Source organism: Oncorhynchus tshawytscha, linkage group LG11 (assembly GCF_018296145.1).
Source record: "Oncorhynchus tshawytscha isolate Ot180627B linkage group LG11, Otsh_v2.0, whole genome shotgun sequence".
NCBI classification, from domain to species: Eukaryota; Metazoa; Chordata; class Actinopteri; order Salmoniformes; family Salmonidae; genus Oncorhynchus; species Oncorhynchus tshawytscha.
Window position 1 is genome coordinate 39935057 of NC_056439.1, and position 123375 is coordinate 40058431.

General features: G+C 41.9%; 3 protein-coding genes, 1 long non-coding RNA gene and 1 pseudogene across 6 annotated transcripts in view; 3 read left to right on the forward strand and 2 right to left on the reverse strand.

Annotated features, from left to right (window-relative positions):
- Positions 1 to 15373, forward strand: part of zgc:113142 (uncharacterized protein LOC503524 homolog) — a 46998-nt gene extending 31625 nt beyond the window's left edge. Inside the window, exons 3-6 of the mRNA XM_024437901.1 lie at positions 11049 to 11305; positions 13329 to 13481; positions 13608 to 13741; positions 14221 to 15373. Of these exons, the coding sequence (XP_024293669.1) occupies positions 11049 to 11305; positions 13329 to 13481; positions 13608 to 13741; positions 14221 to 14586 (910 nt within the window). The 3' untranslated portion in view covers positions 14587 to 15373. The remainder of the gene's footprint in view (positions 1 to 11048; positions 11306 to 13328; positions 13482 to 13607; positions 13742 to 14220) is intronic.
- Positions 15374 to 21317: 5944 nt separating this feature from the next.
- Positions 21318 to 35374, reverse strand: LOC112262329 (C-C chemokine receptor type 6). The gene is made up of 4 exons (XM_024438003.2): positions 35139 to 35374; positions 22822 to 23164; positions 22285 to 22695; positions 21318 to 22167 (listed from the first exon to the last, which is right to left on the reverse strand). The coding sequence occupies exons 2-4, from the start codon at positions 23152 to 23154 to the stop codon at positions 21787 to 21789; spliced, it is 1125 nt and encodes a 374-aa protein (XP_024293771.1). The 5' UTR covers positions 23155 to 23164; positions 35139 to 35374; the 3' UTR covers positions 21318 to 21786.
- Positions 35375 to 60646: 25272 nt separating this feature from the next.
- On the forward strand, positions 60647 to 95660 carry LOC112261972 (beta/gamma crystallin domain-containing protein 1). Of its 2 annotated transcripts, none has more exons than XM_024437631.2 (21): positions 60647 to 60782; positions 65416 to 66914; positions 67866 to 69022; positions 69298 to 71930; positions 72811 to 72849; positions 73149 to 73267; positions 73698 to 74012; positions 75308 to 75434; positions 75553 to 75588; positions 77756 to 77946; positions 81375 to 81501; positions 81674 to 81819; positions 82773 to 82899; positions 83095 to 83124; positions 83217 to 83329; positions 83485 to 83617; positions 87445 to 87584; positions 87844 to 87967; positions 90497 to 90655; positions 90924 to 91089; positions 93548 to 95660. In XM_024437631.2, exons 1-21 carry the CDS (start codon positions 60723 to 60725, stop codon positions 93634 to 93636), a joined length of 7530 nt encoding a protein of 2509 aa, XP_024293399.2. In that variant the 5' UTR covers positions 60647 to 60722; the 3' UTR covers positions 93637 to 95660. The 2 variants fall into 2 exon arrangements, with proteins under 2 accessions (XP_024293399.2, XP_024293400.2); XM_024437632.2 differs by lacking the exon at positions 60647 to 60782 and adding an exon at positions 62615 to 62879.
- Positions 95661 to 102851: 7191 nt separating this feature from the next.
- LOC112262197 lies at positions 102852 to 107387 on the reverse strand (annotated as a pseudogene).
- A 1877-nt stretch (positions 107388 to 109264) lies between these two features.
- On the forward strand, positions 109265 to 111847 carry LOC112261973. Of its 2 annotated transcripts, XR_006084578.1 has the most exons (5): positions 109265 to 109679; positions 109924 to 110158; positions 110253 to 110359; positions 110787 to 110874; positions 111021 to 111847. It is a non-coding gene; the product is annotated as an uncharacterized LOC112261973 (long non-coding RNA). The 2 variants fall into 2 exon arrangements; XR_002955261.2 differs by lacking the exon at positions 109265 to 109679 and having other exon boundaries at positions 109827 to 110158.
- Positions 111848 to 123375: the final 11528 nt, after the last annotated feature.

The window sequence follows — 123375 nt, forward strand, 5'->3', positions numbered from 1 at the left end:
GTGAAGAGGAAGAGCTGGCTCTGGGTGCACCTTGGTGATGCAGGCCTAGTGCATTGTCATGTCTAATCAAATTGCATGAGAATATGGGCAGGAAATGTTTTTTTGTTCTAATACAAACAACTGGAATCAAATACATAACTGACATTCATTACAGAATGTTTCCTTTTGGCTCTGAACACAAGTTGATATGTCCCTTTTCCAGAAATGAAGACATTGCTATAATACAATAACTACGTTTGCTTGTTAAATGAGGTTGAACGAATAACATCATGACGGCACTTTAAATGGCAACTAGAAAAAGCAATGCAAAAAAATGCATTTCCAATTCACACGTGCCTGTTAATACACACGTATGTGAAATAGGACAAATAGAAGCACCCACCATATTATACTGAAGAAAATATCATGTAAAGTGTTGGTCCCATGTTTTATGAGCTGAAATATTTGTTTTTCAAAAATAGCTAGCAATGCTAATGTTAGCTAGCTAAAATACAGTGGTCCCCTCATATTTAGTTGGCTAAAGTTCTACTGAATCTAAAGTCAATCTGGTGACATCACAATCATGACAAAAAGTGTCCTACTTATTTGCCTTTTGAAATGTTATTGTGGCCAGTTGTATTGCTTCTTTAATCAGGACGACAGTTTTCAGCTGTGCTTACATGTTTACAAAAGGGTTTTCTAACGATCAATTAGCCTTTTCAAATGCTAAACTTGGATTAGCTAACACAACGTGTCATTGGAACACAGGAGTGATGGTTGCTGATTATGGGCCTCTGTACGCTTATGTAGATTTTCCATGAAAAAGCAGTTTCCAGCTACAATAGTCATTTACAACATTAACAATGTCTACACTGTATTTCCGATCAATTTGATGTTATTTTAATGGACATAAAATGTTTTTTTTTTTTAGTTGAGGTAATTAAGAAATATGTACATGTACGTAGGTAGGGGTAAATTGACTATGCGTAGATAATAAACAGTGAGTAGCAGCAGCGTTTTTAAAAAAGGGGGGAGATCAATGCAAATAGTCCGAGTAGCCATTGGATTAGCTGTTCAGCAGTCTTATGGCTTGGGGGTAGAAGCTGTCTCTCAAACATAGAAAATACCTAGTTTTCCCAAAATATATACTTTTATATTCTTCCTTTATACCTGGTAGATTCATGCAATGCCAAAGGAGTAAAACTGCATTTGTGTACATTTCAGTTAGACATTCGACAAAAACATCCTTGGCGTTCATGGTTCCTTGTACATGGAAAAGTCCAGCATCATAAACGTACAGTTGAAGTCGGAAGTTTACATACACCTTAGCCAAAAACATTTAAACTCAGTTTTTCACAAATCCTGACATTTTAATCCTAGTAAAAGATTCCCTGTCTAAGGTCAGTTAGGATCACCACTTTATTTTAAGAATGTGAAATGTCAGAATAATAGCAGAGAGAATGATTTATTGCAGGTTTTATTTATTTAATCACATTCCCAGTGGGTCAGAAGTGTACATACACTCAATTAGTATTTGGTAGCATTGCCTTTAAATTGTGTAACTTGGGTCAAACGTTTCGGGTAGCATTCCACAAGCTTCCCACAATAAGTTGGGTGAATTATGGCCCATTCCTCCTGACAGAGCTGGTGTAACTGAGTCAGGTTTGTAGGCCTCCTTGTTCGCACACGCTTTTCCAGTTCTGCCCACACATTTTCTATAGGATTGAGGTCAGGGCTTTGTGATGGCCACTCCAATACCTTGACTTTGTTGTCCTTAAGCCATTTTGCCACAACTTTGGGAGTGCGCTTGGTGTCATTGTCAATTTGGAAGACCCATTTGCGACCAAGCTTTAACTTCCAGACTGATGTCTTGAGATGTTGCTTCAATATCTCCACATAATTTTCCTGTCTTATGATGCCATCTATTTTGTGACGTGCACCAGTCCCTCCTGCAGTAAAGTACTCCCACAACATGTTGCTGCCACCCCCATGCTTCACGGTTGGGATGGTGTTCTTCTGCTTGCAAGCCTCCCCCTTTTTCCTCCAAACATAACGATGGTCATTACGGCCAAACAGTTCTATTTTTGTGTCATCAGACCAGAGGACATGTCTCCAAAAAAATATGATCTTTGTCCATATGTGCAGTTGCAAACTGTAGTCTGACTTTTTATGGCAGTTTTGGAGCAGTGGCTTCTTCCTTGCTGAGCGGCCTTTCAGGTTATGTCGATATAGGACTCGTTTTACTGTGGATATAGATACTTTTGTACCTGTTTCCTCCAGCATCTTCACAAGGTCCTTTCCTGTTGTTCTGGGATTGATTTGCACTTTCCGCACCAAAGTACGTTCACCTCTGGGACACAGAACGCATCTCCTTCCTGAGCGGTATGACGGCTGCGTGGTCTCATGGTGTTTATACTTGCGTACTATTGTTTGTACAGATGAACGTGGTACCTTTTAGACATTTGTAAATTGCTCGCAGGGATGAACCGGACATGTGGAGGTCTACAACAAAAATTCTGAGGTCTTGGATGATTTCATTTGATTTTCCCATGATGTCAAGAAAAAGGCACTGAATTTGAAGGTAGGCCTTGAAATACATCCACAGGTACACCTCCAATTGACTCAAATTATGCCAATTAGCCTATCAGAAGCTTCTAAAGCCATAACCTAATTTTCTGGAATTTTCCAAGCTGTTTAAAGGCACAGTCAACTTAGTGTATGTAAACTTCTGATCCCCTGGAATTGTGATACAGTGAATTATAAGTGAAATAATCTGTCTGTAAACAATTGTTGGAAAAATGACTTGTGTCATGCACAAAGTAGATGTCCTAACCAACTTACCAAAACTATAGCTTGTTAACAAGATATTTGTGGAGTGGTTGAATAACGAGTTTTAATGACTCCAACCTAAGTGTATGTAAACTTCCGACTTCAACTGTAGGTCATTTGTTATGGTGGGTTATCTTTTACCATTCGCTGGCTTATGTGCCCCTTCCAAGTATTGCTAACTGGTTTTTCACAGGCGATTACTGCTAGAACAGTGTCTCTGAGTCCAGAAGATTTGTTGATCCACCATGCGCAAGATACAATTTGTTTTCTAAGTATTTATCTGAAGTGCCTATTCATTGTGCGATTTTTACTGTAGGAGTATTGGGCTCCCTAGCATGTGATAGACTTGTTGATTGTTTGACTATAATCAGTTAGCACAGGCTGCTGTTGACATATCAGAAAGAAAGGCTTCTCTTTAAGAAAGATGGGTTATAGCCTCCATTTTACATGCTGTCTCAATTAGTTTCACTTGAGTAACCCATGAAAGTGAGTTATGCCTCCCACTCACTGCCAAACCAGTGTGTGTGTGGGGGGGAGGTCTGCAACACCACTAAGCAAGGGGCACCACCAAGCAAGCAGCACCACGAAGACCAAGGAGCTCTCCAAACGGGTATGGGACTAAGAATTGGAGAAGTACAGATCAGTATTGGGTTATAAAAAATATCAGAAATGTTGAACATCCCACAGAGCACCATTAAATCCATTATTAAAAAATGGAAAAATATGCCACCACAACAAACCTGCCAAGAGAGGGCCACCCACCAAAACTCACGGACTGGTCATGGAGTGCATTAATCAGAGGCAACAAAGAGTCCAAAGATAACCCTGAAGTAGCTGCAAAGCTCCACAGCAGAGATTGTATATGTCCATAGGACCACTTTAAGCCGTACACTCCAGAGAGCTGGGCTTTACGGGAAAAGTAGCCAGAAAAAAGCCATTGCTTAAAGAAAAAAATAAGCAAACACGTTTGGTATTCGCCAAAAAGCATGTGGTCAGATGAGACTAAAATTTAGTTTTTTATCCATCAAGGAAAATGCTATGTCTGGTGAAAACCCAACACCTCTCATCACCCTGAGAATACCATCCCCACAGTGAAGCATGGTGGTGACCGCATCAATCTGTGGGGATGTTTTTCATCGGCAGGGACTGGGACACTGGTCAGAATTGAAGGAATGATGGATTGCTCTAAAATACAAGGAAATTCTCGAGGGAAACCTGTTTGTCTTCCAGAGATTTGAGACTGGGACAGAGATTTACCTTCCAGCAGGACAATGACCCTAAGCATACTGCTAAAGCAACACTTGAGTGGTTTAAGGGGCAACCTTTAAATGTTTTGGAATGGCCTAATCGAAGCCCAGACCTCAATCCAATTGAGAATCTGTGGTATGACTTAAAGACTGCTATACACCAGTGGAACCTATTCAACTTGAAGGAGCTGGAGCAGTTTTGCCTTGGGCAAAAATCCCAGTGGCTAGATGTGCCAAGCTTATAGAGACATACCCCAAGAGACTTGCAGTTATAATTGCTGCAAAAGGTGGCTCTACAAGGTATTGACTTTTAGGGGGTGAATAGTTATGCACGCTCAAGTTTTCAGATTGTTTTGTCTTATTTGTTGTTTGTTTCACAATAAAAATGTTTTGCATCTTCGAAGATGCATGTTGTGTAAATCAAATGATTCAACCCCCCAAAGAAATCTAATTTAATTCCAGGTTGTAAGGTAACAAACTATGAAAAATGCCAAGGGGGTGAATACTTTCGCAAGCCACTGTATAGGCCACTTAGGAACATTCAATGTCGTCTTTGTAAGCAACTCCAGTGTATTTATGGTCTTGCGTTTTAGGTTATTGTCCTGTTGAAAGGTGAATTTGTCTCCCAGTGTCTTTTGGAATGCAGACTGAACCAGGTTGTCCTCTAGGATTTTGCTCTTTATCCTACAAAACTTCCTAGTCCTTGCCGATGACAAGCATACCCATAACATGATGCAACCACTACCATGCTTGAAAATATCAAGAGTGGTGCTCAATGATGTCTTGTGTTGGATTTGCCCCAAACAAAATGCTTTGTATTCAGGACAAAAAGTTCAATTCTTTGACACATTTTTTCCAGTAATACTTTAGTGTATTATTGCAAACAAGATGCATGTTTTGGAGTATTAATATTCTGTACAGGCTACCTTCTTTTCACTCTGGCATTTATGTTAGTGTTGTAGAGTAACTACATTGTTGTTGATAGAAGACACTGGAAGATGTCTTCTATCACAGCCATTTAAACTCTAACTGTTTTAAAATCACATTTGGCTCATGTTGAAGTCCCTGAGTGGTTTCCTTCCTCTTTTGGAAGGGCGCCTGTATCTATGTAGGGACTTGGTGTATTGATACACCAGCCAAAGTATAAAGTTAATAACTCCACCATGCTCAAAGGGATATTAAATGTCTGCTTTTTTACCCATTTGCCAATATGTGCCCTTCATTGTGAACCATAGGAAAACCTCCCTGGCTTTGTGCTTGAAATTTACTGCTCAATTTAGCTTACAGATAATTGTATGTGTGGGGTATAGAGATGGGGTAGTAATTTCAAAATCATGTTAAACACTATTATTGCACACAGTGAGTCTATGCAACGTATTATGTGATTTGAAAAGCACATGTATTATTTAGGCCATAACAAAATGGTTGAATACTTATTGACTTAAGACATTTCAGCTTTTCATTTTTAATTCATTAGTCTTTTTTAAAAACATAATTCCACTTTGACATTATGGGGTATTGTGTGTAGATCAGTGACACAGCATTTTCAGTTTGTCTTTTGGGAACATAGCAACTCGACAACCATCATATTGCCATAATATCAAGAGCTCCCTAAACCCAACAGACTTAATGGGCAATTCAATGGTAACGGAATTGCGCTGAGAGTCAGATGTTTAATTTAAAAAATGTATACTATGTGGAGATGCAACGTTTGGTAAAATCATCCTCAGTTTGTGACCTCTGTTTTTAAATATCTCCCCCGAATTAAGATTCAAAGATGTCTGCAGAAAGAATGGGGTGTCAGCTATGACATGACACATTGAAATCTATTTGGTTATTGAACTACAGAAAGTGGATTTACAGGAAGTGGAATTTCATCATGGGTCCCTGATCTGTACTACACAGACATGCATAATTATGGATACACACTGGGTATTATTTTAATGAGCTCTGTCCCCAAACAAGACCAAAATTGGTTGGACCGGAACAAATCTGAACCAATCATAGACGTCTATGTTTCACAAGTGTTGAGAGCACAGTAAAGTAAAAAAGAAACTATGTTTAGTAAAGTATAGTTCAGTACAGAACACAGTAGAGAACACTATAATTGAGGACACTATAATGTAATGTACTCTACTGAACTCTACTGTTCTGTGCTGTGCTGTACTTTGATGTCCAAACTTGTGAAACATAGACATCTATGATTGGGCCAAATCAGCATCTCTCGACGTTGAAATTAAAGCTGGTCTGGACCATAACAAAAAACCCAAATTTGGACTCACCAAATCAACTACTTTTCAACATCCATGGATGTCCAGTGTTGGTCGGTGTTCTGTGGGTGAGGATGCTGGTTACAGTAAATGGAAAGAGATTGGGCCCATGGGTAGGTGTCAGTAAGAGCCAGGAGAGGCTACATTAAATGGAAAGAGATTGGGCCCATGGGTAGGTGTCAGTAAGAGCCGGGAGAGGCAACATTAAATGGAAAGAAGAGAGAGATGGAGTGGTTGTCCAGACTGTTTTCACACTTGCTTTGACAACCAGACGACAGAAAGAGAAAGACAACCGTGATGAGTTGAATATAAGCGTATATCAGTGGAAGGGAGGACTGTAGCAAGTGACCCAACTGTGGTTAGTGACTACTATGATTACCCATTGATGCCATTTCAATTGCAGTAATTCTGTTACAGATATTTGTGAAGTTCCGCTACCAATTTGGGAACAGAATGTCATGTTTAATCACTTAATGATTCATACACCACATAGATATCAGTAAAAAAAAACTTTACTTCTGTGAAATTTCATTATCCTCCCTCCCGAGATTTTAGAACATATGAATCTTAAAGATTTGTTTTTGGCTACGGAATTTCAAGGCACAGGGCAATGTTTCTTAATCTTGCACAAGGCAAATAATTTCTCCAAAACTAAATATACGTATGTTGATATTAGTTGGCAGGGGTCTTTACTTCAACATTATTGTGTTTTGATGTATATCTAATACTTTAATACATTTTCTGGTAGATGTTTTCCAATGCCCTTTTTCTATCTGTTTGAAAAGAAATCAAAGTATTTGCTTATTCCTACTATTTTGAATAGAAAATATTAGTCAAATGTGTATACATGCCTTAATTTCTCAAATATAGACAGTTCGCTTTCATTTGACACCAGATTTGACAGTCTCCTATAAACTTCACATTGGTCAAATATACCCCACCATAAGAAAAGACCTTTCACTTGATTGTTATGTGCTCCTTCCAAGAATCTCTAACTGGTTTGTCACAGGCGATTACTGCTAGAACAGGCATTCTAAGAGTCCAGAAGATAACCACTTTGTTGATCCACCATGCGTAAGATGCAGTTTGTTTTCTAAGTATTTATCTGAAGTGCCTATTCATTGTGTGAATTTTTTCAGGAAAAAGTAGACCGCATGATGATGACACTGTTTTGAACAATAACATCTATAGTCTTGGCACAATATTATATTTAAGGAACAAGGAACAAGGGGGTGTGTTATATGGCTAATATACCACGGCTAAGGGCTGTTAGGCACGACACAACAAGGCGTGTCTGGAAACTGCCCTTGGAGATGGTATATTGGCCATATATCACCAGCACAAAAGGAGACACTCTAGACCCAAACTGTTATAGACCTACAGTGGGGCAAAAAAGTATTTAGTCAGCCACCAATTGTGCAAGTTCTCCCACTTAAAAAGATGAGTGGCCTGTAATTTTCATCATAGGTACACTTCAACTATGACAGACAAAATGAGGGGGAAAAAATCCAGAAAATCACATTGTAGGATTTTTTTATGAATTTATTTTCATATTATGGTGGAAAGTAAGTATTTGGTCACCTACAAACAAGCAAGATTTCTGGTTCTCACAGACCTGTAACATCTTCTTTAAGAAGATGAAACGTGGCTGGGTCTTTCAGCATGACAATGATCCCAAACACACCGCCCGGGCAACGAAGGAGTGGCTTCGTAAGAAGCATTTCAAGGTCCTGGAGTGGCCTAGCCAGTCTCCAGATCTCAACCCCATAGAAAATCTTTGGAGGGAGTTGAAAGTCCGTGTTGCCCAGCAACAGCCCCAAAACATCACTGCTCTAGAGGAGATCTGCATGGAGGAATGGGCCAAAATACCAGCAAAAGTGTGTGAAAACCTTGTGAAGACTTACAGAAAACATTTGACCTCTGTCATTGCCAACAAAGGGTACATAACAAAGTATTGAGAAACTTTTGTTATTGACCAAATACTTATTTTCCACCATAATTTGCAAATAAATCCATTAAAAATCCTACAATGTGATTTTCTGGATTTTTGTTCTCATTTTGTCTGTCATAGTTGAAGTGTACCTATGATGAAAATTACAGGCCTCTCTCATCTTTTTAAGTGGGAGAACTTGCACAATTGGTGGCTGACTAAATACTTTTTTGCCCCACTGTATATCCATCCTGCCCTGCCTTTTATAAAATCTTCGAAAGCCAAGTTAACAAACAGATCACCGACCATTTCGAATCCCACCGTCCTTCTCCACTATGCAATCTGGTTTCCGAACTGGTCATGGGAGCACCTCAGCCACGCTCAAGGTCCAAAATGATATCATAACCGCCATCAATAAAAGACAGTACTATGCAGCCGTCTTCATCGACCTCGCCAAGGCTTTCGACTCTGTCAATCACTGCATTCTTATCGGCAGACTCAATACGTTCACCGACTAATTCTCAGATAGAGTTCAGTGTGTCAAATCAGAGGGCCTGCTGTCTGGACCTCTGGCAGTCTCTATGGGGGTGCCACAGGGTTCAATTCTTGGGCCGAATCTTTTCTCTGTATATATCAATGATGTCGCTCTTGCTGCTGGTGATTCTCTGATCCACCTCTACGCAGACTACACCATTCTGTAAACATCTGGCCCTTCTTTGGACACTGTGTTAACAAACCTCAAAACAACCTTTAATGCTATAAAACACTCCTTCTTTGGCCTCCAACTGCTCTTAAATGCTAGTAAAACTAAATGCACGCTCTTCAACTGATTGCTGCCCGCACCCACCCGCCCGACTAGCATCACTACTCTGGACGGTTCTGACTTAGAATATGTGGACAACTACAAATACCTAGGTGTCTGGTTAGACTGTAAATTCTCCTTCCAGACTCACATTAAGCATCTCCAATCCAAAATTAAATCTAGAATCGGCTTCCTATTTCGCAACAAAGCCTCCTTCACTCATGTTGCCAAATGTACCCTCGTAAAACTGACTATCCTACTGATCCTTGACTTCACCGATGTCATTTACAAAATGGCCTCCAACACTCTACTCAGCAAACTGGATGTAGTCTATCACAGTGCCATCCATTTTGTCACCAAAGCCCCATATACTACCCAAAACTGCGACCTGTATGCTCTCGTTGGCTGGCCCTCGCTACATATTCGTCGCCAAACCCACTGTATCCAGGTCAGCTATAAGTCTTTACTAGGTAAATCCCTGCCTTATCTCAGCTCACAGGTCACCATTGCAGCACCCACCTGTAGCACACGCTCCAGCAGGTACATTTCACTGATCATCCCCAAAGCCAACACTTCCTTTACTTCCAGTTCTATGCTGCCAATGACTGGAACAAATTGCAAAAATCACTGCAGCTGGAGACTTATATCTCCCTCACTAACTTTAAGCATCAGCTGTAGGGAGCAGCTTATCGATGGCTGTGTACAGGTACAGTGAATCTGTAAATAGCCCACCCAACTACCTCATCCCCATATTATTATTTATCTTCTTGCTCTTTTGCACCCCAGTATATATCTACTTGCACATCATCTTCTGCACATCAATCACTCCAGTGTTAATGCTAAATTGTAATTATTTCGCCTCTGGCCTATTTATGCCCACCTCCCTAATCTTCTACATTTGCACACATTGTAGATAGATTTTTCTATTGTGTAATTGACTGTACGTTTTGTTTATTTGTAACTCTGTTGTTTTTGTACACTGCTTTGCTTTATCTTTGCCAGGTCGCAGTTGTAAATGAGAACTTGTTCTCAACTGGCCTACCTGGTTAAATAAAGGTGAAATAAAAATCAATTAATAAAAAAGGGGTCAAAAAGGTCTCATAAACTGTCTCCTGGACATTTCCTGTGACCTCCACTGGCCAATCAGAGCCAGTGATCTTGCCTGGATGGCCAGAGGCCAGACTTCAGTGGGCCAAACCATGGATCCCGAACTCCACTCCCCCGGACCTCAGCCACCCGAACCATGGCCTGTTCACCACAGAAGGTGGAGACCGTACAGGTGCATCAAAGCTGGGACCGAGAGATAAACAGCTTCCATCTACAGGCCATCAGACTATTAAACAGCTACCACTAGCCGGCCTCCGCCCAGTACCCTGCCCTGAACCTCAGTCACTGTTATTAGCCAGCTACCACCCGGTACTCTACCCGGCACCTTAGAGATTGTTGCCCTATGTGCAGTCATTGAACACTGGTCACTTTATTAATGTTTCCATACTGTTTTACCCACTTCATATGTAGTCATGGCTCATCCTATATAACTACTGCTGTGCACCTTTTCTATTCATATACTGTCTATTCAGAACTTAATTATAATATTTTATATATAAATAATCTGACATTGCTCGTTCTAATATTTCTGAATTTTTTGGGATTGTGTGTATATTGTTTTTTATTGCTAGTTATTACTGCACTGTTGGAGCTACAAACACAAGCATGTTTGTTAACCCTGTCCTAAAGCATAGAGAACATCCCAACAGTCTGCACAAAAAACTTCTTTGTTGTCTTTCAGGAATAAATAGCCTACACCCCTGGTTGAGAATGGATGCGGTTGCTGACAATTTTGCAATGATGGGAAGCATTATTGGATAACTTTTAAACATCGTTGGAATGGATGCCGCTGCGCTCACTTCCTTCACCTTTGGAGGAATCGTTGTCTCATCCGTTTGTGCGATCTTTCTCCTGGCCCTCATGCTCTTGTCATGCCGCGGCAGGAACCAAGAGGTGATAGGAGCGGGCCGTGCGGTGCTGATAACGGGCTGTGACAGCGGATTCGGTCATCAACTGGCCCGCAGGCTGGATGCTCAGGGGTTTGTGGTCTTCGCCGGTTGTCTGTTTCCCAACGGAGACGGTGCCCAAACTCTGCACAGAGAGAGCTCCAGCAATATGAACATTCTCAAGCTAGACGTCACTAAAGATGAAGATGTGACACAGGCAAGGACTGTGGTCCAATCGAACCTGCCAGAGAAAGGTGAGCTTTGTTACAAGTAGGTTACTTAACATAACAATTACGGACTGTTAACGCAAAAAAATGATCAAATCAAATGTATTTATATGATCCAATTTCCTTCTCAAAAGAAACTCTTAAGACTAAGCAGGGGTAGGCAACTACAGTATATTCAGCCATGGGCCAATTTTTGTCGGAGCGGATAGTCGGGCAGAACATAGCCCAACTGTACACTGCAAATTGAGCACGACTAAACCCAATAAGAATTTTTTTTTTTTTTTTTTTTTTTTTTAAGAATCATGTCATACATCATCACGTCTCTTTTTATTTGTGGGAGTACTTTGGAACAGATGTCATAAATTCTTGGTGATTTTAGCCTCTTTAAAACAAATGTTTTTACTTAAAAGAAATTCATTGGGGGCTGCTTTTGGCTTGTGGGACACCTGTTGCTGACCCATGACTAAGTCTATTCAGAGGTTAATGTTCCTGCCCTTCACAAGTCCCTTTTCCCCCAGGGCTTTATTAATGATGCATTGACTGTTATTAACACGAAGAGTGAACCTTTTCCTTCTCAAAAGCATCTGTTGTCAACTAAAACATAAAATGTGCAACCTGGGCTCAGTGCGATTTGTAGGATTTTGTGCATACCTCGATTTAGCATGTTATATTACATTTCTTTAGGTAACATTATGAATTGAATAGCGGTCATACAATATCATACGAATTAGAGGACTTATACTGTCACTCAAACTCGCTACCTTTTGGATTGCAGGAATTAAGGTTAGGGTAGAGCTGGGTGACACGGACAAAAATCCATATCCCGATATGTTGACCTATTTTATTTTTTTTGATGATGAATCAGCGATAAATCATTTTTGTGGGATGTGTTAGATAGAGCCTGACGATAATATGGACAAAAAGTCATGTGAAAAATGTAACTATTTTGATGGACAGTTACTTTGCAGGGCTCTAGAATATGTTTTTCCAGTGCCAAGTAAGACAATGGAGATGGTAGCCTATATATGATTCAAAGAGTAGTGATTTCATCAAACCTATCCAGGGAATGCATGATTGAAATTGTGATGTGAAACCTGTAAAGAATTATCCAGAATTATCAGATTTTTTGGGGGGGCTCTTCAGAGAATTTGCAGACACCCAATATTATTTCATCTCCTGAGGTAGTGGAAAATCAAAACACTTAGCTAGTTTGCTGACTCTAAATCTGATACTGTTGCTATATAGCCATGTAGGTTAATATATTAAGATTAATCAATCAGTAAATGTAGGCTAATGGCCTACAAAAACTTTTCAGCACAAGGCTCCTTGAGGAAGGCCTAGTCACTGTGAATCGTGCGCTCATCTCCGCTCCGCGGGCGTATCAAAACCATTTTACAGCCTGCTCCAGATATGTTTAAGATGTACTATGCAGAAATCACTCCGCCATTTCCTGGTTGCTAAAATAGTAGTTCTAAACCACTGCGAAATAGCTTTTCCATAACCAAAAATATTGTACTTTCAGCTGTTTTAAGCTGGTGTGGAAAACTGAAAGTAAAAGATGCAAAAACATAGAAAGCATAGAAATAGAGAACGCACACAGAGCATATCTACCGCTTCTTAGACTTGCTTTCAATAAGAATGACAGCTCTATGTGGATTTGGTCAGGTTTAAAGTAACTGAACCATTAGTATATATTTTATTTAACTAGGCTTGTCAGTTAATTAAGAACATTCTTATTTACAGTGACGGCCTAGGTACAGTGGTTTAACTGCCTTCTTCAGGGGTAGAACGACAGATTTTTACCTTGTCAGCTCGGTGATTTGATCTAGCAACCTTTCGGTGACTCACCCAACGCTCTAACCACTAGGCTACCTGCCACCCCAAAAACTGTATATACAGTTTCAATCATCTTGGAGGTGCTCAGAAATATGTATAGTATGCTTCATATGGCTCTGACGCCAGGCTGTATTGTGAGACACTTATGACAAAACTGATTTAACAGGTTTTACACACATTGTTAATGTAAGTTGTTTTTTTGTTTTTTTTGAAGGGCTTTGGGCAGTTGTGAACAATGCTGGCATCTTAGACTGGTCAGAGACAGAGTGGAACACCATTGATGATTATCGCAATATGGCTGAGGTCAATTTATTTGGCAGCATCAGGACCTCCATAGCTTTCCTCCCGTTGGTTCGTGCCTCAAAAGGTAAGTTTAATCATTATTTTACCATCACCATTTCATAATGGTGATCACAGTTCTTGATTTATCACATTCAATGTTCATTTTACTCCACAGTGTTCTAAAATGTGTAATGTTCATTGATTTCCGTAGGACGGATGGTGTACGTCTCAAGCATCTTTGCCTTCTTCAACTGTCTGACCATGGGGGCCTACAGTATGTCAAAGAGAGGACTGGAGGCGTTTGCCGACTGCCTGCGGGTAGAGATGGACTGTTTTGGAGTAAAGGTAAAGACAACTCTTGGTAATCATAATTACTGTGTGTGTTTGTCTTTTTAATACTCTGTAGATTTGTTTACATTGATTGTAATCAACACCTTCCCCTTAAAATGTCAATCTGTGATTGCTATATCCATTTATGGACATTTAAGTTAATGATATACAGTATAACCATTTATTCTTGAAGAATATAACATATAGATGCCTCATGAGCGTAGTTCAACTGTGGTACCCCATCAGAATCCAAAATATAAGCTTGTTTCACTTCTTTGTTGGTTAACAATGTAATTGTAAACAAACACTATAGCTTCAAAACACAATTAAATCTATAACTTTGATACAGCTCTGTCCATAGCTCTGTTTATGAATTTGAGAAAGGTTACATTTCTCCAGCCCCATCCCCCAGGTCTTCACCAAAACACTGGTGGTGTGACTGCTTATTGTTTGAACTTCAGAGTGCCCCTTTAACATTGTGGTGATGATCTCAGGTGAGCATCATCCAGCCAGGTAACTTTGGTCCTGCTACCAGCATCCTGAGGCGGAGAACAGGGACAGAAATCTGGGAGAAACTGGACGAGGAGCGTCAACAGATGTTCAACAGACAGTATGTGGACCTGGCTAATAACTACCACATGTCTACATGTATGACTGGCAACCAGGACAGCAGCCTGGTCATAGACGCTATGGTGGAAGCCCTCACAGCAGACAGACCTAAACGCAGATATCTGTTGGTCTCTAAGCTGGATATGTTGTTCTTCTATGCCTTTCCCTATCTGCCGACGTGCATCACTGATGCAGTTTTCTACCTCAGTCCCATGTACAACAAAAGAAAAGCAATGCTTTATTCCAAATAGAGAATATCTGTATTATGCTGGAATGACAGTAGAGAAAGTGTATGGCTTTGTGTTATGTTGTAATGTGCAATATTTTTACATCGCGCTTCTCACTTATTCTGTGTTGCAAACTTGCATGTGTCCCAAATTCTCTGGGAAATGTATGCATTCCTTCCCACCAACAATACATTCGGGAAGAATAGAAGATGTTCAGGATGTTACTAAGAGGATTCAATGGCATGTTACTGTGTCTTGCAGCTGCTTGCCTCACTCATAACCACAAAATTACATATTTACCTGATTTGTTTTATATTAATAGTTAGGAATTGATACATAACAAATAGGAGGATATTTCTGTCCTGTTAGTGTCTGTGTTTTTATGGTCTCCCCTCTAAATTTCCTGCAGCTAATCTGGGCGTATGGTCACCAGAGATGGCTTGAGCTGACAATTTAGTTAGACTGCCTTACATAGACAAGATGTGGTGGATCTAACCGAGATGGAGATAGCCAGGAGGAGTTTAGAACAATTCCTCATTGTCTCTAAATCATCTAAGCCAGGGCGGGGTAAAGACAACAACCCACGTGCAGATAACGGCAGGATGAACCCAGAGTGGTTTGATGCTCCTTGGTCTGCATGAGGGGGGTTGAACCAACCATGACAGAGCATTGTTAGTGTCAGCTATATATAGTACTCTGCATTTGTGTAAAGGTTAGGTTACTCGGTCCAACACAAGGGTGGAGGGTCGACCAGCCTAATTATTGTAATAATTAATCGATATTTAATAAAGATGATTGTTTGAAGAAATGACCAAATCTCTCTCAGTACTACATTTCCACAACAGTATACAGAACCTACACTACATGACCAAAAGTATGGGGACACCTGCTCTTCAAACATCTCATTCTAAAATCATAGGCATTAATATGGAGTTGGTCCCCCCCCTTTGCTGCTATAACAGCCTCCACTCTTCTGGGAAGGCTTTCCACTAGATGTTGGAACATTGCTGCGGGGACTTGCTTCCATTCAGCCACATCATGTCTGTGTGCTCAATTTTAAACACCTGTCAGCAATGGGTGTGGCTGAAAATCCACTATTTTAAAGTGTCGTCCACATACTTTTGTAGATATTGTGTATGTGGTTGTTTTATTCAAGAAGTGGTATGCAACGTTCTTTATACCAGTTTGTATTTCTCCGTTTTTTACTATAATACTTTAAACACAACACAATGCTTTATGCAATAAACTTGTCAAGAATACAACCTCAACTCTAAGTACATTATCACTACAGAATCCATAGGCTTTCAAATTGATGTGCATAGTAACAGTTTCCCCTCTATTGGTGTTAACTACCTTTCTCTTGGTGCAGGAAACTGCAGTTTATGGGGAAGACCCTTTATCTCTATGCTAATTCTTGCAAATGGAGTGTTAGGGTTGTTTGAAAAGTTTCCCTTTGCTCAAAGGGGCCCTAAATCCTTCCTTATGCTTCGGTTGGGCTGGCGCCTTGCCGAACTCAAGAAATCTGTTATTAATAACTAAGATGTTTGGTGCAGTATTTCTCAAGTGAAAAAGTGTGCATGAAAACAAGTCTATTGTTAAATGACAACAAATACTTAATTGAATAATCCCTACTGCTGACAAATGACTGACAGGGCATAGACTTAGTGGCTATTTCAGCCACCTTTCCAACAAATCAGTTTGTAAAATGTCTGCCCTGCTAGAGCTGACCCGGTCAACTGTAAGTGCTGTTATTGTGAAGTTGAGACGTTTAGTAGCATCAACAGCTCAGCCGCGAAGTGGTAGGCCACACAAGCTCACAGAACGAGACCGGCGAGGACTGACGTTTCCAAATCATCTGCAACACTCACTACCGAGTTCCAAACTGCCTCTGGAAGCAACGTCAGCACAATAACTGTTTGTCAGGAGCTTCATGAAATAGGTTTCCATGGCCGAGCAGCCGCACACAAGCCTAAGATCACCATGTGCAATGCCAAGCGGTGGCTGGAGTGGTGTAAAACTTGCCCCCATTGGACTCTGTAGCAGTGGAAACGTGTTCCCTGGAGTGATGAATCACGCTTCACCATCTGGCAGTCCGATGGACTAATCTAGGTTTGGAGGATGCCAGGAGAATGCTACATGCCCCAATGCATAGTGCCAACTGTAAAGTTTGGTGGAGGAGGAGTAATGGTTTGTGGCTGTTTTTCATGGTTTGGGCTAGGCACCTTAGTTCCAGTGAAGCGAAGTCTTAACGCTACAGAATACAATGCCATTCTAGTCGATTCTGTGCAGCCAACTTTGTGGCAACAGTTTGGGGAAGGCCCTTTCCCGTGCACATATCGAGGTCCATACAGAAATAGTTTGTCGAGATCAGTGTGGAAGAACTTGACTGGCCTGCACAGAGCTCTGACCTCACCTTTGGGATGAATTGGAACACCAACTGCGAGCCAGGCCTAATCGCCCAACATCAGTGCCCAACCTCACTAATGCCCTTGTGGCTGAATGGAAGCAAGTCCCTTCAGCAATGTCCCAACATCTAGTGGAAAGCCTTCCCAGAAGAGTGGACCAACTTCATATTAATGCCCATGATTTTGGAATGAGATGTTTGATGAGCATATGTCCACATACTTTTGGCCATGTAGTGTTTGTGACGTAGTAGCAATTTTTCAGAAGGTCTGAATGTGTCTTTGTAGTGATATTGGACATGGGGAAGTGATCGGAGTACTGTAATTATGATTACATGGTGTCTACATGGTTGGAAAAAGTTAGTGTATCATCATTAGGGTTTTAGTAGAGGTTTAGGGCCACTACAGGGGGTGTCTGTGACACAAATACAGTGGACATTGTCCTACCAGCAGTCACTTCGTTATTGTTCATTCGCTCCAATTCTACCGCTAATGTTGTACAACTGATTTATGGATGCCACTTTTTAACCTTTTCTTCCACTGCATCTAAAGCCTTGTTTGTACCTGGTGCTAACATGCATCCGTATTATGATTGCAAATTGTTTGACAGATATTCTTTCAAAATAATATATATTTATTTTAAGACACATATTGATGCTATAAGTCAATGGTGTCACCTGTCAACTGTTTTAGAGGGCGGAATAATGATGATTTAAATGGTTTCACTGTCCAGAGCAGACTACACTTGTAAGATATACAGATACAATGTGAGTTTGACTACCTCTGGAGGTGGTCAGGAAGATGTGTATTTTAATGTATACACCCGTCTAAAAATGTGGGCACAATCACAATTTGGACAAGATCAGGACAAAGAGAGCATGTTAGAACCAAGTATAAACAGGGCTAGTGCCTTTTTAATACTACTCAACACAAACACAAACACTTTTGTTTCTGCAGTCTTTACTGCAGTCTTTACTTTCCATCCTATAATTTTTCACAAACCAAAACCTATGTTGTTGAAATGTGCCCTTTCCCTGAAAAGCTCATAAATAACCATGGTAGTTGAATCACAAACAGGATGTTAATAGAATAAAGAGGAAGGTCTGAATGTGTCTTTGTAGTGATATTGGACATGGGGAAGTGATCGGAGTACTGTAATTATGATTAAAACAGTATACTGTATGCTAAGGCTGTAATGATATGAATGGCACAGGGGTCAATTAGGGATTTATTAGGGATGTATTCCTTCCTTTCACCCAATAAGATCACACCCTGCTTCTGTCTGGTATTTTTGTTGGAAAGGCTCCCTCTGGCACCAAGTTACTTTTAAAGGAAAATATTGGTATATTCAAATCATCCCATGGAAATGTTAGTGAGAGCTTATTTGTATTTTCCGTGCGAGATTATATCTGTCCTAGGCAAATACATTTCTTTTGGAGACCTGAAATGCAGTATTTGTATTGTGTTAGGTTGCATCCAGTTACATGTTTTAGTAATTCTTTGCTAGATTTTGACAAAAGAGCATATCATGCTGTGAAATTGGCATTGATAAACACAGAGGAGTAATTCAACATTTCACAATACAAAATATGCAAAAGAATGTAATTCTTGTAAAAACCATATTATTTCATTAAAGAAATAATACATGAGGCCATTTATTTTAATTTCTCTCCTTTTCTATGTCAGCTATAGCAGCGCTACTGATTTCTGCATGTCGCACCATCAAAGACGCTCACCACTTCCTCACCAGGCTGACGCGCTGGCTGCTTTAGGTGGAAATGCCTTTTTTCGACAATGGACCTAACCCCTGGCTACTACAATGTGGAGATGCACATTGGATGACCAGAGATGACCAGAGATTCAGGATGACCAGAGATTCACAGCCTTTACATCACCGTTTGGATTTTATGAATGCAACCATATTCCATAGGGGTTATGTAACAGTCTGTAACATTCATGAGGATGATGCTAAACATCGTCGGAGATCAGAACTTTCTTAGCCTGCTGTGTTACCATGATGATGTCTTGGTCTATGCGCCCACTGAAGACCTGGGTTTTGCAGGGACTGGAAATGGTCTTTGAACGTCTTAAGGCCCACAACTTCAAGCTCAACCTGAAAAGATGTCACTTTTGATGTTGTTGGGGCATATCATTTTTTTAAATTATTTAACCTTTTATTTAACTAGGCAAGTCTGTTAAGAACAAATTATTGTCGTCAGTGCGGATGGTGTAGCTACAGATCCTGAGAAAAGTGAAGGCCATTGCAGGTGTGACGGAAGTTGACCTGATGGAAGACGAAACTGACATCCCCTCTCAGAATATACTAAGGTTGTTCCCCTGGATGGTGGTGTATTACCAACAGTTAATTGAAGGATGCTTGACCATCGCAAAACTTCTCTTTTAGATGACAACTGGGCACAAGGCTCCACACTGCAAGAGACGCTCACCTGTCAAGAAGATGGCGGCAGCTGCCTGGACAACAGAGTGCAAGCAGGTCTTCCTCCAGCTAAAGCAAGCCTTGCTGGACAAGATCTTGTTGGCCCACCCCAACTTCGACAAATCCTTCCTCTCTGTGGAGGCATCCAGCAATGGTCTAGATGCTGTACTTTAGCCTTCACAAGCAAGTCACTCATGATAGCCAGTTTCATCATAACGCTTGATGTTTTTTGTGACTGCACTTGAAGAAACTTAGTTCTTGAAATGTTCAACATTGTTTGACCTTTGTCTTAAAGTAATGATGGAATGTCATTTCTCTTGAGCTATTTTTGCCATAAAATGTACTTTTGCCAAACAGGGCTATCTTCTGTATAACCCCCTACCTTGTCACAACACAACTGATTGGCTCAAATGCATTAAAAAGGAAAGAAATTCCACAAATGAACTTTTAACAAGGCACACCTGTTAATTAGAATGCATTCCAGGTGACTACCTCATGAAGCTGGTTGAGAGAATGCCAAGAGTGTGAAAAGCTGTCTTAAGGTTGGCTACTTTGAAGAATCTTAAATGTAAAATATATTTGGATTTGTTTAACACTTTTTTGGTTACTACATGATTCCATATGTGTTATTTCATAGTTTTGATGTCTTCACTATTATTAATGAATGTAGAAAATAGTACAAATAAAGAAAAACCCTTGAATGAGTACAATCCTGACAAAAACTAAGGTTAAAGCTTGTGAGCAGAGACTGGTTGCCAAGCTGGCACCGTATGAGTTTGACATCAAGTACTGTACATCCCTGGTCTGAAAAATTTGACTAGTTTCAGAAAACTAGGTGCATGTTGCACGTCACTACTTCACAAGAGAGGCATTTGAACGTAAACTTTTTTTTTAAATCGAAATCCGTTTTTTGGCAGAAATGCCTTCTGGAACGTGATCTTTCATGTCCCTAAAAACTAACTTGTATGCCATATGTAAATACAAATACAATTGTTAAATTATGAGCCTAGTTGGTTTACCCACAGAAAAAAACAGGAACCTTCCCACTAGCCATGATTGGCTGAGATAATAGATGGGCTGGACATGCCGAGAGATGAGTTCAGATTGGTCTGCCATGTGGCATGCTTCTGTCTATAACATGAGCTGGTCAGTATGTGTAGGCAATCCTTTCTAATGCAGCTTTTGTGAAAGATTTCACGTAGTAGAACTGCAAAAGTGTTGCTCTCCACTTTCTGGAGGACCGAGTTTTGAAATCAGTGGAATGCTGGTGGAATTAGAGTATGATAGCTAAGGAGATGGAGAAAATTCTGGCGTTTGATTGCAACTATGCAGAGCGAGTTGAAAAGAAAACACACAGAAGGCTGATATAATCCAGAGACAAATGTTTTATACATCTGCAACCATAGCATCCGTGACAGAGAGGGAGAAGCATCCATTCATTTATAAAGGTAAGATATTCTAGCTAACTACATTTTCAGATAGGCAAAATTAGAAATGTATAATAAGTAATTTTCATTTCAAGTTAAAGCATACTGTTACCTAGCTAGCTAATGTTACATGTATGATCTTTGTAGTAATATTATACGCATCTCAGAGCCATTTGCATTGCTAGTTATAGTCTAATGTTAGCTAGCTAGCTACCTCCCAGATTTGTTTATGTTATGGATCCCCATTAGCTGCTGCTTTGGCAGCAGCTATTCTTCCTGGGGTCCTGCAAAATTAAGGCAGTTTATACAATTTTAAAAACATTACAATACCTTCACAGATTTCACAACACACTGTGTGCCCTAAGGCCCCTAATCCATCACTACCACATATCTACAGTACTAAATCCATGTGTGTGTATAGTGCATATGTCATCGTGTGTGTGTGTGTGTGTGTGTGTGTGTGTGTGTGTGTGTGTCATGCAGGGTAGTAATGTTTTGAGTTGGGATTATGCTTCATTATTTAGCTAACTAGCTAGCTACATGTCTAAACAAAAGACTCCACTATGCAAGTAACCATTTCACCACACCTTCTGTATCCTGTTCATGTGAGAAATTAACAGATTTTATTTGATAGACTGTAGTATGTGTCTACCAGAGATGGTAACGTGAAGAACAACATGACCTTCACCAAAGTCAAAATAGGATATAACGTTAGGCCAACGAGACAGTGTCCATGTTCTAAAATTCTCTGGTAAAATGCCCGGCTTTTGTCTGTAATTAGAGTAGCAATGAGCATTCAATTGGATTAATACAGCAAATACTATAGGTAAATTATGTAGATACAGTAGCAAACAAATACTCACACTGTACACAGAATATAAATCACTACTTGATTTCCTGACTAACCATGCTATCATCACCCATAGTAATTGGAGGCCATCTCTACCTACTCCCATGTTCACATGGTAAACGACGAGACATTCTTGTTGGATTTGTTGGATCCGTCGGTGGACTTGTGTGCTGGGATATAGAGGTCAGAGGTCATGCGTGAGGAGCGTCCAGATGGGTAGATGTACTTCCTGCCCATGCACCACAGGTCCTCCAGGATCTTCCTGAAGTGGCTCCTGAACTTGACCCCGATGAAGGCATACAGGATGGGGTTGAGGCAGCAGTGGAGGTAGGCCAGGCTCCTGGTGATGGTGAAGGTGGTAAGGATAATCTTCTCTACCTCACACTCCCTCTGCTGGAACAGCGCCACCGTGTGGTAGAGTAGCACCACATTGTAGGGCAGGTGGCACACGATGAAGACCAACACCACGGCTAATACCACACGAACCGCCTGAAGAGAAGATGGGAAACTTAATTGACCCAATAAGAGACATTTACTTGGACACAAATATATTCTTATAATTAAACATTCCAATTCTATGACTGGAATTTTGGTGGATATTTAAACCTTGTGTCTCTGGGTGCTTTGGGCCCTCAGTAGGGTCCATAGGATGCTGGCATAGCAGAGGACCATGGCCAGGAGGGGCAGGAAGAACCCCATGGCCACCTGCAGGCTAGGCACCAGCACCTTCATCAGCCGGGCGGTCCTGTTACTTTGGAACTGCTCCTGACACACGGTTATAGTCCCTTCCAGCAAGATGGTCTCCTCAACCCGCTCATTGTAGATGACTGTGGGGACGGACAGGGCTATGGCCAGAGCCCAGATGGCTGTACAGATTAGGCGGCTATAGATCAGGTTCTTGGACCGGAGACCGAAGGAGCGCCTGGCCTGGACGATGGAGATGTAACGGTCTCCACTGATGCAGGCCAGCAGGAGCATGCCACTGTACAGGTTGATGCTGTAGGCTCCTCTCAAAGCCTTATAAATTCAAATAATGAAGAAAATGAAGAAAAACATTATTGTCCATGCAATGTGGAAAGGAACAAATGTTGAACTTTAGAACCTGTATTGGGAACTTCATTAGGAACTGTGAGAACTCCCTACCTTGCAGGCCACTGAGCCCATGCTCCAGTCATGCTGCTCATTGTAAATTATGAGAGGTAGGGCCACGATGAAGAGCAGGTCTGCCACCGCCACGTTCAGAAGGTACACGTCCGTCATGGTCTTGGCTTTCTTGTAGAAGGCATATGTGACTATCACCAATGCATTGCCACAGAAACCGAATGCACAGATGAAGGAATGGAAGTAGGTCTGTATGACTATCTCCATATCACGGTTGGGATTCAGGTTACAGATATATTCGTTATCATCTGGATAATCATTAGTGTCGTTTTCTGTGATGTCATAATCATATGCATCTGTGAATGTCTCATTCATGTTTTATCACCTGTGGAGAAGACATATTTTGCTGTAGAAAATTGTAGTCTTCTATAATGATTTAGTCATTCAATTACTCTTTAATGTTGTACAATCAAGTCCATGACAAAAAAGAAGAGATAAACATCACAGTATTTGTGAACTAGCCTGTAGCTACAATGTGACATTTCTTATTTTACACATACTGTAGAGCGCTGCAACTTGGACTCTGGGATAGATGTAACATAGTAAATGTCTATGTAAATCTGTCTCCCTCCATTTAGTATGATATGTTACATTTCGTATGGTATGTATACATTTGTGGATGTCCATCATCCAATTTGTACATTATGTTAAGAATTTGCAATATATACACTACAGGTCAAAAGTTTTAGAACACCTACTCATTCAAGGGTTTTTCTTTATTTTACTATTTTCTACATTGTAGAATAATAGTGAAGACATCACAACTATGAAATAACACATATGGAATCATATAATAACCAAAGAAGTGTTCATCAAATCAAAATATATTTTATATTTGAGATTCTTCAAATAGCTACCCTTTGCCTCGATGACAGCTTTTCACACTAATGCCATTCTCTCAACCAGCCTCCCCTGGAACGCTTTTTCCAACAGTCTTGAAGGAGTTCCCACAAATGCTGAGCACTTGTTGGCTGCTTTTCCTTCAATCTGCGGTTCGACTCATCACAAACTATCTCAATTTGGTTGTGTTTGTGGAGGATTGTGGAGGCCAGGTCATCTGATGCAGCACTCCATCACTCTCCTTCTTGGTAAAATTGCCCTTACACAGCCTGGAGGTGTGTTGGGTCATTGTCCTGTTTAAAAACAAATGATAGTCCCACTAAGCCCAAACCAGATGGGATGGTGTATTACTGCAGAATGCTGTGGTAGCCATGCTGGTTAAGTGTGCCTTGAATTCTAAATAAATCACAGACACTAACCAGCAAAGCACCCCCACGCCATAACACCTCCTCCTCCATGCTTTACAGTAGGAAATACACATGCGGAGATCATGTGTATTTCCCATTTGGACTCCAGACCAAAGGACAGATTTCCACCGGTCTAATGTCCATTGCTCGTGTTTATTGGCCCAAGCAAGTCTTCTTCTTATTGGTGTCCTTTAGTAATGGTTTCTTTGCAGCAATTCGACCATAAAGGCCTGATTCACACAGTCTCCTCTGAACAGTTTATGTTGATGTATCTGTTACTTGAACTCTGTGGAGCATTTATTTGGGCTGCAATTTCTGAGGCTGGTAACTCTAATGAACTTATCCTGTGCAGCAGAGGTAACTCTGGGTCTTCCAGTCATGTGGCGGTCCTCATGAGAGCCAGTTTCATGATAGTGCTTGATGGTTTTTGCGACTGCACTTGAAACTTTCAAAGTTCTTGAAATTTTCCGCATTGACTTACATTTGTGTCTTAAAGTAATGATGGACTGTCATTTCTCTTTGCTTATTTGAGCTTTTCTTGCCATGAAATGGACTTTTACCAAATAGGGCTATTGTCTGTACCCCCCTACCTTGTCATATATAAAATGTTTAACACTTTTTTGGTTACTACATGATTCCATATGTGTTATTTCATAGTTTCGATGTTTTCACTATTATTCTACATTGTAGAAAATAGTAAAAATAAAGAAAAACCCTTGAATGAGTAGGTGTTCTAAAACTTTTGACCGGTAATGTATATTTTCTGAATTCCACTTTGTTGTGGCCAGGGGCCACACACACACATCCTAAAATTGCATTTGGACCCCCACCCCACAGTTTATCATTGCATTGTGATACAAAAAGCGGCATCGGTGTGCTTTAGTACCAGAGCGGTCAGGCTGTTTGGCGGTTTCAGCCGAGTGGATTTAGGACCGCAGGGACACCACTTTGTTTTGTCCGGTTTCAACAGAAGTAAATGAACTTGGCTCGTTTTCGCCAGTTGGATAACGCCAAATGTTGGCTAATTGCCAAAAGTTGGCTAACTCAATTGCCCAATTCACAGTCAGTGATCACAGCCCCAATCACAGTCAATGTAACATTATTGATTTGTCAGTTTCCCTAGCTAATTCCCTACTTTTCACACTGACACGGTATAAACAGCTCTACAGCCTTCACTGTCATGTCTTAGCAGGATCAAATGGTGACAGGTGTCCCAGCCGGGTCAGACAGCCAGGGAAGACCAGTCTTCGGAGCGGAGGTGAATTTTGAAGTATATTATCACAATCAGTGAATGGATACAAAGTTCCATCTTGAGTTGATAGGTAGGTTACAGTCTGGGATCTGGGAATAATGGTCATTTCAATTATTGAACCATTGATTCTATTCTTGGATAATGTATAAATGTACACCAGGATCAGATGGTGACAGGGGTCTCAGCAGGGTCAGGGAAGCAGGGATGACCCGTCTGTGATGGCTTTGAGGTAAATTTTTGCAGATGTTGCATCTTTATTCTCTCTGCGCAGCAAACACTGGACAAGCCAGGAGCTTTAAAGATTGAAACTATTTTAAAACCGTGTGACAAACCTCAAGTTGATTTCCAAACTGTATCAAGGGTTGACAGAGGCTTTTACCGATGACACAAACAAAATGTGAGGAAGAGCTGGGAGACACTACTGATGATGATGATGAATGGATACAGATATGTTTGAATAACCAATCCATGTATCATCTCAGACATAAATTACTTTAGTTCAAGACCATCCTTAGAAACTGAACACCATGCACTCAGATATGTAATTCCTCTACTGGAGGTATAAAAGACAAAAGGGGATATATTTCAATGTTATTGCATATGTTATGCTCTGGTGAATGCTGAGCGAATTCTGGCAAAGAGTGTTATTTTATCTTAGCATGTCTACAGATTCTCCCTCCCTGTTTTTGTTTGCTTGGAAATGTTGATACTGGAGACTGTTATCAGAAGAAACAGTGTAACCTAGCATTTACAGTATAGCGGGTATGAAATGCATTGCAATTAATTGGAATGTTTGTTATCCTTCCACAATGTCAAAATGGATGGCAGAAATGTAAAGTTATGTGTCACTAGATTTGATTTATTACAAGGGTATACTGTGCAAATTTCATAAGGTCTGGATGCCTTATAGCATTCCATATATGTGGACACCTGCTCGTCGAACATCTCCAAAATCATGGACATTAATATGGAGTTGGTCCCCCCTTTGCTGCTTTAACAGCCTCCACTCTTTTTGGAAGGCTTTCCACTAGATGTTGGAACATTGCTGCGGGGACTTGCTTCCATTCAGCCATAAGAACATTTGTGAGGTCGGGCACTGATGTTGGGTGATTAGGCCTGGATTGCAGTCGGCGTTCCAATTCATCTCAAAGGTGCTCGATGGGGTTGAGGTTAGGGCTCTGTGCAGGCCAGTCAAGTTCTTCCACACTACTCTCAACAAACAATTTCTGTATGGACTATGTTTTGTGCACGGGGGCATTGTCATACTTCAATCTATAAGTATATTTTTTTTGTCTCTTTATCTTTTGTGGTCTAGTACTATCTTTTTGTTAGCTAGGGCCATCTACTTTAACTGCTGCCTGTCTTCCCAGTGGCCTACTGGCAGTGTGAACTGCTGACTGTGCATAATTTGCCGATAGTTATTGACACATCAACCAGGAATGTGGGGGTGGGGACAAATTAGCAATTAGTACAGGGAAGTGTGCTCTCCACCTGTGCTAGGCTATTAGCAATTAGAGTTAGTTCTTCAGTCTCCCCTAGTTTCTCAGCAGCATCTGTAAGTGTCGGTCATGTCAGTGGCGGTTTTGTCTTAACTAAGACCGTAGCCGAAACAAAGACGGTTTGAGTTATTCTGAAGAGTTCGAGGAAGGAAAGAGAGGAAGGCTCCACACCACTCTCTCACCTGAGTATTTTGCCTAGTTATTTACAGATTATCAAATTTTGCTCTTTTGTAGCTTTGTCAACTATGTGTTTTCTATACCTTCGCACCTCTCCCTGTAGGCTTTACACAAGCTCCCCACCCCTTGGCTGCAATCCTTCTAATTTAGTGTACCCTGCGCGCACAACCCAAGTGGAATTCCGAGTCTCAGGCAGCATTTGGAACTGCTGATCTGTGGTCAAGAACGCCGAGTTCATCTCAGCCTATGCTACTGTCGTGTCTTTGGCTATGCCGGATTAAGTGATATGACATGCTATTCTATAAATTCCTTTCTTTGTAATTAATATTACCTGATTGAGCTAATCATGTAAATATAATTAACTACAAAGTCGGGGCACCACAAAATAATATTTATAGAGCTGTTATCTTCGGAATAAACTCTTAGACCTAGTAATATTTTACATCAATAGCAGTCAATATTAATCGTCCCCTTATTTCAGTCTCATCTGAAAGTTGTAAATTCTTGGTTGTCTTCACAAACCCTGGCTAACAAGTTGAATCAGCAATACAAAATTGTTTAATTATTTATTTACTAAATACCTAACGAATTACATATACACAGAATTAATCCTATCTTGATTACAAATTACGTCATAAAGGAAAACGTCCCTAGCGGACGGAACAGATATGACAGCTGGTTACACAAAAGAAAAGGGGGCTGGGTTCGAGCGGGAAGACGGAGGAACAAAGGGAGAAGCGATGTCTCTATCGTAAATACAGTATTTTATGCATTCTAAATTACCGCCTATTTGGAAAAGGAAAATGCAATAAATATTTACTCTGAGCTGCGCTTCGGTAGGTTGGTGGTAGATGGAAGGCCGTGTTGCCCAACCGAGTCCTTTGAAGAATGTGGGGGTAAAATGGATACGTTGTAGTAACATTGCTGTGTGGTAGACGGGATACTCTGTCTGTGCTTTCCTTGCCCACGTTTGCAGCTGCTGTTGCTAACTCAAAGGCTAGGAGGTATCACTTCTGTAGTGAATAAGAGTTCAAAGTTCATACCTTTCGCAACCAAAGCTCATGCTGAGGTTGGCTTCGTTCTGTAGTTATTATCTGAACCATTCTGACATCGGACCGTCGTCCTCACATCCTCGGAACAGATAACATGTTTGTACATTTAACATATGGACTGGCGTCCTCACATCCTCGGAACAGGAGGTTACATTTTCGTCAAGGCTTTATATAGTGGAGCGAGAAGGGTGTGTTTGAAAAGTTTTATAACCCATGTCTCTTCACAGGGGCGGGCCACTGATTAAGCAGAGCACTAACCTTATGAAAACCCAAATCTCTCATTTGGAGGCTAAAATTACATTTAATCTTTTCACCAATAATTTTATAGTCAACAATTTAAATTAAACAACAATTCCATGTGAATCCGATAACTACAATGTGCAGACTTTCCACTGTAGAGTTTGTCATCCTATCAAATCAAATCAAATCTAATTTTATTTGTCACATGCAGATGTTAATGCGAGTGTAGCGAAATGCTTGTGCTTCTAGTTCCGACAATGCAGTAATATCGAACAAGTAATCTAACTAACAATTCCAAAAAACTACTGTCTTATACACAGTGTAAGGGGATAAAGAATATGTACATAAGGATATATGAATGAGTGATGGTACAGAGCAGCATAGGCAAGATACAGTAGATGATATCGAGTACAGTATATACATATGAGATGAGTATGTAAACCAAGTGGCATAGTTAAAGTGGCTAGTGATACATGTATTACATAAGGATGCAGTCGATGATATAGAGTACAGTATATACGTATGCATATGAGATGAATAATGTAGGGTAAGTAACATTATATAAGGTAGCATTGTTTAAAGTGGCTAGTGATATATTTACATCATTTCCCATCAATTCCCATTATTAAAGTGGCTGGAGTTGAGTCAGTGTCATTGACAGTGTGTTGGCAGCAGCCACTCAATGTTAGTGGTGGCTGTTTAACAGTCTGATGGCCTTGAGATAGAAGCTGTTTTTCAGTCTCTCGGTCCCAGCTTTGATGCACCTGTACTGACCTCGCCTTCTGGATGACAGCGGGGTGAACAGGCAGTGGCTCGGGTGGTTGATGTCCTTGATGATCTTTATGGCCTTCCTGTAGCATCGGGTGGTGTAGGTGTCCTGGAGTGCAGGTAGTTTGCCCCCGGTGATGCGTTGTGCAGACCTCACTACCCTCTGGAGAGCCTTACGGTTGAGGGCGGTGCAGTTGCCATACCAGGCGGTGATACAGCCCGCCAGGATGCTCTCGATTGTGCATCTGTAGAAGTTTGTGAGTGCTTTTGGTGACAAGCCAAATTTCTTCAGCCTCCTGAAGTTGAAGAGGCGCTGCTGCGCCTTCTTCACGATGCTGTCTGTGTGAGTGGACCAATTCAGTTTGTCTGTGATGTGTATGCCGAGGAACTTAAAACTTGCTACCCTCTCCACTACTGTTCCATCGATGTGGATGGGGGGGGTGTTCCCTCTGCTGTTTTCTGAAGTCCACAATCATCTCCTTAGTTTTGTTGACGTTGAGTGTGAGGTTATTTTCCTGACACCACACTCCGAGGGCCCTCACCTCCTCCCTGTAGGCCGTCTCGTCGTTGTTGGTAATCAAGCCTACCACTGTTGTGTCGTCCGCAAATTTGATGATTGAGTTGGAGGCGTGCGTGGCCACGCAGTCGTGGGTGAACAGGGAGTACAGGAGAGGGCTCAGAACGCACCCTTGTGGGGCCCCAGTGTTGAGGATCAGCGGGGAGGAGATGTTGTTGCCTACCCTCACCACCTGGGGGCGGCCCGTCAGGAAGTCCAGTACCCAGTTGCACAGGGCGGGGTCGAGACCCAGGGTCTCGAGCTTGATGACGAGCTTGGAGGGTACTATGGTGTTGAATGCCGAGCTGTAGTCGATGAACATCGACATCATTGATGAGAATGTCTCAGATGACAACCGAACTGACATATTCATTAAGTACCACCGCATATGTTCAATTAGTCGGATTATCAGAATATAGTTCATTTTCCCAAACCTTCTGATGTTCCCAGAATCTCTATGTTAACCAAAGGATTTTCAAATGTCACATCAGTAGGGTAGAGAGAAGAAAAAGGGGGGAGAAGTATTTATGACTGTCATAAACATACGCCCAGACCAACGTCATGACACTGCTCTTCAGTCCCTTAACTTTTTGCCCTGACAGAGACATGGATCACCCTAGAGAACACTGCTACTCCAGCTACTCTTTCTTCTTTCTTCCCTCCTACCTCTCTGTGAACGACTTTGTCCACCACTGGAAATAACGGTTGACTACAAGACCATGGTGCTTACCGCGCTCCAGCAGGTATATTTCACTGGTCATCCCCGAAGCCAACACCTCCTTTGGCCGCCTTTCCTTCAAGTTCTCTGCTGCCAATGACTGGAACGAATTGCAAAAATTACTGAAGCTGGAGTCTTATTAACCTACAAAGCATTACATGGGCTTGCTCCTACCTATCTTTCTGATTTGGTCCTGCCATATATACCTACACATATGCTACGGTCACAAGACGCAGGCCTCCTAATTGTCCCTAGAATTTCTAAGCAAACAGCTGGAGGCAGGGCTTTCTCCTATAGAGCTCCATTTTTATGGAATGGTCTGCCTACCCATGTGAGAGACGCAGACTCAGTCTCATCCTTTAAGTCTTTATTGAAGACTCATCTCTTCAGTAGGTCCTATGATTGAGTGTAGTCTGGCCCAGGAGTGTGAAGGTGAACGGAAAGGCACTGGAGCAACGAATCGCCCTTGCTGTCTCTGCCTGGCCGGTTCCCCTCTTTCCACTGGGATTCTCTGCCTCTAACCCTATTACAGGGGCTGAGTCACTGGCTTACTGGTGCTCTTCCATGCCTTCCCTAGGAGGGGTGCGTCACTTGAGTGGGTTGAGTCACTGACGTGGTCTTCCTGTCTGGGTTGGTGCCCCCCCTTGGGTTGTGCCATAGCGGAGATCTTTGTGGGCTATACTCGGCCTTGTCTCAAGATGGTAAGTTGGTGGTTGAAGATATCCCTCTAGTGGTGTGGGGACTGTGCTTTGGCAAAGTGGGTGGGGTTATATCCTGCCTGTTTGACCCTGTCCGGGGGTATCATTAGATGGGGCCACAGTGTCTCCTGACCCCTCCTGTCTCAGCCTCCAGTATTTATGCTGCAGTAGTTTGTGTCGGGGGGCTAGGGTCTGTTATATCTGGAGTATTTCTCCTGTCTTATCCGGTGTCCTGTGTGAATTTAAGTATGCTCTCTCTAATTCTCTCTAATTCTCTCTTTCTCTCTTTCTTTCTTTCTCTCTCTAAGGAGGACCCGAGCCCTAGGACCATGCCTTAAGACTACCTGGCATGATGACTCCTTGTTGTCCCCAGTCCACCTGGCCGTGCTGCTGCTCCAGTTTCAACTGTTCTGCCTGCAGCTATGGAACTCTGACCTGTTCACTGTAATTACTATTATTTGACCATGCTGGTCATTTATGAACATTTGAACATCTTGGCCAAGTTCTGTTATAATTTCTACCCGGCACAGCCAGAAGAGGACTGGCCATCCCTCAGCCTGGTTCCTCTCTGGGTTTGTTCCTAGGTTAAGGCCTTTCTAGGGAGTTTTTCCTAGCCACCATGCCTCTACACCTGCATTGCTTACTGTTTGGGGTTTTAGGCTGGGTTTCTGTACAGCACTTTGATATATCAGCTGATGTAAGAAGGGCTTTATAAATAAATTTGATTTGATAATAGATACTCAGACACATTGTACAGGGCATCTGACTAAAACGGGTCAAAGTGGCGCTAGTGGAGCCTGCTGGTCATAATCAAAGATAAGCACATTGAGAATCAGCTCACAGACTGTTATCAGGAGTCAACACTAATACTACTATGGTTTCACTTCTGTTTGATAAGAATTTTAAAAATTACTGAAAAGAGTTTGAGAGTAAAAAACATTGAACTACATACACCATATTACACAGTTGAAGTCGGAAGTGTACATATACTTAGGTTGGAGTCATTAAATCTCGTTTTTCAACGACTCCACACATTTCTTGTTAACAGACTATTGTTTTGGCAAGTCGATTAGGACATCTACTTTGTGCATCACACAAGTCATTTTTCCAACAATTGTTTACAAACATATTTTTCCCTTATAATTCACAGTATCACAATTCCAGTTGGTCAGAAGTTTACGTACACTAAGTTGACTGTGCCTTTAATAAACAGCTTGAAAAATTCCAGAAAATGATGTCATGACTTTAGAAGCTTCTGATTCTAAAACTTCTAAATGACATAATTTGAGTCAATTGGAGGTGTACCTGTGGATGTATTTCAAGGTGTACCTTCAAACTCAGTGCCTCATTGCTTGACATCATGGGAAAATCAAAAGAAATCAGCCAAGACTTCAGAAAAAAAATGTAGCCCTCCACAAGTCTGGTTCATCCTTGGGAGCAATTTCCAAATGCCTGAAGGTACCATGTTCATCTGTACAAACAGTGGTACGCAAGTATAAACACCATGGCACCACGCAGCCGGAAGGAGACGCGTTCTGTCTCCTAGAGATGAACGTACTTTGATGCGAAAAGTGCAAATCAATACCAGAACAACAGCACAAAAGTATCTAAATCCACATTAAAACAAGACCTATATCGACATAACCTGAAAGGCTGCTCAGCAAGGAAGAAGCCACTGCTCCAAAACTGCCATAAAAAAGCCAGACTACGGTTTACAACTGCTCTGCTCATGGGGACAAAGATCTTACCTTTTGGAGAAATGCCCTCTGGTCTGATGAAACAAAAATAGAATTGTTTGGCCACAATGACCATCGTTATGTTCAGAGGAAAAAGGGGGAGGCTTGCAAGGGTGCTTTGCAGCAGGAGGGACTGGTGCACTTCACAAAATAGATGGCATTATGAGGTGGGAAAATGATGTGGATATATTGAAGCAACTTCTCAAGACATTAGTCAGGAAGTTAAAGCTTGGTCACAAATGGGTCTTCTAAATGGACAATGACCCCACGCATACTTCCAAATTTGTGGCAAAATGGCTTAAGGACAACAAATTCAAGGTATTGGAGTGGCCATCACAAAGCCCTGACCTCAATCCTATAGAAAATGTGTGGGCAGAACTGAAAAAGCAAGGGTGTGCAAGGAGGCCTATAAACCTGACTCAGTTACACCAGCTCTGTCAGAAGGAATGGGCCAAAATTCACCCAACTTATTGTGGGAAGCTTGTGGAAGGGTACCCGCAACGTTTGTCCCAAGATCAACAATTTAAAGGCAATGCTACCAAATACTCATTGAGTGTATGTAAACTTCTGACCCACTGGGAATGTGATTAAATAAATAAAAGCTGAAATAAATCATTCTCTCTACTATTATTCTTACCTTTCACATTCTTAAAATAAAGTGGTGATACTAACTGACCTAAGACAGGGAAGTTTTACTAAATGTCAGGTATTGTGAAAAACTGAGTTTAAATGTATTTTGCTAAGGTGTATGTAAACTTCCGACTTCAACTGTGTACACAGTGGGTTCTGAAATGATTGACACCTTTGATAAAGAAGAGCAAAAATGACTGTATAAAATAAACGATTCAAATACAGAGCTATATTGTAAGCAAAAAAAAATGTAAATTATATTTTTTTTAACTAATCGTTTGCTCAGAGAGAGGGAGAGATTCTCTTGAACATGTAATAGTTATGTCACACATGCAGCTAACAAAAATATATGGGAATTTCTGCTCTACTCAATTACAACCATACTAATTGCAACACTACAGCTAAAATGGAAGTGGCAAGTGGAAGGAGGAAAGTAAGAAACGTGTTTCTCGGCATTAAAGACCAAAATTGTGATGAATAAAAAAGTATATATGGGGGATTGGAAATGATGCAAAATATTACATTGATGGAATCTACAATCAATCTGCACTATTAAAGCTGATCTACCCCTAAAAAAACAACAAAGGGACAAAATTGACACCCCTGTTTTCAATACCTTTCAATACTTCAACAATAACAGCACTGAGCCTTTCAACTCAAATGTCTTGTGAATTGGAGAACACGTTGGGCCGGTTTTATTTATTTATATTTTTGTACTTTTACCCCTTTTTCTCCCCAATTTCGTGGTATCCAATTGTCTCATCGCTGAAACTCCGTATGGACTCGAGAGAGAGAGAGAGGCAAAGGTCGAGAGCCGTGCGTCCTCCAAAACACAACCCAACCAAGCTGCACTGCTTCTTGACACAATGCCCACTTAACCCGTAAGCCAGCGTCACCAATGTGTCAGAGGAAACATTGTGCACCTGGTGACCGTGTCAATGTGCACTGCGCCCGGCCCTCCACAGGAGTTTCTAGTGTGCAATGGGACAAGGACATCCCTGCCGGCCAAACCCTCCCCTAACCTGGAAGACGCTGGGCAAATAGTGCATCCCCCATGGGTCTCCTGGTTGCGGTCAGCTGCAACAGGGCCTAGACTTGAAGCCAGAATCTCTAGTGGCACTGGGACAGATTCTTTGACCATTGCTCCATACAGAATCCTTTCAGATCCTTGATACCCTTCATCTGCACTTCGGGACTGTCCTCTTCAATTCAAATCATAGGTTTTCAATGGGTTTCAAGTCTGGAGCCTGAGATGGCCAAATGTAGAATTTTGTGGCCAATTAACCATTTCTTTGTGGAGTTTGATGTGCATGGCCAAAGAGCTCTATTTTCATGTCATCTAACCTAAGTACCGGAAATTATTTGATATTGAGATAAAAACGGCTGCATTAGACCTTTAAAGTTTGTTCGATCATATCAGACCACAAGTCCAAGACCACTATGATGACACACCAAATGTGTTTGATGGATTCTTTTTGTCTTCTTCTAATGCCTCTTAGGGGAAAAGTGATCCAAAAGTAACGGAAAGTAATCAAAAAATGACGTTACTGATTACAATTTTGGACAGTTAACTACATAGTAACTGTAGCGGACTACATGTAGGAAATAACCTACTCAACCCTGCTTGAGTTTTGATGTGCCACATTCATTGCCGAACATTTTTATTTTCAGTTGTAACTGAGAACTAGATTATTTCAAATACATTTAGTAAATGATCAGTACATACCTGTAGAAAAGTCGTTGGGAGAACAGGTTGCTGGGATACAAAACAATTGGTGAAGTACTTTCTGGCCAGGTTTTCTCCAAAATAAAGTCCTCCAAGTCAAATCAGACAAAGGCTGGTCAATCCTGTAAACTACGATGCCTAGAAATATGAGCTTGAGTTGAGAGTACTCCTGTTATAGCAACTACAACAACAGGCTACCTGACTCTCTTGGCAGGCTGAAGTTACTGTTTGTTTGTGTGGTGGGGAGGTGGACACAGAGGTTCAGTGTGGTTGGTTGTGTATTTACTGGGAGGTGGAATCCCCACAGCTAACAGCTTCTGCATAGCTTATCTGATCAATGCTTATCTCATCTCTCCTCTTTTGGTCTTGTCTCCTGCACATCTAAATCCCACCTGTGTTCAAAGATACAGAAAGGCTTTCATGTAACACACGCTCTGAAATGAAACAGTACACAGTATGGCATCCCTGGGACATTCCCAGCTTCACATTAAAATCTAACTTTTACAGTTTGAGCACACAACAAGCACTGGTCATGTTTATAATTAGATTACTTGACATTCATGCGAACATGGACCCTAGACCAACACCCTAGGAACAGCATCTGAAAGGATATGATGGGAATAAGCACTATGGCAATAGCATTACTTATACTTATTAAATCCTTTCCAAAAGTGAATAGGGCTGGGATCCATGTGAATGAATTACTGTAATGTATTTGAAACTCGAACTTCCCCAATATGGCCAGCAGGGAGGGCCAACATATCTGAAATGTATGTATGCTTTTACAACTATTGAGACAAGTTTTGCCCAGTGATTAGGCTTTTACGGCACACAATTCCCACTTGACACAGTTTGGATATAACTTTTTAATTTTTTTTATATCGTATAGTATCATATGTCGTACTCGGTCATACAATAGATTAAGACTTGAATGCCAGGCCTCCCGATTGGTGCAGTGGTCTAAGGCACTGCATCGCAGTGCTAGCTGTGCCACTGGAGATCCTGGTTTGAGTCCGGGCTCTGTCGCAGCCGGCCGCGACCGGGATACCCATGGGGCAGCGCACAATTGGCCCAGTGTCATCTGAGTTAGGGGAGGGTTTGGTCGGCACCAATGTTCTTGTCCCATCGCGCACTAGCGACTCCTGTGGCGGGCCAGGCACAATGCACACTGACACGGTCGCCAGGTGTACGGTGTTTCCAAAGACACATTTCGGGTTAAGTGGGAGTTGTGTCAAGAAGCAGTGCGGCTTGGCTTGGTTGTGTTTCGGAGGACGTACAGCTCTCAACCTTCGCCTCTCCCAAGTCCGTATAGGAGTTGCAGCGATGTAACTACCAATTGGATACCATGAAATTGAGAGGAAAAGGGGTAAATATATATAATAAATAAAAAATAAATGAAAAATAAGGAATTGAATTCCATAACTTTTCATACATCTTGGAGGATGTATAGTATTGCACATCTTTATCTTAGACCAGGTTGCTTGCACTAACAACCAAAGATAATTATGGGGAGAGTTTACTTTGGCGGTTAGGGGAACTAAAGACAAATGTTGGTGGTTAGGGGAACTAATGGCAAAGGTTAGGAGAACTAAAACGACAAAAGTCAGGTGAATTTAAGTAGCAGGTTAGGTGAATTGGGTTAATTAAGTGATAATGCCTAAGAAGCTGGTGTTTGGAGGATATTGGCACGGGTGTTGTAGGGCCAACCGTGCCAATATATCCTCCAAACCTCGGCTTTGTGGGAATTATCACTTTTATACAACGGGTTACCAACATATTCAAATAATGACTGACATAATTTCAATAAAATCTTATTCAGGATCAGTGTCCCTTCATGCGACGGTTGAGCTAACGTAGGCTAATGCGATTAGAATTAGGTTGTAAGTAACAAGAACATTTCCCAGGACATAGACATATCTGATATTGGCAGAAAGCTTAAATTCTTGTTAATCGAACTGCACGGTCCAATTTACAGTAGCTATTACAGTGAAAGAACACCATGCTATTGTTTGAGGAGAGTGCGCAATTTTGAACATGAAAGTATTTAATAAACAAATTAGGCACATTTGGGCAGGCTTGTTTTTTTTTTAAGATCTGAAATGCAATAGTTCATTGGATCAGTCTAAAACGTTGCACATACACCGCTGCCAAATAGTGGCCAAAATCTAAATTGTACCTGGGCTGGAATAATACATTATGACCTTTCTCTTGCATTTCAAAGATGATGGTACAAAAAAAAAAAATATGGTTGTTTTTTTCTTTGTATTATCTTTAACCAGATCTAATGTGTTATATTCTCCTACATTCCTTTCACATTTCCACAAACTTCAAAGTTATTCCTTTCAAATGGTACCAAGAATATGCATATCCTTGCTTCAGTGCCTGAGCTACAGCAGTTAGATTTGGGTATGTCATTTTAGGCAAAAAAAAAATTTAAAGGGGCAGATCCTTAAAGTACTATTTCATCTTTCCACAAAATATAGTTCTGACACAAATCTAGGGTTGCTACCCAAGCCGGCTGGTTGTTCTTTCTATCATTCAGTTGCCGGAGACGCAACCCAGTCGTTATGTCTTTTGTTCTGTCTTTTGTTCTGTTTCTATGGATGTGACCCAGTCGTTGGTTCTAAATGTTCTATTACCATACTGGCTGGCAGCGTTCTTATCCCTTGCTAGCTAGCCAACTACGGCTAATTTACAGTCACGTCAAACAGTGCAGCCAGAATAACATTATAGTAGCTGCATTTGTTTAAGCTGTTTTCTAGTGGCATTTATTTGGATACATTCGTAAGAATGAGCTAATGATGCGCGATTTCAACTGGCATAGTAAAAATGCACTCTCGTCAGGTCACTGATGTTCAGAGCTAGCCAAAAACCGCTAACATTAATAAACGTTTTACCTGTTTTCGATTGACATGTATTTGTATGTGTCCATAAAAATTACGCTGATTCATGATTTCAACTGGCTGAGAAAAGCTGCCTCCCTGCCTTTCTGTCTCATTCCACCCCCTACACGTTCATTACTATGGGACATGAGATCGAATTTCAATGTTGAAACAATGTTCCAAATGTCAGACACAGACCACAAGTTTTATGCAAATCTCCATTATTGAAAACCAATTCTTAGTCTAAAAGAAATGGGAGCTCATTTCTAGATGCTTTTTACAGTGGAGTTTAGAAATTGGCTGGCTGGGCTGATGAGACAGTGGATTGCGCAGTGAGATGGAACAGAGTAAATAGGCATTTCAATATCATAGCTTTAGCCATTGGTAATTTGTTGAATAGACACCTGCTGGAATACGGTTTTAACCCATCAGCGCCCAAGATTAGAACCACCCTTTGTTTAAATGTATAATAAGTGTTAGCTTAAATGCTACAGTTGTCCAGGATGCAACTCGTACATGTAACCTTAAGATTGCTAAATGGTTGTGGATTACACCCGCCTGTCCAACCTCTACTTTTGTTTGTTTCAAGTAATTTATTAGACTAATAATAGGTATCATAGACTTGGAGGTGCTCAGAAAGATGAAAAGTACATTTCGTATTGCTCTGAGGCCAGGCTGTGCAGAAAGGTGCATGCAACTCTGCATGAGCAATGTGTGATTTATGTCATATATCACTGTGACAGATATGAACACATTTTACCTGTAGCTGCAGGTGGCTCTGAAAATGAACCAAGACTACCTACTATATGTGCTTGAACTCCGTTAATACCCGGAAGACGACACTCTGCAGTGAGGAAGTTTAAACATTTAGGAGGTTCACTGAGACGGGTAGAGGATCTTTATCGCTGCGCATTTGGAAACACGCGCTTGGGCACTTGGTATGCGCTTTTTCAATCGCTGTAGTCTACAAATAGTCTGCATGGATTGATTCTATCAATTTTTTTTGTTTCACATTTCGATTGTTGTATAGTTTATTTCTATTATCGACTTTTTTTTAAAGCAGCATTTCGGGCAACCATGAGTAAATCAGGAACATTAAAAATAAAGAATTTGTTTCATAAAACAAAGTCACTGGATAAAGAAAACAAGGACGGGGAAAAGCACACATTTAAAGATGCAACTTCATATGGAGATGGAGAGCTTGCGAGCCCAGGCCCGAGTTTACCGTCGAGTCCCGGACTTGTCAGCCCCCTGGATGGGCCGCTGCATAGGAGTCCAGCAAGTGAGAAGAAAAAGAAGAAGAAGCGGTTCTTGTCCTTGCAGCTCAAGAAGAAAGGCTCAACGGAGGAAGGGCGCATCAACGACCCACTGTTCTATAACGGTGCTGACGAGCTCCACAGCTTCAGCAGTAACATGTAAATTAAACCTTTATTTACCTTATCGAAATTGTGCTCACTAGGGTAGGTCTATTATCACCTTGATTTGTGTACCCCGGATACACCATTTAGTGCCTTCATAAATTATTAAAACTTATTCACCATTTTGTTGTACAGCCTGAATTCAAAAGGAATTTCATGGATTTATTTTTCTCATCCATTTACACACAATACCCCATAATGACAGTGAAAACATGTTTGTAGAAATGTTTTCAAATGTATTGGAAGTGAAATACAGAAATATCTCATCTACGTAAGTATTCACACCCCTGAGTCAATACTTTGTAGAAGCACCTTTGGCTGTGATTACAGCTGTGAGTGTCTAAGTGCTTTCCACACCTGAATTGTGCAACATTTACCCATCATTTTTTTCTAAATTCTTCAAGCTCTAAATTGGTTGTTGATCATTGCTAGAAAACCATTTTCAGGTCTTGCCATAGATTTTCAAGTAGATTTAAGTCAAAACTGTAACTCGGCCAGTCAGGATTGTTCACTGTCTTCTTGGTAAGCAACCCCAGTGTAGATTTGGCCTTGTGATTTAAGTTATTGTCCTTCTGAAAGGTAAAGTCATCTCCCAGTGTCTGGTGGAAAGCAAACTGAACCAAGTTTTCCTCTAGGATTTAGCCTGCGCTTATTTATAGCTCCATTCCTTAAGTGTTTTTCAATCCACCCCTTTTTTCAATTTTCACCTAAAAAGACATACCCAAATCTAACTGCCGGTAGCTCAGGCCTTGAAGCAAGGATATGCATATTCTTGATACCGTTGTAAAGGAAATACTTTGAAGTTTGTGGAAATGTGAAAGGAATGTATGAGAACATAACACATTAGATCTGGTAAAAGATAATACAAAAGAAAAAAATAACAGTTGAAAAATTTTTTTTGTACCATCATCTTTGAAATGCAAGAGAAAGGCCATAATGTGTAATTCCAGCCCAAGCGGAATTTAGATTATGGCCACTAGTTTTAGAATGATCCAATGAACCATTGCATTTCTGTTCAACCGTTTGTATCGAGACTGCCCAAATGTGCCTAATTTATTCATTAATAACTTTTCAAGTTCAAAACTGTGCACTCTCCTCAAACAATAGCATGGTATTATTTAATTGTAATAGCTACTGTAAATTGGACAGTGCAGTTACATTACCAATAATTTAAGCTTTCTGACAATATCAGAAATGTCTATGTCCTGGGAAATTTTCTTGTTACTTACAACCTCATGCTAATCACATTAGCCTATGTTAGCTCAACCATCCCATGGATGGGACACAGATCCCATAGAGGTACATTTTTTATCCTGAAAAACTCCCCAGTTCTTAATGATTACAAGCATACCCATAACATTATGCAGCCACCACAATGCTTGAAAATATGGATTTTGGGGTAAATTTGGATTTTCCCCAAACATAACACTTTGTATTCAAAACAAAAAGTTAATTGCTTTCCTCTTTTTTTTGCAGTATTATTTTAGGTCCTTGTTGCAAACAGGATGTATGTTTTGGAATATTTTTTATTCTATACAGGGTTCCATCTTTTCACTCTGTCAATTAGGTTAGTATTGTGGAGTAACTACAATATTGTTGATTCATCCTGTTTTCTCCTATTACAGCCAATAATCTCTGTAACTGTTTTAAAATCACCATCGGCCTCATGGTGAAATCTCTGAGCGGTATCTTTCCTATCCGGCAACTAAGTTAGGAAGGACACCTGTATCTTTGTAGTGACTGGCTGTATTGATACACCACCCAAAGAGTAATGAATAACTTCACCATGCTCAAAGGGATATTCAATGTTTGCTTTTTGTATTTTTCACCCATCTACCAGTAGGTGCCCTTCTTTGCAAGGCATTGGAAAACCTCCATGGTCTTTGTGGTTGAAATTCACAGCTCGACTGAGGGATCTTACAGATTCAGTATGTGTGGTGTACCGAGATGAGGTAGTCATGACAAACACTACTATTGCACAGAGTGCAGAGTCCATGCAACTTATTATGTGACTTGTTAAGCACATTTTTAGTCCTGAACTTATTTAGGCTTCCATAACAAAGAGGTTGAATACTTATTGACTCAAGATGTTTCAGCTTCTCATTTTTTTTATACATTTGTATGTAATCCATTGTAAATTCAGGCTTTAACACAGCAAAATGTTGAAAAAGTCAAGGAGTGTGAATACTTTTTGAAGGCACTGTAGATAGCCTAGATTTTGTGGTTAAAGGTAAGACGCAAAATAGATAGGCCTACCTATCCTAGTTTGCCCCCAATTGTTCATGCCATCCATTCATGTCTTACCGTGCAGCCTACCTGTGTTGATACCTGTCAGCACCTGCTTGGTATTCAAATGTACAGTTAGCCAGCATTTAGGCTATGATATAGGCACCTAATCTCAGGGAGAGTTATACTTCTGATAACAAATTAATATATAGACTGATTTCAACAGTATGATTTACCTACCCTAAAAGCCCTCTATTATTAATTTTACTTTATTGAGCAATAAGTTATGCACAATCAGAGATGTGATTAAGAATAGCTTAGCTTTTAAATCACTATGGAGTTATCCCAGATCCTCAACTGATGGCCTAATCCTTATCCCACTGTCTTGTCTTATATCTTAAGCAATATCAGAAATGGCTACACTGAAATGGAAAACTGTCATTTCCACAGTAATTTGGGGGATATCAACAGTAAAATACCCTGAAACATTTTACTGCAGCATACTGTAAATGATGGTGCATTCTGCGAAAATGTGGTGGGCAGGGAAAGAATTTAAAATTTACAAATGGTACTGTTATTTCACCAGTGAGGTATAAAGAACTGGAGACTGCGTCCAAGATGTCTGACTGTTGTTTTCAACATAATCTACTCACGTTCGCATACACTGATTCATGGACTGTCTATATTTTACACAGCCCAACTTCACGTGCACACTAGTATTCAGAGCGCACAGGAACCAGCGTGAGCAGCGACAATATCATCACGTCATCCAAAAACATGGCAGTCATTGGATGAATATAAAATGTTAATATCTTCAGCTGTGAGTAATGGAAAAGAAATCGGCCTGTGAAAATGCTGTACCAATGTAACTGGTACAGTATGTGGTTATAGTGCCCAATCAATTTGAAATACAGTATATAGGGGACAGATTGCATTTTGCCATGTCCTTTGGGTCTGTTTTGCCTTGTAGTCGCTGCCGGGTTGGAAGCCTTTGTTAAGGACTCTGGAAGTGCAAGTGATATAAAACACCATATATTGATTAATATGCTGTTATATGCAAACACTTTACCTAGCGGCCAAGCTGCTTGTGCCAATCCCTTGTAATTACAGTAAAATACTGTGAAATACAAACCCCTTCCCTCAATGAATTTCATCTATCCATTCATTAATTCATCACGATTACGGTAGAATTGACTTTTTGACAGAATAGTCCTAATAAGGTACATTATACAGTATTGTACTGTGTGTCATTACACAGTACTTTTTTTGATACCATATTTATATTACAGTAGGTGTACTGTAATATGAAATACGTAATTTTACTTGACACTGAGCTGCCTGTAAATTACTGTCAATTTCACGACCACTCCTTTACAGTGTACTTTCTTTATCAAATAATGTGTGATTGCTCATGACCTGCACAGTGTAACAATAGCTATTAGTTGTGTGTGTGTGTGTTTGTTTGTTAATGTAGTTGGGATCAGCTACTGGATTTCAACAGATATAGGCCTATCTGGTATGGCTGGGTAATATGTAATTTTCATTCCAAACAATGAGTCACAAGGAGTTGGCAAGATAGCACAAACAGGTCTGGGACCAGGCTCGGTAATATGCACTTCTCCATTTGCACTCTGTACACTTATAAAGATAAACTGAGCTCCTCAAATATTTACGTAGATTACAATCCTGAATCCCGGGTAATCAAATCAAATTGTATTTGTCACATGCGCAGAATACAATAACAGGTCTAGACCTTACAGTGAAATGCTTACTTACAAGCCCTTAACCAACAATGCAGTTTTAAGAAAAACTAAGGGTTTATTTTGTAAATACATTCTTAAGTAAACAATAAATAAATACTGTAACAAAACACCACCAGACCAGACATATGTTTCTCAAGTTAAACTAAATAATCCTCCTTATGGTCGTGTGTGTCCTACCGCACCGGAGGTGTTTGTCGACTGAAATGTGTGTTGATGTATTCATTTCATTTTAAACGCAGAGCAGAGTGAATCTTTTTCCCTGTGGCAGTTTGTACAGGTAAACCACTGAGGTGTCTTGTTCCTGCTTGTCTAGTTCGGACTTGCGCCGGTTTTGTTAACTGTTGAAGGCAGACAAGTTTGATCTGAAGTTTGGGTCATGACTGGCATCCATCCATCTGTGAGACAAAATGGGGAATTTACCAGCAAGCAGCAACAGCATATCAATGGGAAAAGCAAGAGAAGTAACAGCAAGGTGTGATAGAGGTGAAAATAAAAGTTATGTTAAGCTGTATTTTATAGTTCTTTTGTTCTTAAATGTTTGGATTTAAATGTGCAGTCTGTCATTTAAACAGCCTAACCCTGCCACAGTTAGGAAAGCTGGGGAATGGGGTTGAGGAAATGTTTCTCAGTAGTTTAAATGTATTTTGAAGCTACACATGACATACCATATGGCATAAACAGTCATGACAGCTGCTAATTGTTCATGGTGGTTATCTCATGACCATGACAGTGTTATGTTGTCCTTACGGTGGAGGTAAAGTTAAGAAAATACATTACTTTCAACAAGCTATAGACTCTTCTCATGGCTATGCAAGTGTACTGTATATGTTTACCATTAACATATTCCATAACACATCCCCACTAGATGATAACCAACAACCACAACCTAACTGGGTTCCACTGTCAGACAAATACATTCTATTGTGTGATGTAGTGGTAAAAAAAAAGGGGTGTTGGTAAATTCTGTTACCAGTTGCTTCCTATACTTTCAGTGCATTTTTCCACTGAAGGTGGGTAAACTGTTGCGCAAAATACAAAAGGTGGACAAACTGCATTTTACTTGCGTTTAGCCTTTACACCACTGATTGTACATGGTGGGACTCACAAGGTGCTATCCAGTGTAATTGACCTTGCAAATATGCATGCGTTCATTGCTTACATCCGCAATGAAAGGCTCATTATCCGTCTTCCCTCCCAAAAGCCTGGAAGGGATAAGAAAGCCAAGCCTATGGGTCCATAGCTTCAAACCTGCAGCACACACAGACACTTACACACACCAACTAATTAATGGACTGTTGAATGTACAGTTGAAGTCAGAAGTTTACATACACTCAGGTTGGAGTCATTAAAACTTGTTTTTCAACCACTCCACAAATGTCTTGTTAACAAACTATAGTTTTGGCAAGACGGTTAGGACATCTACTTTGTGCATAACACAAGTCATTTTTCTGACAATTGTTTACAGACATATTATTTCACTTATAACTCACTATATCACAATTCCAGTGGGTCAGACGTTTACATACACTAAGTTGACTGTGCCTTTAAACAGCTTGGGAAATTCCAGAAAATGATGTCATGGCTTTAGAAGCTTCTGATAGGCTAATTGACATAATTTGAGTCAGTTGGAGGTGTACCTGTGGATGTATTTCAAAGCCTACCTTCAAACTCAGTGCCTCTTTGCTTGACATGAGAAAATCAAAAGAAATCAGCCAAGACCTCAGCCAAGATTGTAGACCTCCACAAGTCTGGTTCATCCTTGGGAGCAATTTCCAAATGCCTGAAGGTACCACGTTCATCTGTACAAACAATAGTAGGTATAAAGTAGGTATAGTAAGTATAAACACCATGGCACCACACAGCCGTCATACCGCTCAGGAAGGAGATGCGTTCTGTCTCCTAGAGATGAATGTACTTTGGTGCGAAAAGTGCAAATCAATCCCAGAACATCAGCAAATGACCTTGTGAAGATGCTGGAGGAAACAGGTACAAAAGTATGAGTCCTATATAGACATAATTTGAAATGCCACTCAGCAAGGAAGAAGACACTACTCCAAAACTGCCATAAAAAAGCCAGACTACGGTTTGCAACGGCACATGGGGACAAAGATCATACTTTTTGGAGAAATGTCCTCTGGTCTGATGAAACAAAAATAGAACTGTTTGGCCATAATGACCATCGCTATGTTCGGAGGAAAAAGAGGGAGGCTTGCAAGCCGAAGAACACCATCCCAACTGTGATGCACGGGGGTGGCAGCATCATGTTGTGGGGGTGCTTTGCTGCAGGAGGGACTGGTACACTTCACAAACTAGATGGCATCATGAGGTAGGAAAATGTAACATCTCAAGACATCAGTCAGAAAGTTAAAGCTTGGTCACAAATGGGCCTTCCAAATGGACAATGACCCCAAACAATCTTCCAAAGTTGTGGCAAAATGGCTTAAGGATAGCAAAGTCAAGGTATTGGAGTGGCCAACACAAAGCCCTGACCTCAATCCCATAGAACATTTGTGGGCAGAACTGAAAAAGCATGTGCGAGCAAGGAGTTCTAAAAACCTGACTCAGTTACACCAGCTCTGTCAGGAGGAATGGGCCAAAATTCACCCAACGTGTTGTGGGAAGCTTGTGGAAGGTTATCTGAAACGTTAGACCCAAGTTAAACAATTTAAAGGCAATGCTACCAAATACTAATTGAGTCTATGTAAACTTCTGACCCACTGGGAATGTGATGAAATAAATAAAAGCTGAAATAAATAATTCTCTCTACTATTATTCTGAAATTTCACATTCTTAAAATAAAGTGGTGATCCTAACTGACCTTAGACAGGGAATATTTTACTAGGATTAAATGTCAGGATTTGTGAAAAACTGAGTTTAAATGTTTTTGGCTAAGGTGTATGTAAACTTCCAAAAAACTGTATGGTTGTAAGAGATGGGGCAAAATGAGTGGCTAATAAGTCTGGCTGAGCAACTGACTGGCTGATTTACTGCAAGATAAGAAAATATGTGACTAAACTCAGCAAAAATAAGAAGAAACTGTAAATTGGTGTAAATTGAGAATGACAAATTGACCGATTGCTTCACTTCTTGTTTTTATGAGAAATTGTACTGTGTTGGAAATTCAAAATTGTTACACACAGCACTGACACACAAACTTACCCCATCAGACATGTCACCAGGGGTCTTTTCACAGTCCCAACATGTGACCTACTTGTTGTGTGTATGTACCGACATGTATGTGTAACTGATAGATGCACACACACCAACACTACATGTTAATGTTCTTAAATGTATGTCAATTGTAAAGTATTTTGTCTGTAATGTCTTTTTAGTTACATGTCGGACCCCAGTAAGACTAGCTGTCACTATTGACTTCAGCTAATGGGGATCCTAATAAATCAAATTCAATCAAATTAATTCAGAGACAATGTTGTTTTCCTCCTACTGATACCATCAAAGAAACACAGACCATTCAGTTTACATAACATAACAAACCTTCTACCGTACTCTGTCAACAACCCATTTTTTAGCACCCTACAGTAACTAGTACTGTCCTTTATTCTCAGTCATCAGGTATACGTTTTGCAGTAGCTTTTACCCTCTTGAATGACAGGTCTTCTGCTCAAAATAAGTGTACTGTCTCAAATGGCCCTCAGCTGAAAGTGTGTACGGAGTAGTCATATAATCCTTGAATAAGGATATGGAATGATATCCTTCTGGGTTGTTAGGAGGCACAGTTGCCAGACTGCAAGCCAAAAGTGTGTGAGGTGTAGTGTATTGCTACAGTAGTTCATGGCTCCAGCATGCCTGAAGTTATGGTTGTGGGTGAGAAAAGACATGTCACATACCATTTGCACTGCGCCATAAGGTTATTTTGTACTGTAGATGCTTTTGGTAAACTTCAGATTCTTACTTGATCATCCATCTCCATTTCAACATTTCTAACCTAGTAACCCATGGCTTTTAGTTCTTCTAGCATTTCTTCAGCTTCCCTTTCTAATATCTGCTGCCCTGCTGACCCATATTGGAATTATAAGACCAACCATACCTGAAACAGAGTTCCTTTGGAATTATAAGACCAACCATACCTGAAACAGAGTTCCTTTGGAATTATAAGACCAACCATACCTGAAACAGAGTTCCTTTGGAATTATAAGACCAACCATACCTGAAACAGAGTTCCTTTTTTTGTTTGGCCTTACTAATTTTCCTTCATTTGAAGTAATAGTAGGAAGTGATGTTTCGGTTTTAGATAGAACCCACATATTCAGTTTGCACAGTTTGACCAAACATTCACAACCTTACAGCTTGAATAACTGTATTTTTATTTTACTTCTATGCTTATCATACTGTACTGTACTGTAGTGTATAGAATTGATAGATCAATTTAGGCCTACAGCTTTTTGTGACAGAAAGGGTTCATTTTGATTGACATGTGTTTGCTCTCTTTCTGTGTACTAAAGTATATGAATTGAGTAATGGCATTTTTAAGCAATAAGGCCTGGGTTTGTGGTATATAGCCAATATACCACAGCTAAGGGCTGTTCTTAGGCATGAGGCAGCACTGAAAACTGCATACAGCCCTGAGCCATGGTATATTGGCCATATACCACAAACCCATGAGGTGCCTTATTGCTACATACCACAACTTTCAGCCAATCAGAATTCAGGGCTCAAACTACCCTGTTTATAATTAGTAATAAGGCATGACAGCCCATGGTATATTGTGGATTACACACAATTAATGGGTGTTCTTAGGCCTGGTGCAATGCAGTGTAGGCCTATGAGTACTGTATGTGTATTTGTGTTCATCCGTGTATGCATTTTGTGGTTGTATTGTACATTTTAAGCTATGTAGTCAGTTAATGTTTTGGACAGCAGTAACATAAGAGCAGAGCATGAATGAGAATATTTTTGTTTAATTTCTCTCCTGTAGTCCTACTCCCCCAACACGCATGTTTCGCCACGATACTGAATCAGAACTTGAGGCTATGAGCTTTACAGACAAGTCTCTAGCAGTATGGCTGAGTGGACTCGTGTTTGATATTCTTACTAGCCTCTGTACTGACAGTTCTCCAGTATGATGTGTCACAGCCACGTTGTGGTGTGTGCCTGGGAGGAGGATGTGGAGCAGGGCCAGGTAGGTTGGAGGATCAAGTGAAGCAATTTCTAACACACCACATATCCTATGATTAATTTACTGTATGATTCATATACTGTATGATTCATATACTGTATGATTCATATCCTATGATTAATTTACTGTATGATTCATATCCTATGATTCATTTACTGTATGATTCATATCCTATGATTCATTATACATTTGAATGATTTGATGTTATTGTCTATAGGTTTTGTGGGAATGTGGCAGTTCAGGTACAGATTGTGTACATACAAACAAAAGCTGGCACATATAGTATCTGTAATAACCAGTTCTTTGCATGTCTGTTGATGGAGTTTGCCAGGGGAACAATAAACAGAAGCAGCCTGACTGCCAACTGCTGCAGATCAGAGTCAGTCTGTCAGTGGTCTCTCTCCAGCTCCCTGCTTTGACTTTGATCCCAGCTGACCAAGGGAGAGTGTTTGTATGCAACTTCCTGTAGAGCGAAAGGAAAGCTGCCACAATGTTTGACTGATAATATTGTGGTGAGACGCAGCATGCAGACACAGTGGCGAAGTTCATCATCTGACATGATGTTTCAGACATATCAATAAAATGTGTTGATTGATCACCATTGCAAGACATTCTAGATGGTTCTACTGTAGTTCCAATCACATGATTCATATCCCCCAGGCTTGAACGGCTTTTCTTTATAACTGCAGTAAATCTCCTCTGATGTGACATCATTTATTCACATACCTGCCCCTTGTTCCCTAGATCAGCAGAGTCCCTCCAGAGAAATGCACTTAGCCAGCAAAGCTTTGACAAATAGTGCCTACTTTAGGACCATTAGATAAGACATTGATTCTCCATTCTGTCTATGTCAGCTCATTGATCCCTGTTTCGTTACATCAATTCAGTGCCTTTTGAGAAGTCTAACTTGAATTTTTATATATATATATATATAGACAGTAACAGACAGAGCCCTGCAGGTAGAGACAGAGAACGTGGTGGGGTCGGCGAGAAGGAGGAAGGGAGGGGTTGGAGTGAGTGATTGGTGGGAGGAGTGAGACAGAGGGCAGAGTGAGGAGGGGTGGGAATAAGGGGGTGGACCAGTGGAGGATGCAGAGGGATATGCTTGGAATTGAACCTCCATGGCTGACTGGTTCTGGAGTCTATAGGACTAAGAACTTTAAGCATCTTGTCTTCAGTGAAATGGAATGTGTATGGTATGAACCTGGAACCAAGGTTGAGAGATCTTGTAAAATTTTCTCTACTGAATTAAATTTGTTGTTTAACTAGTCCTTTATTAGGTCATTTAAAAACAAAATGCATGCATTAAGAAAACTAGGAAATACTTAGCTTAACAGCCCTTTACCCATTGAGCGAGGTGTTTAGCAAGGTGTTAGTAACCATGTAACCACTATGTCTGAGTGACACTAGTGTTGATCCCTGCTCAATTGGTCTTTATTATTTTCTCTCCCCACTTTTTTCAGATGTCTGTCTACATCCACAGGTTAAATTAATAATAATAACAATATTTAATAATAACAATATTTAATTTGTAAAGTGCATTTCAAACACTAAATAGAAAACAAAACAAAACAAATTCATCAACACTACATCAGAAAGCAGAAAAAAGATCACAATACATACAAAACCATGACCTACTATTATAGACTTTAAGCAGATTAAGAATGTTCATTAACATGGTGATAGAGTGATGCATTAGGGATAACTCTATCATCAACGCATAATTACTGACACAAAGGACGGACAGGGCTGGACGTAGCCTAGAGCTTTGTACTGACACCGATGGGCATTGAGTAGGTGGTGCTGTCGTGTCTCTTTAAGGCCAACTATTTTGAGACAATGCCGGTTTTGCTGTTCAATGGTCATTTTGATTCTTGAGCTTAGTACAAGTGTCTTACCCTACCATAGCCTTAAGTAAAAGGTTGTATTACATATTTTTTTAATATCATTTAGGTCTTTGTAAACAGGGTTGGGCCGTATCCAGATTTCCATACCTTCATACTGTACCTGTACCATACCGGGCTATACGGTATTACCAGCAGTGCACACAAGGGCCGCTATTTCTGTTCAAACGTTATTTTAAAAAATATGAAAAAAATAATAAATGCTCACAAGCTCAAGAGAGGACAGACAAACCTGGCTCATAAAGTTATGCAACTATCTCAAAAGGCTACCCACACTTGATCCAGGAGAGGATTGATTGTCTCTTCTGTAACCAAGAAGCTTGATCTTGCAAGCCAACCAACTCCCGACTCCGACTGTTTGGTCACCTGGCCAGATCAAACCCACCTCTGGAGCCTGCCCTTGTCCTCAAGGAGCCATCCCCCAACTGGCCACACCCAAGATAAAGAACGAGAGTATGGTTTGGTCACCAGTTGGAGGTTGTCCTACTCAACCTGGGACTCAACACCACATCAGCCTGGGACCTTGCCTAGAATAGGATGGCGTGGCGTTCACTGCGCTCCAAGGAGCGAGCGAAGATGAGTGAGTGAGTATTTAAAATCATACCGTCTGTATTTCAAAATACCCCTGTATACTGTATATATGGGCTGTCTGTCAGGGGAGGAGGACTATGACTGGTATGATCATTAAAGAAGGCCTTCTGAGGCTGAAGAGCCCCAGCCCCACATGGCTGCATCGTTTCCATTGTGAAGCATCATCACTGTTTAATGGACTGATTTGTCTACAGTCAAAGTCGGGAGGTGGCTAGCTTGCAAGACCAAGCCTCTTGGTTACAGCAGAGACAATCAATCAGGCAAGAGAATGTGGCCGGTTTGAGTCTAGATAGATATGCAACATTTTACAACTGATCCAGATTCAGTTGTAGTTCGTTACAAGGCCAGATTAGCTGGTGGCATGTGACAATGATCTGACCTAGGAACAGAGGACTTGAAATTAAAGGAGTAGCATTGTTTTTACATCCAAAGCCAATGAAAAGCAATCTGGGTGAGGGCATTATAGGTGTGTGTGTGTGTGTGTGTGTGTGTGTGTGTGTGTGTGTGTGTGTGTGTGTGTGTGTGTGTGTGTGTGTGTGTGTGTGTGTGTGTGTGTGTGTGTGTGTGTGTGTGTGTGTGTGTGTGTGTGTGTGTGTGTGTGTGTGTGTGTGTGTGTGTGTGTGCGTGCACATCCTGTTATCCCTGCGTGTGTGTATGTGTGCATACACCTGGATTAGTTTGTTTTAATGGACTGATTTGTTTACCCATTGTCTCGAGCTGTAAGACAGGGGACTCTGTGCCACAACATAGGGCGGAGGTTTGAGTCTATATAAATTGTAGTTTGACTAAACAAACAACATTAACCAGGTTTCCATCCAACCTTTTTATGCCCGTAAAGTGCATGTTGGATAAAAAATGTCATGACAGGCCTGATGGAAAGAGTAAATTTGTCACTAAACTTTCCAAATGTCTACCAAACTAGTAAATTTGCTAGACAACGTGGGATCTTTTTGTTTCAGTAGAATTCATTATGCTAGTAAAAAGTACATTATTTTCTTTAGGAATATAGTGAAATAAAATGTAAAGTTGTAAAAAATAAACAGTAAAGTACAGATTAACCCCAAAAATACTTAAGTGGTACTTTAAAGTTCTTTACTTAAGTACTTTACACCACTGTAGACAAGGTGGGATCTTTCTGTGTCGTTAAAATGTATTATGCGAGAAATGGCAGTGGAAATACTTTTATGTGTAAATATTGATATAATAACCATCGTATTGAAGAAAACTTGGAGTCATGCAATGACATGTTGTCACGACTCTGGAAAGCATATGGTTTATTAGGCTACAGATGAAATACATACTAAATGCCTTATTCTGGTGACATGATGATCGATGCTTGGCTGCCGTTTGACAAATTTCATCATGTAGGCTATACCCGCACTCTATCTGCTAGATGTTGGCTAGAGCGCACGTGCCAATGCCAGATTGGGCACATTCGCTATATAAAGCAAAATGTTTTGTGACATTTTTAGTAGAGTTAACCTATTTAACTCGTTTATTTATTTTTCGGTACAGTCATCAATTGGATGGAAACCAAGCTACTCTTGTGAATTTGTTTGTTTTGACACCTGCTGCATTACCTTCAGACTGTTGGTAATGCAGTTCTTATCAATCTGCAAACCTCTACAGCTCAAAATGTCATGTCATGAACAGTATCAGGATGACAGAGAGAGAGAGAGAGAGAGAGAGAGAGACAGAGAGAGAGAGAGAAACAATCTCTCTAGGGGGCTGCAATGAAAACATAACCCTGCTTTGAACCTCTTAACCCCCTGAACAAACATGTATACAAAGATAAAATCACATAGTATATCTACACACAAACCCATGAGTGATATCCAACAAAGACCTACAGTAGGTATCATGCCTACACCTTTAGCTGACACCAGTCATTGTCCAGTGGAAATAAAGCTTTCTTTGTTAAGGTAGTTCTGGTCATCATTATCAAACTGACAAGTCTTTTTTTTTCGTCTAGTTTTGAAGAAAAAAAATGTTTCCTATCACCATTCCCTTTACCCTGTTTTTACTAACAATCAGACATCTGGTGTGTCCATTCTGGCTCGGACATGGCTACTTGCTTACTTGGAGATATGGTGTGCTTGTTTCTGTGCCACCCACTTTTTTCTGGTGATATTTTAAATACAAATTATTCCAATATAGCTATACAGCACATGGTCCATTTGTCAGAAATTGAAAGCTTGCACATTCATGCTAAACTAATCGAAATACCATTGCATAGGTTGTTATTATGGACATAACATCATCATGTCAAGTGTTGCGTTATACATGTCCCAAAGATGTCTATCTTTATGTGGAGCAGTGAACAGGGGAGAGAGATAAGTGCCAGGATGAATGTGCGTTCTTTCCTCATCCTGCTCCAAAGTCAACACATTCAGGGTTACGACAGGCCTGGTTGTGAAAGCATGTCATCTGAGCAGAACGCACTGCATTGGGCTGTTGTGGTCACATCACACTTGTTTCTCAGTCCCTTGATGATTAAACAAGTGATAAATGGAGTCTTTATTACTCTCTACTGTACTGGTCTATAGCCTCCAGTAATTGTTTCAGGTTCAGTAGCTCTGTCTTTCAGCGTTCTGCTGGTAATTGTGTATTGTACTGTGTGCGCACAGAGCGCTATATAGTGTTTAATGTTCATATTCTATATGCATTCATTAAACTCAAACATATGCATCATTCAGCTATTGTAAGCTGCTGTCCAAACTAGAGCGGTTAAAGTTTATTTTGGAGTTTGCATTAGATTGGGCCTGGCAGGAACAAATATATCTTTCATCAACAGCCACTGGTGACTCACCCAGCCAGCCCCACTCATAACCTGTAGAATGATGTATGAGTCATGCCTTGACTTCACTCCATCCCTTGTTTGACTTTATGAAGTCCCACAGGTTCGTTCCCTGCATACGTTTATTCAAAATGTTTGTGTTTCTATATGATGAGTGATGCGAGTCATGTGACTGTTTTGATACCATTGATATGTGCCAAGCTGTAGCCTGTGCCAAGCTGTCCTGTGTGTGTGTGTGGTGTGTGTGTGTGTGTGTGTGTGTGACACCCTGCCTTGCTGACTGAACAGCTGTGTTGAGCTTTGCCATTGTAAAAGTGTATTGATACAGTTAATGCAAAACAACAGAGCCATTGTTTTACTGAGGAGGATAATGCTCTGTGGCTCGGCTGCTGCTGGCTTTTATCAGTCAACTCCTCTGTTGACTATTCTGCAACATTACAGTGTGTTGTCTAAATGATCTGCTTGAGAGCGTCTGTTATGTTGCGTGGGAGGCAGTTCTACTTCTGTAATACTATAACTTCACTGTAGGCTAGCTGCCATATTTCCTAAACATACCCAGGAAACTAGTGGGAGTGACCAATGGAGTTGCACAACAGTTCATTGAACTTCCAAAATGTCTAAAAACATTGTAAAACATTTAAGTTTTGAATGTTAGGGTTTCAGAAAATCTCAAATAACTTAATATTACCCGCCTGTATTTCCTGTTATGTTGATTTGTGCCAGATCTGAATATCTCCTACACTCTTAGTAAAAAAAGGTTTTATCTAGAGCCTAAAGCCAAATTGATACCTGTTGCTAACATGCGTCCTGTCATGCTCGCTGAAATGAGTGGACCAAGGTGCAGCGTGGTAGGCGTACATTTTCCTTTATTAAATGAACACCGAACAAAAAAACAACAAAATACCAAACGAAATGTGAAGCTAAATAACAGTGCTAACAGGCAACTATCCATAGTCAAGATCCCACAAAGCACAATGGGGAAATGGCTGCCTAAATATGATCCCCAATCAGAGACAATGATAAACAGCTGTCTCTGATTGGGAACCATACCAGGCCAACAAATCACTAATCATCTGGATGACCCACCCGAGTCACTATCACGCCCCAACCAACATAGAGAATAAACAGCTCTCTATGCTCAAGGCGTGACATGTCCTTTGTCCTGATCTTATCTACATTCTGATTGTGTCCACATTGAAGACGTAGCATTTACACATGGTGATAAAATGTGTCTCTTATCCATCCACTCTGTCCACAATGTAACCAGATTTCCTGGTGCCTCCCTGTATGCAGATTATTTAACAGATATTCTTTCAAAATAATAATTTATTTTAAGACAATTATTGATGCCATAAGTCAATGGTGCTACCTGTCGATGAGTTTGAGGCCGATATAATTATTTAAATGTTTTATCCATCCATATCTATTTATACTTGATTGCTATTCAGATACAATGAGTCCCTGACTACCTCCGGAGGTGGCCAGGAAGATCTGATTACAATCAGATTACAATGAGTATTTTAATCGTCTACACCAGTCTAAAAATGTGGGCACAATCCGAATGTGGACAAGATCAGGACAAAATATGCATGTTAGAACCACGTATAAACAGGGCTTAAAAAGGTCATTTGGCTGTCCCCATAGGAGAACCCTTTGAAGAACCCTTCGGGTTCCAGGTAGAACCCTTTTCAGTTCCATGTAGAACCCTTTCCACAGTGTTCTACATGGAACGCAAAATAGTTATATCTGTAACTAAAAAGGGTTCTATTGGGACAGCCAAAGAACTCTTTTGAAACCCTTTTATCTAAGAGTGTAGGGGAGGGATGGCATCAGATGGCATGGAGTAACAGAGAAAGACTCCAAGCAGTTTGGAGCTGGTTGATTTAGGCCTCAGACTTGTTCAGAGGCTGCAAACTGATAGAGCGACTGAGGAAATGTTTACCCAAAACTGGTGACTGATGTCTTACTGAGGTCAAAGGGCAAGGTTGGGGGTTAAGTTTATTTAATTACATAACGTTTGCTTTTGTGTGTTTTGTTCCATCTTACTTATTTGACCTCCGATCACAGACCTCAAGTCATATTGATTTGCTGCGTGGTTAATATTTTGCATCTGTATACAGCACCACATGGGAGTGTGGATGGTTCCTGTGGTCTTTATAATTACTCAGTGCATAGTTGTTGCATTGGATATGTCATAGTCATTATCCATTATGAAACATGAGAAAGGTCCTGTGACATGATTGTCCAAAACACAGGGTCCTAATTATGAAAAATGAGAAAGCAATTAGCATTCATATTTATTCATATCCTTTCAGATCAAGCTGTGTATGTGAGATAACACGTTCTGCCAGATGTGCTTCCTCTTCGGGCTTGAAGTTGGAACAGATACCGCTGTCTGCAAGTAGACACCCGCTGGGCACAGACGTCAGTTCAACGTCTAGTTTTGATTTACATTTGGTTGAGTTGTCAACAAATGTGAATTCAACTTGAGATCAGCAAAACATTTCACTATATCATTGGATTTAGATTCAAATATAAAATTATCTTAAAATGGACTTTTTTCCAAATCCAATCAGTTTTTCACATTGATTCAACATCACATAGATTTATTTTGGTTGAAATGACATGAAAACAATGTTGATTCAACCAGTTTGTGACCAGTGGGCAGCACTAGAAAACAAGAGAATAAAACTTTATGGATGCTTCGTCTGTAGAAGTCTTGCAAACTCAGCATAATTTAGGAAAAAAATGTTTCATAATCAAACCATTCATGCATTAAAAAGATCCCTGGTTCAACCCTAATTCATGGCTCATAGACCAAATGTCACAGCAATCTATTCTGCACAGTTTGTTATTTACCCAAAGTCACTGTACAAATAAATCATTAACTGACGAGACTGGCTTCAATGTGTTGGCAAAGTAGGCATGGCCAGGGTAACTTAACATATGCCAACGGAATCAATAGATTCTGTAGAGTAGCAGTATGATGATTTATGGTTCTGTATGACTCATCAGGCAACTTTGTCATGATGAAAATATATTCTGCATACACCCTATTGTGGGAAAAGATGGTATAACAAAGCCAGAAGATGCTGATCAATGATGAACAAACAAACCTCTTTTGTTGAAAAATGTACATGACTGCCCGTTTTACTCAGGTGGTTGAAACGTCCCACATGTAGCAGAGTAAGACAATTATCTTATTGACTGATGGGGAAAGTTTTTTAAGTGTAGTGCATTTATCTTCAACATTGCTAAAATGTCTCAGAACATTTCACCCCTCTGAACACATCCATGGTGTTGCACCTGTATCTACAGCACAGGAGGTTGGTTTCACCTTAATTGGGGAGGACGGACTCGTGGTAATGGCTGGATTGGAATGGTATTAAATCCATCATATCCATCATGGTTTCCATGTGTTTGATGCCATTCCATTCCAGACATTATTATGAGCTGTCCTCCCCTCCGCAGCCTCCACTGATCAACAGAATCAACAGTGGAATGCAGGTTCCCATTCTGAATTCTAAGAGAGATTCTCATAGCTCACTATATTGGGAAGGCACAATGGGTGTGAGCTAGCCTAACCGCTTCCATTGACAACACAGAGTCAACTTAAAACCCTTTGAGTACAGTGATGTTGTACCCACAGCAACTATTAAAACATTCCCAAACCAGAAACCTTGGATTGATGGCAGAATTCGCACGAAACTGAAAGCGCGAACCACTGCTTTTAACCAGGGCAAGGTGACCGGAAACATGACCGAATACAAACAGTGTAGCTAATCCCTCCGCAAGGCAATCAAACAAGCTAAGTGTCAGTATAGAGACAAACTAGAGTCGCAATTCAACTGCTCAGACACAAGAGGTATGTGGCAGGGTTTACAGTCAATCACGGATTACAAAAAAAAAACAGCCCCGTTGCGGACCAGGACGTCTTGCTCCCAGACAGAATAAACAACTTCTTTGCTCGCTTTGAGGACAATACAGTGCCACTGACACGGCCCGCCACCAAAATCTGCAGACTCTCCTTCACTGCAGCCGACGTGAGTAAAATATTTAAACGTGTTAACCCTCGCAAGGCTGCAGGCCCAAACGGCATCCCCAGCCGCGTCTTCAGAGCATGCGCAGACCAGCTGGGTGGTGTGTTTATGCACATATTCAATCAATCCTTATCCCAGTCTGCTGTTCCCACATGCTTCAAGAGGGCCAACATTGTTCCTGTTCCCAAGAAAGCTAAGGTAACTGAGCTAAACGACTACCGTCCCGTAGCACTCACTTCCGTCATCATGAAGTGCTTTGAGAGACTAGTCAAGGACCATATCACCTCCACCCTACCTGACACCCTAGACCCACTCCAATTTGCTTACCGCCCCAATAGGTCCACAGACGAGGCAATCGCAACCACACTGCACACTGTCTTAACCCATCTGGACAAGAGGAATACCTATGTGAGAATGCTGTTCATCGACTACAGCTCAGCATTTAACACCATAGTACCCTCCAAACTCGTCATCAAACTCGAGACCGTGGGTCTCGACTCCGCCCTGTGCAACTGGGTACTGGACTTCCTGACGGGCCGCACCCAGGTGGTGAGGGTAGGTAACAACATCTCCACCCCGCTGATCCTCAACACTGGGGCCCCACAAGGGTGCGTTCTGAGCCCTCTCCTGTACTCCCTGTTCACCCACGACTGCGTGGCCATGCACGCCTCCAACTCAATCATCAAGTTTGCAGACGACACTACAGTGGTAGGCTTGATTACCAACAACGACGAGACGGCCTACAGGGAGGAGGTGAGTGCCCTTGGAGTGTGGTGTCAGGAAAATAACCTCACACTCAACGTCAACAAAACATAGGAGATGATCGTGGACTTCAGGAAGCAGCAGAGGGAACACCCACCTATCCACATCGATGGGACAGTAGTGGAGAGGGTAGCAAGTTTTAAGTTCCTCCGGCGTACACATCACAGACAAACTGAATTGGTCCACCCACACAGACAGCATCGTGAAGAAGGCGCAGCAGCGCCTCTTCAACCTCAGGAGGCTGAAGAAATACGGCTTAACACCAAACGCACTCACAAACTTTTACAGATGCACAATCGAGAGCATCTTGTCGGGCTGTATCACCGCCTGGTATGGCAACTGCTCCGCCCACAACCGTAAGGCTCTCCAGAGGGTAGTGAGGTCTGCACAACGCATCACCAGGGGCAAACTACCTGCCCTCCAGGACACCTACACCACCCGATGTCACAGGAAGGCCATAAAGGTCATTAAGGACAACAACCACCCGAGCCACTGCCTGTTCACCCCGCTATCATCCAGAAGGTGAGGTCAGTACAGGTGCATCAAGCCAGGGACCGAGAGACTGAAAAACAGCTTCTATCTCAAGGCCATCAGACTGTTAACAGCCACCACTAACATTGAGTGGCTGCTGCAAACATACTGACTCAACTCCAGCCACTTTAATAATGGAAAAATTGATGTAAAAAATGTATCACTAGCCACTTTAAACAATGCCACTTAATATAATGTTTACATACCCTACATTACTCATCTCATATGTATATACTGTACTCGATACCATCTACTGCATCTTGCCTATGCCGTTCTGTACCATCACTCATTCATATAACTTTATGTACATATTCTTCATCCCTTTACACTTGTGTGTATAAGGTAGTTGTTGTGAAATTGTTAGGTTAGATTACTCGTTGGTTATTACTGCATTGTCGGAACTAGAAGCACAAGCATTTCACTGCACTCGCATTAACATCTGCTAACCATGTGTTTGTGACAAATAACATTTGATTTGATTTGACCTCCTGAAAACAGACCAGAGCCTATTGACATGTGTGTCCCAGAAAGCACAATGTTATTCTAACTACTGCACACACACTGCTGTGAATTGTGAATAAGTTGTGTTGGTGAGTGTCGTCTGACCAGTGTACCATTTCTCTCTGCTATAAATCGTCAAGTCTGTCATGTAAAGCACAACGAGGGTGTCAGATGTCACAGTTAAAACAGGAAACAGAAGCGTTGTGGTTGTGTTCTTGGATATGTTGATGTTTAAGAAATGTGTACTTACAGCTGAGTTACTTTCGGTGTGTCAAGTGGTCATGGGCGATGACTGGACCTTTGTACCTTTTCATTTTGAAAAGGCCATACATCATTAATGTGATAGCAACATATAGGTGGAATGGGTCGCGGGTGGCACAATTAGCCATGCCATGGGGTTTGTGAATGTTTGTGTGAGAAAGTGGACCAGTGGATAAGGACATGTTATAATCCGGAAGTGGGTCGAATCCTGAATGCTGAATGGTTAAAACCATGATAGAAAATATGAAATCAAAAGAAAGACTGGGCGAGGGATAGAAACCAAGTTTCAGCATCTTATCAGTGGTTACTGGGTGAGAACAGCAGCCTGCTCTAAGCCTAACAGTATCTCTCTCTCTCTCTCTCTCTCTCTGTCTGTCTGTCTGTCTGTCTGTCTGTCTGTCTGTCTGTCTGTCTGTCTGTCTCTGTCTGTCTGTCTGTCTGTCTGTCTGTCTGTCTGTCTGTCTGTCTGTCTGTCTGTCTGTCTGTCTGTCTGTCTGTCTGTCTGTCTGTCTGTCTGTCTGTCTGTCTGTCTGTCTGTCTGTCTGTCTGTCTGTCTGTCTGTCTGTCTGTCTGTCTCTCTCTGTCTGTCTGTCTGTCTGTCTGTCTGTCTGTCTGTCTGTCTGTCTGTCTGTCTGTCTGTCTGTCTGTCTGTCTGTCTGTCTGTCTGTCTGTCTGTCTGTCTGTCTGTCTGTCTGTCTGTCTGTTTTGAGTTTTGACCAACCGAGCGTGAAAACAGAATACAGCACCACGACTGACAGGGATGCTACCTCCATGATCAGCTATGACATGTCAGCCTTCAACAGCCTCAGTCAGAACAAGTCCAGAAATAAGGTATGTCACTATATAGTAGACTACAATAGGAGTCCTCTGTTGTGTTGTGGAGAAGTCATCTGGAAATATCTGTTCTATATTTGAATTACTGTACTTTTAAACCCCACCCTCTTTACCTTCTGTGAGGCCAATCTAAAGTATTTTAGGACAGACTCATCTAAGATTAATGATGAAATGTGACTATACTATACATTGTAGCAAAACATACTGTACCATACATTTTTACCATAGTTCTGTTCTGCAAATGTCAAAAGTATGTGTCAAAAGAGAGAACTTTCAGAGTGGATAGATTCATATGCAACACACTTGATATTGATCAAAACGATTACTAAACATAAAACGATTACTAAACATAATTTCAGTGACAGAATCTGTTTCTTTGCTTGGAGACATTTACCCCATACTACTGCTTGCCACTTCTTGCACTGAGCCTGGCTGTGCAGTCATATAGAAGGTGTGCAGAGGAGGGCAGTATTGACTCACTTTGCAGGGCCCTGAGTGGAAAAGAAGTAAGGTAAATCCCAAACCGGTCCCTTCCTCCCTCCTCACTCCTCGGCCCTCCATTTACACGATCAAGTGTTATTGAGGAGGTAGGTGCTAATTAGACCCTTTGATATGTGAGATGTACATAAACAGTACAGCAGTTCAGATTCTTCAGACAGACCCCTCAATAAAAGTTTGAGTCAGTTTATTTTGTATTATGCAACATTTAGGTTTTGAATACCGATCTACATGATAATTTCTTCAATGCCTTGGGTTATTAAGATAAATGTAGACACATTTATCAGAAGCCCCTTAAAGTTGTATACAAATCATTAGGGTTGAAGGGTAAATTATATGCCCACCTACAGATGCAGTATCTTAATTTGACCGATATTTTCACAGCAAAATTATCCTGCAGTGACAGGATTTCTTCCTGTGTTATTCTCCATTGATACCTACTTGTCCAACATGTTGTCCAACATGTGCACTGTATATTATAGTTATTATTCATTATTCATTATTATTATTAATGGGGTAGGATTCACTATCTATGTTCTATTGATATCAATCCAGCTTTCACAAATACGTAATTGAGTACGTTAATCTGTTCAAGAAGAATGATGTTTTCCCTGGAAACTTGGTTACTGGAGTAGAAAGAATAGGATCCTGTGTCTTTTATTTTATACATTAAAATGAAGTATTTCTAAGCTAGGCATACAATTTGGAACATGAACTTGAACACAATAACCACTAAGTTTGTGCCTGTACCTGTCATGTGTTTCCTGAAAGGTCTGAGGTCATTTGGAAACAAAAGAACAATCAGCTCTGTTTCAACAGGATTTTTAATAGGTGAAAATCCTGTGGAGATCCAGAGTCTGTTTCTACTACTGAAGGAAGGATGTGCACAGGGCCATATGAAACAACAACAGCAGATCGTTGAAGTCATGACAGTTATAGGCACAAAAGGGCAAAAATGTACATCCTTTCGTGTCGAACCATTCACACTGTACACTGCTGAATCATGTAATAATTAGCAAATATTCGCAAATGTACATATTGTGTTTTTTCCTTGTCTCGGTCTTATCCACTGTATTATGATATTGATAAAGATGTCCCGGGGCTACTGACTTGCCCCAGTTTGATTGAGGGAAGAAGGGTGGAGATGTTAGTCAGACATCCGTGTCCATACATTCTCATTGGATAATTAGTTCATGTGGGGGTTTTTTAATGTGAAAGCTCTTTCACAATAGCCTTTATGCTGCACCTGTGATAGAAGTGGAATTATGCCCTGAAGCAATGTACCTTAGTTTGTTTGATACAAGTCTACTCAGGGCTAGACAGATATAGATACACACGGATATCGCTCACACACTGTCTCTCTGTCTGTCTGTAAAGTTAGACAGTTCACTTATTGTATTTGGCGGCGTTGACTTTTATTCCAGCTTAGTAATTGTATATTGTCATCTTCAACCAAGCAGCTTAGCAGGAAGCTATGAGCTGATAAACATTCACTTTTTGCACCTGATTTGCTATTGGTGCAGGATATGGTTATTATGCCGGGACTGTAAGGAAAATAAATCTACAGGCTAAAATCCAGCAAGTATCGCTAAAATGGTATGTAGTGGTTTTATTTTAAGTGTTTGTGTGTATTATCTTTAGTTATGATGTTCTGTATACTCTTCCAGCCTGTACTATAGTAGGAAACAGACAAACAGAGTGTGCCGGGCTTTTGTATGTATGCTACTGTGTGTACTATGTTTTTGTTTAGACAGCCTTTATGTGATGTGTATGTTTGTATTGATTCTATGGATCCTGGACTCCCTGGAGAACAGTGACTATCCTGGCTAAATAGACTATCCTGGCTAAATAGACTATCCTGGCTAAATAGACTATCCTGGCTAAATAGACTATCCTGGCTAAATAGACTATCCTGGCTAAATAGACTATCCTGGCTAAATAGACTATCCTGGCTAAATAGACTATCCTGGCTAAATAGACTATCCTGGCTAAATCAATGAAAATAAATGAAATGACAGAGTACAAAGTATACAGACAAAAGAACATTGGGACAGTGTTGTTCCATGTGTATATGGGCAGTGTGCATCATGGCTGGATAGAACTTTCTTTTCACTTTGACATTATAGAGTATTTTGTGCAGATCAATGACAAAAAAAAATCACAATTAAATCTATTTCAATCCCACTTTGTAACACAACAAAATTTGAAAAAATCCAAGGGGGTGAATATTTATGATACCCACTGTCTAAATTGAATAAGACATGGATGTACATTGTTGTGTTTATTTCTAGGTATGGTAAGTAATCCAATAGATCTTATAGAAAACTAGTATTATTTGGTGATCCTCACATTCCTAGTTTGCCTCGTTGGTTCTCATTCGACCTGTCCGGCATTGGGATTCAAAACCTGTCGATACTGACTTGTGGGAAATTTTATTAGTCACATGCACCGAATACAACAGGTGTTTCACCTTACAGTGAAATGCTTACTTACAAGCCCCCAACCAACAATTCAGTTTAAAAAAGTACAGATAAGAATACGAAATAAAAGTAACAAGTAATTAAAGAGCAGCAGTGAAATAACAATAGCGAGACTATATACAGGAGGGTACCGATACAGAGTCAATGTCCGAGGGCACCGGTTAGTTGAGGTAATATGTACATGTAGATAGAGTTATTAAAGTGACTATGCATAGATGATAACAGAGAGTAGCAGCGGTGTAAAAGAAGGGGAGGGGGGTCAACGCAAATAGCCTGGGTAGCCATTTGATTAGATGTTCAGGAGTCTTATGGCTTGAGGGTAGAAGCTGTTTAGAAGCCTCTTGGACCTAGACTTGGCGCTCCAGTATCGCTTGCCGTGTGGTAGCAGAGAGAACAGTCTATGACTAGGGTAGCTAAAGTCTTTGAACATTTTTAGGTTCTTCCTATGACAACGCCTGGTATAGAGGTCCTGGATGGCAGGAAGCTTGTCCCCAGTGATGTACTGGGCCGTGTCGCACTACCCCCTGTAGTGCCTTGCGGTCGGAGACCTTGCAGTTGCCACACCTGGCAGTGATGCAATCCGACAGGATGCTCTCGGTAGTGCAGCTGTAGATCCTTTTGAGGATCTGAGCACCCACGGCAAATCTTTTCAGTCTCCCGAAGTCTGCCTAATGTTGTCAATACCACAGAATTAGCCATTAGAAAATGACTTTAATAGGATCTCTATGGTCATTGCCCAGGTGCTGTAGAAGCCTGATCATTTTCCTACCTGGCTGTTACCAGAGAGACATCTACACCAGTGTTTCCCAACTCTGGACAAGCACACCTGATTACGACTTGACTACTTGTCAACTAATCATCAAGTACTTGACAAGTTGAATCATGTGGTTTTGTCCAGGGCTACAACAAAAATGTGTGCTGTTGGGGGGTACTTGAGGACCAGAGTTGGGAAACACTGATCTATACCATTCAGCTTGGCCTGTTTGATTTTGACAAGAATGCTATATACTATAGACAATCAGTAACATTTCAACATACTACCTACAAATTTAACCCTAACACTAACCCTTATCCTAACCCTAAACTTAAGCCTTACCCTAACACTATCCCTAATCTTAACCCTTACCTTTATTCTAAACCTTGCCTCAACCGTAACCTTAGCAGGCAGTTGTTTATCAATAGATAGTCAGTTGATTATCAGATCATTTGTTGATAGTATGACCATCTGTATAGCATCTACAGAAGAACTATCCAAATAAATTGTGATCGAATATTTACGGAATCTTAGAGGTAATGTACTATGTACTACATCATTGAGCACACCTCATATAAGGGCTCTCTAAAACCTGTTCCTGGAGCGCTACCCCCCTGTAAGTTTTCGTTCAAACCCCAGTTGTAACTAACCTGATTCAGATATTCAACCAGATAATTATTACAATCAGGCGTGCAAGATAAGGGTTGGAGCAAAAACCTACTGGACGGTGGCTCTCCAGGAATAGGGTTGGAGAACCCAGCTTTATATTAAGGACAAAAAAAGTGAGAGGGGAACTAACGTCTGTGGTTATTTGTACAGCTGTGCCAAAAACAACAGGTGTGTCTGTTCTCCATCTGGGTATTTATCTTTCCGTTTTTTTTTCTCTGTCTCCTCCAAGAGCTCAGACAGAGTGTTGAACCGCATCGGCAGTTTTTTTTCCATAAAGAAGAAGAAGAGCCGGAGCGGTTCACTCTCAGCAGACTCAGAGGATGGATCCTGGCTTGGTCCTGGCTCTCCCGTCTCCCCCCAGTCCCCTGGTTCTCCTGTCTCCCCCCAGTCCCCTGGTTCTCCTCTCTCCCCCCACCAACCTCCACAGGAAGACTGGCAAAGGACCCCCACCACCACCCGGAGAGAGGGGGAGGTAGTGGAAGCCGGAGCTAGGCCAGTGCAGGGAAATTTGTCAGAGCTCCAGGAGGAGGGATCGGTGTTCAGTACCAGCTCCAGCCCTGGTACCTCCAGCCTAGCCTCTCTGGTGGTGGTGGACAGAGGGTACCTTTTGTTTGCAGGCAGCGACAGCAGCGATCGTGGCAGCGTGAGGGAGGTGCAGGTGTGCAGGGCGAGCCGGGCCGAGCCAGAGGCAGACGGAGAGGCAGACAGGAATTCTTGGAATCTGACTCCCACGAACTCGTCCTCGTCCGGAGCAGACCAAGTCCCAGGGCTCAGCCCCACGGAGGACGTAGTGGGAGAGGCGAGCAGGAGGCTGCAGGTACATCTGGAACAAACCACTGTGAAAGACAGAGAGGGGTCTGGAGGGGGCAGCCCAGTTGTCCAAAACACCCTCAGGTCGTTTGAGCTCTCACAATCTCACCTTAAGGCTGACTTCACCTCTCTGGTCACAGAGTCTAAAAAGACCTCCCTGAAAACATCTGTTGGAGGGAAGGGGACTTACCTGATGGGAGTGACTGTAGGCTCTCAGTCACACACCCCGTCCTCCTCAGATCCCCAGCCAGAGGGGGAGGAGGGGGAGGACAGCCCAGCCATGGGGAAGAAAAACAGGAGGAGGGCTCTGAAATCCACCAGCAGCAGCTCGCCTGAAACAGCTCCCCCAACACAGACCATGTTACATGGGGGAGAGGAGGGGACGACGCAGGACTCACCAGTGAAGCTACACAAAGCCTTGTGGGTGGAAACACACCTGGGAGAAGAGGAGGGGGAGAGGAAGGGGAAGAGGAAGATTGTAAATTCGCATTCAGTCCTGGCCATACCTATGACTGTGGCCCCTGTGGAGTACCCTGATACTGCAGGTGTCCTGGCCACTTTAACTCCTTCAGCAGTATCAGCAGCAGAGGCCAGTGGCAGAAAGCCAAAGCCAAAGCTGGCTGTATCTACAGCGCCAGCCTCCAAGGAGTCCAAAACAACAAACAAAGCCCAGCCAGAGGCGAACAGTCCAGGCACAGACTCAGAGAGCAGCACCCCTCTAGAGTACCAGATGGCCCTGAGCAAAGAGGAAAAGCGCAGGAGTGTGAAACTGTCCCGCAGTGAGAAGATTTTCCCAAAGAAGGTGTATGTGAGCCCTGAGCCCAGTTTTGACGGGGACGAGCAGACAAAAACAGAGCTAGAAAATAATGACATCGCAGACTTGGCTTCAAAGATTCCTCAGAAGTCAGAGGTGAAACTGTGAGTATCTTTATTTTACATTTTCTTTGGTCTTTTTAAAGAGTGCTTTGATCCTAAAGTGAGAAAGAGAGATTGAGAGCGATTGAAAGATTGAGTGAGAGAAAGAAAAAACACCTGAGCTGTGCCTATTTGTACCAGAGGAGAACAATAACAGCAGTTCTTAGTACAGCTGAAAAGTCCTGCGTCATTAAAATGTCACATTACTTAATGTATACTTTACTTGGACTACATGATTACTGATCGTACTACTACAGGTCATCGACTATGCAACCATACTGTATCTTCCTATGTCATTGTCACAAAATACAGTGTGCACTTTACAACCCAGTCAGTACACTACCTTAAATTGTTAAGTCAGTTGTTCAAATGAACTGTTTTATTTCAATCAAAATGGAGCTTTACTCCATGTTTTATTTCCATCTTGAATGATGACTAATGGCAGAAGCAACTAGTCACTTTGTTTGACTAAAGGGTTTAATGAGTAGACTCAGTACAAGGCTGACAAAGTAAGGCACACCATTCTGATATCCACATATCTTTCAGACATAGTAATGCCACAAGGCATGCTTTTTGTTGTATCATATTAATGTGATGTAGCCTGTTTTTTAGATTAAAATGCTTGGAATTCATCCAAGACTCTTCATGGATTTATTGTTCTACTGATACCTGAGGAGATGTTCTGCACTGCTGGAAGTTTTAAGTGAGAGCAGTTGGTCAAGCTACTGAGTGCAGAAAGATTTATTTCAGGTTCACTTTGCACGTATTGCTAAAGGCTGTTTTTCCTTATCCGAATAACATGTTTATTTGGTTTTATAATGGTTGGTATAAATGAAGTACCCTATCAATGTAGTTACAACACCTGTTTGTGGTGACAAGTTTGTTCTGCACACGAAATTATTTTTCCCTCCTGTCCTCAAAGTTAATCACACATTTTCTCTCTTCTCTAAACAGCTCGCCAAGCCCCCAAAAAGTTTATGTAGACCTCAAGGAACCAAACAATGACTGTATCATCACTGCTGGGGAGATAACCATGGGTACAGACTCTGATCAAAGACACCATGACCCCATGGCTGTAGACAGTTCCTCAACGTCCCCAACCCCAGAGCTGGATGAGGCCTCTCCAACCACAACTATGCCAGGACGTAAAACACAGCCCAACACAGGAGGTTCAAGGGTTAGATGTCAGGGGATGACCCAGGTCACCCCGTCTAAACCAGGTGACAAAGTAGGCAATGTAGCCAGTCGGTCAAAGTGCCCCCCTCCTCCGGTTGGACCCAAGTCCAAAGCTGTCCTGGGCATGGCTAAGGGAAAGGGTCTGAAAGATGGTGGAAAGGCAGGGATTTCTAGTGGGGCTCCATCACAAAGGACACCTAAAGATGGCAGTGAGAAAACAAAGGTTATGTCACCTACGTTAAAGGATCAACCCACCGCAGGAAAAACAGAGGTCACCGACAGCCCCAAGTCGAAAATTCCCAAAAAGTCACAGACAGAAGCTGTATCAAAACCTCCACTGTCACCAGGCACAACCTCAGTGGTTGATGTTTCAGTGGCTGTGTCTCTACCTGTGCTTGGTTCCAAACCCCAGAAGACCCCTAAACCTAAACATTTAATGATTAAAACAGACAAAAAGCCTATCACCGAGGAGGTGAATGAAGTGGGTTCAGGGGGGAAACCAATTCCAGGGCCTGTTACGTCAGAAGAGGAATCACCTACTAAAGTACCAGTCATGTCACCTGTGAACTCAGATAAGGTAAACCTATCCAATGGGATGGAAAAAGACCCTGAGGACAACAACACTGACATAGCCAAAACAAGTGAACCCAAAGATGTCAAAAAGCAGGCTCCCACATGCCCAGACAGCACCAGCAGCAGCATGATACCAAAGAGCCGGTTACCCAAAGCCCCTGACAACTCTTTGTCTCTGGTCAGAAAGATGAAAGACGGCAAACTCCAAACCATCGACACAGGGAGTAAAACTACCAAGACCACTGAGAGAGCATCAGTTGTCAATAGTAGGCCTTCCACACCAACCAGCCCAAAGCAGCAGGAGCTTCCCAGCTCAGAGGAAATGCCCCCAGATGAGACAATGACCACTGAACCTGAGAAGGGTAAGACAAACTTGTCATGGATTTTGAACATGGGATATTGATAAGATTCTGTCTGCTTATTCATAGCCTCTGTCTAGCTTACACGTTTTAGTTATGTGTTTAGTGGTGGTAATGTTTCAAAATTATCCAATGGTTTAATTTCTTTGATGGACAAGAGGAATTGTAAATGTCACATATTTAAGAGAAAGGGATAGCTCTCATTTTGCAATGCATTATGAAAACTAACCAACAAACTGCTATACTAACTGTCTGACTAACTATTGTTTCACCAACAGGAAGCAAGCTGCCCTGCCCTTTGCAAACAAACCTGCCCCAACAGGCCTCCAATAAGAGCACCCCCCGTGATGACGGGGACACACCCACCCCTCCCTCACTGTTACCAACCAAGCCAGAGAAACCCGCCTCCCTTGGACTTAAGAAGAAGAGTAACATCACATCTCCCACCATGGACATGACTGCTGATGATTCTGGGAAGGCTTCACCACTGAGTTTGAAAAGTCCAGTGAAAGATCCAAGTGATTCTGTGACTGTGGCTAGCAAGCGTGCAATGTTCCGTCAGGTAACTCCCCCTAAAGGCAAGCCCAGCAAGCCCCTCAAGAAATATGAGCAAACTATGAACTCTGAAACACAATCTAAATCTATACACGATCATGTGTCACTGGTCACAGATAACTCTCAAATAGATGATCAACAAACCACACCAGCAACACACCAGCAACTGTTTGTAAATGATCAAACAGATGAACCAGCAGTCACTGGAACAAAGAAATCACTAGAGGACAGGAGCAGTAGTAGTACACCTGAAAAAAAAATGTATAAAATATCTGAAAATGGACAAAAAAAATCTACATCAGTCAAAACTACCTGTATTACAAAGGAACAACAAACCAAACCATACCCAGATCTCTCATCCGAGACAGAGAGTGACCGCAACTATGTGGAAGCCTTAACCAGTACACCACTGCAGCAGATGGGTCCTGTAAGCCCAGGTGTAGTCCTGGAGAAACACCCAACTGAACCAAGCCTCATTGTGTCTGCCTCAAGCACACCTACCCATGAGGAAGTAATATATACATCAACCAAGCCTGAATTGACTGACCACATTCATACTGACTCTGAGAACCAAGCTAATCAGAAAAGTGATGAGTACAATGAAAATACTTCTCCAGCTTCAGAGAAGCTCATACTTAGTGCTGGGGAAGGGATATCCAATACGAATCAGCCTGTGGAACATGGCCTGGATGTAGCAAAGGATAGCTCACCCAAAAACGCCTCCACTGTGGTTGAAAGAAGAGAGAGTCAAGATACAGCAACACAGTCACCCATCTTTGGATCAGAGGAAAAATCTAAGAAACTAGCTAATGCTCAAACCCCCGATATAGTACCTATTCGTAATGGCATAGTTTCTGATATATCCATAGTGTCTGGGAAAGAGACTGAAGTACAGAAGGGGGGAGAGCCATTGAAGGTCTCCGACATCATAACAGAGCCTGCGATTGTTCTGAAACCAATTAAAAATGGTGAGGTCCAACTGAACAAAGAGCTTCCTTCACTGACACAGAATTTGGCAGATGCACATAGCGGGCCACACAAAGAAAACAAAGAGGACAAACTGGGTGAGGCGGCAACTAAGAGCACAGTTACTAAGATGGATGCAAAACAGGAATCAAAGACCATAACTACAAAAGATCAGAAGGAGAAAGTGACAAAACAAGAAAGACCCAGCGAAGGAGCGACTAAGATATTAGACACAAAACAGGACTCAAAATCCATAAGAACAAAAGCTCAGGAGAAGAAGGTCTTGCTCCTCAAAGAACCCCCTAAAATGACAAAAGCAAACCCCAAGGCTGAGCTGCCTCTTCAGCTGCCAACTTCTCTGAAGCTCCCCTCTCCCCCTAAACCTCTCCCTCTGAAACAGGAATCTCCGTCCAGCTGGCTGAACGTGGAGCGCGGCTCAAAACAGGAGCAGAAGAGGGAGACCAAGAGAAGGCTGGACTGTTCAACCAGCGAGGATGAGAGTCTGGCTGAGATTGACAACGTGGATGACTTCATCAGGAGCATTAAGGAACTGGGCACCCCCTTTCCCCTGCCCCCCAAGAGGCACCACGACCATGCCAAGACCTCCTCGCCCCCCTTTGCCCTGCCCGCCATCAAGGAGGACCGCTTCGAGAACCCTTTTGACGCTGATGGCTTCCAGTTTGGCCTGAAAAAGAGGACCAAGGATGAAGAAACCCCGGCCATGTTGATAAAGAAACAGGCCAGGGAGGAGAAGACACAGCCAAGAAGGGCTAATGCAGAGGACAGCCTTCTCTTCAAGGCCCTCCAGTCTCCATCTAGAGCCCGGAGAAAACCAGGGTGTCAAACAGATGGGAAAGATGGAGAGGTGAACATTAAAGTAGAGGGGAAGAGGGAAGTAGAGAAGAAAGAGGAGCAAGGGGAAGAAACCGGTCAGCTCACGTCACGGCTAGGAAGGATGTCCCTACTCTCCAACCTATTGAGCTCCCCCAGGACTTCCAGAAGGAACAAAGGGGATCCTTCCTCCTCAGTCTCTAATGGTGCTCCTCCCTCTCCTACCACCCAGGGCACAGTGCCAGAAAGGGCGGGTTGGAGAAGTATGAATCCGGGCCTGAGTATGGGTGTGGTTGCAACTGGTGAGTCAATAATCAGTCCTTCCTCACCTCCTCCTCTCCCCTTGTTCACTGAGCTAAAGCTGCCAGATCCCCTGGAGCAGTATCTCAGGACAGACAAAGGATCCTCACAGAGTAGTGCTACACAGAGTACAATGGCTAGCCCTGTAATGGGCTTAGGTCACGGTACTGGACTAAAGGGACTTACCTTAGGACTTCATCCAGCCACCAACCACATCCCACAGGCCCCTCTGAATTGTCTTCCTGCAGCCAACCCCAAGGTAAGAGTCTCAGACAAGACTGCATGAAGCCAACTGATAGTTTGGGGTTTTGCATCATTACTGTACTGTATGTATCTATGTTATTTTATTTATCCATCTAAAATCTCTATAGACGGGTACTTTGTACTAGATTGAGAAATACGTTGGTTTTTTTTCCATAGAGACTAAAATTGCATGATTGAGACATAACTATGGTTGTCTCTACCTGCCCGAGTCTCTCATATTCTCTCAGTACTGCTTTACTTCTGGAAACAGAGGATTCAGTTTTACAACTAAATGAGTTCTGACCTGCAGGGCATTGTTTAATGGGCTGAGCAGATACTTCAGATCCTGTTCACTTTGTACAGGCATCTAAAGTATCTCCATGGCAACACGCCACTTAATCAAATCAGGTCCAGCTTTGTATTTTGGAATGTTGAAATACAATAAAAAGTTCTAGACGTTTATGGCTCTTAGAAACAGGTCATGAATTGTTTGCAAGTAAAGACAAGAAGAGGCATACCTCAATAAACGTTTATATATGCCTTTGTCAGAACCACTCCATTTTGTACATACATTTTAATGCTCAGACCAGACACACAAACATGCAAATAAGCCTACTTCTCTCACGTTGTTTTGCTTACATGACTGCCATCTTTCTTTCTGCCCAGCGTGTGTAGACCAATGGTGGTTTGCTCTTACACACTAATGTACAGTACATGGCATGTAGGCTGCTAACTATTGATATTTTTAAGCTGGCAAATGTATAACTGGTAGTCTTTTGTTGAGTTATTTCAATCTGGAGGCAGTCCAGTGTTCTGCCGTGAGTACAGGAAATACACAGGATACCCCAGTCCCTCAGAGGAAAATGAAAGTCAGCATTCTTTCTTTTCCTTTTCAGATTCCAGAAGTGCGAGGGTTCCACAAACGGCCTGGGAAGGTACGATTGACTTTACATTCAAAACAAAATACTGCATCCACCGTCCAGTGTTTTATAGTAGCACGATATGATGCAAGGTTTACTATTAGTTGTGTGTTGGGGAGTTCTACATTATTTATTCTCATATACTTTTGATATTTTATGGTGATTATCTGGAAAGATATTTCATAAAACGTCTGCAGTATTCAACTCAGTCTATTGTATCAGAAATTGCAAGTGACAATGATACAATCACCAAGTGTCACATGTTGTAATGACCATGAGATGTACTTACTGTAAATCTCTACATCCTGTTGTAGATAGTGCTCCATGAGCGGGCTCAGTTTGAAGGAGAGGCCTACGAGGTGTTTGGGGACGTAGAAGATGCCTCCATGATGAAGCTGTCTCCTGTCATCTCAGTCAGGGTCATCAGGGGATGGTAAGACTATTTGTTGTGATTGTCACCGGTTACAACAGCCACAAAGTATGAATTGTCTATATCATACATTTTTGGTTGTTTCTTTTTGGTCTTAATTTTTAGGTTAGGCAGAAGGTTAGTACTGTGGTTAAGGTTAGGTTTAAAATTACATTTTAAGAAGGTAAATTGTAGAAATAGGCTATGACTTTGTGGCTGTGGTAACTAATGACAATCATTTGTTGGGGACAAACTTCATTCCTCATTCCCTCACTCTGTATTCCATAAATTAATGCTTTATTTCATACAAATCTTCCATTTTTAACTTGTCACAATCCTCTATTACATTATTAATTGATTAATGTCTCATGTTAAAGACGCATGACAGCAACTCAATATTTTGTGACTGTTGGGAACATGTCTCTCAGTGTGTCATCACATCCTGTCCCTGTAGCTGGCTGCTGTATGAGAAGCCAAGGTTCCAGGGGCGGACCATCGCCCTGGAGGAGGGGCCCATGGAGCTGGTCAACGTGTGGGCAGAGGAGGTGACACCAGGGGCACTGGATCACATGGGTCTGCCTGTGCCAACCTCACCCATGGTCATCGGATCTATCCGCCTGGCAGTGAGGGACTACAGTCTACCTCGGATTGACCTGTTCACTGAAGTGAATGGTCTGGGGAGAATGACATCCTTCTGCGACGACACTATTGAGATCTGCTCTTATGGGAACATACAGAACACCGGCTCCATCAAGGTCCACTCTGGAGTGTAAGTTCTACCTTCATTCTAACAAAGTTGTAGGTTCAAATCTTAGTAAAGAATTTGCTTCATTATTAAATTAAATTCAATATACTATACTTGCCCCAGCAGGCTTGCTAATGTTCAAAAGCATGTTGAGATGGATGATACAGGCCCTCCGGGTGGCGCAGTGGTTAAGGGTGCTGTACTGCAGTGCCAGCTGTGCCACCAGAGACCCTGGGTTCGCGCCCAGGCTCTGTCGCAACCGGCCGCGACTGGGAGGTCTGTGGGGCGATGCACAATTGGCCTAGCGTCGTCTGGGTTAGGGAGGGCTTGGTCGGTAGGGATATCCTTGTCTCATCGCTCATCTACTGTGGCCGGCCAGGCGTAGTGCACGCTAACCAAGGTTGCCAGGTGCACAGTGTTTCCTCCGACACATTGGTGCGGCTGGCTTCTGGGTTGGATGCGCGCTGCGTTAAGAAGCAGTGCGGCTTGGTTGGGTTGTGTATCGGAGGACGCATGACTTTCAACCTTTGTCTCTCCCGAGCCCGTATGGGAGTTGTAGCGATGAGACAAGATAGTAGCTACTAAAACAATTGGATACCACGACAAACAGGTAAAAAAATGTTTTTAAATTAAAAAAAGAAATGGTGTGCAAACTATAATTTAGCATTTTCACTCACTATAGTGTGTATGTGGTTTTTTTGCAACTCTTGTCATGGAGGCTGATCTTTCTTCACTTTTCTCATTGGAATTCAGCCTGGCCTGCACGTGCTTGTTGGAATGACATCATTTGCTGTTAGGAGATGTTATCTCAGTCACAAACATGTTGTTGTTTTTTGTAGACAGTACATTGGTGCTGCTACACTCTTAGAAAAAAAGGGTTCCAAAAAAGGGTTACAAAAGGGTCTTCGACTGTCCCCATAGGAGAACCCTTTTTGGTTCCAGGTAGAATATTTTTGAGCTCCATGTAGAACCCTCTGTGGAAGGGTTCTAAATGGAACCCAAAGGGGTTCTACCTGTAACCGAAAAGGGTTCTTCAAAGGTTTATCAAATGGGAACAGCCGAATAACTCTTTTAGGTTCTAGATAGAAAAAGCTTTGCTAACGGTGTATGTTGATTATTTTGTATGTAGTTTAGTGAATCTGCTCATGTCTGTCTGTCTTAGGTGTGTTGTCGAATCATAGTGCTAATGGCCTGAAATCGTATTTGGATGTGTTTTAAAGTTAATATTTACATGACAGCTGAAGAACAAGGGTGTGATTTAGTGTCTTGTACAAGTGTCTAATCTTTGTTTGTGTGTGGCCCTTGTTGCTATCCCATAGCTGGCTGGTGTATGGTGACCCAGGGTTTGGGGGTCTCTTATCGGTGTTGGAGGCGGGCGAGTACCCCTGTCCAGAGGCCTGGGCATTCCCTCAGCCCTTCATCGGATCGCTGAAAACACTCAAAATGGTACTGGATCATTATGTCATTCTTAATTATCTTTTAATCAACACTGTCCCCTTACTGTGTATTCTACTGTTTTATCTCCATGATGCTAAAGGCCTGTGTGGTTTTCCATCTCTTACAGGGTGGGATAAAGGTGGAGCATCCTAATGAAGTAAAGGTATGCTTCCCCTCTTTGAATTATCCTGTTTTTATAGCTATTCCGATGACCATTCATATTTACATCAATGTTTAAAACCTGTTTGGGATAGCATTTTCACGTTTGGATGAAAAGCGTTCCCAGAGTAAACTGCCTGCTACTCAGGCCCACTTGCTAATATATGCATATTATTAGTACATTTGGATGGAAAACACTCTGAAGTTTCTAGAACTGTTTGAATGATGTCTGTGACTATAACAGAACTCATGTGGCAGGCAGAAACCTGAGAAAAGTCCAACCAGGAAGTGGGAAATCTGAGATTTGTAGTTTTTCAACTCATTGCCTATCGAATATACAGTGTCTATGGGGTCATATTGCACTTCCTAAGGCTTCCACTAGATGTCAACAGTCTTTAGAACCTTGTTTGATGCTTCTACTGTGAAGGAGGGGGGTATGGGAGCTGAATGAGTCAGAGGTCTGCCAGAGGGGCATGAGCTGATCATGCACGCTCACGTGAGAGTTAGCTCTGTTCCATTGCATTTCTACAGACAAAGGAATTCTCCGGTTGGAACATTATTGAAGACTTATGATAAAAACATCCTAAAGATGGATTCTATACATCGTTTGATATGTTTCTTAAGAACTGTAATATGACTTTTCTTCTGAACTTTCGCCTGGACTTGCCCGCGCGTCGTGAGTTTGGATTTGTGAACTGAACGCGCTAACAAAAGGAGGTATTTGGACGTAAATAAATGATGGACTTTATCGAACAAATCAAACATTTATTGTGGAACTGGGATTCCTGGGAGTGCATTCTGATGAAGATCATCAAAGGTAAGTGAATATTTATAACGCTCTTTCTGACTTCTGTTGACTCCAACATGGCGGATATCTGTATGGCTTGTTTTGTTGTCTGAGCGGTGTACTCAGATTATTGCATGGTTTGCTTTTTCCTTAAAGTTTTTTTTTATTCTGACACAGCGGTTGCATTAAGGAGAAGTATATCTCTAATTCTGTGCATAACACTTGTATCTTATATTAAAGTTTATGATGACTATTTCTGTAAATTGATGAGGCTCTGCAAAATCACCAAATGTTTTGGAAGCAAAACATTACTGAACGTAACGCGCCAATGTAAACTGAGATTTTTGGAGATAAATATGCACTTTATCGACCAAAACATACATGTATTGTGTAACATGAAGTCCTAGTGATTAATTTTATCTCTATTTCTACTTTTTGTGACTCCTCTCTTTAGCTGGAAAATGGATGTACAGTATGTGTTTTTGTGACCAGCCTCTGACCTAACATAATCATATGTTGTGCTTTTGCTGTAAAGCCTTTTTGAAATCGGACACGATGGGTAGATTAACAAGAAGTTAAGCTTTAATTTGGTGTATTGCACTTGTGAATGTATGAAAGTTCTATATTTCTATAAAAAAAGATTCAGCTAGCGGAACCCCTAGCCACAAGAAGTTTTAAGGATACATTTTTTTTAAACAGTCTGTGAATGACAGTGGGAACTTTTAACAACTGCAATCGCCTCTTACCACAAACCTCATAATATCCAAATGCTTGGCTTTTTTCTGGTGACATGGCTGAAGACTAGCTGTGATATGATGGGACCACATATTATTATAGCACAGCTGTCATCCTAAGTTCTCTGTCTTATAAAATCTGTTAATTGTGAAACAGACCAACAGGCCTGTTGTTTCAGGTGGATTGACTAGTGACTAGTGAGAAAACTATGTGTGCCCCGTCAGCTCTATGGGCACATAGCACAAAAGTGTGTTGTCTCTGCATGCTGGGCTGTGTTTGCCAGTAGAGCTGTTTGTTTAGGACATTCTGGCAGACCAGATGAGGTCTAAAATGTAGAAATATGCAAGTGCATTTCATAGGTTTCAAGGGGCTAATAATGTAGCAGTTTGGCTCAATATCTGCTGAACATTTGTTCAACCATTAAAATAAACAATTGATTGATGGTTTAGGAAAAGTACCACCTAGCCCTCTGGGCTCAATATTGCAGACAGGCAGTTGTGAAATGTTCTGTCCAGAGGTACAGGGCCTAGGGGGGTGGAATCTGTGGTATGAGGAGCATGCATCCCTGGGATGTTGACAGGTATGGACAAGATCACTTTGCCCACCTCAGCACATCAGCCTCAACTTTAACCCCTTCTCTCTCCTTCAGGCTCTGGTGTACGAGAGGCCGTGCTTCGAGGGCGAGTGTGTGGAGATTGACGATGATGTGTACGACTTCAGAGAGGGAGGAGAGGACAAAGAGGGGCAGGTGGAGGAGGTGGTGGAGGAGGAGGCAGAAGGTAATCCAGTCAGAAGGAAGACTTTGTGTTCTGTGGGATCCATCAAGATCATTCGTGGACTGTAAGTACTTGTGGTTGATCTCAGCTGACATGCAGCAGGGAATAGTATTGTAATGAAATGACCCCTCATCTGCCCATATTGACCTGCCATAACACAGATTAACCTTTCTAGGGCAGGGGTTCCGCTAGCGGAAGCACAACATATGATTATGTTAGGTCATAGCCAAGTCAAAAAAACACACAGCCATTTTTCCAGACAAAGATAGGAGTATAGCAGAAATAATAAATAAAAAAGCAAAAAGCAGAAACACAGATCAAATTAATCACTAGCCTTTGATGATCTTCATCAGATGACACTCATAGGACATCATGTTACACAATACATGTATGTTTTGTTCGATAATGTGCATATTTCTATCCAAAAATCTCAGTTTACATTGGCGTGTTACGTGCAGTAATGTTTTGATTCCAAAACATCCAGTGATTTTGCAGAAATACTCATAATAAACATTGATAAAAGATACAACTGTTATTCACAGAATTAAAGATAGTCTTCTCCTTAATGCAACCGCTGTGTCAGATTTTTTTTCAACTTTAAGGAAAAAGCATATTCTGAGAACGGCACTCAGAACCCAAAACAGCCAGAGGAATATCCGTCATTTTGGAGTCAACAAAGTTAGAAATAACACCATAAATATTCACTTACCTTTGATGATCTTCATCAAAAGGCACTCCCAGGAATCCCAGTTCGACAATAAATGACTGATTTGTTCCATAAAGTCCATCATTTATGTCCAAATAGCCACTTGTTGTTAGCGTGTTCAGCCCAGTAATCCATCTTCATGAGGCGCAGGCACTTCGTCCAGACAAAAACTCGAAAAGTTCCGTTACAGTCCTTTAGAAACATGTCAAACGATATATGGAATCAATCTTTAGGATGTTTTTAACATAAAACATCAAGAATGTTCCAACCTGAGAATTCCTTTGTCTGAAGAAATGCACTGGAACGAGAGGTAACTCTGTCAGGAGCGCGCGTCATGAGACCAAAGCACTCTGCCAGACCACTGACTCAAAGAGGTCTCATGAACCCCTCCTTTATAGTAGAATCCTCATTCAAATTTCTAAAGACGGTTGACATCTAGTGGAAGCCGTAGGAAGTGCAACTTTATCCATATCTCAATGTGAATTCGGTAGGCCAAGCTTTGAAAAACTACAAACTTCAGATGTCCCACTTCCTGGTTGGATTTTTCTCAGGTTTTTGCCTGCCATACGAGTTCTGTTATTCTCACAGACATCATTCAAACAGTTTTAGAAACTTCAGAGTGTTTTCTATCCAATAACAATAATAATATGCATATATTAGCATCTGGGACAGAGTAGGAGGCAGTTCACTCTGGGCACGCTATTCATCCAAAAGTGAAAATGCTGCCCCCTATCCCAAAAAGGTTATTAACGGTCTATTCATTTTATACTGTATTGAGTCAGATCTGTTCTAACATCACCCTCTGGGATTTATTTTAACAAACCTAAAGCAATGGTAAATTAAGCACAGGCGGTAGAGCTGTAGGGTTCAGGTGTGTGTTAGAAATATTTTAGCTATTTTTACTATCACAATTATTGGTAAATGCGCGAAAGGCCTGGGTTTAAATGAATGAACAAGTTGTGGGTATGTAGATGCTTGGCCCCTCACTGGCCAATCAGAACGCGCCCCAATGACGAAATATGTGGTTGCATCAAGTGGTGTATTTACAGTCTTTTATGTATTGCCTTGGAATCAATTCCAATGTTAGTCTGTTATAGTTTGTTAAATGGCTTACAGAAACTAAATAACTAAATTTAATCCTATATTTGCTAAATACGTTAAAACTTGAACCCATTTGCAGTTCACATTGTTCTAAGTCATTTCATGGCATCAATAGCATTCACACTGATATAGGGGCTAGGCCTACTGTAAATTGCATTATGACTGAGCCATGGACATGCTAAACTAAACATTGTCAATAAACAATATTAAATAAATGATTGATAAGGCCTAAAAAGAGAATGAATCATTCGAATCAAATTCTAAACAAAACAACAACTTGTTTTAAATAGGCTATGTCACACTTACAGGCAACATCATTTCTCCCTGTGGGCATATAAAACAATGGAGGGTTTCATGGCTCATCCAAACTTTTCACAGTAGCTGGACAAAGATCCTAAATAAATAGAAATGGAGAACGTCCACTCACCGTTATAGTGCCCCCAAATAGGCCTATGTTTTATGAATATATTCGGAACCATTTTACAGATCAGATCGCATTCACACATCTCCAGAAGTTGCATTCCAAGCGCGCCACGGACATTGTCACCATGAAACCGGAAAGGTGAATCATTCAAATAGGTTTGTCTGTAATAAATGTAAACGAAAAACAAGCAATCCATTTTTGTTAGACAACAATAATAATAAATAAATGTCAAATGTAATGACATCATCCCCAGGATAAAAAAGACACACATTGCTGTTGTGAAACTGTTAGATATTATTTGTTAGATATTGCTGCACTGTCGGAGCTAGAAGCACAAGCATTTCTCTACACCCACAATAACATCTGCTAAACACGTGTATGTGACTAATAAAATGTGATTTGATTTTGATTTGACAACCAGCCTTCGATATAGTAGGCTTAAAGGGAGGGCTTGGGTTTTGAACATATAAAACGGAAAACAAGCCATTTTCACAGGTTACAGATAACTTCTAAATGCGGGGATCACCGGTATTCACCAATGTTCTCATCTCTAGTTTCATGATGGGCATGGACACGTAGCCTTCATCATGGGGGGGGGAGGGGTTACCGATGTCCAAAATGGGACCTGCATGGCAAAAATGCTTACAATGCATAGACAAAAAGGGAATATAATATATCACTGTTTTACTCCTCTCCAACTTGATATTTGCAGTTGTATTGGGCAGACAAACAAGCCTTCATTGAGAGGAGAGCTATGCTTGGTTTTTAATCAAATAAAACAAAATGGGGAAAAACATGAGTTTTAAATGTTTTTTCTAAATACGAAGTATACAGTCACCAAAAGCACATTAGGCTACTCTTGTACCATGCGCACCTGGGCATTGTGCGTCATCTCTGGATAGGCTGCCTTTCCGCTGTCAGAATTCATGCCATAACCAACTGCGTTACCGCTAAAATCAGCTTCTGGCTGGTTTTACATATCCCTATCAGTGCTACCTGAAATTAGCACTTTGGATTATGTTTTTAATGACACACCTTAAGTATTTCCACCCCGCCCATCTGAGCGCAAGCGAGCTGATATACTACAGGTCAATTGCCGAATCTGGCGGGCTGGAACATGCCAGTGTGACGCTTTTTATATGACAAAAATTTGGGATAGTGTTTGAAACTAGCCCAAATAGAGCCATCTGTGCTCCTGATTGTCCCTGTAGCTGGGTCAGATCTACTCTATCACCCTGTGTGTTCCTGATTGTCCCTGTAGCTGGGTTGGCTATGATGAACCAGAGTTTGAAGGTCACCAGTATCTCCTGGAGGAGGGGGAGTATCCTGACTGGAGGGAGTGGGGAGGCTACGGAGACCAGCTCCTGTCACTTCGCCCTGTACGCACTGTAAGTACTGGAACTCTCATCTATTCAGAGCAATGGTTTAAATCTGTTTGCTTCTACAAAGAATATATAGAATGTTTGTGATGATTGAAAGTACCTAGTCAAAATAAAGTCAGTTTGGTCTTTGTAAATAGAGATCGTTTGGGTGTTTGTGTTTACATTCCCTGGGTTGTAGGATGTCCTGTCTCCCCATGTGAAGTTGTTCAGTGAGAGGGACTTTGGGGAGAGAGGGGTCAGCATGGACCTGCTAGGGCCTGTCATTAACATGGAGGACACAGGCTTCGGCTCGAAGACACAGTCCATCAATGTCCAGGGTGGAGTGTAAGTTAACTTCTCTGACAGTCCTATGTAGCAGTCTCCTGCATCTATTCAAATAACTCAGTGTGTCACAAAAGCCAAGGGCTTTGGCTGGCTGTGCTAGAGAAATATAGGTGGGTCACTCCTATTCTCTTTCCTCTGATTGCAAGCTTTTAATTAACACACACACACACATGCGCACACATGCACAAACGTGAAAGACTGGTGTGAATGTCACGCTTAGTACAGTGATACTGAAGGTTAGACAATAGGTGGGAAAATGAGATCAATCTCTGGTGTTATATATTCTTAGAGAGGAGAATAGATTGTAAAGGTCCAGTCCCGGAGTCACAATTCAAACTGTATAAGCTTTGTACATATTTCAGTAAAGAAAGGGAGTGGCCATGTTCCAGACATATCTGAATTTAATCACTTAGAAGTTCATTGGCTATTAGTTCATTGGCTATTAGTTCATTGGACATCTCTTTTATAGATAAAGTCAGTTGTCTCAGTGGTTCATAAGCTATCACAAAAGTCTCTCTGTTAGAATGAACAGCTTTCATTTTAATATAATTTTCCAAACTGGTTATGTAGAGCATACGCCTAAAGCTTATGTAGTTGAAAATGAACTCCACTGAATAGGGATAGCCTTCACATAATCTCTTTATAACCTTCTACTGTTTCCTGTGTAGTTTACCTGGCTAATTGTTTTATGGCCTTTTAAAATGCCGTAGCTCAGTGTTTGGTTAGTGATAAAGTGGATTTAGAGCTAGTGATTTCAAGTTATAAACATCTAATATTACAGGATTAGAAACTACAGTAAAATTATAACAATCATATTCAGACCTCCTGTTTAAAGTTTATGACATACGGATGGGAATGATGCTATTTTCAACATGTTGTATTGTGAAATGTTATTATGGAGTGTCCTAAGTATAAATGTACCAGTTTACCTGTTGTGAATGTGTTCTAAACAGGTGGGTTGCCTTTGAGAACCCTGGGTTCTCCGGAGAACTTTACATTCTAGAGAAAGGCCTCTACGGAAGCCCAGAGGACTGGGGAGGACCGAACCTCAAGATATCCTCACTGCAGCCAGTCTTCCACGTAAACATAACATATTTAAGCACAGTCAATGGGTGGACTAGGGCAAGACTATGATACAATAATGATCACAGCAGTACCACCTTTGTAGTATCATACTTGATCATACTTACAGTGTACTTTCATGACTCTGATAAACTATGAGGTTGGTGGTGAAGCTTTGAACTGGTTTACCCATAATTCCTTTATTACTTTCAGGATAACCTGGGTGGATCAAGCAAGTTCAGGGTAAGTTCTGATTGTGATTAACAAATAATATTAACTATCTTAACATAGTCAATAGTCTATGGATGTGATTATCTCCTGTGTATGCACCTTAGCTCCAGCTGTTCTCAAAGCCTGGGTTCCAGGGCAGAGTGGTGGTACTGGAGGACAGTGTGGTAGCCCTGGAGGAAGACTTCTTCCCTGGCTCCTGTAGAGTACTGGCTGGGAGGTGAGCCGAACATCAACTTTAAACACAGCATGTTCATTCTACTTGTTATAGAGTGACATTTAGTATACAGAACTGTTAGTTGTATATTACACTCAAAGAGGACTTAGTACTGGAGAGAGCTGTAGTTGACTGCATGCCTCTGTGCTGTGTTCCAGCTGGGTGGCGTATGAAGGATCCCAGTTCACAGAGCACATGTATGTCCTGGAGGAGGGAGACTACCCCAATACCAAGTCCATGGGCTGTCTGGGTCCTGACTCTACCATCCGCTCCATACAGACCATCAGCCATGTGAGTACAGAGGAGATCCTGGAGTTATGTGTGTTGACATGCAGGCTTTTTTGTAATCCCTTACGTGTAACAGATTACATATAATCTGTTACATGTAAGGGATTACAAAAAACAATAACTATAGTCCCTTACATTACCAGCTAAAATATTGTAATCAGATTACAGATACTTTTGAAAAACTAGATGATTACTTCGAAGATTACTTTTAACCTCTCTGGGATCGTTCGGGATGCTAGCGTCCCACCTCGCCAACAGCCAGTGAAAGTGCAGGGCACCAAATTCAAAACAACAGAAATCTCATAATTAAAATTCCTCAAACATACAAGTATTTTGCACCATTTTAAAGATACACTTCTCGTTAATCCAACCACAGTGTCCGATTTTAAAATGGCTTTTCGGCGAAAGCAGAACATATCATTATGTTAGGTCAGCAACTAGTCACAGAAAGCATTCAGCCATTTTCCAACCAAAGAGAGGTGTCACAAGAAGCAGAAATATAGATAAAATGAATCACTAACCTTTGACGATCTTCATCAGATGACACTCCCAGGACTCAATGTTACACAATACATGTATGTTTTGTTCGATCAAGTTCATATTTATATCCAAAAACCTCAGTTTACGTTGGCGCCATGTTCAGAATGCCTCCAAAACATCCGGAGAAATTGCAGAGAGCCACATCAAATAACAGAAATATTCATCATAAACTTTGATGAAAGATACATGTTTTACATAGAATTAAAGATAAACTTGTTCTTAATGCAACCACTGTATCAGATTTCAAAAAATCTTTACCGCAAAAGCACAATATTCAGTAATCTGAGAACAGCGTTCAGCCACAAAAGCAAGCCATACAGTTACCCACCAAGATGTGAAGTCAACAAAAGTCATAAATAGCATTATAAATCTTCCCTTACCTTTGCTGATCTTCGTTGGAATGCACTCCCAGGACTCTCACTTCCACAAGAAATGTTCGTTTTGTTCGATTACGTCCATATTTATGTCCAAATACCTCCATTTTGTTCGCGCGTTTAGTTCACTATTCCTAAGGCACAATGCGCGAGCGCAAAATCCAGACGAATAGTCAAAAGAGTTCCATTACAGTTTGTAGAAACATGTCAAACGATGTTTACAATCAATCCTTAGGGTCTTTTTATAATAAATCTTCAATAATATTCCAACCGGACAATAGCGTATTCATTACAGAGGAAAAAGAAGGAACGGCGTGCCCGCATGACCACGCAGTAAACAACTGATTGGTCACAGCCTAGTCCACTTGTTGAAACAGCTCTTATTCGACACCCTTCCACAATAGAAGCCTCAAACAACTTTCTAAAGACTGTTGACATCTGCTGGAAGCCTTGGGAAGTGCAATATGACCCCATAGACACAGCATATTGGATAGGCAATCACTTAAATGAAACTACAAACCTCAGATTTCCACTTCCTGGTTGGATTTGTCTCAGGTTTTCGCCTGCCATATGACAGTTTTAGAAACTTCAGAGTGTTTTCGATCCAATACTACTAATAATATGCATATATTAGCATCTGGGACAGAGTAGCAGGCAGTTTACTCTGGGCACCTTATTCATCCAAGCTACTCAATACTGCCCCCCTGTCACCGAGAAGTTAAATTCAGAAAGGATGTTTGCGGAAAAATTATTTTTTACACTTCTCTGTTTTCTCAATGACATTCAAATCAGCATTGAAAAAAGGCACAAGTTTACATTTCTTCCACCTGAGCGAGTCTGACCACAAGTCAGAGACCACTATGATGACACACCAAATGTGTTTAATGGATCGCGGTTTAAAAAGTTTAAGCTGCATATCATTCACTGTTTTTGAAACTAGTGGACAGCCAGTGAAAAATGCACTCTTGCAACAGCTGCATAGTGCGAATTCAACCTATGGAATAAAAGTGGGGCTTTTATTGCCCAATCTACTTCATGCTGATAAAAAAAAATATCCATAGGCCAAATGGACATATGCTCAAACTTGCACACTTTTGATTGACTTAAAGGGGCAATCTGTAGTTACTACATCCATTGTTGTGTATATATATATATATATACAGTGGGACAAAAAAAGTATTTAGTCAGCCACCAATTGTGCAAGTTCTCCCACTTAAAAAGATGAGAGAGGCCTGTAATTTTCATCATAGGTACACTTCAACTATGACAGAAAAAATGAGAGAAAACAATCCAGAAAATCACATTGTAGGATTTTTTTATGAATTTATTTGCAAATTATGGTGGAAAATAAGTATTTCGTACTTTTTGGAGAAATCTCCTCTGGTCTGATGAAACAAAATAGAACTGTTTGGCAATTGTTATGTTTGGAGGAAAAAGAGGAGGCTTGCAAGCCAAAGAACACCATCCCAAGCGTGGAGCACGGGAGTGGCAGCATCATGTTATGGGGGTGCTTTGCTGCAGGAGGGACTAGTGCACTTCACAAAATAGATTGCTTCATGAGGTAGGAAAATTATGTGGATATATTGAAGCAACATCTCAAGACATCAGTCAAGAAGTTAAAGCTTGGTCGCAAATGGGTCTTCCAAATGGACAATGACCCCAAGCATACTTCCAAAGTTGTGGCAAAATGGCTTAAGGACAACAAAGTCAATGTATTGGAGTGGCCATCACAAAGCCCTGACCTCAATCCTATAGAAAATATGTGGGCAGAACTGAAAAAGCGTGTGCAAGCAAGGAGGCCTACAAACCTGACTCAGTTACACCAGCTCTGTCAGGAGGAATGGGCCAAAATTCACCCAACGTATTGTGGGAAGCTTGTGGAAAGCTCCCCAAAACATTTGACCCAAGTTAAACAATTTCAAGGCAATGCTACCAAATATTATTTGAATGTATGTACACTTCGGACCAACTGGGAATGAGATGATAATTCTCTCTACTATTTTGCTGACATTTCAAGTTCTTAAAATAAAGTGGTGATCCTAACTGACCTAAGACAGGGAATTTGTACTGGGATTAAATGGCAGGAATTTTTTTTAAACTGAGTTTAAATGTATTTGGCTAAGGTGTATGTAAACGTCCGACTTCATCTCTCTCTATATATATATAGGCTTATAGCAAATGCAGGATATGGCATTCATTTTTCACATGTAAATAGCACTTTTCAGTAGTGCTCAAAGCACGCCATTCCATGAGCGCAGCATTTATTTTTCAACTCAACTGAATAAGCCCAATCAGTCCTTCATGACAACAAAATCATAAACAGCAGAGTAGGGCTGGCTAATAAGTCCTTCGTTTTTGGCGTCATCCTCAGGTAAAACAATTTGGCTAATCTATACTTCCATACTTCCAAGTCCTATTCTTGAAGATCGAAGGGTATAACATTTATTGGAATGACTGGAATTCTGATAGACTTTGGTTTTTAATGTCAAGAAATAATTTAATCGTATTATTATATGTAGTAGAAAGCAATGGATAAAGCCTACATAACCAACCCATAAAGTAAAATTTAACATCCATATATGGCCAGCTATGTAAACTTTAACATTGATTTATCCTGCAATGGATGTCATTCAATTGGTAACACACATTCTTGCTTTCTTCTAATGTCTCTTAAGGGGAAAGTAATCTAAAAGTAATGGAATGTAATCAGATTACGTTACTGAGTTTGGGTAATCCAAAAGTTGGGACAGGTAATTTACCCAACCCATTTGGCACGGCATGAATGTGTACCGGATTTGTATACATATGTCCTGTCTGTGTGAAGTGACTGCATATCTTGGATGTGTCCTGTACCTACAATACCATAATGATGTATAATCTCACGCTTCACGCATCCCTTCCCCCTTATCTTTCCAGGAGTTCTCCCTCCCATCCATAACGTTGTTCAGTAAGGTTGGCTGTAGAGGCCGTAGGGTGGTGCTGACGGAAGGGGTGGTGAACCTGCAACTGGCTGGGGTGGACGGACGCATACGCTCCCTGGTTATCGACGGAGGAATGTAAGTCACACCTGAATAGATTTGACAGTTTTTATTAGGCAATAAAACAAAACAGAACATTGTAAAGCAAGAGTTGCACCTACTATTTAAATTAGTTGATGAAGCACTGTCTAAGCACCTATTAATCCATCAACTAGATTTGCTAGCTTATTGTAAAGAGGAGTGCTGTAGGAATGTGGATTGTTTACATTTAAGGTGTGTTGAGGTTTGTGTAAGTAGAGCAACTGACTGTGTGTGATTGATAATTCCTGCTCTACAGGTGGGTGCTGTATGAGGGGTGTCATCACCGCGGCCGTCAGATCCTGCTACCGCCCAGCAAACTGGGTGATTGGTGCAAGTTCAGCAGCTGGCCGCGAATCGGATCCCTGCGACCACTATTGCAGGTATGGAGGCGGGGCATGCGGGCCAACAGATTTTCTCTGGGAGTTTTCATTCAGTAGAGTTTTCAGTACATTCATCTTAAGACATCCCTTTAAATATGGTGTATCTTTTAGTTACAATTTTGTCAACAGGCTCGCTACAATATATCGAGAGAACGAATATTAGGGTCAATGAAAGAAATACATCTAAATATATGCATGTTCTTCTCCATTTCAGCACCAATTGTTCAATTTAAAATGTTCTGATTTTGTAGATGATTTAGGGTTAGGAACAGTGGAGGCTGCTGAGGGGAGGACGGTTCATAATAATGGCTGGAACAGAGTGAATGGAATGGCATCAAACACATGGAAACCAAGTGTTTGCTGTATTTGATACCATTCCATTAATTTTGCTCCAGCCATTACCACGAGCCCATTTTCTCCTCATTAAAGTGCCACCAACCTCCTGTGGTTAGGAAAGTATTTATTCATCATAAAAAACAGATTTGGGGAGCCTTTATGCACGAATGAAAGAAAACATTGTTCTTCAACCCATGGTAATGTAGGACGACTAGTGTACATATAATTATAATAGGGAGAATAGTGTACAACAGTAGGATATACCATGAAACTGTGTGACGACACGGCCAAGTATTGCGCAACACGCCGAGTTCAAACTGTTACTGCTTGGTCTGCGCTCCGCTCCATAATGATTTATTTAGCCTCTTTTTTATATTATCAACTCTCACTAATGATCGACAGCAATAACCACACGGCTGTGACAACGTTTTCAGAGCAAGCAAATGAAGGTCATCAAAATAATGTAATTAAATGTAGTGATAATGTATACCAAGTGAAGGGAACTAACCGTAAATTGGCAGTTGAATCTGTGTGGTTATTAGGCCTACTGACGGTCGATACTGATAGTGGCTAATATTTAACATGATAGAAATAGGAAAGAGAGAAAGTCGACATTAGAGAGTGCTCATCCCTTTAAGTTAAAATGCCGTTTAATTACAATGTTGGGAATTGTGCATTATGCAGAATCAAATCAAATTTATTTATATAGCCCTTCGTACATCAGCTGATATCTCAAAGTGCTGTACAGAAACCCAGCCTAAAACCCCAAACAGCCAGAAGAGGACTGGCCACCCCGCATAGCCTGGTTCGTCTCTAGGTTTCTTCCTAGGTTCTGGCCTTTCTAGGGAGTTTTTCCTAGCCACCGTGCTTCTACACCTGCATTGCTTGCTGTTTGGGGTTTTAGGCTGGGTTTCTGTACAGCACTTTTAGATATCAGCTGATGTACGAAGGGCTATATAAATACATTTGATTTGATTTGATTCTGCATAATGCACAGCATTTCATAAGCTTTACTGTGGGAAAGATGATATCCTTCAGATTGCTGCCATATGACTGGTTTCACATTTGTCTCCAGGGATTATAATGTAAAATATATCTAAAACAAGTGCAATTTATATTTACAATTCCCTTATCCAAACGGATTAATCATGTACCTAGCTCTTATCAATAGCTCTTATCAAGTTGTAAATTACAGTTGTATAGAGAATGGTGTTATTTCTATTGGAAAATATAAAATGGATGCTTTTTCAACTTGGAACCGGTAGATTCGCTTGACCTTATTCAAGGTTTCATTCACACATAAAGGTGTTAGATTTGTTGGGGAATTAAGTCAAGGTCAGAATATGCAGCATCTGTAGACACACCTCCGCCGCACCTTCATTTATTTGATCTCCACCCTGGACGAATAGCATGCTATTGTCATGCTTAAGTTCAAGGTCAGAATGCACATATAGGGTCCTCCCGAATGGCGCAGCAGTCTAAGGCACTACATCACAGTGCTAGGGGCATCACTACAGACCGGGGTTCCATACCAGGCTGAGTCGCAGCGGGCCGCGACTGGGAGACCCATGAGGCTGCGCTCAATTGGCCCAACATCGTCCGGTTTAAGGGAGGGTTTGGCCGGCCGGGATGTCTTTGTCCCATTGCGCTCTAGCGACTCCTGTGGTGGGCCAGGCGCATGCTGGCTGACTTCAGTTGCCAGTTGTACAATGTTTCCTCTGACATATTGGTGCAACTGGCTCCCGGGTTAAGTGAGCAGTGTGTCAAGAAGCAAGTGCAGAGTTGCAGCAATGGGACAAGACTTTAACTACCATTTGGATATCACGAAATTGGGGAGAAAAAGAGGTTAAAAGTTTTTTTTAAATACAAAAATCTAGAATACGCATATAGTGAAAAGTTCATGAAAAGGGAAATGCGTTCTTACGCACTTACGCTCGCTTAACTCGGGTTGGAATCGGCCCATATCGGCCACATACAAAATAGCCTAATCTTCATGACTAATGTTCAAACTTATTGACTACAACTCAACTTCTGCACTAATCTCATTCAGTCATCAATGCAAATGATTACACAATGGAAATTATACGGAGCCACAGCAAGCCCTATAACTCATAATGACCACTTTCGGGTGAAAATAACTTTTCTAGCCTAGTCAAGACAAGATCATATTATCTGTGTTGTTGCCCCCTACAGAAGCAGGTGTACTTCCGTCTGCGAAGCAGGGAGACGGGCTACGTGATGTCCCTGTCAGGGCCTCTGGATGACATCAAGCTGTTGCGGGTCCAGGCCCTGGAGGAGACTGGGGGAGTGGACCAGGTCTGGCTCTTCCATGACGGAGTCCTACGCTGCAAGGTACCACATGGGCTCAAGATTTTGCAATGGATCATCTTTTCCTCTCATTAACTCCACAGACATCCTTATTCATTCCCATCATCACCACCTTCAAGTGTTACAGAACTGGCTTCCTCATTATTTCAATATAGTTTCATGTCACATGTGTTGAGCATATCCCAGTACAATTGTCATTTGTCTTTGCAAAACTGTATCTGTATCATGCTTATAAGTATGTATTCAATACAGAATCCACCCACATCTGAACCTCTATTCCCTGTCTCTACAGCTGGTGGAGGACTGTTGCCTGCAGATCACGGGGAGCGTTGTCATGGCGGGCAGCAGGCTGAGTGTGTCTCCTCCGGAGCCAGGGAAAGACAACCAGCTGTGGAACATTACCCCAGACGGCCTGGTCCGATGCCACCTCAAACCTGATCTGGTGCTTGAGGTTAAAGGTCAGATCCGCTCTCCTGCTCTTGCTCTCTCAGCTACAGTAGCATCTATACTGAACAAAAATATAAACGCAACATGCAACAATTGAAATAAATGCATTAGGCCCTAATCTATGGATTTCACATGACTGGGCAGGGCGCAGCCATGAGTGGGCCTGGGAGGACATAGGCCCACCCACTTGAGAGCCAGCCAATCTGAATGAGCCCCTTCAAAAGGGCTTTATTACAGACAGAAATACTCCTCACATTCATCAGCTGTCCGTGTGGCTGGTCTTTCACGATCCCACAGGTAAAGAAGCCGTATGTGGAGGTCCTGGACTGGAGGGGATTACACGTGGTCTGCGGTTGTGAGGCTGGTTGGATGTACTGCCAAATTCTCCAAAAAGACATTGGAGGTGGATTATGGTAGAGAAATTAACATTAAATTATCTGGCAACAGCTCTGGTGGACATTCCTGCAGTCAATGTGCCAATTCAAAATCAAATCAAATCAAATTGATTTATATAGCCCTTCGTACATCAGCTGATATCTCAAAGTGCTGTACAGAAACCCAGCCTAAAACCCCAAACAGCAAGCAATGCAGGTGTAGAAGCACGGTGGCTAGGAAAAACTCCCTAGAAAGGCCAAAACCTAGGAAGAAACCTAGAGAGGAACCAGGCTATGTGGGGTGGCCAGTCCTCTTCTGGCTGTGCCGGGTGGAGATTATAACAGAACATGGCCAAGATGTTCAAATGTTCATAAATGACCAGCATGGTCGAATAATAATAAGGCAGAACAGTTGAAACTGGAGCAGCAGCACAGTCAGGTGGAAGTTGAAACTGGAGCAGCAGCATGGCCAGGTGGACTGGGGACAGCAAGGAGTCATCATGTCAGGTAGTCCTGGGGCATGGTCCTAGGGCTCAGGTCAGTTGAAACTGGAACAGCAGCATGGCCAGGTGGACTGGGGACAGCAAGGAGTCATCATGTCAGGTAGTCCTGGGGCATGGTCCTAGGGCTCAGGTCCTCCGAGAGAGAGAAAGAAAGAGAAGGAGAGAATTAGAGAACGCACACTTAGATTCACACAGGACACCGAATAGGACAGGAGAAGTACTCCAGATATAACAAACTGACCCCAGCCCCCGACACAAACTACTGCAGCATAAATACTGGAGGCTGAGACAGGAGGGGTCAGGAGACACTGTGGCCCCATCCGAGGACACCCCGGACAGGGCCAAACAGGAAGGATATAACCCCACCCACTTTGCCAAAGCACAGCCCCCACACCACTAGAGGGATATCTTCAACCACCAACTTACCATCCTGAGACAAGGCTGAGTATAGCCCACAAAGATCTCCGCCACGGCACAACCCAAGGGGGGCGCAACCCAGACAGGATGACCACAACAGTGAATCAACCCACTCAGGTGACGCACCCCCTCCAGGGACGGCATGAGAGAGCCCCAGCAAGCCAGTGACTCAGCCCCAGTAATAGGGTTAGAGGCAGAGAATCCCAGTGGAAAGAGGGGAACCGGCCAGGCAGAGACAGCAAGGGCGGTTCGTTGCTCCAGAGCCTTTCCGTTCACCTTCCCACTCCTGGGCCAGACTACACTCAATCATATGACCCACTGAAGAGATGAGTCTTCAGTAAAGACTTAAAGGTTGAGACCGAGTTTGCGTCTCTGACATGGGTAGGCAGACCGTTCCATAAAAATGGAGCTCTATAGGAGAAAGCCCTGCCTCCAGCTGTTTGCTTAGAAATTCTAGGGACAATTAGGAGGCCTGCGTCTTGTGACCGTAGTGTACGTGTAGGTATGTACGGCAGGACCAAATCAGAGAGATAGGTAGGAGCAAGCCCATGTAATGCTTTGTAGGTTAGCAGTAAAACCTTGAAATCAGCCCTTGCTTTGACAGGAAGCCAGTGTAGAGAGGCTAGCACTGGAGTAATATGATCAAATTTTTTGGTTCTAGTCAGGATTCTAGCAGCCGTATTTAGCACTAACTGAAGTTTATTTAGTGCTTGCTCCCTCAAAACTTGAGACATCTGTGAGAAAACTGCACATTTTAGAGTGGCCTTTTATTGTCCCCAGAACAAGGTGCACCTGTGTAATGATCATGCTGTTTAATCAGCTTCTTGATATGCCGTACCTGTCAGGTGGATCAATTATCTTGGCAAAGGAGAATGATTACTCACAGGGATATAAACAAATTTGTGCACAAAATTTGAGAGAAAAAAGCTTTTTCTGCATATGGAACATTTTATGGGATGTTTTATGTCAGCTCATGAAACATGGGACCAACACTACATGTTGAATTTATATTTTCGTTCAGCATACAAAGAGTATTGGAGCTCTGTCCCCAGTTATCTGGCTCTATCTGGTGGTAAGTTTAGGAAGTGTTTAGTTAGTTATTTTCATTACCCATCTGTTGCATTGCCAATGAATATGTAGCCTACACTAAACTGTATAATATCTTCTACTCACAGGTGGACAAAGTTATGACAAAACTCAAGTGATTCTCAACACATTTGATGAGAGAAAACACAACCAAAGATGGTCTTTGGAGATCCTGTAATATAGTGTCAATAGACCTGGCCCTTCTACAAGCAGCTCTGCCGTGGGCTTCAGAACTCTCTGGTGCAGCTAAGCCAAGGGTTTAAGAGCTTTCTTGCATCAGAAGGCCATGGGACTCAAAGCTCTGTGATGCAGTTCCACCGTGGGACCCATACTCTTGTTTCTTTATGCAGTTCCTACAAGGGCCTTAGCACTCTGTGATTCTAGTCTGCAGTGGGTCTCGAGATATTCTGAAACATGTGTTGAGCTTGTGCGCATCCATACTAGGTTGTCTTTGTAAAACACAACTAGAAACTAGTAAACTACACATTTCCATGTCACTGCAACGAGAAAGAAACCAAACAACATGTGGCTACAGTACTATCTATAGAACAAGGGTGGCAGGTAGCCTAGCGGTTAAGAACATTGGGCCAGTAACTAAAAAGTTGCTGGTTCGAATTCCCAAGCCGACTAGGTGAAAAATGTTGAGGTGCCCTTGAGTAAGGCACTTAACACTAATTGCTCTGTATAAGAGCATCTGATAAATAACTTAAAAGTACATTTAAGGAGCACTACAATATACGGTCAGGACTTGAATGATGCTTTACAAATTCCACAATTAATTATTTCATTTCCAAAGAAAAACGGTAGTGGAATGTGTGTGTCTCTACTATATTCATAGCATTTACAATGAGTTAAGTGTGCTTCACCAGTCAATCACTGAAATGTATATGTTTTCACACAAGGGTTAGTCTATGAAGTCACACATTCTTAATGTCATAGATGAACACTCCTTGAATTCTCCAAAGGTACGTTTTGAGTAGATATGTTGGTAACACTTGACACCCAGCGTCATAACACATTATGACCCCATAAAACCTACCATGGTAGTTATTTTATGGCTGGTTATGACACCTACATAAGAGTGTCAAAACACATAAAACCTACCATGGTAGTTATTTTATGGCTGGTTATGACACCTACATAAGAGTGTCAAAACACATAAAACCTACCATGGTAGTTTTTTTATGGAAGATTATGACATGTATATAAGAGTGTCAAATAACCCAAAAACTACCACACAAGGCAAAACATTCCATTACACCATAGCCTACTTGTCAACAGTATGTTTGTTATTCATTTTTAAATTGGCCATATACAATTATCATTGTAATTGCACACACATTGATGTCAGACATGCGCCTACCCCAATGCTCTGTTTCTGATGACTGGGATAAATGCAAGAGCAGATTTTAGGAGCAAGACACCCTCTTTGTGACTGATGACTGACATAAGGGCATGTGCGTGATAGGACTATATGGCTTAGATGATTATGATGGTAATAATGCTTCTTAACAGTGTCATAAAGTGTATTTTCTTAGTCCAAGTAAAGTGACATAGGATGGTCATAATGCATTTGGACTGTTTCATAAAGTGTATTTCCAGAGTACAAGTAAAGTGACATAGGATGGTCATAATGCTTTATGAAAAGTTATTTCAAATATTATGAAAAAAAATGTAATGTAAAGTATTCATATCAACAACAAAGGACTTAAGAAACAAACTTTCAAACAAAAGGACATTTCTTGGCAGGGAAAAAACACATGAATACATTTGGGTTTTGACACTAAGTGTCATAACCAGACAAAAAATAATGCAATATGTCAGAATAGGTGTAACTATATGGGCCATGACAGTGTTATGACCATATTATGACAGGTTATGACAAGTTTTGTCAGTTATGATATATGATGACATGGTTATGACCATCAAGTAGTGTTACTGATATGTTTTTTCATGTTTTATAAGTAATTTTCTTGTCTGGATTTATACTTTACTTCACACGTTATTCACAGGACATTAGCTGCAACAGGTGCATGTATTTCATATGTCAAATGATTAAAGATCCGTTTCAACACTGTGCTACAATATCATGCTAACCACTTTGTCTTAAATGTAATGTCATCAAAATGCTGTTACGATCTTCCTTTTCTTGATTTGTGTTATGTTGTTGCGGCATCTCGATAAAACTTCCAAAGTCAAGGACTTGAATTATCGTCAACTTCCTTAAAACATCCACTACAACAGCTCTACTCAAACAGACACACACTCACAAGCTTAGCACAGACAATCCTAAAGGCAGTCATAAAAATTCTCTGACTGAAACACACCCAGCATTTCCATATCAGGCTACGCTCTATGCCCGCAAGTCCGTTTGTTGCTCAAAAATGCCTCACGGTGTAGGCTTAAGGAAAACCTTATAGTTTTTAGGAGTGACAGTGGTAGGTGTTGTTCCCCTGCGTTTTTAGGAAACGCTAGGCGGCAGTGGAGTCGGCAGTGGAGTCGTCCAGTGGTTTGTCGGATGAGGCCTCTCCGCTGCTGATCCTTCTCCACATTCAGCATGGCCTGAGGCACCTGGGAGATGGTAAACTCCTCTTCCAGGAACAGGAAGAGAGGTCACAAGGAGTAAAACTGACTTTAGAGCTGTGTGACGGGGCAACGGTCGGGATTCAATAAAAGGCTTGTTCTCAATAAGTGCATTGCACTTGACATTTAAAGATAATTTATGCTTGAGCTGACATCCGCAGGGTGAAAATGTCGGGGAAATTGCCTTGTGAATGCAAAATTAGTGCAGTGTGCAGCCCTGCAACACGCCGTTGAATGAATACCGGCCATCTTCCAAATAATAAATGAATAATAGATCATAGAAATAGATCAAATGGAGAGGATGGCTGTGGTGATGATTAGACCAGTCTATGGGTATCTAGTTCCTCTTCTACACAGAATGACCTGATGTGTACATCGGTGTGGATTGAATAAAATGTATTGAACTGGTGAGGATGCTCTGACATCCTTATCAGACAACAACCAATGATGCACACCAACGCCATACACAACAACACCCTGTTTAGCCTCACCTGACCTGTACAAAGCTGCTCTCATCGTACGTAGTATTGGGTATTGGGTATATGAAAGAGTAGAAAACATGGAAATGAAAGAGATCACTAAAGAGAAAATACATAATTGATACAGTATACTGCTTAGTCTTTCTCTAACCTAACATTATAATTAAGTAAGGCCTATTTCCTTCCACTCAACATATACATTTGCATCCTGTTGTGTTTGTTATCATGGCAAACTTACAAACAGTATGGTATTGCAACCAACAGAGGTTCTGGTGACCAGGCTAGCTGTTGCTGTTTCATCAGAATAAAACGGAGCCATGATGTCATGGTGGAACGCTTCCATAATGCCCAGGCAGACAGGAATCTGTTCTGCTTCCAAGCTGGGGAGCGGACCCGGGAGCCCCGACAGGGCCACAGACAAAGGGCCTGAATAATGGGACTGGATTAGGGGCCTAGCACCAGGATTACACTAGCATTGCAGCCTGGCTGGTCAGCACAGCCCTAGACAGCGGTTCTTCATCTGGTCTGACCGTCACTGGCTGACCATACCAAATCAAACCTAGCCTGCCTCACTGTCTGTCTGACAGAGAGAGCAGAATAGGTGTGTGTGGTGTGTGTGTGGCTTCAGACAATTGAAATGGCTGAAGCTCACTGATTAACTTCCTCCACTTGGACAAGAGGGTCATAAAAATCCCACTATTGACCAAAATAATGTGCCACTATTGACCAATGTCATTCCATCCTAGCTGCAGTATGCCGCAATATGACATATTTTGCCAACCATATGAACTGTAATAATATCATGTCTCCAGCTTTACAAATACAGTGGGTGCCCATTGATGGTGTGTCACATCCCTCCTTGGGCAAAAACCCATCCAGATGTGTATGTCTTTGTGTGTGTGTGTCTCTGTATGTGTGTGTCTCTGTGTGCAAATCTGTGTGTGTGTCTGTGTGAGTGTGTGTCTGTGTGCGTGTGTCTGTGTGTCTCTGTGCATGTGTGCACGACTCTATGTGTGTGTGTGTGTGTGTGTGTGTGTGTGTGCGTGTGCGTGCGTGCGTGCGTGTGTGTGTCACTGTATGCGCGTGTCATGCCCTGACCATAGAGAGCCTTTTTATTCTCTATTTTTGGTTAGGTCGGGTGTGACTAGGGTGGGTAATCTAGATTGTTTATTTCTATGTTGGCCTGGTATGGTTCCCAATCAGAGGCAGCTGTTTATCGTTGTCTCTGATTGGGGGATCATATTTAGGCAGCCATTTCCCCACTGTGTTTTGTGGGATCTTGTTTATGTGTAGTTGCCTGTGAGCACTTCATTTACTTCACGTTTCATTTGTTCTTTATTGTTTTTGTGCGTTTTTGTGCGTTTCATTCAATAAACATGTGGAACCCATATCAAAACAGGCAATCCTTTTTTGCAAAATAATTGGGGCTCAAAATTATAAATATGCAGGTGAGCAGCCATATTGTTTTATTGTAAAAACACAGGCAATCATTCAGAACTTTGATAACTGTTTTTGGCAGAAAATCATCTCTACTTTGCATTGCTGTACAGGAGGCCAGTAAATACCTTGATGACATTGGCAAAGAGGGATGTGGATATGAGAAAAAGTATCTTTATCAATGACCAAAATGAGTTTTAGGGGTAGTATTATTGTCACGCCCTGGCCTTAGTATTCTGTGTTTTCTTTATTATGTTGGTTAGGCCAGGGTGTGACATGGGTGATTTATGTGTCTTGTTTTGTCTAGGGGTTTTGTAGTCTATGGGGTTGTGTTCAGTTGAGTGTTCTAGGTAAGTCTATGGTTGCCTGGAGTGGTTCTCAATCAGAGGCAGGTGTTTATCGTTGTCTCTGATTGGGAACCATATTTAGGCAGCCATATTCTTTAGGTATCTTGTGGGTGATTGTTCCAGTCTCTGTCTTTTGCACCAGTTAGGACTGTTTCAGTTTTTCCACGGTTTCTGATTTTGTATAGTGTTCACGTTTTCATCTTTTATTAAAGATGTTTATAAATAACCACGCTGCATTTTGGTCCTCCGATCCTTCCCAGGAAGAAAACCGTTACAATTATTCCATGTTAAGTTTTCTATACAGTTATGAATGTTACATATTTGTTCAAATCACATTTATTGGTTTTCTCTTTCAGATGATAGACAACATGGTCTTGATGCTGGTCACTGAGCATTCCATGGTACATTCTCCAAGAGTAGGGATGTTAATCCCTGTGTCTTGGCTAGATTCCTAACTTGGCAATTCATACTATCATGGCCAACTTGTCCACCTCATTTGCTTCTATCTCTGTTTGAACCTCTAGTCTTGATGTGTGCTTTCATGGTGCAGGATAAAATGGCAGTGAGAAAACAGTATTTGTTCAGCTTTAAAGTAAGAGTAAAATCAAAGCCAAAAAGCGAACAAGTTTGGTTTAAGAGATTGTGAAGTAGGAGAAGTAGTAAGGCTTTTCCGAGCCAGAACACCCATAGGGATTGAGAAACGGGTCAAATTTAGCTGATTAATTTACTTCCCTATTTACGTCAAATCCTGAATCATGATTCACCAGTACTAAAACAAGTCTATAAAATACACAAAAAAGTAGATTGGAGAGAAACACTAAAAATTTATCTTTGTTCGATTCAGATTAAAAAGTTAGGTTACAAGTCGAGTCGAACAGAACCTTGAACCGTCACTGTCTGATTATCTTCATGCTTGTGGCTCTGTTAGCCATTGCTATTAAGTATTCATAATTTCTTAGATGGTTGTATAGTTTAATATTGTACCACTAACCATTCAGTCAGGAAGCTTTAAGCTTTTGTTATTCAGCTTGGTTGCTGTTATAAAAGGGATTACAGCTGGTGGTTCAACAGAGATGCATGTTAACCACCATCTCGCTGATGTCATCAAGTGTGGGTCCATTGGGTGCAAACTTCCCCCAGCTATAGTGCACAAGGTGAAAAAGACATAGGAACAAGGTTAAACAGGAAACCACATGCAGTATACGTGCCAGACTAGTGTTTTGTTACACTCAAATAAAATAAAGACATTTATGTTGGTGTTGTTGTCCGCCTTTACACAGACTAAAGTACAGATGCTTAAGTAAAGATCTGTGTCTAAGATGTACTGTACACCATATCTCGTTCAAACTGTCCATAATCAGAGTTTATTACCAGTTTATAACTCACTCCTAACTATGAGTCAGTTATAAACTGAAATAATATATAGAAGCATTTGTATGTAGATGGCCACCTCAGTCTGAATATCTGATTACATTTTCCTTTGTTCCATGTGGTATACATGTTTAATAATTAATCTCATTACAAATGCAATGGTTTTATTTTTGCAGTTGATCACTCACTATACTATTGTGAGCCAGTGTTGGCACACACAAGTCAAGACCCACACAGACACAATGGCCTCCCTGGCTGTACCTCCTACCTTCTGTCACAGACACAATGGCCTCCGTGGCTGTACCTCCTACCTTCTGTCACAGACACAATGGCCTCCGTGGCTGTACCTCCTACCTTCTGTCACAGACACAATGGCCTCCGTGGCAGTACCTCCTACCTTCTGTCACAGACACAATGGCCTCCGTGGCTGTACCTCCTACCTTCTGTCACAGACACAATGGTCTCCGTGGCTGTACCTCCTACCTTCTGTCACAGACACCATACACACAAACAAGTATGCACACACACAGACACACACATTTTTTTTTTAATGAGGTGACATTCTAACCCAAAGAGGACTTCCTAAGTCTAAGCGCCAAAGTGAAGCATCCATCTTTCAGGAAGCCAATCCCTATTTATTTTGTTTCCCAGCATCAAGATGAGATTCCCAGCTCCATTCCAAAAGGAAAAAGTAGACGGCTGATTGCTAAGGGGAACGTTACTCAACATAATGCCTTGGGGGAGATACCTGTACCCCCTGTATATAGCCTCGTTATTGTTATGTAATTTTCTAACTTTCAGACATCTGTGTACACTGTGTGCACTATGAACACTAAGAGTTTGCGAAGAAACAAAGGTTGGAACTGATAGGATGGGTAATTTCCTGTCTGTACCCACACAATACATCCACCATCCATTCTTTTCCAGTTTGAGCTCCTGCTTTCACTGCTGATCAATGATACACACATACCTATGACGCACACAGTGTGTGAATAGGATTGCCTCTGTTCCTTTGGAACTCATTTGGACACCTGTCACACAAGGTCAACATACCGTAGCTGTATTAGTAATCAGTGGTGTAAAGTACTTAAGTAAAAATACTTTAAAGTACTACTTAAATAGTTTTTCCGGGGTATCTGTACTTTACTTTACTATTTCTATTTTTGACAACTTTTACTTTACAGCGTTCCTAAAGAAAATAATGTACTTTTTACTCCATACATTTTCCCTGACACCCAAAATAATTGGTTACATTTTGAATTCTTAGCAGGACATGAAAATGGTCCAATTCACACACTTATCAAGAGAACATCCCTGGTCATCCTACGACCACTGGCTATCTGTACATTCAAATAACAAGAAAATGGTGCCATCTGGTTTGCTTAATATAAGGAATTTGAAATTGGTATACTTTTACTTTTGATACTTAAGTATATTTTAGCAATTACTTTTACTTTTGATACTTAAGTATATTTTAGCAATTACATTTACTTTTGATACTTAAGTATATTTAAAACCAAATACTTGTAGACTTTTACTCAAGTACTATTTTACTGGAGGACTTTCAGTATCTTTACTTTTACTCAAGTAGGAAATTGGGTACTTTTTCCACCACTGTTATTTAATATTAAAACAAAAGATGCCTCCAAAGTGTCCAATCACCAAACCAAAGGTAAAAATGTAAACATTAACCAAATCTGTACATTTTGCCTCTGTCAGTCCTGCCTGAGGGATGTTTCCATGGATATGCTAGGCCAGGGGTTGGGGTTGATAAGTTAACTGTACCCCGTTGTAACATGCTCTCTCTCTGGGTACAGAGGCCTTCTCTCTATCCAAACTACCCAAGGCCCACTAATACTGGGCTGGTTGAGAGATCAGCTCGACGCTCCCACACCGATGGAGCCAGCTTTGTTTATCTAAAGCCTGGGGGGCATGTTTTTACCAAGAGCAGGATGTAGGCCATTGAGTGGTGAAGATCCAGAACCTTTGATTATTTATCGCAGTGTTGGCCCAGCACAGAGGGCCGAGGGGGCTCCATTACTGGTAAGGAGAAGATAGGGAGAGGAGATGCCGCAAAAGACACATGGTTTACAGGTCTGGTTGCACTTTGTCTTGGAAATGAGAGATCATATGAGTGAGTGGAGAGAGACAGGGTGAGGGATAGAGGGGAGAAATAGGGGGAGACAAGTGGGTGTTCAAAAAGTGATCGACAGTATGGGACTGAAATAGATACGGTGTGTTTACACTTTACTCCCCCCACCTCTTCTATATTCTAACCAAGGTCTGACTCTTTCTACTGTCAACACTGCTACGGGACAAACCCCATGGTTCAGATCCACCGTGCCATTCCACCTATTTTTTTTAAATTGTATTTCACCTTTATTTAACCAGGTAGGCTAGTTGAGAACAAGTTCTCATTTACAACTGCGACCTGGCCAAGATAAAGCATAGCAGTGTGAGCAGACAACACAGAGTTACACATGGAATAAACAATTAACAAGTCAATAACACAGTAGAAAACAAAGGGGGAGTCTATATACAATGTGTGCAAAAGGCATGAGGAGGTAGACGAATAGATTACAATTTTGCAGATTAACACTGGAGTGATAAATGATCAGATGGTCATGTACAGGTAGAGATATTGGTGTGCAAAAGAGCAGAAAAGTAAATAAATAAAAACAGTATGGGGATGAGGTAGGTGAAAATGGGTGGGCTATTTACCAATAGACTATGTACAGCTGCAGCGATCGGTTAGCTGCCCTATAGCGGGGGACAGGGACAGTGCATGTTTCTATGGGGCTCCCCCAAGTCAAACCATGTCTTCACACACACACATCCCCCTCGTCTTAAGTTTCTATTTCCCAGAGTAAATGGTTTTCCATTTCCGTTACTAGAAATTACTACATTACTGATAAAGTGATTACCTTATGGCACTGGAGTACCATTTGTGACCTACCACCTGGATTCAATCCTGTGTAGCAAAATGTGGAATGTTTTTCTTTACATTGGATAAAAGTAGAGACTCAGAGCTAGAAAATGGAATATCATACACTGCAGTTGAGGAACAAATGTTGTGTTCAAGTCCTACCTATTCCTGCTACAGTATTTGAGCAGTGATAAATGTAATCAGCACTGCTCTGGTTCTCCGTGATGAGACCCACTTAAACATACAGCTATCAGTACATCTTGTGGATCATGTGGTGATGTGGTGGGTGGGACTATGACAAGGAGAGAAAAAAGGCGTGCACAAAACCTCAAATGCACTGCACATTTTGCAGTCTGTACACCACAAATGCCAACAGGATGTCGGTGTTACTATGTGAGGGCGGGATGACAAGCAAGGGGAGTGAGATTGGGTGTTGCCTTATAAGGGGACATTTCAAAAGTCTAGTAAGTTCTTTGCTGTACATGATCATGGTAGGCGTTGTATATGGTTCTGTAGTCAATCTGTGTGAATAAAGGATGCATTAGATTAAATACAGAAATGCTGCCATGGTTGCCTTGAGTGCTTTGGATAACACGGAGACCCCGGTATGGAGCATTCTGTCAGCGATGTCCAGCAGGTCGGTGTTCTGGAGGAAGGGCTTTACCAGGGTTACGTGCTTGGTGCCACACCACAGATTCAGAAGGCCCAGAGCCCAGCTCTCTGTGTCCGCGCCCACATTATCCTGAACCAGATCAAAACTAGGACGGTGGAGGAGAGAGAAAGAGAGGGAGAGATGGAGAGTTTATTTTATTAACTGGAGAGACTTATTTTCCCACACACTAATGAGAGTTTACTGTGGCAGTGAGAGAGAGGTGCCCAATCCTTGATTACAGTTAACTGACCCAAGGGGAACAATCCTCATCCTATTCAGATAAATGCCACCATGGAGGTTTTTAAGGGATGCTGCGAGATTCTGTGTTCTACTTACCGAGTCGTTTTGCGAGCCAACGCTAACTAGCATTAACGCAATGACTGGAAGTCTACAAGTGGCCAAAGGTTTTGAGAATGACACAATTATTAATTTTCACAAAGTCTGCTGCCTCTGTTTGTATGGTTGCAATTTGCATATACTCCAGAATGTTATGAAGAGTTATCAGATGAAGCAAAAAACTTTGAAAATTAATATTTGTGTCATTCTCAAAACTTTTGGCCACGACTGTATAGTAGTATTGCTTTGGGTAAGTAGAACAAGGGCTTAAACGCCAGAATTTCTCAGAATCCCATTAACCTCTCTAGGTATCTAGTACAATTCCCTCCCCATGCTCATAACCCACTGGTTTCATACAGACAGGCTTTTTATGAAATAACCAAGTGGAATAATCAACAAGATCAAAGACATGAGGATTATATGGGATGAATAGGGACAACAGCAGGGGTTAGAGGGGGAAAGAGACAAGTTGACCTCAAATTGGCAGGAGATGTGCATGTGCGTGTGTGTGTTTGCTGTTTCTTGGCACAGTTGTCCTTGTTAAGGCCTCCTGTGTTGACCAGGGCAGACCAGGCTCTGACAGACACGTAAGGAGCGGCCGCCACCTCCGTGTGACTCAGAAATTTGGGCTTTTTGGACACCGGACCCAGTCACACTCAGGACTCAAGAGTAGGTCAAAGATATAGGTTCATCCTCCAAAAGGTGAGGTAGGATAAGGGGGAAGGGAAATCTGATCCTAGATAACTTTTACCTTGAGCCTCACAAACCTCCGACCAAACATGTCACTATCTGAAAATGTTGAGTCATCATCATCCATTAAAATCCCTGCGCAACGATGCCAACTCAGAGCTGGCTAGTCTGTCTGCAGTCCTGCTTGCTCCTCATTTGGCTCCTCATCACACAGAAAGCCTATTTAATGAGCCTGTCATTAATGACTATGCCTCACTGAGCAGCACCATGGAGTCTATCTCTGCCGGTAGCTTTTATTCTCAAATCTGACACCATCCCAAAATTCCATTCCAGCCTAGCAATAGCATTTAGCCCACAGGAGACACCTAATATTGCCTATACTAATGTATCCAAATGCATTCTCTCTTGAACATGCTAAAGAAAGCAGAGTATCCCTGGCAGTAGTAATATTCAACTACACATATGTTCATGTTTATTGTAGAAATAACCACAAGCAAACAATGGTTTGGAAAACAAACTACAACACAAAAACATAAAGGAATCATAAACAAAACAGTACCACATTTGCACTCAACACCACAATCTCAGCCAGGCTTCCATGTTTCCAAGGGGGAATGGCCGCCCACACCTGAGAAGGAAAAAAACACTGGCTTAACCAACCAAGCACTGGTAACACCCTGCATGGATGGCACAGATACCAAGATTGTGACATTTTGAATTCTCTGTTTGTGTATATCTTCACATCCATATGATGGGATCGTGTTTCACTGACACACTGATGACGAGTTGACCAGATGGCCCAAAGGTGGTGTGATGATGTAACATTATACAAACATTTATAAAATGCTCATCACCATCTGTAATTCCCGAAGGCCAAGGTACAAAACGCGTTGGTTTTACTTTTTAACCATAAAAAAGCTCTTTTATCACTGTCCTCCAAGGGTTGCTGAATATCCTTTTCACTAGGTGAAAGGGAAATTCAGGCTATTGTGAACATGCTATTGTGAACATGCTATTGTGAACATACTATTGTGAACATACTATTGTGAACATGTCTCGCATTTGACTTCTTATAGGCTATTGTGTAAAAGATCTGATAGTCTATGTTCTCTGAAAGCTATGAGAAACATAATAGGAAAACCACAGACATTAACAATGATGCAATGAGGTGCTTCACATTTCAGCTGCACTTGGATTAAGTAAACAAAGCGGTAACACAAAAACAAACAAACAAACACACACAACCCCAACCCTTCCCACAGAGAGTACCACCCTATTGTACTGCATCCTGGGGCCAATTTGTTTGTGTGTTACCTCATCCACCTATTTGAAGTAGTCTGGTGCCACATCCAGAAAACACTCGATGATGACTCCGGACACGTCACGGCCCAGGATCAGGGGAAACTCACTGCCGGATTGGTTGATGTTTAGGAGGTCTCTCTTCATGGCCTTGGTGGCAGCCCCATACCCACCTGAGAGGGCAGAAACAACACAGAAATAAGGCAAAACGCAATCAGTTCAAGTAGACGTTGAGACAAGTGAATTCGGATACGAACAGAGGCCACAAGATGACAAGAACACTGAAACTAGCTGGGAAGATCATCACTGATTAGACTGAGAGGTAACCATAAAGAAACAGCAGGCCCCCACCTCTTCAAAGAGCACATCTAGGCCTAAGTGTGAGGTTTAGCCTAACATTCACAGTTTGAATTTAACACCCAAACCATGTGCCATAGCAGTCAACTTTCCCTTTGTGTCAGAAGAGCTCTCCTCATCTCCAGGGGTGATCTATTTTGCCCACTCAGATCTCTCTCTCATACACAGACCAAATGTGAATAGCAAAACAACAGATGCTCAGTCAGCTCTGAATGAGGGCAGTTTCCTTTTCACGAAACTGTGGTGTGTGCACAAAAAGGCTATTGTGAAGATGTCTCACAACTGTCTTCATATAAGCTATCTATAAAAGATCTGATAGTCTATCTCCTTTAAGAACTCTGAGAAGGACATAGGAAAAACACTGGCTTGAAATGAAGAGATAGCCTATAAAAATAAGGTCACTTCAAGAGAATTAATCGGGTGAGTGGTGAAGCAGAAGAGTCATTGTCTGTTCTTTTGAGTTTTGATGTTGAGTCTCTGGCCGACAATGTGTTGTTAGGTTATTTCAGTTATCCCGTATGAGCTTATGTGCTGAATACATTACGTTGTTACAGGTGTCAAGCTTATGGGCATGTGGCAGCAGTGTGTAGGAGGGAGGTTCCTAGGTGTGTGAAGTGTGCAGAAGGGCATGAGACAAAGGAATGTGTAGCATTGGGGAAATAAGCGGTATGTGTTAATTGTAAGGGTGCCCATGGGGCTGGGGATCAGAAATGTCCAGTGTGAGAGAGGCAGGTTGAGGTTACCAGGGTTAGAGTAGAGCGAAGGGTGTTGCATACTGAGGCAGTGAGGAAAGTTGAGGAAGACAGGTCAAGGGGGAAGGATCCTGAGAGTATTCGTGTGAGTAGTAGATATGTATCAGTACAGAGAGATAGGCCAATAAATGATATATGCTTCAGTAAGATTGGCTTTTTAGTGTTCATAGCAATGGCTATCAACTACTGCTGGGATGGAATGCAAGTTGCAGAAAATAGAGGTTGTGGTGGCAGCTGCAGAAAAGTATTTGGGTGTAAGAGATTTGACGTCAGGTTGTGTTACAGGTTGTGTTGAGTGGTGGTGTCCCCTTCTTTCAGGCTGTTGGCCTGAGGTAGGACTAGATAGATTTAAATAGTGGAGTAAGGTGCTGGGTTTTTAATGAATGTAGGGTTAGAAGGTAGATTATTTGTTGATTAATTTACCTTTTATAAAGCAAAGTATAATGGAGCTGTACTCAAGTCTAGTTGGTGGTGTTAATGCAACATTTATTGGATGTCAACAGCCGTTAAACTTAATAGAAGAAGAAGAAGAAGGAATCTATCAAGCTAGAATATCACAACAACCTCTCATGCTGGCGTCAATGTGGTTAAGACCTGCAGCATGGACTTTGAGGATAACTTCCTTAGTCCATAACCCAGCGTTTTTAGTGAACCGAAAGACATCATTGCTGCCTTATCTATTTATCTCCCAAGCAGGCATGATTGTCATACGGCTGTTGGAGGTGGTGTTGAACAGTCTCTTCTGACCTCCATGGAGGAATGTTCTCACACATGGTGCTCTCCTGATTAGGAGACAAGACCCCTGACCGCATGACAACTGTCTCAAAAGATGCATGATTATGTTCATCAACTAGCTATAATATGTCAATACACTTGTTCTTCAGTCTTGTATAATCCCATTACTGTCTAAGCTCTGTCAAAGCCCGGGATTGTTTTTTAGAAGGTCATACCAAGGAAAACATTTATATATATATATATATATAAAATTATATATATTTTAATGATTTGATTCAAAACGGTATTTGACCTTACTGCTATTAGCCTGTAGAAACAAATACAATGAATAACAGATTCACAACAGATAGTCCCCCCAAAAAATCCAAAGTAAGTTTGTTCTGAAGTGTCTGTCCTATATCTGAGAGATATAAGACTGATCAGGAAACATTTTTTTATATGTATTTAAACACTTATTTTTGGCACTAAACAGTGTCCAGAGTGTACTTCTATAAATGTTTTTAACTGGTACCAGGGGACCTTCAGACAAGTCTTGTGAGGCCTGTGGGCATCCTAGAAAAATACAACATGTACAGCACCAGTCAAAAGTTTGGACACACCTACTCATTCAGGGATTTTTCTTTATTTGTACTATTTTCTACATTGTATAATAATAGTAAAGACATCAACACTATGAAATACCACATATGGAATCATGTAGTAACCTAAAAAGTATTAAACAAATCAAAAAATATTTTATATTTGAGATTCTTCAAAGTAGACACCCTTTGCCTTGATGATAGCTTTGCACACTCTTGGCAATCTCTCAACTAGCTTCATGAGGAATGCTTTTCCAACAGTCTTGAAGGAGTTCCCATATATGCTGAGCACTTGTTGGCTGCTTTTCCTTCACTCTGCAGTCCAATTCATCCCAAACCATCTCAATTGGGTTGAGGTCAGGAAATTGTGGAGGCCAGGTCGTCTGATGCAGCACTCCACCACTCTCCTTCTTGGTCAAATAGCCTTTACACAGCCTGGAGGTATGTTTTGGGGTCATTGTCCTGTTTAAAAACAAATGACAGTCCCACTAAGCGCAAACCAAATGGGATGGCGTATCACTGCAGAATGCTGTGGTAGCCATGCTGGTTAAGTGTGCCTTGAATTCTAAATAAATCACTGACAGTGTCACCAGCAAAGCACCCCCATACCATAACACCTCCTCCTCCATGCTTCACGGTGGGAACCACACATGCGGAGATCATCTGTTCACCTACTCTGTGTCTCACAAAGACACAGCGGTTGGAACCAAAAATCTAAAATGTGGACTCATCAGACTAAAGGACAGATTTCCATTGGTAAAATGTCCATTGATGGTGTTTTTTGGCCCAAGCAAGTCTCTTCTTCTTATTGGTGTCCTTTAGTAGTGGTTTCTTTGCAGCAATTCGACCATGAAGGCCTGATTCACGCAGTCTCATTTGAACAGTTGATGTTGAGATGTGTCTGATCATTGAACTCTGTGAAACATTTATTTGGGCTGTAATCTGAGGTGCAGTTAACTCTAATGAACTTATCATCTGCAACAGAGGTAACTCTGCGTCTTCCTTTCCTGAGTAGGTCCTCATGAGCGCCAGTTCCATCATAGAACTTAATGGTTTTTGCGACTGTACTTGAAGAAACTTGACATTTTCCAGATTGACTGACCTTCATGTCTTAAAGTAATGATGGACTGTCGTTTCTCTTTGCTTATTTGAGCTGTTCATGCCATAACATGGAATTCGTATTTTACCAAATAGTTTGCCCTCCACCAAACTTTTGACTGTCACTGTACGTGTTGGTGAGAGTCTCACCTTTCCACAGAGGGGGAATATTAGTGTGTAGTTCAAGCTGTACTGACGCTACAGATAGAAGTTGGCAGATCGGCTATACCAACTTCAGATGCTTGTGGGGGGTCATAGAGCAAAACGGAGTACACCATAGTGTTTGTAAAAGTCTCATCTTTCCATAGAGGGGTCATAATAGTAGGCCAACCCGCTCTTCTCACGAAATTGCTTGTCTCAATCCACCACATCCACCAACGTCTCACTTCTGCATCTGCGGTGAAAAGTGACAGAGCTCGAGCGATGTTTGTCAGTACTGACCGTGCTTTTGAACCTGTCCGGAACACCTGGAGCTACGCCGCCCCTTACAGAGAGCAGACTGGGGCTGACCCTGACTGGGTCATCACGGAAGCCAGCTCTGGAGGAAGTGCTGCAGCTATGGCCTCTCTCACCAGCTTCATGTGAGTCTGCAGACACAGGGCTGAGTTCAAGTTTCCCATACTGTTGCAAAATGCTGCATAATAGGAACATACTCAACCACTGTGGCTAACAATGCAACTTCCTGAGCATTGACTAATACCGTAGTTTATGTATTTATGAAGCACTTTACTTTTAGCTCGTAGTGGAGCAAAGAGACTCAACAATACCTTTTTATTGAACTCTGAAACACTAAAGGTCTTATCTCCTGGTTCTGGCCCCTGACAGCTCTTTGTGGTCAGATACAGGTGGCTCCACCCGTAACCCAGGGGCCCTGTGTGACATAGTGGCCCTGAAGCCAACCTACGGCCTGGTGTCCAGACACGGCCTCATCCGCCTGGTCAACTCGATGGAGGTCCCAGGCATCGGGAGTGTTCTCGGGAGTGTTCATGACTCAGCCACCGTCCTGGGTCAGGCATGTTATATGGCCATCCCATGGGGCCAGTATTTTTTTCCTGACCAGGTAAAAAGTATTACTCTGAAATGTTAATTTTATGGCATGTAAAACTGCAATGTGGGGTTTGTTGACCTGGGGTGCGGGTTGTTGTGTCAAACAGGTATTCTCCAAGGCCATGATGTCAGACTCTACTACCATAACCCTTCCACACTGACAGACCTACCGGGTGACTTTGATGTCAGGAACATCTGTGTGGGCATTTCCAAGGTGAGATCACCCTATCCTCCCAGTAGGATCAGGCATCTCAGTTCATCCCAGTGGTTTAACATTAACATGAAGATTGTTGGTAAAACTTTGAACATGTGAGGCATGTGGCTCATGCCTCACATCTGTCAGATGGTTTGTCTGTCTGGCTATGCTGTTGTTTCATTGTTGATCTATGATGTGAATTAATAGCGCTCATTTAATGCAAGACAAAGACAGAAGTCCATTGCTATGAAGCCAAATAAAATCAAATTGACCATGAGTGGATTCTAAAGATTATGCTGCTATTATAACTAGCACAGCCCTTGATGGCGACCTTTGTTTATTTTAATTGTTGCTGTATGTGTACTTCGTATTTGTTTACATTTACAAGAGATGTTGTTATTGTAAAGCAAGATTGAAATGGAATTATTTGTGAATTGTTCTCCAGAAGCCACCGTAGTGACCATGTATGCCACCAGGGATTTAACAATGTTATACAAGGAAGAATCCTCTCGGAACTACTTCCTGCTCAGACAGTAAGACACAGCAAACACATCTTTCAGTATAAACCAAGACTTTTCTACTACTGTAAGATCGCTGGTCGTGTTGAGGATGGAAGCAGGAATTTGAATATTTGGACAAGAGTTAAGACAGACCCTCATGTTTACCTCCCTTCTAACAGGAATTATGAGCACTACTTTGTGATGACCCATCAGGTGCGTTGTCTGATAGCAGAGGACTTCAAGCAAGTGTCCAGCTCGGGTGTTGACGTGCTGCTCACGCCCACCACACTGAGTGACGCCATGCGCAACACGGACTTCATGCAGGAAGACAACCCCACACGTAGTGCCCAGGAGGACATCTTCACACGGCAACATGGCAGGAAATAATATGTTCATCATTTAACCCTCCCTTTTCAAAGGAATTGGGTTGGAATTCCTATTTCGGTCAACCCTTTGATTACAAATCCAAATGAAGGTCTATCTGAAACAAATCATCTCCATCAGGGAAGCTGATAACTTTGCGGGCAGTTAAAGTTTAACCCATCTTTTATCCCCCTCACAGTCTGGCCTTCAAACAACCTTACCCTGCCAACCCCTCTCCCTCTCGACTTTCTCACATTTACCCCTCCAACTCTCTCATTTTCTGCTCCAGGACTCCTTGCTGTTTCTGTGACAACAGCGCTATCGAGCATACCTTCCCATTGGCCTGCAGCTAATAGGCCCCACCCTCCAGGACAGGACACTGCTGACAGTAGCCCAGTGGATAGAGCAGAAGGTGGGCTTTACCCCTATCCATTACCATGGAGATGCCGTACAGGGGGAGCAAGGTGCAGAAGTCCATAAGCGAGAGCAGACCTCAGTTGTATGAGGTGAAACTAATGAATACAGAGCTACTCAGATGAGTGACATTATCATGGTCATGAAAAGGACATACTCAAAGATCTATGGCCTTTTCTGGATTTGTTCTGAAGTTACTGACTTCCATTAAAGACACTTTATTACTTGCTGTTTGTCTGGCGGTTCCAAGTATGAGTTTGAGTGAATGACTTAAAGATTAGGTCATGTATCCAGAAGACAAGTATTGTGAACCTGGGCGTTGAACATCAGTGGTAAGCACTGGCGTAGCATGCAGCTCCCGCAATGCAGGGAGGACCCATGAGCTTTGGGGCCCTCAACCCCCCCAAAAAAAGTATTATTAATATTTGTTTTTGTCGAGCCCCCCCAGAAAGCATATGAACACATCATAAGCCATGAAGGAAATGTTTAGAATTACAGGACATTACCTTTAAAACTGCAAAATGTTCCCTCAGCCTCATGGCAAAATGTGTAAAACAGCAGGAAATTAGCTCATAGCTTCTTGAAAGTCGGGTCAATCCTTGTCCGGTGGGGAAACTTGTTCATTTTTTTTTTTTCTTTACATTTTGTTGCATTATTTGAGCTTACAATTGACACTTTAGAGGAATTCTATAAGTGAAAAGATTTGTTTTTGGAATTTTTCTAAAATGCTTTCAATATTATTTATTTCCATGTCTACTCTATGCATAGATCCCGATTTTCAAACTATCCAAAAAAGTGTAAAAGAAAGATTTCAACAAACTATATTTGAATCACAATGGTCACAACAATTTCCCCTCTAAACCGCATACGGCGTGGACCTCCTCCAAGACTGTTGCGCAGAAGAAATGCCAGGCCGCGCAGACACGAGATTAAACTTCACTGAGTTCGCCCCATTAGATTGCACCATTTAATGTGATCGAATAAACATATATGCCCCTTTTCAATGCAACAAAACAAATCTAACTTTGCAAGAGTCTGTGATTTTGTTGTAGGCAGAGCCAGAGTGCATCGGAATAGAATTCTATTGACAGGTAGCCAGTGAACGGTCTTTCAATCACCCATAAGTGAATGTGCTGTTCTGGTCAACGAGCATAGCGTGTGCACGTTTGTTGATATTCTTTGTTAGTTAGCGAGCTATTAGCCCAGTTTTAATTATTGGTCAGCAACAGGGATTTACTGCTTCCTAGCACAAAACGTGTAGGCTACATTTCAAGCTGTCTTTGAAAAGCTAGTTGGGAAAAAAAACTTGTCTTCATTAAAGAGGCAGTGTTGTATTTTGAGAGAGGCTTGAATAAGAAAAATTACATTTTTGTCAACTAGGTAAAAAAAAAACCGGTCAGATCTTTGTCTAACGTCAACTCCGTCAAAGTGCTGATAGAATGGTTGTTTTTATTGGGGATTTTCAAATAAAGCATTTTATATATAGATGTTTGTATTGAACGTTTATTTTTAGAGGCAAAAATATGTCTGTTTTGAGTATCTGTCAACTCTGGGGCTTGTCAACTCTGTCACTGATTGAGTCAATATTTTTGGGTACAAATTCAGGAAAAAAATATTTGAATCACTGTTCTGCACCATATGCTTAAATTATTGCGATATTTGCTGTGCTAAACCTTTTCAAATCAAATCAAATCAAATCAAATTTTATTTGTCACATACACATGGTTAGCAGATGTTAATGCGAGTGTAGCGAAATGCTTGTGCTTCTAGTTCCGACAATGCAGTAATAACGAGCAAGTAATCTAACTAACAATTCCAAAAAAAACTACTGTCATACACAGTGTAAGGGGATAAAGAATATGTACATAAGGATATATGAATGAGTGATGGTACAGAGCAGCATAGGCAAGATGGGATAATGTTTGCTTTATAAATGTTTTGTGTTCTAAATGTAGAAAAACGTGTCAAAATGCTAACTAAATTAGCCCTGGAGCATTATATAGTGCTATAAAACAAGTTTGGAGATTTGTGCTACATATTTGAATAATCTAATGTTAAAATTAAACAAGCCAAAGCCTTTTAAACAGTTGTTGGTCAATAATTGTTAAATGCCTTTTATGTTGTCTGACGGAGTTGACATAAATCCAGTTAGTTGCAATTTAGGAAAAAACATAAATTAGGTTGTTTATGGTGTGATAGCTGATACTTTGGTCTCTCAAAATATATATTTCAAATTTTGTTCATATTAATGTTAAATTGAGATTGTCCCATCTTTCACGAATCCCTGAGCTCTAAAACGGCAACATTTCTCTCCGACTCTTGGGAAAATGTGTAAAAGAGCATGAGATTAGCTATAATACTGCACATTTTTCGCTCTGCCCCATAAAAAATGGGGGGCTTGATCAGACCTTGCGGGGTGGAGAAAATCTCACATCCCATTAGTCTATAACATTGGACAGGCAGCCTCCCCTGAGCTGAGGGAAATCCATTCATTACATACAGTAATACAACTGCTATATTTCAGGTGTAACGCGACCATGAAATGTGGAAGTTGGCCTTGGCTAAGAAATGTTGTTCCAAATAAACCTGCTCCCATGTCTGAAGATAAACACAAGTAGTTTTTGATTTGTACAGAGAGAACCCTTTCAGGAGTTTCATTAGGGACATGTTTACACATCTGTCTGGTCATAATGGCCATTATTAATACAAATGAGCCTTTATCCGGTTTAACTCAGGTTTTTTGTGCAAAATTACAATGTTCTGGTTAATAGTGGGGGCCTTGGAAAAAACACAAAATGGGCCGGTGTGTTAGAAATGCCAGAGCTGATTTTTGGTCCTAACTTTCCATACACAGTTCCGCTAGGTAACCTTTCCCAGGCAATATTAATCTGATATACTAATGTCTACCTCATTTGACCTGATAAGATTAGCGTAACAAATGTTTCAGAAGATGTTTTTGTAACTTTGAGAAGGGTTGTTCATGTGTGCAGTTCCAAACAGTGCACAGGAGACGGATGTGAGAAGATTTGTTTGCCTTAAGCTAGGTTACCATACCCTGAGGCATGGTGGAGTAACAGGGCACAACATAAACACGGAGTCTGATATAGAGATTCTGTCTAATTTTAACCCACGTATAGGGGGGCTAATTTCATCCCTGTAAAGGTTACGTTTAGGATTAGGTGTGGGATAATCTGGGCCTGTATTCACAAGCCAAACTGTCGTAGCCTAAATATCAGATGAACAGTAATTTTCATTGCAGTTACAGAGCTGTAGTGAAAACTCACTAGCGACATGAATGCAGTATGTTTGCACTGAAGGACACACACAGGCACATACCATACATACACTGACACAGCGGATAACTCAGAGCCCTGCCTTTCCTCTTGTTACCTTTGACATTCTCTCTGTTGGACATGTGCATTTGTGTTGTATCCCCCTCTCCCCTCTTTCTTCCGTACCCCTTCCTCCACCCCACTGTGCTCTTTCCAGCACTCCCCATTTAGTCCTGACCCCATCACCACTCATTATGCAAATGTAACCCGTGCTCTGCCGCAGTGACGGACGGGAGAGAGAGGGACATGTTAATAAAATCTTTGTTCTCTAACAGTAGATACTGTGTTATGGCTTGTTTCCACACTATATTGATTTATCAAGATCATGTGCAAATGAACTACCTACATTTAAAGTTATAGTCATCTGCCCATGTGATTTGCATACTATAACATACAGTATATGGCACAAAACTGCTTTCACTTTATAGCCTGCAACAAAAGCAAGTCTTGAATTCTCATATGTCATGTAGACGATCAGTCTTGTCATTTCCAAAAGGTGGGAGGATTTTAAGTAAAAGAGCAGAATGGACTTACAATTGGTGAAAAGTCTGCCAGCTAGACACATCGTGGGAGAGAGAAAAACAAACAGGGGGCCTCCTACAACAACTGCTACGACTGAGCATTCTCCACTCTGAGTGCACTTGCTCAATGACTAGAGTGGGTGTCCATGTGCTCAACACAGAATTTCAAACAATATGATCTCTACAATGCTTCCTATCCACATGGTGGACATGTGACATGCATTCACATTTCTCTTATGTGGTATTTTGATTGACAGAGGCCCACAGTGTGTGGTCAGTCATGCCACCACTCACACTCATGGTTGACAGCCCCCCATGTTAGACAATCGAATCCTGTTCAGTCTCACACATGCTAGTTGCTTGACTGTTAACGTTATAGTCATTTACCACACACCCCTATATCAAAAATATACATTATCAAGGAAACATTCTTGAAAGTTGAGCATTCCTGATTGCATGGGAAAATGATAAACATCATCTCATTGTTCTCGGGGGTGGATGCCAGCACCTGTTTTACAGCATGAAGAAAAGAAAGCGATGAAAAGCAATGACCACATGAGCCCATTATTAAATCATATTTCTGTCTGCACGGACAGAGTTGGGGACTTTGCATTGCAAAAATAACCCATGCTCAGGATGTCTTCTTCCTGCTCATTCAAGTGACAAGCAGGTGAGGATAATAACCAAATTTGTGAAGTGTGTTTAGGCCCTGTTAGAGCTGGGGACTGTGTGTGCGCGTACATGTGTTTGTGTGGGTGTGTGTATGTATCTGCGTGTATCTAAGCCCTGTTAGAGCTGGGGACTGTGTGTGTGCGTACATGTGTTTGTGTGGGTGTGTGTATGTATCTGCGTGTATCTAAGCCCTGTTAGAGCTGGGGACTGTGTGTGCGCGTACATGTGTTTGTGTGGGTGTGTGTATGTATCTGCGTGTATCTAAGCCCTGTTAGAGCTGGGGACTGTGTGTGTGCGTGCGCGTATGCATGTTTGTGTGGGTGTGTGTATGTATCTGCGTGTGTCTAAACCCTGTTAGAGCTGGGGACTGTGTGCATGCGTGCACTGGGCACCGTCCAGGTGATGGGATGTTGAATGTGGTTGTCCTATCCTCACTCAAAAGATAAACAGTCAGGCCTATCTCTAAAGAAAACAACTGACATTCCCCAAAGACCAATAAAGTCAGTTGTATTTTTAAGCCATGTAAATACAGCCTACAAACCAACACTGTGTGCTATTATAGTGGTGGTGATGAAACGATAGAGAAACCTACTGTTTGTGACGAGAGCTGCCATCCACAATCAGCCACTTAAACGTCAACACCATCTCATTTCCAAACCTCCATGGACTGGGCAGTGGCGGTAAGTTCTCCTCCCTTCCGCCACAGGTCACAGCCCTGCCATGCAATGGAGGCCAGCAGCATGATAGTCTGTAGCACATTGCAAAATGTCACAGGGTAATGGCAAAGGCGCAGGCTGGGTTATCTTTCTGCAAACAGCCAATAGCTGTAAAGAGATTTGATCTCTCCACTGTCCTGAGGAATTTGCTGTGTATCTGCATTACTATCGTATGGTTAGGGCTGGTCTGGTTTCCCATGTAGACATGGATTCTGACTCTGTCTGAGAATGGGAACAGGACGTGGCGAGAAGCTTAGTTTGGGTGCCATCCCTTCCATTGGTTTCAATACAGATTTGGCCACACAAAGCCACACATACACACCCTTATAAAACTGTGCCTGATGGTCATGCTACACGTAACATTTCCATATCATATTCCAATAACATTCTCCTATCTCCTTCCACCCTCATGCTGAGTTACATTAGGCCCACTGTAGCACTATGGTGTCAGACAGATGGATTACAGAAAGGGCTAGTGCGTATGTCTGGTGTCATTAGATCACAATGGTGACAAGAAGGTTGCCGATGACAATCTGGCTTGGGTACAGATGATTGGATGATTGCCCTGTCATTACTAGCAGGGAACCCAATCAAAAGTGGACTTGATTAGACCCCTGGTGCACTTTGTGTCCTGAGTGTTAAATAGAATCACCACTGTGTTAAGAAGAAGAAGAATAGGAAATCTCACATGCATGACATAGCCCACATGTTCCTAACAAAGTATGTGGACACCCCTTCAAATGAGTTGAATCGGCTATATCAGCCACAACTGTGTATAAAATCGAGCACACAACCATGCAATCTCCATAGACAAATATTTGCAGTAGAATGGCCTTACTGAAGAGCTCAGTGACTTTCAATGTGGCATCATCATAGGATGCCACCTTTCCAACAAGTCAGTTAATCAAATTTCTGCCTTGCTAGAGCTGCCCCGGTTAACTGTAAGTGCTGTTATTGTGAAGTGGAAACGTCTAGGAGCAAAAGTGGCTCAACTGTGAAGTGGTAGGTCGCACAAGCTCACAGAACAGGACCGCTGAGTGCTGAAGCACTTAGCACGTAAAATCGTCTGTCCTCGGTAGCAGCACTCACTAGCACTCACTTGTTTGTCTGGAGCTTCATGAAATTGATTGCCATGGCCGAGCAGCCGCACACAAGCCTAAGATCACCATGCACAATGCCAAGCGTCGACTGGAGTGGTGTAAAGCTCACCGCCATTGGACTCTGGAGTGATGAATCACGCTTCACCATCTGACAGTCCAATGGATGAATCTGGTTTTGGCGGATGCCAGGAGAACGCTACCTGCCCCAATGCACAGTGCCAACTGTAAAGTTTAGTGGAGGAATAATAATGTTCTGGGGCTGTTTTTCATGGTTCGGTCTAAGCCCCTTAGTTCTAGTGAAGTTCTAGTTCTAGTGAAATCTCAACACTACAGAATACAATGACATTCTAGACGATTCTGTGCTTACAACTTTGTGGCAACAGTTTGAGGGAAGCCCTTTCCTGTTTCAGCATTACAATGCCCCTGTGCACAAAGCGAGGTCCATACAGAAATGGTGGAAGAACTTGACTGGCCTGCACAGAGCCCTGAACTCAACTCCATCGAACACCTTTGGGATGAATCGGAATGCTGACTGTCAGCAAGGCCTAATCACTTCAACATCAGGGCCCGACCTCACTAATGCTGTTGTGGCTGAATTGAAGCAATTCCCCGCAGCAATGTTCCAATCTAGTGGAAACCCTTCCCAGAAGAGTGGACAGCAAAGGGGGGACCAACTCCATATTAATGCACATTATTTAGGAATGAGATGTTCAACAAGCAGATGTCCACATACTTTTGGTCATGTAGTGTAGAGACCTACTGTGTATCATTCTGTTTTTGTATTGTTCTGTTCTTGAGAAAGGAATATCCACACCCCTATATCATGTACATTTAAAAGTCAAATTACCTCTCCCTTTTGCCTGACTGTTGTTGTAAGCCACTGTCCTTCATGTTATTTGCCTGAACAATCAGTAATCATTTAAAAACGTTTCATAATGATGTCTCCGTAGAAGCTACTGAATGAGAACAGGAGAACATCAGGGGAAAACTGCTGATATATTGACTCTGACCAGTCACTGTTACACAGCAACTCATTGACATTATGCCTAAAGTATGTGTTTAAAAGATCTAGAGTGCTTTTAGCCTGATTGAATAGTGACATAACGTCAGCGTAATCCTTTTCCAAGGATACGGTTTGTGATTTTTGGAAGGTCCTTGAAATTCAATATCCTTTATGCTGGGATATGTATGACTTACAAAGCAAGCCCACTGTTTTTCTACTAAATGTACTGTATGAACCAAATCAATGTTTATTGGTCACGTACACAGATCTGCAGGTGTTACAACAGGTGCAGCAAAATGCTTGTTTACTAACTCCAACAGTGCAGTAGAATGTCTTGCAAATACAATATAAATACACAAATAATATTTTAAAATGTAAACAAGAAATCAAGAAATAACAATCCAAAGTAGATACACTGAGTATCTCGGGGCATGAACTCTACTATTGAGAGTGAAAATCCAAGCAGCTTTGCAGTTTTTGACAAAAATCGGTGCACCTGGCACCTACTACAATACCTCGTTCCCATTCACCCTCTGAATGACACACATAGACAATGTATGTCTCAAGGCTTAAACATCCCTTAACCTGTCTCCTCCTCTTCATCAACACTGATTGAAGTGGATTTAACAAGTGACATCAATAAGGGATCATAGTTTTCACTTGGATTCACCTGGTCAGTCTATGGCATGGAAAGAACAGGTGTCCTTAATGTTTTGTAAAATCAGTGTTTACACAGGCAGCTCAATGCTGATATGTGTTCCACTAATTGGTCTTTTGACCAATCACATCAGATCTTTTCACATAAGCTCTCTTTCAGAGCTGATCTGATTGTTCAAAAGACCAATTAGTGAAAACAATTATAAGAATTGGGCTACCTGTCTAAACGCAAACATAGAGTGAGTATGTGTGAGAATCCAGAGTCTAAATACATGGTGTGTATAGACGCTATATAATTTGGAAGGAAAATGGTATGTACAGCAGTAGATCTATTAGGATGAGCTATGTCGAGAATAGAGTATATCAAATCAAATACATTTTTATTGGTCACATACACGTGATTAGTAGTGAAATTCTTGTGCTTTTAGCTCCGACAGTGCAGTAATATCTAACAAGTAATATCAAAAAAAATTACACAACATATACCCAATACACACAAATCTAAGTAGAAATGAATTAAGACTATATAGTACATATGGACGAGCGATGTCAGAGTAGAATGGACTAATATACCGTAGAAGAGTATAGAATACAGTATATACATATGAAATTAGTAATGAAAGATATGTAAACATTATTAAGTGACTAAGATACCAATGAATAGTATAGAATACAGTATATACATATGAGATGAGTAATGCCAGATATGTAAACATTATTAAAGTGACTAGTGTTCCATTCTTTCAATTGGCCAGTGATTTCTAATCTATGCCTGTAGGCAGTCTAATGGCCTTGAGATAGAAGCTGTTTTTCAGTCTCTCGGTCCCAGCTTTGATGTACCTGTACTGACCTCGCCTTCTGGAGGATAGCGGGGTGAACAGGCAGTGATGTCCTTGATAATCTTTTTGGCCTTCCTGTGACATCGGGTGCTGTAGGTGTCCTGGAGGGCAGGTAGCTTGCCCCCGGTAATGTTTTAGGCAGACCGCACCACCCTCTGGAGAGCCTTGCGGTTGCGGGCGGTGCAGTTGCTGTACCAGGCGGTGATACAGCCCGACAGGATACTTTCAATTGTGCATATGTCAAAGTTAGTGAGGGTTTTAGGTGACAAGCCAAAACTCTTCAACCTCCTGAGTGAGTCTATTGGAGTGAGTCTAGAAGTCAACCTCCTGAGGTTGAAGAGGCTCTGTTTGTCACGCCCTGGTCAAAGTATTTTGTGTTTATCTTTATGTATTTGGTCAGGCCAGGGTGTGGCATGGGGTTTTTGTAATTGTGGTGTGTTTGTCTTGGGGTTTTGGTGGTGGTATTGGGATTGTAGCTTAGTGGGTTGTCTAGCAAGGTCTATGGCTGTCTGGAGTGGTTCTCAATCAGAGGCAGGTGCTTATCGTTGTCTCTGATTGGGAACCATATTTAGGCAGCCATATTCTTTGAGTTTGTCGTGGGTGATTGTCCTTAGTGTCCTATGTGTACTCGTTGTTAGTTTGCACCAGATAGGCTGTTTCGGTTTCGTTTATTGTTTTTTTTGTAAGTTCGTGTTTCTTTGTGATATTAAACATGGATCGCAATCGACACGCTGCAGTTTGGTCCGACTCTCCTTCATCACCACTAGAAAACCGTTACAGAATCACCCACCACCAACGGACCAAGCGGCGTGTCAACAGGCAGGAGCAGCCGAAAAAGGAGATGCTCACCAAGGATTTCTGGTCATGGGAGGAGATCTTCGACGGGAGAGGACCCTGGGCTAAACCAGGGAGTGTAGCCGCCCAAAGGAGCAACAGGAGAAGAGGCAACAGAGGCAGCAGGAGCAGCAGCAGCTACAGTGGGAGAGGTTGCACCACCTGGAGTTATGGACATGGGAGGAGGAATTGGACGGTAAAGGACCCTGGAATGAGCCTGGAGATTATTGTCGTCCCAAAGCCGAGCTGGAGGCAGCAAAAGCAGAGAGGCGGCATTATGAGGAGCTAGCACGGCAGAGCGGATGGAAGCCCGAGAGTCAGCCCCAAAAATTTCTTGGGGGGCTTACAGGGAGTATGGCTATGCCAGGTAGGAGACCTGCGCAAACTCCCTGTGCTTACCGGGGGCTGGAGAGACCGGGCAGGCACCGTGTTATGCTGTGGAGCGCACGGTGTCTCCAGTGCGGGTGCACAGCCCGGTTCGGTATATTCCAGCTCCTCGTATCGGCCGGGCTAGAGTGGGCATCGAGCCAAGTAAGGTTGGGCAGGCTCGGTGCTCAAGAGCTCCAGTGCGCCTGCACGGTCCGGTCTATCCAGTACCACCTCCACACCCCAGCCCTCCGGTAGCAGCTCCCCGCACCAGGCTTCCTGTGCGTGTCCTCGATCCAGTACCACCAGTTCCAGCACCACGCACCAGGCCTTCAGTGTGCCTCGCCTGTTCAGCGCAGCCAGCGCTTTTCTCCTCTCCTGCGCTGCTGGAGTCTCCCGCCTGTTTAACGCAGCCAGAGCCTTCCTCCTCTACAGCGCTGCCGGAGCCTCCCGCCTGTTTAGCGCAGCCAGAGCCTTTCTCCTCTCCTGCGCTGCCGGAGTCTCACGCATATCTAGCGCTGTTAGAGCTTTCCTCATCTCCAGCGCTGCCGGAGTCTTCCGCCTGTTTAGCGCAGCCAGAGCCTTCCTCCGACACAGCGCTGCAGGAGTCTCCCGCCTGTTCAGCGCAGCCAGAGCTGCCAGTCTGCATGAAGCAGCCAGAGCTGTCAGTCTGCATGGAGCAGTCAGAGCTGTCAGTCTGCATGGAGCAGTCAGAGCTGTCAGTCTGCATGGAGCAGTCAGAGCTGTCAGTCTGCATGGAGCAGCCAGAGCTGTCAGTCTACATGAAGCAGCCCGAGCTGCCAGTCTGCATGAAGCAGCCAGTCGACATGGAGCAGCCAGAGCTGTCAGTCTACATGAAGCAGCCCGAGCTGCCAGTCTGCAGGAAGCAGCCAGTCTACATGGAGCAGCCAGAGCTGTCAGTCCGCATGGAGCAGCCAGAGCTGTCAGTCCGCATGGAGCAGCCAGAGCTGTCAGTCTGCATGGAGCAGCCAGAGCTGTCAGTCCGCATGGAGCAGCCAGAGCTGTCAGTCTACATGAAGCAGCCCGAGCTGCCAGTCTGCATGAAGCAGCCAGTCTACATAGAGCAGCCAGAGCTGCCAGTCTGCATGAAGCAGCCAGAGCTGTCAGTCTGCATGGAGCAGTCAGAGCTGTCAGTCTGCATGGAGGAGCCAGAGCTGTCAGTCTACATGAAGCAGCCCGAGCTGCCAGTCTGCATGAAGCAGTCAGTCTACATGGAGCAGCCAGAGCTGTCAGTCCGCATGGAGCAGCCAGAGCTGTCAGTCTACATGAAGCAGCCCGAGCTGCCAGTCTGCATGAAGCAGCCAGTCTACATGGAGCAGCCAGAGCTGTCAGTCTGCATGAAGCAGCCAGAGCTGTCAGTCTGCATGGAGCAGCCAGTCTGCATGGAGCAGCCAGTCTGCACGGAGCTGTCAGTCTGCACGGAGCTGTCAGTCTGCACGGAGCTGTCAGTCTGTAAGGAGCTGCCAGTCTGCAAGGAGCTGCCAGTCTGCAAGGAGCTGCCAGTCAGCACGGAGCCGCCAGAGCGGTCAGTCTGTAAGAAGCCGCCAGAGCTGTCAGCCTATATGGAGCAGCTAGTGCCGCCAGTCTGCCCAGCGCCGCCAGTGCCCCCAGTCTGCCCAGCATCGCCAGTCTGCCCAGCGCCATCAGTCTGCCCAGCATCGCCAGTCTGCCCAGCATCGCCAGTCTGCCCAGCATC

What these genes read in the sequence shown, in the direction of transcription:
- LOC112262329 (XM_024438003.2), bottom strand. Translation starts at nt 23,154, where the DNA reads ATGAATGAGACATTCACAGATGCATATGATTATGACATCACAGAAAAC. An exon ending in TGGGCTCAGTGGCCTGCAAG is followed by an intron (nt 22,696 to 22,821) that starts GTAGGGAGTTCT and finishes TGAATTTATAAG; the next exon opens with GCTTTGAGAGGAGCCTACAG. An exon ending in AAAGCACCCAGAGACACAAG is followed by an intron (nt 22,168 to 22,284) that starts GTTTAAATATCC and finishes TCTTCTCTTCAG; the next exon opens with GCGGTTCGTGTGGTATTAGC.
- LOC112261972 (XM_024437631.2), top strand. Translation starts at nt 60,723, where the DNA reads ATGATCAGCTATGACATGTCAGCCTTCAACAGCCTCAGTCAGAACAAG. An exon ending in ATCAAGGTCCACTCTGGAGT is followed by an intron (nt 74,013 to 75,307) that starts GTAAGTTCTACC and finishes GCTATCCCATAG; the next exon opens with CTGGCTGGTGTATGGTGACC. An exon ending in GTGGATCAAGCAAGTTCAGG is followed by an intron (nt 83,125 to 83,216) that starts GTAAGTTCTGAT and finishes TATGCACCTTAG; the next exon opens with CTCCAGCTGTTCTCAAAGCC.